The 144179-nt window shown below is 32.4% G+C and overlaps 2 protein-coding genes and 11 long non-coding RNA genes across 14 annotated transcripts; all 13 read left to right on the top strand.

The window, feature by feature from the left end:
* Positions 1-1222: 1222 nt before the first annotated feature.
* On the top strand, positions 1223-3784 carry LOC105324089 (uncharacterized). The gene is made up of 3 exons (XR_010713839.1): positions 1223-1479; positions 1582-1604; positions 2314-3784. It is a non-coding gene; the product is annotated as an uncharacterized lncRNA (long non-coding RNA).
* Positions 3785-5739: 1955 nt separating this feature from the next.
* Positions 5740-10747, top strand: LOC105324091 (uncharacterized). The gene is made up of 4 exons (XR_010713836.1): positions 5740-5927; positions 6226-7934; positions 8129-10043; positions 10519-10747. It is a non-coding gene; the product is annotated as an uncharacterized lncRNA (long non-coding RNA).
* Positions 10748-13166: 2419 nt separating this feature from the next.
* On the top strand, positions 13167-14677 carry LOC105324092 (uncharacterized). The gene is made up of 2 exons (XR_899484.4): positions 13167-14173; positions 14356-14677. It is a non-coding gene; the product is annotated as an uncharacterized lncRNA (long non-coding RNA).
* A 21590-nt stretch (positions 14678-36267) lies between these two features.
* LOC117687648 (uncharacterized) lies at positions 36268-38100 on the top strand. The gene is made up of 2 exons (XR_004600498.2): positions 36268-36407; positions 37794-38100. It is a non-coding gene; the product is annotated as an uncharacterized lncRNA (long non-coding RNA).
* Positions 38101-50342: 12242 nt separating this feature from the next.
* Positions 50343-51849, top strand: LOC117686761 (uncharacterized). 2 transcript variants are annotated; one of them, XR_004599835.2, is made up of 3 exons: positions 50343-50357; positions 50528-50965; positions 51540-51849. It is a non-coding gene; the product is annotated as an uncharacterized lncRNA (long non-coding RNA). The 2 variants fall into 2 exon arrangements; XR_010713828.1 differs by lacking the exon at positions 50343-50357 and having other exon boundaries at positions 50373-50965.
* A 5685-nt stretch (positions 51850-57534) lies between these two features.
* LOC105324585 (uncharacterized) lies at positions 57535-59151 on the top strand. The gene is made up of 2 exons (XR_010713838.1): positions 57535-58291; positions 58635-59151. It is a non-coding gene; the product is annotated as an uncharacterized lncRNA (long non-coding RNA).
* Positions 59152-62977: 3826 nt separating this feature from the next.
* On the top strand, positions 62978-64736 carry LOC105324588 (uncharacterized). The gene is made up of 2 exons (XR_899592.4): positions 62978-63584; positions 64468-64736. It is a non-coding gene; the product is annotated as an uncharacterized lncRNA (long non-coding RNA).
* A 7765-nt stretch (positions 64737-72501) lies between these two features.
* LOC105324587 (uncharacterized) lies at positions 72502-89897 on the top strand. Its single transcript, XR_899591.4, has 2 exons — positions 72502-73377; positions 89616-89897. It is a non-coding gene; the product is annotated as an uncharacterized lncRNA (long non-coding RNA).
* On the top strand, positions 81121-83026 carry LOC117686765 (uncharacterized). Its single transcript, XR_004599839.2, has 2 exons — positions 81121-82103; positions 82523-83026. It is a non-coding gene; the product is annotated as an uncharacterized lncRNA (long non-coding RNA).
* Positions 85042-89236, top strand: LOC117686767 (uncharacterized). Its single transcript, XR_004599841.2, has 3 exons — positions 85042-85200; positions 85704-88318; positions 88855-89236. It is a non-coding gene; the product is annotated as an uncharacterized lncRNA (long non-coding RNA).
* A 9328-nt stretch (positions 89898-99225) lies between the features above and the next one.
* On the top strand, positions 99226-118649 carry LOC105324589 (uncharacterized). The gene is made up of 6 exons (XR_010713832.1): positions 99226-99386; positions 99890-102444; positions 102926-104706; positions 111062-114842; positions 115052-118363; positions 118635-118649. It is a non-coding gene; the product is annotated as an uncharacterized lncRNA (long non-coding RNA).
* A 685-nt stretch (positions 118650-119334) lies between these two features.
* Positions 119335-123045, top strand: LOC105324591 (nidogen). Its single transcript, XM_034464519.2, has 7 exons — positions 119335-119603; positions 120371-120585; positions 120843-120956; positions 121172-121282; positions 121640-121750; positions 122270-122380; positions 122561-123045. The coding sequence occupies exons 1-7, from the start codon at positions 119350-119352 to the stop codon at positions 122668-122670; spliced, it is 1026 nt and encodes a 341-aa protein (XP_034320410.2). The 5' UTR covers positions 119335-119349; the 3' UTR covers positions 122671-123045.
* Positions 123046-124263: 1218 nt separating this feature from the next.
* LOC117685927 (mucin-17-like) lies at positions 124264-143723 on the top strand. Its single transcript, XM_066085243.1, has 28 exons — positions 124264-128868; positions 130266-130327; positions 132245-132367; positions 132497-132655; positions 132761-132913; positions 133020-133178; positions 133284-133436; positions 133544-133702; positions 133808-133963; positions 134070-134228; positions 134334-134489; positions 134597-134755; positions 134861-135013; positions 135120-135278; positions 135384-135536; positions 135641-135799; positions 135905-136057; positions 136162-136320; positions 136426-136578; positions 136683-136841; positions 136947-137102; positions 137211-138966; positions 139211-139334; positions 139539-139665; positions 140206-140324; positions 140443-140638; positions 141139-141273; positions 141491-143723. The coding sequence occupies exons 1-28, from the start codon at positions 128696-128698 to the stop codon at positions 141724-141726; spliced, it is 5868 nt and encodes a 1955-aa protein (XP_065941315.1). The 5' UTR covers positions 124264-128695; the 3' UTR covers positions 141727-143723.
* Positions 143724-144179: the final 456 nt, after the last annotated feature.

The raw sequence follows: 144179 nt of genomic DNA, 5'->3' as shown, positions 1-144179 counted from the left end.
CGTTATCCCACTGCAATATTTACATTACCATACGCTTCCATTGGGATTTCTGTGTAAGCGTAATGAAAAACTACTTCGCATTCTTGGCTATTTGTTTGTTGGCAAAATGAGAAAATTTATTTACCTTTTTAATTACATTTATTCATTTTTAACATCGTTATTATTAAAAAACTCATCCTTTTATATGAAATACTAATAAATTATATTTATGTTTTACTGTGTTTTCCCATTAAAATATGTGATCTTAAAATGCCTTTAAATCAACACCTAATCGCTGCGTATGAATTAATTTACATGTTATTTACAGAAGTAGTTCTCAGACAGTGATTTCTATGTTATCAGTTAAAAGAATATATTTCATGAATTATGTCAAAACATCATGTTTGACATTTATTCAACAAAAAAGATGACTTTATAGTTAAAAGCAAAATTTCAAGAGTTATTTTTCATAGATTATATTTTCATGCGCGTCGATCTCGATCTAGTTTAAACAGGTTTTTATTAAACAGGTGTTCTAGCTGTTACTAATTTACTCCCTCTGTGATCTGCAATTTACATCGATTTTTATATTGATTTCATCAGTAAGGGATATTAATATAAGCATAAAATAATTTATTTTTGATGTCGTCGTGTCAATAACTGCTGTCAGTTGAGCAGACAAAATATCATAACGCGCTTTCACGCGTTATTCAATTTGTCTGCTCACCTGACGGCAGTTATTGACACGAAGACGTCAAAAATAAATCATTCAATGCTATAATTGACGTTTGGGGAAATCGTGTAAAAATCGATATTTGTAGATCACTAAGACTCTTTACTTTAACAAGTATTTAAAACGTGTAAACTAAAAAAAGTTGTAATACATCAAAATTTGCTATGTAACAGGGCGTTCACTTTGAAATGTCCTGTCTCTCAAATATCAAAGTTGGTCTAAAGCATGTTAAACGATTTCGTTCTTCTGTTGACTCAAATTTTTTTCTTGCTAAATTTATACTGAATAGAAACGCAATGAACTTTCTTAATCACATTAAAAGTATGAGCATCATTGTTTAAAAGCAAACTATTCCTTAATATGTCAGTAGCTGTATCGATTTTTCCTGCACATGTTCCATAAAGTAAATCATAGAGTAATGAACAGTGAATTAACATAACTTTACATTATACTTATAAATATTCATACCTGTAGCCAACTCTCCCGATCAGTAATAACAATACAAGCGTAATATTTTTATCCGAGGTTGCTGGAGTTTAAATGCATTTGTTTTTGTTTTTTGTCTTACACAGCGGAAACGTCTTTTTCAGTCTATACCAATAGGCATTGTTATCTGTATATTGTACTGAAGTTTTGTTCTTTCACTATAGCTGCTTCATTTCTATGATATAGGGTGACTATGGTTAGTGGTCACCTATCAATTACTATTCCTGTCTGTATTTTGATATTATGTGCAGGTACATGTGAAGGAAAAAAGAAGAATGAAGGTATTTTAATTTATTATATATGATTTAAAATGAAATTAAACATAATTGACGTTCAAACTACGAGGAAAATAAGATGACTACTTTTAATATTTGTCTTTACAGATGAGGATATCTCTAAACTGCACGTAAGTATCAAAAAATTAAACTATCTTTCAAGAAGTACATGCAATAATAGGAATCATAATGCCAGTTCTACAATTTAATAATTATGAGTTCAAAGAATTTTAAACACTCTTAGAATAAAATCTAATAATCTTAAAATAATTATTGTAATTTTGAAATCATGAATGTTAAAGTATTAATTGAAACTTTTTTTAGAGATGAGTTATTTTTTTGAAACAAAATTATAATAAATACTCCACATGGAATTAATTTATCGCTTTGTCATTAATAATTTTCAGTTTATAGAATTTTAAACTCTCTTACTGTTAAAACAGTTATTGTAATTTTTGAAATAATGAACGAAAAACTGTTAATTGAAACATTTATTTGGAGATGAGTTATTTTTTAAAACAACATTTTAATATATACTCCGTATAAATTCATTTATCGCTATGTCACTGTACATGTATTGGTAAAAAAAACCCAGAAAAATATTAAGAGTATCCTTGTAATTTATAATATGTGCATAATTTTCACTGAATTCAAAATGGTTACATAAGTTTGAAGACTTGCATCTAGATCTTCTTGAATAGTCAGTAATCAGATTAGAATTATAACACATTTAAGCGATACCTTTTTAAGCGTATTTTTAACCAGATTGTTTATTACACCGTTACTTCTTTCTTATTCCAGTATGTTCTTAGCGTTTTGATAAGATATCTTTTTATTTAGAATAATTTTGTATCAACAAAAAATGAACCAACGGTAAGCAATACTGAGAAGCATGCGGAGAGTAAAGAATACACTAAGGCGTTGGATAAGTCAAGGGGAATTTTTACTTCACCAATAAAGTCTCTAAAAGAAGTTAAACATTTAGATGTCTGGAGTGGAAAACACACGATCAATGACAAGCAATCATTTATACATAAGAAAAAACAGATAAGACGAAAAGAAACAGGGCATCATCAAGAATTTGTCAAACATCGACGTATATTTAGAAGACGTCGAAGACGAAACCATCGAAAACGGAACAGAAAAATAAACCTCTATCGTAAAAATCGTAGAAGTAAGTACAGAAGGCGATTTCACAGTTCACAAAGATACAGAAAGAGATATAGAAAATACTCCCGCAAAGTGAATCGTAGACGTAAATACCGGACCAGACATTACAGTAGACGAAGACACAGGAGATTTAGAGGCAAATCCCACAAATTGTGGATAAGAAAGAGAACTTGGCATCGAAGAAAAGTATATGCATTTCAAAATATCAAAACATATAAGAACAGCAGATTGAGAAGAAAATACTACAAAAAAGGAATAAATAAGATATTTTGGAAACGTAGAAGTAAATTCAGATTCCGAAATTACAATGGGCGTAGGAATAGAAAAATATCTAGTAAGATATACCACAAAGTTTGGATTCGGCATAGTTTCCGTTATCACAGAAGAAAATACAGATTCCGAAAAATTAGTCATAGAAGGCGCAAACAATTCAAAAACGTCCACAGACATTACAAAAGAAACTGGCACAAGCAAAGCAGGCAAAGAAAAATGGAAGCAACTCCAATTTATAAAGCAAGGCAAAGATTGTCGCATTCTGCCACGACTCGACATGTTTCTGGCTGGTTACGTGGTTTTGGAAAACGGGGAATCATATCAATTCGTCGTAGAATAGATAAACGGTGGGAAAATGAACTTAAACAGCATAGAAAGACACAGAGAATAGCGAAACACATAGACTGGATAAAACGATTCCAACGGCGATATACCAAGTTCAGACACAGGAAGCATAGTATTCAACAGCGTCGACGTTATTATGAAAATCCTCATAGATATAGTCCAAACCATTCTCCATATCGTAGAGCACAATCTGTATCATTGAATGAGAAGGCTTATACTGGTTTGCAACACTCCGGCAAAACGTCTACCAGATATAGTCATAGAACCTGGTATATTCAGGGAAAGAAAAGAGTATATAACCCGAATATTAATCATTATCGAAAGTCCCAATTGCTTCGAAAGAAAATGTATAAAGAACATGGCGATGGGATTGGAAAACAACATAAGTCTGGTCGTTTTAAAGATACAATGTTGCCAACGTATGATCATCATAGTTTAGCAACAACTTCTGGTGTAAAATATGATTCAGGATTAAGTGATTCTGTACCAGACGAAAAGCATCCATGGGTATTTTGAAAAAGAACCCCCCCTCCCCCCCCCAAAAAAAAATGATAACAAAAATATCATAAAATTAAAGATTAGATTTATTACATTAAAAAAAACATATACTTTTAATATTTTATGTTAATTCATGCATGCATATTAAGATAAGTCCATTCTTAGTTTGTGTCTTCAATGTAATTATTTAGTTTTACCTTAAACCAGGTGGAATGTTTTCTTTATAATCATTAAAAAAGATGTTCATGTATACAGATACAGTGAAATAACATGAACCGTTTGTTTATATACAATTTTTAAATTCTAGTTGGTGTTCTTCTTATTTTGAAGTATAAATGATCAATCATAAGCGGTTTGGTTTGCTTGGCTTGTTATAATGTAGACATTTAAAAGATATAAGTATTCTGCAGAATATGTAGTAAGGTATATTACAATATTGTCATAAAGACACACTGCATATCTTTTGGTGTACTTGAAACAGTTTCATTAACTTCATAATCTTTTTAACAAAAGTATCGATAACATGTCGCTCTTTGAAATACTTTTTTAGAGATAGATATAAAACATAAAACAGTTGAAATATATTGTTATATTTATAATACATTAAAATAATTCTCTAATAATACTTACCCTAAAAATGGAATTTATATTTTATTTTATCATAATATTTTTTCAAGTAAGACATTTTAAAATACAAATGTACTGTGTTTCTTCAACAGAGAAGGACACGTGATAATAAGACTTAATATTCTAAAGATCAAATGTAGAATACGTTTGAACATATTCTTTCAATCTATAAAACATGTCTTTTGTTCATAAAAATTACCATTTAAAGTATTGATAGAACTTTGAAAGCAGGATTGAAATAAGTTCCTCCTATAACGTAAAGTAAACACGGCATTTAAAACATGCATTAGTTGCCTGTAACATAACATTAGTTACATGTAATTAGTATTACAAGTAATGGGATATTGGATCGATATTTATAAACCTTCCCAACTACTTTTGAAGCTATAGAATATCTACATTCATATCAGCAGTGGAACAAGTATTTTTTTTCAAACACAACGATTAGCAAATTAATAAGATCTTCAACAAACTGTAAAATGAAGGTTCGGTATCGCGTTTGAAGAAGAGTCTTATCAATGTTTATGAAAAAACCCACCTATTTAAGAATATGTGAATAATAAGGACACTTATCAACAACATTCACCAACAAAAAAAAGTGAGACTCAATACAAAGATAGTCCATAGCCCATACATGATAAAAGAAGAATGAACATTTTAAATAATATATAATTAGTTTAATATGAAATGCTAGATAACGATGAACATTAAATAAAGCAAATTCAAATGACTAACAAGATAAAAAGACTTGCCTTTTTGCACCTTAAATTCTTTTGAGGAGATATGGAAGGATGAAAATTCGAAATTTCAAGATATCTGCGGTGCATGATTCATTTTGGTTCATATTTTGATAAAGAAAATTTTAATGCATATATAGGTGACACTCGATGGCCAAAACCTTTAATAGCTGAAATCTTTTCATCAACTTGATCCCGTTATGCATATTTAATTATTTTTCACACTTGATAACTTGAATGATAAATATGTTTAAAAATCGTACATATTTATATATTAATGAGTTTGATATCATTTGATACCGATTTATTTTGCAATTAACAATACCTTTAATACTCATAAAAATGTATAATCCGTTATCAGAAAAGTTGTTTGTGACAGTTTTGGTTGTAATTTGGACAGTGGTCAAAATGAGGAGCAAAATAAGAAACTTTAAACATCGACAAATGATTGAAGGAGTTGTCTTTATAATCAGCCTTCTTGTGAAAAATAAACGACAACGACATTGAGAGATTATATTGGTGCAGTAACCATTTAAAATACTTCAAAGATCTTGTCTATTTTACACTAAGCTATTGACGTTTTTCCTGTTTACAAGTATTTTGTTTTGCCTAAAATGCTTATTACATAATTGTCCCGTGATAAAATTTTTAGAGTTTATATGTTTATATTTTCCTCTTTCTTCTAACGTTAGCTGAGCATCATGGCTACCAAAAAGGTTCTTTTCATTATGATTATAGTCGCAATATGTGTGAATCTCTACCAAGTTGAAGGGACTGTGGAAAATGTACGATCCCAGTCCAAAGGTACGTGTTACAAATTCAATTTTTTATCGAAAGGGGCAGGAATGATAATAAGATTTTCTGCTATAATAGGATCAGGTTGATTTTTTTTTTCAATTATTACCAACAATAGATACGTTTAGCAGTGATCTGAAAATCATGTAAAATGAACGTTAATAAAAGTGGTTAAGAGGTTTTCATGTAACACAGATTTTTAGCGTTTATTTTAAAAACAAATAAATTTTTCGGTAGACCTCCAATAAAAACTCAATAAAAAACACACTTTTAACAAGTGTTTGATCTATCAATTTATTAAAAAAAGGTACACAATCCGGACGGATTTCTGTCAGTAGAAGATTTGGGGGCATAATAAACACGGGCCCGCGTCCAAGGCCTAGGCCAAATTCCGGGAGAAGACAGGGCTAGGAGTACACTGACCTTGCCAGCTAAATTCCACGACGTATACAGCCGAAATGTACCACAATAAAGAAACAAAATCTTTCATTCCACAGAGAAGATTTTACTAATTTATACATTTGGAACATAATCATACGAAAATTGTCTTTGCCTGTGATAACACTGCATATCGATTTTGTACTATATAACCCATAATACAAATGACGCCAAATCGAGGCGCCAGCGGAGTTTGCTTATCAATATTTAAATATATAATCGTACGATGGCTTAAAATTATATAAATATAAGTAATGAGGAATCATTCTTTGAATATTATGAGATGATAATATCGGTCGGGGTGTGATCAAATCTATCATAAAGCCCTTCAGGCTTTATTGGATTTGATCACACCCCGACCGAAATTATCACCTCATAATACTCAAAGAATGATTCCTTATTCCTTATAAATTTAATGTTTATTCACTGAAATTCGCTTGTTCACATGTTTGACTAAATTGACTAAAATTGGGCCAGTTGATCCAATAAGAACGGACAATGATATAGTACAAGGTCCACAGATGATTCCAGAGGTTGTTTTACAATTCAACATCTTTACGTCATTTGGTGTCCAATTAACGACAATGATTATTTGAAGTCAGAAAGATGGAAACTACTACAAAAGCTCTCAACATTTTTGCAAAGATCACAACACGTGTGGAGAGTCTTTATTCTGCCTCAAGAATGCAGATAGCTAACCAATCGTACTAAATAACGATTTATTCGTGAACTTGGTAAAAAGCTACAATAAAACAAAACAATAATAAGTATATAATCAAAACATATATGACACAAAATTTCACATTTTCACAACTTCCCTACGACAGTATTAGGGTTCTGAGCAGATCATATATTTTATGGAGAAAACTAGCATATATTGCGAACATACATATAGTTGACCTTTTTATGACGCTACTGATGGACCGTAGATAAAGGTATTAATATAAATACACGATATTATGAATTATAACTATTAGATACACGTTAACAAAACTAATTTCTGTTATATTACGAAGATAATCTATTGACAGGATAAACGTTTATGGTAAAACAATTCGTCATGACTCGATACAGTATGTAGTGACTCGTAAATAAACAACACATCGATATGGCATTATGAATGATTATAAAAACTGGATGTAGGTAGTAAATATTGTAAATACTTACACCGTGGCGAACCAAAGTAGTGCGACATTGCTAACAGCGTCTGACTAGCGTGTTGTAGCGGGAAAAAGTGATGCAAAAATCGTGCACCTCTTAATACAGAAGAGTTCTAATTTTCTAATAACTCGTACATGAACTGATTCGTACAAAAACGATATTTATAAAACAAGTAACAAAACAGTCTTGATGACGTTTTTCAGCTTTTGTGTTATTTTGCTCGGCTATATAAACCCATGTTACAAAAGTTCCTTAAGAAGAAATTGTTACATATGCTGTAGCAATCGTCTGTTTTCCACTTTCTAACGCTAGGATATTATATTTGGAAAATTCTTTTTATTGTGTGCATTGTTGGAATAATGGTGAATTTTCACCAAGTGGAAGGAGTTTTAGAAAATGACCTATATCAATCCCGAGGTAAGAGTGACAATCTAGGAATTGAACGAAGAAGAGGAAAGGGGTTATTTTTGAAACGAGTATTTAAATGAAGACGAATCCATAAACACAAATGTGTTTTAATAGGTTTTTAAGTATTGGCACTTAACTGGTGATTTCTGCATGATATGCACCTATAAATGACAAGGTTTAACATTTGTTTTCTGTTTATTCAGTCTTCAAAGATATCCTCCGAAAAAGTCTCACCAGAAATAGACGAAGCATAAACAGATTTTGGGATGGAAGTTGTACGAAGATAGGGAGAGGAGGATGGTTTTGGGGGGATTAGAAGAAAAACAATTAACCATTTAAGTGTATCCAAGATATTGGATTTCCTGACACCATGGTGGAATAATACTGTGTGGCATACATTGAACTTTTAAACTTAGTGGAGAAGATTTCACTCTTTTGGTTATTTGAACTTTTGTCTGACAAAGATAATAGTGTGGGTTTTTTTTTCAAAACAAAAATTAAACAAGTGCATCATCTTATTTATATTTTATGGCAATTAACTGCTGATTTATAGTTGGATTCTGTTTTTACATGGTGCTTCAGCACAGACATGAAAGAATTCTGTGCGTCAGCTTAATTTAATTAATTCATTTGTACAACACGGCATATATTGGAGATCGACAACGGCCCAAATAACGAGATAAAATAGTTTATTACATGTATACGTCTGTGAATATTTTCTATGTAAAAATACGAAACATAAACATGCCATTCTAATCGTGAACCGGTTTTCTTGTATCTACCTATGCTGAAAAGTCATTGTCAAAACCAATCATCGGCCGCATTCGATTTCCCTCGTTTTTTTTTTAGCTTGGAACACCTTTGGGTAATATAAGTCGCTACGTTAAATTCAAAGTGACATAACTCTAATTTTTTAACCACCAAAATAATCTGCATTGCAGAGAAGTACAGTTTTATTTTGGTATGATAAAGTACCTATTTTCTGGATATAATGAAAGTAGTATTGTCTCCATTGATGGTTAGAACTTTTATCGGCTTCGCTCGAGGAAATAGTAACTGTCTCGAGGGACAATTATTTTGATATTGCCTACATTTTGAGTGAATATGTATACAATATCTTCGTTAAATGTTATGTTTTTATGAATGAAAATGTGATAATGAATCATCTTTATAATTCAATTTTAATTTGAGGCAAAAATGGGATTATTCGGGTGACAGTCGGCAATTCACCACCGATTGTCATGGCCGGTATCAAACTCTATTTTTTGTAGACCGACCAATTTTGTGTCCATCAGGCCAATATTAATTTTTTTTTTCGACATAGGTGGCAGATTTCTTCAGTTGAAAATGTTGTTGAATCGAGTTACTTTCAATCATCATCGGAACATCGGCAGGCAGGTTAATGTTATGTCCCAAAACTCTGGTAGTGACGGTTTTAAATTTTTTATTGACTTTATATTTAAAGGAAGTATAAATGTATGGCATCATTTATTATAATGCCACTGGTTCTCTCCCTTGTCTCATCGTATATGAAATTTATATTAATTCAACACAAATTGTGTAAGTTTATTTGCATTTATCGTGTCAGCGGGATATCAAAAAGATGTATGTATGATTTGGATTAAGTTATAAACTTAAAAAATGACAGATTTAATTTTGTTATTGACTATATATATACAAGCATGCATGTACTAATTAGTTCTTTATAGTGCAATTCAAAGTGTCTTGCTAATGGCCAATGAACAGAAGTTCTACTTGATCTTTTTTTTACTCTTACTGGTTTTTTTTGTTTTAGAATAAACTATACAAAAACACTTAAGCGACAATCCATTCTGCAAAATATATTGTACTTTACATCAAAAGGAAAAGTGTTGCTAATGATAGTCTAATGGTGTCTTCCTGTTGACAAGTAAAACTCGTGGTAAGATTACAGGGAACATTATTGTCACGTGAGTCGGGCTTTTTCGCAATTATTTTTGCATTGATCTCCATTCTGACGCTAGCCTTGAGCCATGATAACTTGGCGATTCAGTGTTGTACTTTTGTTAATGCTGGGGGTGTTGCTGACTCCTCTTTATGTGGAAGGAAATTTAGGGAGTGTGTTAACACAGTCTAAAGGTAATAAACACGTAGTTTTGAAAATACAGAGGGGCGTGTCATGAATTGATGTTTTTTCATTTAACATTCATAATTTTTTTTATAGATGGAACGCGTTCAGTATACATCACTAACAAAACATCACTAAGCTCCATCGTTATTTTGTTAAGGAAACACTTGATATCGTTTTTTTTCCATTGATCTTCTTCTGTTAAGAAAACAGTGTCAGTAAACTGAATTCATAATTTTTGACATGAATTATTTATAGCCATGTAGTTCAATATTTGATATCTTTAAAAACATTTGCCTGCTGCTAAACTTACATTCGTGTGAATTTTAAAACGATGTGTTAATGCGGATTATTTTTGGAAAGTGTATCTTTATTGACATTGTTACGATGTTGTCTTCCATTTAATGCAACACCAGTTGCATATGTACGATATCGTACTTCTTGAAAGACAGTTTAAGCTATATTTCATTCATAAACACATTTCAGGGGAAAATTGGATAGATAGAATATATCCTGCTGGAAGAAGAGACGGTATGTTCGATGTTGGACAGAATCGTCGTTTTCCCAGGCTAAGGCCTCCATCTGGGGACAGAAAGTGACTACAAAGAATAAACACATGATCCCATTTTTGAGATTTGATATTGGTTGTATACAGCGATAAAATGACGATGTTATTGTCCTAAATTTCATTTTAATAATAAAAAAGTTAAGATTTGTTTTGTTTTTGAATATGTGTTTTCCTTTTCAAGGTATTCCGCCTTCAATAGAATACCTAAATAGAATTTTCAATTTGGGAAAGCAAGATATTTTGTTATATTTTGTTATATAATCAATGATGATTTACAGTTTAAAAGACATCGACTTAAATTAATATAATTTAATTTTGGTAATTACGCCTCATTTGGTTGGCTGGTGCATATGGAGGGACATGTATTATATTGTATAAGATACCTTGTTATGGGGACACACTTCCTTGACAACATCTATCCGGAACTACTTTTTTACATTATGTTAACCTTACATGTACATGTACACTTGCATGCATGTGTGTACCAAAGTGAATAATTCTATAGTAAATGATTAAGTTTGATCTCCTTCCATTTGCATTATATGCATTTAAAATTAAATGTAAATAATTTAATTTGTTTAATTTAAAAAAAAAATTCCCCAATATTTCTAAACTAAAAAGAAATTAAAAATGTCTCATAAATGAAACTGAAACAACTTCAAGACAGACAAAATTGCATGTCTAGGAAAAGAAGCACAAAACGGGGGTGGGTGGGGTTGTTGAATCTTTTTCAGTGTAAAGGTAAAATAAAATAAATAATGCACATGTATTTATAGAAATAAAACATATCAAAGATATGGGTTGAAAAAAAATGTTAATAAATTTTATACAACAGTTAAAATAAACGCTTATATAATTTACCAAAACACCACATTGTAATTGGGAATTGCACCCATATCTCTCGTTTCAGTGCGATTCCTAGATTAATGGTGGTATCTTGCTGTAGTTTTAATATTCTGATCACAGGGGCTTGTGTAAAAAAAAAAACTGTTAAAAAAGTTGGTAATGTACGTTGGAGGAAAAATATTTTAATTTATTTATTTGCTCTCCAAGGTACCCAGTTTTTGAATAATTTTTTTCTAAACAAGCTCTCTGCGTGTTGATGCCTCTTTTCGTAAAAAACATTTGCGAGCAAACAGAATTTCCATCTGATCGAGCTATATTATAGACTGTTGAAGAATGATGTCGGGACAATAGATCTAAGCATAGACTGTTAATATGAATCCTCTGTTATAGGAGTAACAATTGGAATTGCTCGCCGGCTCAGACAAAACAAATGAACGACACCTAGTTGACTTACTGTAAAACCGCAAAATACAATCAATCCATTTTCAACATGTTCGGTCATTTCACACACCACTCTCAATCCCGAGTCGATCTCCGAACATGAACTTGCCGCATGTGCTACATTTACGGCCCCAATAGACCTGTCCCTGCAATCTTCAAACCTACTCTCTTTTGAGTTTAAGTCTAATTTAACTTTTAACAAATGCACCTTTAAATTGGAGAAGTAACCTGTTAATGTCGCAAAGTCGCAAACCAGCGTCCAAACACCAAATTTAAATATGGTCGCCACTCATAGCTTCGTTCTAATCTGGGTCACCTGTTACTTAGGATGTACTAATGCGCGGGAAGTTTAAAATGTCTTTTAGGATTAAAACGAAAGCATGAAAATTGTACGGAGAGTTAGTTTTGTTGAATGTATCAAGTTATAAGGAATAATTTTAATTTTGACGTCTGTTATACGATATAATATAACTTGAGACAGTTTACGCTTTTTTATAAACGTTTTGCGGGTGTAAAGCGTAAAAGTCCCAAGTTATGTCAAATCGTATAACATACGTCAAAATTAAATTCATTCCGTAATTAACATTTTAGAATATCTCTGTTATTTAAAGAAAACCTTTCGCTGCAGAGTTAGAGTAAAGTATGCTGTTCACAAGCCACAAGAAGAATAAATATTTACAATTGTAACATTAGACAATGGAAACGTGCATTTTAAATGTTTAACTATCTAGCAAATCTAAGAATTATCTTTTATCAATCTAATGTTAAAATATACTTAACATAAATTAGCACGACAAAAACTTGAGGAATATGTGATATTTTATACTGTAATTAGGAAAATATTAGTCCCTTTTTTCACTCCTTTTGCCTTTGTTGTCAATAGGCGAATTTAAGAAGGTTCGAATCTTAAATAATAAAATTATTGTGTTATTTACTGAAAGATTATCTATAACATACTAGTACTTGTCAGGACGAAACTGTTTGTAAGTGTAGAAGGGGGATAAAATCAAGGTGTAAAAATAACACACAAATAACACACGAATTTTATCGAGAATACACATAAAAGTAAAAGAATTCCAAGTAAAATAGATAGAATGAAAATTTCCATTATTTCATTCCTGACAATTCATTTATTTTTACTAAGAAAAATAAAAAAAATAAAGATGAAAGAAAAACTTATTACAGATATTAATGTTTCATCTTCTCTGCACTGGAAAGTACTTCGGACACAATTTGTTTACGTTACTAGTATTATCCGGCGGGTACTTTTCATGCCATATGCAATACAAAATCCACGTAATTGGTCAAGCGTTGAAACTTACAATGGAAAAAATGGGGCGTTTCAAAACAACAAAATATGGATTTTTTTTAATGTAAATGGATGAATGAATTTGGGCTCAATTGTGTTTATAATTATCGAAATATTATGAAAACTGGTTAAGCAGAGAATCGAGACAGATTATTACACAGACTATCCGTCATAAAGCGTCAGGTATATTGTTATTTTGCGAAGATTGTGCATTGTTTTGGTTTCCTTTGTTTGGAGTTTATTATCGTTGAAAAGGAATAACATCCTAAAAAAAAAACATGAAGTGAAAATGTTCGACTGTAAGCAATTGACTGGTGTATTTTTCTCTGGATAGTATGTTAGATTTTGGTATTGTTTATGTGCAAAGTTTTGGGATTATTTTGATTTTCTTCCATATATCTAATTTTCCGATACCTGTTTTTTTTATTGACATATTTTCAATTCACAAGTTCATACAGTCTTAAGGTTCATATTTTATTCATGATCGAAATTATGTCAAATCATGCCAAACATAAACATTTACATTTACAGAGGAGTGTTTTGTGGCAGGATTGGTTAACGTTAAGGCTGAAAAATTTGAAAAAAAAAATTTGTTGTATCTTTGACTACTGATATCTGGTGTTGTATTTGCAATCCACCAACTTTGCGTCATTCTGTGACAATTTAACGACTATGAATATCTTAAGAAGAGCAAAATTTTAGTGCTACAGTAAGCTCTTGAGAAATTCCAAAGATCGTGTTGAAGTACACAGGGGGTGTCCTGTTATCGAGTAATTTTTATTGGCTTATAATTATCTCTGACACAACGGTCAGGTTATAAGGAGCTGTAAGAAAATCAGTAGTATTTGTTATTTCTTTTTTCTAACGTTACGTTATGATGGCTTGGAAACTACTTTTTCCCTTGTTCATAGTTGCAATTTTGGTGACTTTTCACCAAGTGGATGGAACGTTAAGAGATATCTTATCTCAATCCAGAAGTAAGTTTGACAGACTTAGAGTTTCACAATTTGTGAGAGAGACTCTCAAAAAATATAATAAAAATGCATGAATAACGTATTTTTGTATCGTTATCAAATGGATTATTTTGTTTAGCTTGTGGTTTATGCATGGATGTACTTAAATACTAAAAAAAAAATATTTCTTTTTTGATTTTTTAAAGGTAGATTCATAAATAAACGTGCCTTAACAGACTTTGCTCTGTGTCATAAATGGAATTATTGGAACGATCCTTGCTGTAGGTCGAATCTTGCATGTTTTAGAGACAGGATTAGAGACAGGATTAGAGACAGGAGACAAGACGATAACGACCTAGCAGATTGAACGTACCTTTGGTGTTGGATTCAAAAAGAAAACCTGAATTGTACCACAACTTTTAATTGAACTGTTGATTCTATAGAGCAGATTTTACTGTTTTGAGTTTTTGAAATGTCATTTGACAAATATTGAGTTGTCTTTTTATCGATAAAGATAATTTTAAAGCGCATCCGCTTCTACATGTTTTATGAATAGTACAATTTTTTAGGGTGACTTACTGCTGATTTAGTATTGAATTACATTTTTTGGATATCGACAATCGTTTACCCTAAAACATATAAGGCTTTAGAGTCAAAGTGATGTTCGTTAGCGGGGTCAAATGTATTCGACTACACAGCCTGGTGTATTATTGGATCGACTATATTTCAAACAACGATGAGAAATATTTATAAAATAATTTAATTTCTTACTAGAATTTAAAACAAGGAAATAATCATGGCATCGAAACTTCATCGTCCTTTGGGTACACATCGGTTCATATTTGACAGCCATAGAATCTGATGTCTGGTGCATTCGATGGAGAGCCTAATAATAGCGTTAGAATATGTCATCGCTAACATTGATAAAATATTACCAAATGTTGATAAAAGTTTATGCTTTGTTTATGGCACTGCATATTTTGATTGCGTAATAACAATGAATGCTTAAATTGAACAATCAAACTTCTGAAAGTACTGGGCAGCGGTTAGCAAGTTTTTCATGCTGTTGGAAATCATGCGTTTAGATTTAGGCACCATCAATACCAGTACACGTTTTACTATAAATGTTTCATTTTGAAATTTTTATCGCAAAGCTGTGTTTAACCCTATAGGATGCATATCGTATTTCTGCTGAAATACTTCCCAACAATCTCTAACGTGTCCTGTATTTGCTTTATATTGCTTATTGTAAAATAAATGTTCTTAAGGATTACGTTTACTCAGGGGCGGAAAAAATCCACTAATAGGAACGAAAAACTTCTTATTGTACATTGTAGCCCAACTTTTGTTGTACTTTTTTTCAATTTCAAATAACTAAGTCAATGACCTACTTTTTATGCTAGTGACCTCTGAATGTCTTTTGAAAATTTGTCAAAACCATCCATCCTTTCCAAGGTTTACCTTTTTTGTAAATATTAGAGATAATAAAACAATTTGTAGGTCGGTAAATGATAAAATACGAAAAGCTTTACTACTTTTATGTTTGAAAAAATCGTTTTAGGCTCATATTTTAATTTCATTATAGTCCGAATTTCCTCTATCAATTTTCATAATTGTACCCATTTTTGATCGAGTTTTACAAAAAACTGACTAATAGGAGCTCCAAACCATTGATTGCCTTAAACTGTCTTTATTGTCTGTATTCTTTTGACATTAACATTATATAAGGTCAATTATCAAAATTTCGAGATATTTTGTCTTGAATTGATTTAATATATTTGAACGATTTTTCAAATCACGCGCCAGCCAAATATATAAAATTATACAGGAGTTTAAACAGCCATAAAATGTGTAAAATGATGTGAAAAAACTCATAAAAACTTAACTTTTGCAATTACATTGCAACAGAAAGTTTTTAAGAGTAAAATAAAAAAAAATAGTCCGAATTTCATCTGTGTCAATAGTAATCTACTTTTGTCGTAGCATATCTTCCTTAAACAAACAAAAGATGGATATCAATATCGATATTTGTTAATAACATTCTTATTTTGTGATTTTAAAACAACTTTGGACCTCAGGTATTGAACTTTGTAAAATATTTTTGGATATCTCAAACCCTGAGTAAACGTTATCCTTAAAACTTGTATGATAAAAGGAGGGAAGCACAATTTGTTATATTTGCTCAAGTAAACACTTACATAAACTCCAAACAAATTGAAAAAGTAACAAGTTGTAATGTAAAAGCAGTACGTGGTATTTTTATGTAAACCAAGTCTTGAGTTTCATACAATAACTTGAACAAGCTTTAAAAAACGATCTTCGTTCTTTTTTTTATTTTGCAGCATTGAAGAAAACGTTTTTGTTTACTATCCTTTGTAAAAGTGATTTGCTAAAATATTGGTTAGAGGCGGAGGTTACCCTATCAGATAAACTATTTTTGAATTTGGCTTATATATTGTCCTTAATTGGTAGCAGACCTATTTTTGTATACTTAAGAAGCAGAATATATTCAAAAACTTGTACGTGAAAAAAATAAATCACTCGCTATGGCCTTCAACTCATCATTCAGGTATATTGACGACGTATTATCAATTAGCAATTTTTGTTTCCATACTTACGTCGACTCGATATATACCAGTGAACTTGAAATAAAAGATGCCACTGAGTCTGAGTCATTTGTTTCATATTTAGATATTTTACTGGAAATGGACATTGATTGTAACCTAACAACAAAACTTTATGATAAACGCGATGAATTCAATTTTTCTATAGTCAACTTATATTACTTATGTAGCAATATACCTTCATCACCTGCATATGGTGTTTTTGTCTCTCAGTTAATTCGATACACAAGGGCATACTCTTCGTATGACCAGTTTCTAAGGTGAAGCAATCTTCTGACAAACAAATGGATAAAACATGAATATCAACAGTTTATTTTGAAGTCATCTTTTCGTAAGTTCTATGGTCGATACAACGAGCTTATCAGCAAATTCAATCTTCCACTGGGTCCCATGCTGACTTACATTCTTCAAACTAATTGTTAGACCATAACTTATCACCTCATTGTCTACGGACTTTTCCGTTTTTTCCTCGATTACGACAAAGAGCACACGGCGGGTGTGACCGGTCAGCAGAGGATGCTCACTCCTCCAAGGCACCTGATCCTACCTCTATGTTTTTAGAGGTCCGTGTTGCTCTGCTTTGAATTTGTATTTCGTTTTGTGGATTTTCGAGATGGTTGACAGTCTGTTATTGTCATTTTTTCATGCATGCATTTGGTATTGCATTCACTGATGTGGGTGTAAGTCACGCTTTGTATATTTTTATGCCTATATAACTTTTTGGATTGAATTAACAATTGAAATATTTCTATTTACAATTAGCAAATAACACATTTAGCAAACATAAATACATAAATATTTGGACAGAATATTGAACTCTTTAGCTTTCCATAATCATATTATAACGAATATTTCTTTACTGATAGAAGAATTACGGAGGCCGACTTTAGTTTTCATTGCTTACATGTTTGTGCATTCTAGTAAAGTACAGTGTATATATATAGTTTGTATGATGTTTTTTTTCAATATCATTTATAAAATTGAACACAATAAACATAATACAGATAAAAATATTCAGATTTTTAAAGGAAAATTTAATTCTTTAAATGATTTTCCATTATACGGTAGGTGAGTGTTGCCATTGTGCTTTTATAACGTTATAATAAAATGGAGCTTTGCAGGAGTGCGAAAAAATAAAATAAAAGAAAAAGTAAGAATCGTTTACCGTTAAAAATCTAAACACAGAGTGCTGCTATCCTCGGGGATATTTTTCTTAATCTTTTAATGAATCCATTATACCGAACAATTTTTAAAATACTTCAAATATATAGCAAAATATGGTGCATTTTAATATTTTAGATGACCCTCATTAAAATCCAGACGGTAGAATTTAGTATTCTTTATATATAAGGTAAAAATGATGTTACTAATTACATAAGACAATTTAAATCCAACACCAAAGGTTCGCTCAATCTGCTAGGTCGTTATTTTCCTTATCCTGTCTCTAAAAAATGCAAGTTATCGGAATTATCAAAACGATAATAAATCTTCATAATCATTTCCAATTCAAATCAATCTGTCGGGGATGTAAATGTCTAGATTGAACTTTTCCGGTTTTAAATATTAGTTCTAATCAATAACGAGGCGAAGAGTACCATTTGTTACATAATAGAGTTGTCCTCCCCACGCATCGAATTTTAATTTTTCATTCTCTTTTCTATTACACCATTTACACTATTACATGTACATCAATAACAATTGCCTATGTTGAAAACGGTAATGGTGTGATATGATAACCTTAACAAGAATTATTTATCGATAGAAAGACATTTGATAAGGTTTACATATGATATTACAATCATGATGCATTAACATGAACGAAAAATACATGTTAAAGCAAATTGGAAGCAAAAGTCTCATTAATATCATAAAAGGTACACTTACAATTTTAATTCTCATTATCTTATCCAATTACTTTTCGTATGTTTGTACCAACTTTAAGTAGGAATCAGACAAAGCAATGACAACAGTATTTGCTATTGACTTGTTATTCAAAACGGCGACTTTATTGATATATTTGTTTGGAAAAAGGACACGAAATTTGATACATATCATTAATTATTATTATTATTTTTTTTTTAGAAATATTTATAACATCTTTTGCTGGAAAAACCACTAATTAATACATTTATGCCGTCGACATTTCAAAGAAAAATGCTCATATATATTTGTTTTTCGCACACACCACATTTATAAATGAAATGTTTCTCGCGTTAAAAAAACCCAAAAGAAGCAAAACACCCCCCCCCCCCCCCCCCCAAAACCCCCCCCCCCCCCAAAAAAAACCAAACAAACAAACAACAAATACCACAGGTTTCTTTTTTATATTACTTTGCACCATCAAAGCCGGTGTATGTTTACTTATTTTGTGTAAAAATGATTGGCATAGGTATAGAAATAGTTCATTAAAATTTTACCCATTTCTCTTATCTAACATTTGCAGATATAGTGTAAACAAACATGTTAATATAATAACATGCCTATATTACACTATAGATTATTTTGTATTAAGTATTTTTCAGTATATGAGATGTTTCCAAAAATATTGTGTTTAAAATGCACATTAAAGTAATCAACTGTTATGAAATTTTCTAAATTGCTCTGACATTTTAACGATGATTAAATGAACACTTCAACCACTTATATTCAATGACATCTCTTGTTTCTACTCCCAGTTAAAGGAAACCATACAATTAACCGACTTGTAGTTTTACTCCACGTACTTGAATTAGACCATATCCTAAATGTGTTGAAAACAATGTGCACGTGTTTCCAATCATGAAGATTGTTTTAAACTAAAATGGTGTGTTTCCATCCATATGGCATTATTTTTAATTATTATGGATGAACACTTTATTTGCATAACTGACTAATAAATATGCGTTTGTTACATACATATGGACCTTCAATATTATGAGCATTTAATTCCACACGTAATTTTTGGAACATAAATTATGTTTTTAAAAATGTTAAAATATTGGTTTTTTTTTTAGAAAAAAAAAGACTAAAGAAAGACGGGCGGAAGAGACTTCGTAGGACTTAACCAATTAAAAAAAGACAATCGAAATTTGCCGTAAGGCGTAATATTATATTACAATTATTGAACTCTAAACTATTATGCGATGGTATACAAATATACCTATCATAATTGAATCATTATTTTTTTAAAGATATTGGCTGCAACGTTATGTGCACAAAATTGAGTGAAAATGATTGTTTGCATATTACATACTATTTGCAAAAATATAATATAGCAATTTCACTGTAATAAACTTATCGTTTGTATATTTTGGTTGTAAAGTACCGTTTGATTAACAAACCAAATTCATTTTTAACGTATAAAAATGCATTGGCTAAGTCTCAGTTTGACGCGCATACTAATCTTCCTAATTTGTTTTTTGTAAACGAAATGTAACGGTTGTATTCATTAACTTTATTTGTACTTTGTTATTAATTTTCTTCTTGAAGAGCAGGTTAAGTTTCGTTAGAGCGTTAAGCTATTTGTTTTGTTTTCTTCAATGACCGGCATTTGTACCCATGTAGCAGACCAGGACTCTCACGTCACCATAATTATTGAAGATAAAGTTGTAGGTAGTAGAACCATTTCAACAACAGCTTTGACTTTCGGTAGCATGTAACTATCTTTTTCTTGCGTCAAAACAATTGAAAAATGACGCTCGTTTGAAGCGAAATATACACCGATTACGTAGTCTTAGCGCAAGAGCCAGACAAATCTTGTTGATTTCAATGAGCTATGACCGAGTGGTCAGCAATGAAATAGATTGGGCTACACCAATAACCAAAGTCCAAGCTACTGTTAGAATGGTTCTAAACATTGTGGAAGTCAAGTTGTCTGAATCGTTCGTTTAATCTATAGTTATGAAAAGGAGACATCTCCATTTTGATTTGTGTCCCCTAAAACCCAATTTTTCAGTGTTTTATTTTTAGTAGGCTGACATATTCTGATCAGTTGTATTATGTAAATTATCCTAATTAAAAGTATCTAAGTTGAGGGAAATTTAACGTTTTTAATTTTTAAATGTAGATGTACAAAATTATAAGGGGTTGATAATAATAATCATAGATTTGTTCTTACTTACTATTATATCATTAATCCCTCATCAAGATATGCCATGTTAATCCATGTGTTTATAAGGTTCATCTCTGTATTATTTTAGATTCATCTACGTTGTTTTGACCTCATTAAATTATTTCCAACCAACAAAACGGACATATCAGTGACATTTTAGGGGCATGCACATTCACACCAGTAAACCAATTTAAAATGATGTTCATAATAAAACATCATAAAACACAATGAACAAATGTCATTATATTCTCACCCTGGTAATAGAGATGATAATTTAGACTTCATCTGTAAAAAAGTTGATAATTCAATTTTATTTGTAATAAGCATTTTGATTGGCTAAACACACCGACAAAAATTAATTTGTTTTGTATAACCTTATTAACTTTGTAGCCATAACCCCTTGACAACCCCAGCCGGAACTACTTTTTTGTGTGTGTATGTAAATAATACATATGCAAATACAAGTTTGTTCAATATTTACAACTTTGATATCAAAGCAAATAAAATTCTGAAAAAGTAAAAAATTCTTCAACATCATTAATGATGTATTATTTTAAGCATAATTACTTGTTCTATATCTGATATAATTAGGTTTAAAATTAAGGATTTATTTTGAGTAAGTGATCAGGCCACAGAACATCTGATTTGTTTACAAACACAATTCGGCAGCAAATTTTAATGTTGATAACGATTTTATTCAACACCTTGAACAAACAACTGACAATGGTCATGAGGATGAAAATGTAGACTTGGAAGCTATGGATTTATTCCTTGTTGTTGACTTTTCACCTGAAGAAATAGAGGTAGGCCCGGTTAATGTATCTACATCATCTTAGGATGCCATCAAAAACTGAAGGATGCATTTTCTGTTGAAAGAAAACACAAACTTTGCACCAGCGAAAATTCATAACTTATCAAGTCAAAGTAAAAGAAGACTCAAAACAGCAAGAAACGAAGAATTCATTGATTTTCACGAAAAAGGCAGTCACTCTTTTGGCCTACCGAAAATAACCCCATCAAATGGGGTGTGAAATTATTATAAAGTAGGAAAAAATAAAAATTAAAGAAAAATATTAATTTTTTTTTATCATTTAATGGGGTATTTAAAGTTATTATATCAATACACCAAAATCTTAACCCAGGTTTGCAGTTGCACCCAAATCTCTTACGAAGTGATCATAAGCGCTTTCTTTAAGCTAACCAGGTATTGCAGGTGTATTGACAATCTCCTCAAAACCCCTCCTCCCTTTATTTTTCTGGATTGAAGTATGGGGTGCTTCGGATATCCTATAGATTTTGAAAACATTTTTGCCAATGAATTAAAAACTCTTATAGTGAGGTTTTATGCTGAAGCAATCCCCAAGCATTCAGGAATGAAACAAAAGCCTGGTCAAAATAACGAATACGACAAAAACTCATCTAAATACATTAGATCAGCCATTAACAGATACCTATAAGACCTAGGACGTGATTGTTTTGATGAAGTTAGAAGAAGAGATTTTTGCAATAATAACAACATTTAAGATGAAAAACTAGAGGTACTGTGAGCAAGCTCACAATTGATACCCCACGAAAAGAAAAAATCATAACTCATGTATTTTTTCTATTAAAAGAAATATTGGATGAATCTATTTCACCGTCCACTTTCTAATAAAAACTGCTCTGTTTTATAAAACTGTAAATGTTAATATGAGTACACAAACCAATTTATATTCTTTAAATTCCATTTTAGTTCATGTTAACTGTTAATGCATGAGACATTTGCATCCTTATGTTAACTAACATGACTCGAATCAAACGAAATTCCACATGTCAAGCAGCAATTTAATATAAACATTTGAATTATTGGTATACTGAGCCCGATTTTTTTAAACAATGACATTGAACTTCCTCAATTGACCTTAGGTGAAGGTCATGACACACCCTCAGGCTATAAGTTTTGCACTTCTCTGCCAGTGACATTGGCCTTGCCCAAATGACCTTGGGTCAAGGTCATGACACACCCTTATAAGCAAACTTTGTGTGAAGCAAGAACTTCCAATGTTTCTCCATAAGATAGATAGACACGAATTTTGCACTTTTTCCGTTATTGACATTGACCTTGCCATAATGACCTTGGTTCAACGTCATGACACACATTTAGGTCAGAAGCAAACTCAGTGTGAAGTAAGAAATTCCAATGTTCCTCCATAAGAAAGATATGGACCGGACACGAATCGAACAGACAGATGTACAGAAGAACGGACAGACAAGGTGATTTCTATATACTTCGTTTTCGATGTGTTTAATGAAGCAAAAATCTACAGGATGGCCTTTCAAAGCCCAAACAACATAAGGAAAAAAACCGTCCATCTGATTTACAAGAAAAACAAATTCCTACCTTTTTGATACCGAAACTCCAATCACACATCGCTTCAAAACATGGTTCATAATTTCCATCCAATTTGTCACACGTGGATTAGATTCAACCATCAGCTGAAACGGGACTCTTGTTTTGAAAACGTGAAAATGGTGATGAATATGTCACTTTAACCCACGAAACAAAACAAACAAACTGACAAGGTGGTATTGACTATACAGAAAATCCAAAAGAAAAGTATATGTATGCTGTGCGTAGCGCAAAGGAAAATGTCTATTAAAAACAGGTAAACTCTTCTTATCAAAAGCCAAGTTCCTGTTTAACCGGTGCAATTAACTTGTGCTCTCTTCCCCGGAAACAGTAAAAATTTGATACAACGTTCCACGTATATCTTACCAATTTATCCGATTTATGGCTGACTATTCAAAGCATTCTAATTGCTCCCGTACATGTAGGGCCCACTGTTTACGAGCTACTAACAGCTATTCAGGGCATGAATGATGCGGGTTATAAAATCAGACATATAATGCTAATGAGCAGACATAAGAGTGAGACCTTTGTTAAAAGTTATAACAGAGAATGTTCCATTATCCATAAGAAAAAAGAAAACAATTAGGAGCGACAAACTAACCCATCCTGCCGTTTCTACGTACACTTCTGGATCGAAGGCCCGGGTTCAAGGCCCGTATGTTGATCCCTTGCTATCTCGTGTTCCCAATTTTGCTTCATCATCCGATCGTGGTGTTTCCTTTCAATCCTCAAACATTTTTTCAGCAAAACTCCACATTCAATAGCTGTGTTTTTAACTTTGAAAAATACCTCTCACAGTCACATGTTGTTGATAAACATCCAAGATGTCTGCCATCCCCTTCAGCTGTTCGTCGGTCGTTGCTAAGGATATTAAAGCGCATGGTACAGTTTTTCTGTAAATTTAAATTTTATGCACATATAAATAATTTCTTTAATCATTAATCTTTAATAATTGATTTGTTTTTAATGTTTTAAATATATATTAAGGAATGTTTTTAATTTTTGCCCAGCTTATCCAGTATCACCTGGTTTCAGGCAGTGCGCGCTTTTTTATAATCCGCTTGAAAGTCATTTGACTGGGCACTATAAGGCCATACAAGCTGTATTTCGTGTCATTTAGATTGGCGTTCAAGATGAAAACTTTAGCAATTTACTTGAAAGTATTCTTCCTTGGAATGATACTAATTCTTCAACATGTAGAGGGAAATTTGGCTGATGAACCGGTCCAGACACAGCATAAGAGACTTATATTATTTTAAATTATAATCAAATTTTTGAAACCTAGACTAATATTTTTTTTTTTAAGAAATCTGGAAGGCAGTGAAAATTTTTAAGCTTTGTTGATCTCCTTGTGACAAATACCTCTTTTTATGTATAGGTTAAAATTTATAATTTGGCCTTAGAGATATTTTTATTAAATAGTACATGTAAAGTGCTCGGCTCCAAATCATATTGAAAATGTAATTAAATCTAATGAATATCTATTCTTAATCACAAAAAGGTTTAGTCCTGCATTCAGCCATATCTCAAGATAAAGTCAACCCCTTGTATGTCTTACAATTATACTTCAACAACTGCCTTCAAACTTTTTAATTACAAACAAACTCTACAAGACATTAAGGTAAGGTTTGCGGCTTGCATTTTTTAGAGGTTGTTCAAAAGTTACATACCATTTTGTTCACTAGACTACAGTCTTTTTTCTCATGAAATTCAAATGAATTTTTCCCGTCCCGCTTTATAACTACAATAGGTCAAAGTTCATGATTTCCAATTTTCATTTTGATGAAATGTAAATAATATATGTGACTGTTATGGGGGTTATTTATACTTAAAATGTTCGAAAATGATATCACTATTAATATCATGATTCACTTTTATTAATTTTTGATGAACTATCTAAAAATAGAATAAAATGCAACAAAAGTCTTAATTTTTGACTACTATTATATAAACGAAAACATATTATTTGAAACCTTTCCAAGTCCACCGATTTCAGGAAAAACGTATCTTAGAATATGTGTAATCTGATGTTTCTAAAACACTATTCAAAACCATATGATGCGGATTTCGTTTTCGTGGAAATTGATAAAATGCTTGTGTCCTCTTACTTTTTCATTGAAACTGAAAAACCCCGCAAAATAAAAAAAAACTGAAATAAATTATGACGTCATATAAATTTTGCCGTCATAACTTAAATAAAGGGTATTTGGTGTTACGTCACAATGAAATGTGTGAGTTATCTCCCTGTAACCGCAAACCTTACCTAAATATCGAACATTTGAATGGTATTCCTCCAAAGTGTTCATGTTCTTCTTCACCCAACAACTTTAGTCCTGTCGGACACGATATTACTGGTGATATTAAATTAGCTAACAACGAAGGACTAAGATCACTTATTATGAAAGCACCAAAATTTATGGAGCCTTGACCCTTCAGATGGCGTTGTAATTTTATACTTATCATGAATTCTGTTGAAGATTTCACCAAGCAATGGGCAAAATCTGAAAAAGAAGACCTTGATACCTTGACAGAATGGGTTAAAAGCATCAGATTTTTATTGAAATTTTGTTATTTAAACGACTGAGAGGTCACATGAAGACCGTCTGTCCTTCTGTTTTCAATAGAGCAGAAGTTACAAAGGAACTAGACAGACTACACGATCAGTATGTACTGGTCCCTGCTGATAAGGCAGGTAACAGCATTGTGTTTGTTTGTAAGGCATATTATATTAATTGCATTTTCAAAGAATTTGGTTTCAATTTTACACATGGTAATCCTACTTACACCCATAGCAGCCTTTGAAAGCAGGAAATACATCAAAATCATTAGTCGGTTTTGGATATCTTCAATATCCCCTATAAACAAAATGAATTTGATTTACGTTATTTGTACTGGATTCTAAAGCTTCATAAAATCCCTTACAAATAGAGATATAGAAGGGTCAAGTAAATGTTCTACCAAACCTTTCTCTTTACTCCTTTCTAAAATTCTTACAGAGGTAAAGGATAAACTACAAGGGTATTGTACAACAATAAAGAAGAGGTGTGAATCAGATGATGATAATATAAATTCTAAAGAATCATCCGAAACTTTGAAGTCACAAAATGTTACCAAAATCAATAACATCAAAACGTACAATTTTTCAACGCTTATTACAACCATTCCCCATGACAAATTAAAATCTAGGCTTTTTGATATCATTGACAGTTGTTTCATCAATAATATGGAAGTCGTAAAAAAGCTTACCTTGTCATTGGAAATCTATAAAGTTATTTTATTTAAACCCATTCTGATTGCACACACAAGTACTCTGAAATTTACATCAAAAAGATGCTTGAGTTTCTGATAGACAACATCTTTGTAGTTTTGGAAATCAAGTCTTCCAACACTCTGTTGGAATTCCCATGGGTAACAATTGTGCCCCGTTGTTAGCAGACCTATTTTTGTACTCTTATGAAGCAGAATTTATTCAAAAACGCGTACGTGAATAAAATAAATCAACTCAACATTCAGGTATATCGACGACGTATTATCAATTAACAATTTTTATTTCCATACTTACGTCGACTCGATATATACCACTGAACTTGAAATAAAAGATACCACAGGGTCTGCAACATCTGTTTCATACTTTGATATTTTACTCGGAATGGACATTGATGGTAACCTAACAACACAACTTTATGATAAACGCGATGACTCCATTTTTTTTTCTATAGTCAACTTTCCCTCTTCTAATGTAGCAATATACCTTCATCACATGCATATGGTTTATTGTCTCTTAGTTAATTCGATACACAAGGGCAGGCCCTTCGTATGGACAGTTTCTATGGTTGGGCAAACTACTGACAAAAAAGTTGATAAAACAGGACTATCACCAATCTCGTTTGAAGTCATCTGTTTGTAAGCTCTATGGTTGATACAACAAACTTGTCAGCAAATTCAAATCCACCGGGTTGCATGCATTCTAATCCAAAAAAAAAAAAAAAATAACACTTCGCTATCTTTTATTTTTTCTAGACATTTATTTAGTAAATTGTTTAAATGTCTATTGCGCTTTGGTTATAGATTTGGCTTTAAATGTTTTCATTTCATCTTGAACTTATTCAGATTCTCCTGTAAAAAGAAGACAGAAATACGATTGTTCATGGGGGAGGAGTTGAAAGTGCGATGCATATTCCCGAGTTTACCTTTCGAACACCATCACCACTATTAATACGGTACCTAAGACAATCACCACGATCGAGAGTGTGCCAAAGTCTCCGAAAAAATAGACAGATAAACATGTGACTTGGAGGGAATATGAATGAATACTCTGCAACAATAAGAAACTAATTCTGAGGTCGTGAAATATTAACTGTTCGGCTTAGTTCTAACATGCGCACGAACAATGCATATCTTAAAAGCTTTATTCATGTCAAGATAAACTTTGCGGAAATCGTGTTTATTTTTAATAGAATGAAATGCATATTGATGTGGTGACATTTTAAAATGTTATGATACATGTCATTGAAGTTTTTAACTGTAAGTTTTTAAGAGTAAAAATACTGCTGTATTCATCAAGTTTGGCTATTTTTAAATCATCATTTTGAAACAAAAAAAATCAATAAAATAAAAATAATATAATGATAATTGTCTTCCCTTGTCTAATTAGTCATATACATTCAGAATGCATTAAATCTCTCATAAATATGATGATTGATTACCTAAAATACTTCGAAATTTGTTTGGTATCATTGCATTATTTTATATAATCTTAAATCTAATATTGTTTAATCTGATCAGTTCTCTTAAGGCCATAATGCATCTATAGTTGAAGGGGAAAAATAACAACTCAATAATGACATCGCATTTTTGTACTGTTTCTTTTTACGGTCATCCGTTTCCTAATACATACTTTGAGCTGATTCTGATGGCGTTCCTTACAAAGGTCTCCCGTTTCCAACAAAATATCTTATTGTTTTCGTTCAGTTTGTTTTTTGTATTCTTTTAATTTCTTACAAACATTGTTTACGCGATTTTTCAATAACAACTTGGCCGATTTACATAAAACTTTTGGATCTGAATAATAATGATCTGAAACTTTTTGCATTTTTTTTTAATGATGACGTTACATCCGGTTTTGAGACATAAACAATTTAACACTCTTAAGAATGTCGTCTTGTCCAGGGGTTTCCAACGGAAGACCATATTGTTATCGCTTTGTTCCTTTTTTAAGGGTCTTCCGTTTCCGACGGAAGACCCTCTTGTTATTCTTTTGTTTCTTTTCTTTTTTCGAACGCTTTTTCACGTGAACTACTCGACCGATTGGCATGAAATTTACAAGACGTGTTGAGCATGAAAAGTACTGAATATTATAAAATTTCTGGCTGATGACGTCACTTCCGGTTCGAGATTTTGAGGATTAAGTGAATTTTTAAGGACCATTTTGTCCACGTAACTTCTCAAAGACTAATTGCGATAGAAACGTGAAAATTTCAGGGATAGTAGATGAATGTCTGTAGATGATCCTATTTATTTGATAATTTGAAAAATGCACAAGGCGGCGAAGCTCGTCCGAGCTCAAAAATTGGCACCAATTTTTTAAAGGAAATTCTCGCACATTTTTGGCCCTAGCTTTTAATATGTAAATATTTTGTTAAGACATGTAATGCAAAAGTTGAAAAGATTAACTAGGACTTTCGTTTGATTTCAAGAAAAAGGGGCTGGCCCTTCAAATAAGGGGCCAAAAGGGCTCAAAAGTTTTTTTGCAATAACTCTTTACTGAAAAATAATTTGTTATCAATTATAGAACCAAAAGTGTTCATTGTACATCTTTTTATTTGCACAGCACCATACATAAGTCATATGCTACGTAATTAGGGGCCAGAAGTCCAAAATTTTGATCTTTAATATCTAAAAAAGGAAAAATATTTTGATAAGCATTGTAGAACAAAAAATGCTTAGAATAAAGTTTTTAACAATATGCTACCTAAATAATTTTTGTTGGTGGCCACAGTAAGGTTTTTAAGGGTCAGCCCCTAAAACACATTTGTTCAGATATCTTTAGAACGGTCAACAATTTCTGAACACTTGGTGAACAAAATGTGTTTATATTTACAAGACCTTTTATTTGATATCAAGAAATAAGGGCTGGCCCCTCAAATTAGGGGCCAAGAGGGCTCTAAAGTCCTTTTAAAATAACTCTTTACTGAAAAATAATTTGTTATCAATTAAAGAAGCAAAAATGTTCATTGTACTGTTGTTTATCTAAACGTTACCATACCTAAGTCATATGATACGTAACTAGGGGTTTCAAGGGGCCAGATGTCCAAAACTTTTATCATTAATATCTAGAAGAGAAGAAATATTTTGAAAGCATTGTAGAAGAAAAGCTGCTCAAAATAATGTTATTAATGATGTGAAATCTAAAAAAATTTTGTTGGTGGCCCCAGTAAAGAGTTAAAGGGTCGGCCCCTAAAACAGAGTTGTTCGGATATCTCTAGAACGGTTAGCAATTCGTGAATGCCTGTTGAAAAAAAGTTTGCTTTTTCGAGACCTTTCATTCAATATCAAGAAAAAGGGGCTGGTCCATCAAATTAGGAGCCAAAAGGGCTCCAAAGTCTTTTCATTATGACTTATTTTTTAGCAATAATTGGATATTATTCATAAAGCAAAAAAATGAGTTTTTTTTATAATTTAAAACGGAAATCCGTTTTAAAATCGGACGATGCATTACAGAGATATAGGTGTTAAAAAATTGATTTTTCCGGAAATTTTGATTCCACATTCTTGGTTAAGCAAATACTTTTATGTTTAGAGTTGAATTAACTTAAACCCAAAATTAATCGATGATTGTGAAATAGTACTTTTACACATTGGGAATTGTATTTGCTAAGTCGTCCTTGAAATCGATAATGTTTGTTAATTCGTACTTAGAATCATTCGGATTTTGTGAACTCGTACCAAGAATGATTTGATTTGTTTTTCTTGTTGTCTTAGTTACTTATGTCTTATGGTTTAAGAATTCTTTTTTTTACAGGAACGTCAAGCTTTACTTTCGACACTAACGGAAGACCCACTCGTTGCTTTGCAACGAGCTTTGCTCTAGTCCCTTTTATTATTATTTTTCTTAAGCTTTTTTGTACAAGCGATTCCTTGAAAACGACTCGACCGATTCTCCTGAACATTTCAGATCTTGTAAATATTGCAAAAAACCTGATACATATATTTTAAGTTAAATGACGTCATTTCCGTTCGGGAGATATTGAAGTTTGAGCAATTTTTAGATTGTCTGTTTGTCCTGTTATCTCCTCCTAAACAAACAAAAATATTGAATTGTAGACGATTGTAGACGAAAGATTGTAGTTGTGTCTAAGAGCATTTATGATTGTCTGGCTTCAAAGGCATCGAAGCTCGCCTGGACCCGAAAATCGAGTTTGAAAAAATTACGTAATTTTGAATGGTTTTCTTTCTTTATCCCCTTTCTTAGAAATATTTTAACATAACATATAGAGCAAATAAAATTTATATTTACAAGAGCTTTCCTTTGATATCAAGACAAAGGGGCTGGTCTCTCAAATTAGGGGCCAAAAGGGCTCTAAAATCTTACTTCATTAGCACTTTATTGAGCAATATTTTGTAATATGTTTAAGCAGCAAAAATGTTCATCTTTCACTTATAAAACTATAAATTATAAAAATTGTTATCATGCATTACGTAATTAGGGGTTTTAAGGGACCAAAAGTCCAAGACTTTGATCAATTATATCTCAAAAAGGACAAATATAATTTGAAAAGCAATATAGAATAAAAGATGCTTAGAATTTTTTTTTGAAACAATATTCAATCATGAAAGTTTCGTTATCTGGTCCCAATAAGGAGATAAGGGGTCGGCCCCTAAAACGTCCTATTCCAGAGAGCTCAAAAACGTTAACGAATTTCTAAACATTTATTGAACAAAATATGTTTAATATATCAAAAGACCGTTAATATGATATCAAGAAAAGGGGCTGGTCCTTCAATTTAGCGGCCAAAAGGGTTCTAAAGTCTTTCTTCAATAGCACATTACCGACAAATATTTTGTAATATGTTTAAGAAGCAAAAATGTTCATCTCACACATATTGAACTATACATTATAAAAACTTTATCATGCGTTACGTAGTTAGGGGTGAAGGGAACAGAAGTCCAAAACCTCGATCAATTATATCTCAAAAAGGACAAATATTTTGAAAAGCAATATAGAATAATGCGAAGAATGATGCTCTAGTCAATATTCAACCATCGAGATTTTGTCATATGGCCCCAATAAGGAGATAACGGGTCAGCCCCTTAAACAGTCTTTACCAAATAGCTCAAAATCGGTAACGAATTTCTAAACACTTGTTGAACAAAATATGTTTAATATGTAAAGACCTTTCATATGATGTGAAGAAAATGGGGCTGGTCCCTCAAATTAGGGCTCTAAAGGATTTATTCCATAAAACTTTTACCAGTAATATTTTGTTTAAACAGTCTTCACCAAATAGTTCAAGAATGGTAACAAATTTTTATACTCTTGTTGAACAAAATATGCTTAATATCAAAATACTTTACTTTTGATATCAAGAAAATTTAGGGGCCATAAAGGCTCTGAAGTCTTTCTTTTATAGCACTTTACTGAAAAATATTTTCTTATATGTTTAGGAGCAAAAATGTTCATCTCACGATTATTTAAGAATAAATTATAATAATTTTATCATGCGTTACGTAATTAGGGTTTTTAAGGATCCAGAAGTCCAAAACTTTTAAAACTGATATCTCAAACAGAACAAATATTTTAAAAAGATTTATTTTCAAAATCAATATAGAATAAAAAATGCTGAGAATGATGTTCCTAACAATATTCAACCATCAAAATTGTGTTTTGTTGCCCCGATAAGGAGATAAAGGGTCAGCTATCAAAGTCAATGTCATATTACCTTAAAAAAATCGCACGGAAGACCTCCTCGTTGCTCACAACGAGATCGTGTCTAGTTCTCACTATGTTTGTAGAACCATAAGCAAGAAACAATAGCGGCAATATCAAATTGTTTTGGGTTTTTCTTCAAATTGGCGTTATTATAGATATGCACCTGGTTTCTAAAACAGAGAGTAAGCTATGGACACATATTATCTAATATTATTTCTTATAAGAATTGTAATATCAAATGCTATAAAATGGCGAAATTTATACATTTCTGTCGTTTGTATTATGAAGAGGAATATTCATGTAAATATTTGCAAATACACACTGTTTTATTCATGGAATAATTCTGATTTCTGAAAAACACCAAACAGAAACAACAAGACTCACTTTTCACCTCATCTCATTTTTCACAGCCAGAGATGGCCTTATATGGTTGCTATTTTATGTTAATGTGATTGGCTTAAGTATAATTAATTGTTAACGGAGAGTACTTCATCTTATAAAGCAATTCTGATCTTTGCTAATTTCTTTGATCTTATTATTTATATTCTTTATTTCATAATGTTTTCATAATTATTCGTTAATTAATCTTATTATTTTATCTCGTTTGAAGTCACTTTTTCATAAGTTCTATGGTTGATACAACGACCTTGTCAGCAAAAGCAATCTTTGACTGGGTTGCATACTGACTGACGTTTTGCATACTAATTGTTAGACCATAACTAATCACCTAATTGTCTACGGACCTTTCTGTTTTTCCACAATTACGACTTAGAGCACACGGCCAGTGTGACCGGTCAGCAGAGGATGCTCACTCCTCCTCGGCACCTGATCCTACCTCTATCTACTTGGAGGTCTGTGTTGCTCTGCTTTGAATTTGTATTTTGTTTTATGGATTTTTGAGATGGTTCACGGTTTGTTATTGTCATTTTTTCATCTTTCTTTTAAATATGTAGAGGTTAAATACACAGGTTTCTATTTAACAATACCAATTAAACACTTAAAATTTTTAATTAGTGATTTTGGGGTGTCGAAAATTAGGAATACAATTTTGTTGCAATTTACAAAATTCCGAAAACTTCTATAAGTACCGAGTGTTTTAAAAATAAGTGATACTTTAGTTTGTTGGTTTATGTCATCAAATCTTTAACCTACTTAAAAACAAAATAAACACATGTTTTGAACGGCTTTTCTTTAACGGTCCTTTTCTGATCAAAACATGTAAATATAATTTTGTGTGAAATTATTTTATCAAAAAAAAAATATCGTTTCTAATAAACATGCAGTTGTGCGATACATTTTATGTTGAAATTCGATTTCATAGTTTTGTAAAAAGAAAACTGATATTTACCACTGTACTTAAGTCTTGTTTCTTTTTCTTATTTGTTTTTTTTTCTTAATTGCAATAGGTTGCTTTGTTTTTGTTCAATTAATTATAAAAAGGAAGTTGCTCTAACATTACAAAAATAACAAAATATAACGTTACAAATACTTAAACTCATAAACCTCACTATAAACTACTCGTTTTGCTTCTGTTTTATTAGTTAACAAACTTTTTATAAGTTGGTTTTAGATTTTAATGATAGGGAAATAATCCATACAACTTCTTTAACTCATCGACGCCACTTCTTGCATTTCTGAACAAGGCAATTAACCGATTTGGAGTTCTATTACACTCAATTAGTTCTGACCGAACATTTTGACACATTACAAAAGTGTGTCAACGATGTACATGCACTTTCAAACTATGCAATGATATATACAAACGATTGTTTCCGTCCATAATACTTAATTACATGCATTTGAAATGTACAACAAATATTAAACGTACAGAATATTTTTTAAATAATAATTGCAAAATGGTTATATAGCTCAAAATATTATAATCATTATCATTCCCATTATTTTTGAACCAGTAATTTTGTTTCTAAATGCGTTTTTGTTTTGTAAGATTGGGTTCTGATAACATACTCTAACTGAGTTGCAATTTAACTCCGCGTCCTTGAATTAAACATAATCGTTGACGAGTTTAAAACAACTTGCATGCAGTTCCAATTTAACTCATGTTCTTATGTGGACAATGTCTTTCCCCCCATATGATATTAATTACATTTTGATAAATGAACACAAATAACACTTTCCACATGCAATACTTAATAATAAATATGCATTGTACAAATATGTACAACTTTCTATCTTGAAAACTGTAGGAGGAGTTATCTGTACAATGAGGGTACTCTATTTTCAATATTTTGCCAAAATGACTAAGTTCCAAAGCTGGTGGTTTTTTTTCATAAATTATCATAAATATGCATACCGCTAATATGTACAATTGATCTGCAAAAGAACAACTTCCTATCTTGAAAACTGTAGGAGAAGTTATCCGTATAATGAGGGTACCCTATTTGCAATATTTTGCCAAAAAAAATGACCAAGTTCAAAAGCTGGTATTTTTTTCATAAATAATCATAAATATGCACACCTCTAATATGTACAATTGATCTGCAAAAGAACAACTACCTATCTTGAAAACTGTAGGGGGAGTTATCCGTACATTTTGGCAGCCGCCCTCCACCCCCCTCCCCCCCCCCCGAACACCCGTCCGCCATTTTAACCATTTTAATAACCGGATTTTTTCGTTGGAAAACCCGGTCGGTTAAAAATGATGACACGAATTCTATGTCCAATTAGACCGTAAAGGAACACAGTATCAAAACAATTTTGGGCATACATAGCATTCAGACATTAATATCATTAATACATAGCAAAAGTATTGATTACTTAAGTACAAAGGTCAACAAATAAAACTCCACTTTTTCGTGACCTAGGAAGAATAATTATTGTTGTTGACATTTCGAGTAGTCTCCCTTTTTATTCAATACAAAGCCTGTACATCGCTAAACCAAGGAAATGCTAAAATTATTTCATTTCCAAGGATATATTACAAAGTATCATATATGTCTGCTAAGTAATTCTTACTTTGTTGTCCAAAAAAATCAGGTGATGACGAGACCTAAGTAAACGTCGGCCATTTTGCGAACTCGTGTGGGGCCAACTACTGTAGTTATCTTGACAGTCATGATCATTATTTCGCTATAAGCTACATACTGCCCCTATGACATCGATGAAAACAACAAAATACAATAAAGAGAAAGTTAACGGTTTGGTCTTTTATAATGATCGATATAATCATAAATTATGTCCTCAATATATTTTGTTTTCAAATTAAAAAAAAAACAAACAAACATCAAAAATAATATTTAGAAAAAAATGTGCAAGAGTTCGGATTTCCCGAGACGACAAGGAATTATAAAGAACTATATATGATAAGGGCCTAAAATAGCCCCCTAAAATTAACATCATAATTCTTTGTTTTCTTAGTACAGATATGTATGTGATGTGTTTACATAATATTCATTTTGGTTCAAGTGCCCACAATTTAGAAATATTACATTGTAAAGACAACCTTTTCCCGCCATTTTTGCATTTTAAGCGTAAAACAGCTTGTTTTCAAGCAGTTTTTCCTTCCAAAAACATAGAGCGCATTCTTGAACAAATAAAATATTTTAATCAGAGATGTATATAGCAAAGACTAATAAGTGACAAAAATATTTTACTTGTTCAAGGATGCGCTCTATATTTCCCATCCGTAAATAGATAAGAAAAATGTCGATTTTTGGCTGATTTTGATTGAATTATAGAAATGGCATCACTTCTGACGTCATATACTGCCAGTGAGTGCAAAGAAATCAAATAAATAGATGAAAAATATATTTTATATCAATTCTTCTAAAAAATTAGTAAACATTTTATTGTAACCGAAACACTTAAAAAATGGCGCATTATGGTGGCCAAATTTAACTCTAATCATATATAGTTCTTTATATCCAAAATTCGATAAGAGTTATACAAGATAAACGTTCATAATATAAAAAATGCTTATGCAAATTAAAATTAAACCTTTTTTTGAAAGTCGATAAAAGACTGGCTTATACCCTATTCTTGTAAACAAGTATCATAAACTTAACTTAACCAATCATGGCTTTGAAGTGAGCTGTACTGTTACGTGGGCACACATTAAACTATTTTGCACCGTTTTTCTCCGCATTCAAATGCTAGCAGTCAATAAACCATGGCATCTCGGAATTTGTTTTTCCTTCTGTTCGTTGTAGGGATGATGTTTTCTCTACACCAAGTGGAAGGAAATTTGGAAAGAGACCCGGATATAGGTAGGAACACAAAAAGGAAATATTCGTTTTAAAATATTTAATTAACAACTTTTAAAGGTTTTTTCATGTGGATTATCAGTCGGGGCGGAACACAAAAAATGAGTAAATGGAAGTGATTTCTAAAATGTTAAAACTCTCCGAAAAAGAAGTTCGGCGCATGTGAGGCTATACAAAACACAACATTGTTACGTGAAAACGGGACTCTTAGCAAAATCGATCGTGCAAAGTGGAGTATTCATAATAAGGTCTTGAAATACTATAAAATGCTTTATACAGTGTGTATTTTGCAAACATACATGTATAGGTCCTTTGAATAAATTATAATAAATTTCCTTTCCTGTCAAAGTTGGCCAATTCTAGTACCGATGACGATGTCAAGAAAGATGAATAATTCAATGTTTGTTCATAAATTAATAACGATTACATATTTATTTGTGTGCTAGGATGTGAAAAAATTATAACCGTTAAGTGTGTATCCCGTTTGTATTCACTACACCTTTCTGTTGATCATACGCTGTTCGTTCAGTCGGCACTGTAACAAAACATGTATACATAATAATAAGTCGAATTCTTTTTTCAAACCATCATTCTTATTAAAAAGATAAGTACAGCATTTCAATTTTCATCTCCATAATCCAAATTTATTATTTGTAATTTTTTCTTGTTGTTTTCCGAATTATTTTAACTTTTCTTTTAAAATATAAATTTTAAAATAAACTATATCTGTATCGTTTCTTTTTTTCACGCTTGTTTTTCTTTATTTTTAATCGTATTTTAACCGTACAGGGAGGCATATTTTACATATTTACATTAGCTACAAAACAGGAGAAATTCGCAACATGGTGGTTCCAAAGACTTTGTATTCGAAGTTACCCCATTTTCGGATCCGTCTAGATTGATTATTGGTGCTTTTTTGTGGAAATAAAGATACTGAAATAACTTTTCAGAACATATTTTTATGATATCGCTGGTCATAATCTTGTTAAAAAGGTGATTTAACAAGACTCTTTATTCAAAGAATATTAATAGACACGCCTAAGAGTTAAAAAAAGTGCAATGACCATTCGGCCTTACCAAATGGGAAATATAAAGAGCCATTTTTTCTCTCGAGATCAAACGTTACAATACATATTATTTATCTGTGTTAAAACTGCGTTTAGATACTTATCTATGTCTCTGTGCATTGTCCAGACTCACTCACGCGAAATACCTGGTATCACTCTGAATATAATTTAATTGTAATTTAAAAATGTCAGAATGTTCTTAATGTTTTCTAGTTACCTGTATCTGAGTTATTACTTTGTACACATGCATATTTCAAACCAACAACGAATCATACTACTTCAATTTGTTTTCCTTTGAGTAAATTTTATTTCTCTTCAATAGCTGCTGCTCGAGTACATGGTATGATGTACGTGGAGACTCTTTCCCATGTAAGTCCAAGACCATGGTTTATGCCAAGGCCAAGGCAAAGACCAAGACCAAGGCCATGGTTTAGAGCAAGGCCAAGGCCAAGATCAAGGCCAAGATCAAGACCCAGGGACCGCCATCGTTCATATTAAACAAACAAGCGTCATCGTGTGAATATAAAATATACTGGATTTAGTGACAAATACAATTTTGTTCTGTTTTATGTTGGATAAATCATAAGTATTTGAGGTATACTTACATAAATAAAATGTAAACAAACACATTATGTTTGAACTATGTACTATGGTAAGTTGAATTAAACATATAAAAGTGTTGGTTCAGGTGTGTATATCAATGACATTGATTTCTGGAACTGTACATGTACATCAACTTTATTTTGAAAGTACATCAACAAATAAATGAATAAATAATTATATCAAAATAATATAAGTAGAAGACATCTAAACAAAGGCATACAATTAATTTGAATAATATGTCATTGATTATGTTTTACTCTACGTAAAGGGCAATGTCTCTTACATAATTTTCTATTATTTTGAGTATACCTTTCATCCGTACATATCAATAAGTACAATAAACATATTTTATGTTTACAATCATGCGACCGTCAAACAATAAACACGAGTGGAAATCATTGGGACGTCATTCGAAGTTCACACGTTAAAATCTCAGTAAAAGTTCACATAATAGAACGTTTTTGCTATTCTATAGGTTCATACAAGGAAACATATTTGCAAACGTAAATATTCGTTAAAAAACGTTTTTGCATTTCCATAGGTTCATATAGGGAAACATTTATATTTGCAAATGGTAATATATGAACATATACAGTATTCTAACTTAAAGATCAATGAATATCATTTTGTTATCTACAAAGAACTTCTAAAGAAAAATATATAGGTTAACTAGAGCAAAGTTCGTTGCAAAGCAACGAGTGGGTCTTTCATAAGTGTCAAAAGTTAAGCTATAAGTACCTGTAAGAAGCAGAGTTACTAAAAAATAACAGGAGTAACTTAAACAAAAAAAAGTCAAATATTTCTTGGTACTAGTTAACATAATCCGAATAGTTTTGCAAAAAGATGACGTCACAATACAAATTAAACGCTGCGCGAAAACGTGTGTACTCGATCTGTACTCGGCCTCGTCAATCAACACCTTAAACAAACAACTGGTAATGGTCATGAAGATGGCAATGTAGACTTGGTGGCAACAGAGTTCCTCCTTGTTGTTGAGTTTTCACTTTAAGAATTAGAGTTTATGTATCTACATCATATGAGGATGCCATCCAAACACTGGATGATGCATTTTCGATTGAAAGAAAACAAAAAACATGTCACACATATATTTGAATTCCACCATCAGCTGAATATGTCACTTTATCTCACAAAACAAAACAACCAAACTGAAAAGGTGTTATTGACTATACAGAAAATCCAAAAGAAAAGTGTATTGGTGCTGTGCCTAGCGCCGTAAAAATTCCCATTTAAGACTTCTTAACTCTTTCCATCAAAACCGACCTAAATACAGAGTTCCTCTTTAACCAGTGCAAAAAACGTGCGCTCTCATTCCCGGAAACAGTAAAAATTTGATACAATAACGGTCCACTTATAACTTACCAATTTACTCGATTTATGGCTGACTTTTCAAAAGAATCTAATTGCTCCCGACCAGGCTTGAGGTAATGCTAAATGTAATGGTAATGCATTGCAATGCATTACATGTTTTCAAAGTAATGCTAGTAATGTGTAATGCCAAAAAATTAGCATTACAAGTAATGGTAATGTAATTCATTACTTTCCAAAATTTAGTGTAATGCTGGCATTACATGGCATTACTTTGCATTACTATGCTTATTTATGCATGTTCACTTTAAAAAATGTGATGAATAAATGAATAGCTGAAATTGAATTTGATTAACCTTATTATAAAGAAGAAAGAAATAATTCTTAAAATAGAAATGTTTTAGTTGTATTAAAAAAGATTTATAAAATTTCATTTTTAAATTGTTCATACTACTAGACATAACAACACAGTTTCATAATATTTTTATGAGTGTGGTTTTTAATAGTTTTAAATCATTTAAAAAATTTACTCCAATTAGTTTGCACTTCAATAAAGATGTGTCAACAACACACTATGCCCCCAGGATAAACTAATCAAAACAATCTATTGTTATAAGGAGTGCTAAACACCCCAATCAACTTCCCTATGCGATGTCCCAATAGAATAGGGGACAGACATGCACCTTTAAGGGCAAAATGAATGCACTGTCCATCCATGATGAAAATCAAAATCACTTCCAATATTATAACCCATTGAAAATAATTTTACTCTCTCTCTCTCTCTCTCTCTCTCTCTCTCTCTCTCTCTCTCTCTCTCTCTCTGTTGTACATGTATATTAAGTACAATAGTTTGGACAGATAGACAATACAAGATTCATGTATTTTTTCTATTTTTTCACTTAATATCCTAAGATAAAGATTGTCAAACAATCTTTCAGTCCCAGCTTCCACTGCACCTGTAGAACATTTATTTAGTATAGCTGGGAAGATTTTCAAACAATAGGATGCAGTTAAAAGATGAAACCTTTGAAACTTTGCTCATAACTTGCAACAGCAATCCTTTGTCTTAAAGTGTGCTCAGCATAAAGAAATCCGATTAAAATATATTAAGAAATATAACTGGGAAAAACCCTCTGTCTATAAATTAATACAATTGAGTGTCCAAAATTATAAAGATTTGTAGCATCTTGGCAAATATTTCTATTTAGCTTTTTAATAACCGCAACATTATTCCATAAATTGATTTCTGTGATGCACAAATTCTGTGTCTCTATATCATATCTGACATTGTATCATGCCAAATGTCTATAAACATCTTTTTACTTATGGAATATGTTGTTCATAATGTCACAAGATTATTATATATTGAGCAAATAAGGAATTACTCTTGTATATATAGTCATTGAATTTGAACCTGATACTGAACATGAACCTGTAGATATGTTAAATAGTGTTTTATATTTGAAACATTTGCAAAAACTCTTTATTAAGGTCTTCCGTTTCCAACGGAAGACCTTATACTGATTCTGATGGTTTTTCTTCATTATTATTTTTCTTCTTCTAGACGTTTTTAAAACCTCAATAACTTATTTGTTTGTCATCCGATTTCATTCAAATTTTCACGATATATTGTAAATTGAATTAGGTTTCAAGAGCACAATAAAATTTGAAAAAGCAATTTCCGGTTTTGAGTTATTCCCCTTTTTCTAAAATTTTAGGGGCATTAGTTTCCAGACAAAGGCTCCGAAATGGTCCGTAGCAAATAATTTATAGTTAAAAATCTTTATTATTGACAATTTGAATATTGTCTTCTGATTTTTATATTCTAGTTTTTTCCAATCATTCCACTCGAATTATTCAATCGAAATCTATGTTTTAAAAATAGCAAAATTTTTCTCATGTTTTAGCTTCGTAACTTTTTAGTTTGAAATATTTCCTAAATACATATAGAACAAAAGTTGTGCATAATGTTAAGGGCTTTCATTTGACTCCAATAAAAAAGGACTGGCCCCTTAAATTAAGGGCCAGTAGCCCTTAAAAGATTTTGCTTAATAACTCAAAAACGGTTAGGATTTCGATATGACTGTTGCTGGAAAAGTTGTTTGTTGGGATCTCATAAAGGTCGTTACAATGTTATTTTGTAAGTGATTTGTGTAGTATGAGTGTAAAAAGCTTTACATGTTAACATGTACCTGTTTTCATTTAGCAAGTTAACGAAAGTCTTTGCGCGTAAAACTTGCAAAAAGCTACCACAGAAAGTATGATGGTTTATACAGGAGGCTTTAATTCATGAGAAAAAAAATTAAAACACATGCTTTTTTTTTTTATAGAAGTTAAAGTCATTGTTGTTTAGTTCTTATAGTGCATTATCCTTAAAGACGTGAATAGAAAAACAAAACATTCTTTTTCTTTTCTAGTAAAACACAAAATACTTATTGAAAAAAATTCTATGCATTACATTTTAGTTATCATACTGCATGCATTTAAAATCAACCTTGAATCAGAGCTGTGTGCGTATCATTACGTAAGCTATCCCTCGCCGACGGCCGAGAAAATCGGTCACCATGGTCGCGGCTGGACTACCTAGCGGTCAGCGGTTATCTAATACACGAGAGTTGCGTCTCTCATATATGAGTTAATTTAGGTGCGAACTGAAGAATTGTTTCAGTTTTGATTACACATAAAGGTTTATTCTTCAATTGGATTAAACGATAGGGTGTCAATTAAGAAATCGTTCAGTTAATTAATTAAAGCAATGCCATTCTCAATCTAATGCAATATCAGACATATATATCAATTGTGGGTTTTAAGTAAAAAAAGAATTTCTATTTGATAGATTTTAGTCATTAAATTGCAAACTTTTCGAATCTTCCTAGGTTCTGAGCTGTGCGTGTGTATGCGTTAAAACTTTATGTTATCTATCCTTCGCCCGCGGCCAAGGAAATCATCCACGGCTGCACTACCTAGCGGTAAACGGTTATCTCATACATAAGATTCGCACCCGCACACTTACATGAATATGAACGTGTTTGAGTTTATATAGCCGTAAATGCACTGTACACTGTTTTATTTTTACGTTATAAAAGTTTGTTCATTTTATATTAAATTAAATTAAACATTGGGGGGTAAATTAAAAAGTCGTTCTGAAAATTAATAAAAGCGATATTACTCCAAATCGGAAATACTCGTCAGACATATTTGAATGGTTGGTTTGTAAGTCTTAAATGTTTTAAAAATTGTACAAATAATGTTTTCAGTCAACAAAAAACCCCCACAAATATTAAAACCTTTAAATAATGATCATCCCTCGCACATGGCCGAGGAGATCCCGCGCAAGTGACCTCTACATGTACCTTATCACGCGTGCATGTTTGGTATTTTGTACGAACGCAACTATTTTTATTACGTTTTTAACTATTATATTGGTTTCAGGTGAACAGATAAATTTATTTTACTCGTACAGTTGATTTAGCATTGATTTATACGACAGCGTACAAGGCAGTTAAAAAAATAAAATCAAATTATGATCAAGGTTCCATGTTTGCGGGAGGTGCTGACACGATAAAAAAATGCCCTGAATTGAGGCATTCAGTGATTATTTTAAAGAATATTCACATGAATTTGAAACAAGTTTTGTTTAGATTCTATCGGTCACATATTAATAACTTCTGTAGTGTTTCTACATGGTCGTTCGTTTCATTGTGAAAACGAACTTATTTCTGTGTTGCCCTCCCACCGCCCCGCTGCCAAGTGCTCTTTTTTTTCAAATTCCAGATCAGTCGAAAATCATTTGATAGTGACTTCTTATGTGTAACATTTTCTCCTGAGAGTGTTTCTCTTTCCCACCCGTTTTTTTTTATTTTGTCAGTCTTTGTAAATTTCAGCTTTCTTTATTGCGAAAATTCAATCGCCACGTGCTACCGAAAGCCTTGTGTCGCTTCAGCGCACACAGCTCAGAACATACATACATGTAGCCCCAGGTTATTTATGGCTGCAGATCATCAGTTGTTACGTAATTAATCAACAGTTCGAAGGGTGCTTTCTTCAAAGAGGTCAATTATCAAACAACAAGACTTTCATTTTCACATTAAAGGTGCGATATCGAAATCTGAGAACGTGGCTATAATAAATTATAATAATACTATAAAAAATGTTGAACACGCTAAACTTCTATTATGTAAAGTTATAAACAGAATAATATATATTATAATTAAAAGTTTTAATTCAAATGTAATTTGTTCTTGGGATAAGATGTTATGAAATACGACTACATTATGCTTTGCAGGTGGTCGCCATAGAAATCATCAAAGTATTGCAAGTGTGGACAGAATAGTTCACTTGACTTACAGACTATAATATAGCGACATATGTGCCTCCAAAAAATATATGCGCTTATCAAACTTACACTTCAGTGAGATGGACATGTGTTCTTGGGGATTTTCTTTATTGCTAATTATATGAAAATTGATTTAAAAAAAACGTTTTATTGAAGTTGTGTGGTATGAGGATGTCATGCTACTTAATTTACTTACATGGTTAGCTACAGCCAGTGGAATACTAATTTTAGGTCAACAACGAATACCCAATCTATTAAAATACAAGATAAATAGAGAAGGCAAATATTGCTTGTGACATGTACGTAGTATTTTGATATATCTTTATGACAAAACAGAGAAAAGCAAAGAAAATAACCCCCCCCCCCCAAAAAAAAAATCCCACAAAAAACAAACATGGAACTTGCACCAAATTTACTTCATGTACATGTTACCTCAAAAATCCGACCGAATATGCCCCTTCGTCACATTTAATTAAATTAACTGAAAATAAAAACCGTAGCACCATAATTTTTCGCTTATTTTTATTAAAGTTTCTCCCGTTTTTTTTTTTTTTTCAAAATACATGTACATAAGTATACTTTCTCCGAGAGAATTTCTTTTGATCCGATCAAGGAAAAAAAAACTGACTTAAAATAGGGATTGTGAATATAATTGCATCGTCGAGAGAAGTAATATTCATTTCTGTAAATAATGTTATTAAATTTTTACGTTACATAGCGGTGTCTGTATATCAGGTGTAAAATTTAGACACTCACTTATGCATAAATTCTCCCGATGATCTTTGATGGCTGATTTTTTATTTTGAATGTTCAAGTCTACTCGTATTATTAAATAATATCAGCCTGAATTAATTTTCAGAGATGCCATCAATTTTGGCTATTTACCAAATTTTGACAGCACGCAACAATTTCAAACTTGCACATAGTCTTCAAAAAATTAGAAAGTTTTATTTACAGAATTTAAGTGTTTTTTATGAACGTTTTAAGGTGCATTTCCTTACATGAATCATGAGTACATGTATATAACAATCCATGCTACCCTGAAAAATTTAACTCGCCATTAAACTTCTCATTGTTTAAACCCCTGTCACACTGGAGCTGCGTCCTCACGGCGATCCCGCTGCGTAATTGAATAATGTAAAACGCCATGGTAAACGAACTAGAGTCTTCTACAGCGCCGTAACAACGCAACGGCATCTTCGTTCGCCGCGGTGGGATATCCTAGCCTAGAACATTTTAGAATTCCATGCGACGGCGCGCACTTTGAACATGCACAAAGTACGCGCCGTGGCTCTGCGTTCCGTAAAGAATCCAACAGCACATGTGCACGCAGTCAGCGCGCAGAGCACGCTGTGGACGCGCGGTAAAAACTCCTAGCACGTCATGAGCGCTCGGCGGATACCCAGCGAGAGGGCAGTCAATCGCCAAGTAGAACTCTGTGGAAACGTAGTTGGGAGCTCTGTAAGAACGCCTCAGTCGCCATCAGTATGCCGTGACATTTTCACTTGTACAATTTTTAAATAAGATTGTATATTTTTTCTGAATTTTCCTTGCTATCCTACGGCGATTCCATGAATTTTACAACGCCGTGAACACGCCCTGGGAACGCAACTTGGTGTGACAGGGCCTTAAAGAGTTTTCAAAACAATTACACAAACTGTGTTCGACAAATAGTTTTCCTAAAACATTTTCTTCCTGTCGTTATACAGGCTTTCAATCACAACACATTTTTATAACAAAAGCAGAAGTGAAATTTTAGTCATTAGTCATTATAATCGTTTGACACCAAATCATATAAATTTTCATCTCGCAGCAACAACGGAAGACCTACTCGTGGCTTTGCCACGAGCTCTGCTCTAGTTAGCTTTACTTTTTTAAAACAAAGTAATGGTAATGCATTACTTTACTCATGTAATGGTAATGTAATGCATTACTTCAAGAAAATCAAGTAATGCTAATGGTAATTTAATGCCCAAATTCATGAAGTAATGGTAATGTAATGCATTACTTTACAATGTAATTCGCCACAAGCCTGCTCCCAACGATATACAGCCCACTGTATAAGAGCTACTAACAGCTATTCAGGGCACGAATGATGCGGGTTATAAAATCAGACATATAATGTGTATGAGCGGACATAAGAATGAGGCCTCTGTTAAAAGTTATAAAGAGATTGTTCCAACATCCATAAGAAAAACAAACATGAGCGACACACTAACCCAACCTGCCGTATCTACGTACACTTCTGGATCGAAGGCCCAGGTCCAAGGCCCGTATGTTGACCCCTTGCTATTTTGTGTTCTTCCCATGTTTGCTTCATCATCCAATCCTGGTGTTTTCCTTCAATCCTCAAACATTTTTCAACAGGATTCCACATTCAATAGCTGTGTTTTTAATTTTGAAAAATACCTCTAACAGTCACATGTTGTCCAAGAACATCCAAGATGTCTGCCATTCCCTTCAACTGCTCGTCGGCCATTGCTAAGTATATTCATGCGCGTGTTACAGTTTTTATGTAAAGTCAAATTTTATGCAAAAATAAATAATTTTTATCTTTAATAACTGATTTATTTTTATATTTTGATGAAATTATAAGGATTTTTTTTAAATATTGCCCAGATTATGCTGTATAACCTGGTTTTAGGCAGTGCACGCTTTTTTATAATCCGCTTGAATGTCATTTGACTGGGCACTATAAGGCCATACAAGCTGTATTTCTTTTCATATAGATTGTCGTTCAAGATTTATTAAGGTATTTCGTTTCCAAAGGAATACATTGCACTGATGCTGATGGCTTTTCTTATTGTATTATAATTCTTTTACTTCTAGGCGCTGTTTTAACATTTTAATATTTCGATTGTTTTTCTTCCAATTACATTTAAATATGAAGTATTTTGTAATTCTCAAATATGTGGCAATTTAGAGTTGACATTTCTAAACGGAGTATTAGTGTGACATCAAATTTTAATTTGTACAATCTCTTTTCTATTACACTACTACATCATTAACGATTTCTATATTAAAAATGTAGTTTGATTTTTATTCATCACAAAATACTTTTATCTTTAATCATATCATAGCATGTAGTTTTTCTTCAAATTTGCGTTTTTATTAATTTGCGCCTGATTTATAAAAAAGAAGAATAACTGGATACTGACCATTTGAATTTTTTTCTAATGAACATTTCAATATCGAATGCTATAAAATGGCGTAATTTAAACATTACTGTCGTCTGTATTATAGAGAAGAATATTCATGCATTGTTTATTAAGGGCTCTTCAAACTTCAAACAGAAACAACAAGACTTACTTTTCCCCTCATTTTACACAATCAAAGATAGTCCTCTATGGCTTCTTTTCTGTGTTAGATGATTAGCTTAAGTATAGGTAAATGTCAACAAAGAGTACTTCATCTGAAAAATCATTTTCTGATCCTGGCTAATTTATTTGATCTTACGCTTACCGGTGCAGATGTGAAATACGTGTTTCTATTTGAAAATATTCATATAACACTATACATTTCAAATAAGTGATTGTGTTGTGGTATCATGACGAAAATAAGGAATACAATTTTGTTGCAATTTACAAAATTCCGAAAAAAATCTTTGAAAATAGAGAGATTTATAATGAGTGAGACTTTGATCTATCTGAATATGTCATCAAATCTATAACCTTTCTAAAAAAAAGTCGGCGCATGTTTTAAACGGCCTTCCAATAACGGTCCTTTTCTGATCAAATACATGTACGTGCACGTGCATCTTTAATTATGTGCGAAATTGTCATATCAAAAAATCGTTTTTAATGAACAGGTATGCCATACACTTTATTTTGAATTTAAATTACATAGTTTTATAGATTAAAACAGATAATGATGGCACTGTACTTAAGTCTTGTTTCTTTTCTTGTTTTTTTAATTGCAATAGGATGCTTGGTTTTTGTTCAATTAATTATAAAAGTAAAGTTTCTTTTATATGATAATGATAAAAAATAAACGGTACGAGTACTTTAACCCATACACCTCACCAAAACTTCTCATTTTGTTTCTGTTTTTTTAGTTAACAGATTTTTTATATGTTGATTTTAAATTTCAGTGATAGGGGAATAAACCATGCAACTACTTAAACTAATCGACGCCTTTTACACTTCTCATACTTCTGTACAAAGCCAATCAATCGACTTGGAGTTCTATTACACTCAATTAGTTCTGACCGAACATATTGACACAATAGAAAAGTGTGTCATCGATGTACATGCACTTTCAAATTATGCAGTGATATATACAAATGATTTATTTCCGTCCATAATACTTAATTAAATGCTTAACGTATAAAATATGTTTTGCCTATAATTGTGAAATGCTTAAAAAGCTCAAACTATTATTATCACTATCATTCCCATTTTTAACCAGACATTTTGTTTCTAGTAAAAGATCCAATATTATTTGTGAGAGAGAGAGAGAGAGAGAGAGAGAGAGAGAGAGAGAGGGGGGGGTAAAAGCGAGATAAAAATATATTTTTAGTACAATGAACTCACCATAGTCACACCTTAACAGTGAACCTAACACAAACCTACGTTTCCTAATCCTCTGGTTCTCCTTAAGCAACAGTACATGTCAGGCTTTCTACTTGTTTGTTGTTTTGTCGACGTTTAATCATTTTTAAGAAGCCTGTTAGCATAGGTGTGACTGAATGATAACGGACTCCAACTGACGCCAATGAATGCAGACTGGTCAAATAACACTAAGGACCCCAGTGAGGTCCATTAAAAACCTTACAAACGCATTGCTGCTGGACGTAAAGTGAGTCTTTTGGTCTCCATTCCAGGCATCAAACATGCCCGTACATTGTTTCAGTGGTTCACTGGCTTTGATTGGCCATTGATATTGTATAATATATACAGTTTTCATTGTAGGATTTAGTGAAGTCTTTGTCTCCGATTGATTAAAAAATGTTTTTAGAATTCTGGGTAGTTTTGACTTGTGTTAGGCTATATTAAACTCATAAAGACAAAGAGGTCTGCACAAAGATATAGGAAAATGCTCAAATATAATATATTAAAGATTAGCGTTTGTGTTATTTTGTACCAACCATTAGTTTATGGCTAAAAGAACCAAAAGTTAAAGCTTAGCCAAAATCGGAGGGTTGGTTATTTGACCCACCAAGCTTCCTTACCCGCTTTTTGAGTAAAATTTGTTCCCAAATCATGTCCAGGTCTTTTGAAAACAGCTTACATTTTTTGCTGAATTTGATAGAATTGTTTGACGTATATCGTAAATAATAATAATGATATCATCAATTTGCGATGTTAAATAAGGATTGTTATGTGACTTGGTTGGTCGAAAATTGAATGTGAGAATGAAAACAAAGATTTCAAACATATTCAGTATAAATTTCGGGGATGGTAGTTGCAATCACCATCTTGACCAACTAACGACAATGGATATCGTATGACATTTATAGATTTAAGAACCACATTAAACTCTTAAATTAATCCTAAGGTCATATTGCATGGGTTTTCCTTTTATCGAGTCATTTTGTCGGGCTTTTAAGAAATTCTATGACACAACGGCCCCGTTATAAGGAGTTGTAAGAAAAGATGTATCGTTTGTATGCTATCTATTTTCAACAGCTCTTTCATAATTACTGTGAGAACTTTTTTCATTGTGTTCATTGTTAGAATGTTGATGATTTTTCACCAAGTGAAAAGAACAATAAAGGATGTCTTATCCCAACCAAGAGGTGATATTGACAGACTTAGTTGGCATTTTTTTTATTCTTTTGTTTTATTGGTTTTTATGTAACAAAACTTGTTGTACCTTAACTCTTTGATGTCAAACTGGTCGTTTATGCATGCCTGTACCAAAACATAGCAAATGTTTATATTTCTTCTTCTTTTTTAAGGCACATTCATTATTAAACGTGAAATAACAGGATTTCATAGGTGTATTAGTCGATATGTTTGTTACAACCGCACACTAAAAAAAAGCAGCGCCTTATTAAAAGTACTCGCCATTTTGAATTCAAAATGATGACTTTATTTGTGAATTTTTTTTTTCTCAACTTATAATACATAATGAATTATTATATTTTGGTTATATGTCTATCAACTTTTGCTGAAAACATCCGTAATTAATACATTCATATCGTCTGCATAACGAAAAAAATATTCCCTGTCTGATTCAGTATTTTGTAATTTTTATTGTTTTGACTACATAATTTAGTAACACAGATATGAATACAATTTAACTGCGTCGTTGCTCTGTTTTCTAACATTCACTCACATTACATAAACTGCGCAGTAGAGTAATCTTCTGCTTGTTACTATGTTTGGATTTTCTCAATTGCTCTTACATTTTAATTATATATAAAATGACCTAAAACCCACATAAATTTTTAAGATGACTCCTACTTTAACTTTAAAAAACCCCAATTGACCGACTTGCAATCTTCTGCACTAAACTGAATTAGAACACATCTTTTAAGAACAGTAAACAATGTGCATGCTTTTTTCAGTTTAACCCATTGTTTACGTACGTAAACAATTTGCTTTCATGCACAGTACATTAATTACAATAATTCCAGATGAATATATTCCACATGCAGATCCTGAATATAGTGATACGGTATAATAACATGGTTATTCCTAGAGAAATTATTATAGGCCATGAAAATGACTACCTTCCGTTCCCAAGACAGCAAAGCAACAAACGGAAATGCAACTGTTTAATTAGCATCTTTTCGTGAGCGACATTGTCATGCATTTTGTCTTCTATAATATATATTTTGTTTTCAGATGAAACAGAATGAAAGAAAGAGATACAATTTGAATTTTACTTGAGGAGGAAGTTGGATTTCTTTAATCGACTACATTTAAACCTGTTTTTATAGATCAAAATATAAATAAGTGTATTATTCTAAAAGATAAATTTTTCATAATATTGAGAATGTATGTGCAAAACTTATATTTTTCTATTAAGTCGATATCGGATAGATTAATATTGTCTTTCTGTTGATAACCATCGTACAACGGAGTCAACCAATCGCGCTTGGTACTTAAGTGTCACGTGGTGCAGGTCTAATGCTATTACTTTTCAGTGTTGTTCTACATTTAAATACTAGCAGTCCACCATGTTCTCTCGGAGGATTTGTTATCTTTTGCTCATTTTAAGCACAATGCTTTCTTTTCACCTTGTGGAGGGGATTTTGGAAAATGTGCTAGCCCGTTCTACAAGTAAGAATTGATATTGATGCATTCTAAATGTAAATACATGATTTACAACTGTCATCGTTGTATTCTATGTTATTACCAATTCAGCATATTAGCATTATATCTACATATATTTAATTCAGTATCAATTTATTTTCTTTCGTTGTGTAAAACACCCTGTTCTATGCATTGCCTTGACGCATTTGAATTCAGTAATCTTTATTTAAATGTTTTAACTGTTTCGTTGGTTTTGGAACTTCATAAATAAGAATTGTTTTCACGTGTCCTAGAAGCCATCTATTTATGGTAAATTTAAAAAAATAATCGAGATTATTTTGTTTGTATTTTCAATACAATCATGCATTATATATTTACATTCATTGTTTATTTCTACGCTAACGAGCGGTATTAAATATTATTCATTAATTATCTATTAATTATTTATTAATTTATTATTAAATAATATATTATTCATTAATTATCTATTTATTATTTATTAATTTATTTATTATTAAATAATATTTATTATTAAATATTTCTGCACACCCATGATGTGTTACAGGACCAAAAATAAGCATTCATTGTTTAATTATTTCAGATGAGGATAGAGAAGGCAGTATCTACGACATTGGACCTATCCGAAGGCCAAAACCTAGACCAAGACCTGAGGGTTAACATTGCAGACGTACAAGACATTAACTTTGAATTGACACGTGGATATGTCATGGATTATTTCGATTGGATTTAATGATGTCTATATATTTCTCTTTTAAATATCTTTTAATGTTCACAAGTATAATATTTTCGACTTCGTTTTGATGAAAAGAAAAGCATTCCTTCTTACATGAATTTGTTTATGCATATTATTACTATTTCGAATAAAGAAGGTGGTTCTAAAGTATGATAAAGGCGTTATGCATTAGGTTTAAGCTTTTCAGGTTTTTAATGATAACGTGATCAGAGGCAAAATATCGGAACATTTATACATGGATGTTTAATTAAGTTCAGTAGTATGGCTGTCTGCACTGTGTCATAAATAGATCACTGATCTCGGTATGTTATGTATCATTAGTATGGACTTGATCGCATTGACTTACTAGGTTAAGATTGTTTAAGAGCGACGTCAATGTGTATTAATTACTAGAGGGTGCAGGAAACACAGCTCTAGATTTTTATTTGCCAACAGACTGACTCCCCTTTTTGTTACAACTTAGATAATATTAAAATACTTGTGTGAATTTTCTAAGTAAAAGTCATTTGATTTAGGTGCTCAGCTAATTTTATTTTCGAAGATTTTTGTAAAAGATAATAATATTAAAGAATTAATTGTTTTACCATGCCTCTGCCTCCTATAGATCTTTTTGTACAGATTTAGGTATCCCAGGATAAGAGAACAGACCTCTGCAATAAAACGCATATGCATGAACAATGCTATAGTCTGTCCCAAAATATTTATGCAGCACATTTGGACGATTTTTATTAGAAATACACATACCTGTGAAAGAATTGCAATTGAAATAGCTGAAGGGAATAATTTCCAAGATAATTTCATTGACATATTATCATCTTTCAATCAGAAAAATTCACAGGAACGAAAACAGATTCCTTACGGAGATTTATAATGGGGAATGTTTACATCTTTTTTCTCCATTCGGAATACACTCGGAATACATCGCACAATTTTTCAACGTTATCATCCGGGCTTGCTGTAATACAAAACCCCGTAGACATCACATTTTTTAGCATTGTAATGAAACCTGATAGGCTGACAGGGGCGTTTCGACTGAGAAATCTTGGGAATTTTTCATACTTTTGAATGAACATCGTCTGAACCCTGATATATTTAAGCATTAAATCATTATTTTTGGAAAGATATAGTCTCATAACTGCAGGGGTGTGTGCATACAAATTGTGCTAGCGCGTTATGAAAATTTGTATGCACACATCGCTGCAGTTATGAGACTATATCTTTCCAAAAATAATGATTTAATGCTTATATTTACATTATTTTAACTTCTTGCCTTGTCTGCAAATGTGATTTATAGGTCAAAATTTCTGTTTTATCCTAAGGGTAAGTTCAAATTTATGGAAGAGCCACTGTAACAGCTGCAAGCCTGAACTTTGATTCTTGCTTGTGACGTTGCATTTTACAGCGTTCAACGTTTGTGACGTCATAATGAAACTCGTCATTTAACCTTTGAGTACGTTGTGTGTGTTACGGTCTTATAACTGCAGTACCTTTTCACTCACTTTACATGCAAAAAATATTTGGAATGTAAATATTTATAAATATCAAGCAATTAAGCGAAACGTGAATCCAGAATATTGAGAAACTTAACACTTATATCCTGGTGATAACAAATCCATACGAAATTAACTGAATGTCAGAAAAAGCGATATGTATAATAATAATATGTAGCGGTATTGTATTAGAATAACAGCGACATTGTCAACCAGAAGTGTAACCATTCTAATGACTTTATCTTCAGAGTTCATTCGTATAGAAATTATCTTGCATGCTGTATGTAAATATATTCTTGTTGAACAGCTTTTCTTTTTTTAAGTTTTAATTCATTCCACAATGTAATCTTGCACTATATAATACAACATAAAATCTTGGGGTAGTGGTGTGAAGGATACGCTAGAACTAATTTAACAAGACCTTGGACTTTCGGTAGGATCTTTTTCTTGCGACAAAACAAGTTAAAAATGACGCTGTGTTCAAATAAAATCTACACAGATTGCGTTATCTTAGCTCAAAAGCCAAACAAATATTGTGGATTTCAAAGAGCCAAGGCTGAGTGGCCAGAAATGAAATAGACAGGCCTACGTCATAATGCTGTTTTACACAACTACCCAAAGTCCAAGCTCCTGTTAAAATGGTTCTATACAAAAACAAAAACTGTAAACCAATTTTTATTTGCGTCGACTTTATTTCGCGATTAACTGCAGATAAATTGGTTCGCAACGACTTATTTTAGCGAACAAGCCTTATCCAGACTTGTATTTTAATAAAAACTATAGACAAAGGATTGGTTTGCGGCAAGAGATATTCGCGGGGATAATGCTCTCGCTAACCTCGCAAAAATTTCTCGCACGCGAATAAAAGTTGGTTTACAGTAACCGGGATTATACGTATTTCTGTTGCCCATCATTTGTCGGTCAAAAGCTTGTCTGTACTGACAATAACCTTGGAATAGAATAAGAATGGATGCAATAGACTGTTGAATATACGAAAGCCGAGAAGGATCATTCGAAATTAACCAATCAAATCAAGGATCTGAAAATATGTATCCTAGCGACATCAAACTGTTCTAAATAAAAATCATACGTACATGCTCTTATATACAAATAAATGCTATGTTCACTTCTCCCTACCTAACTAAATAATTATTTGTATTTACTTTTACACAGAATATCTAAGTAGACTAGTAATAATGCAGTGTGCTTCGCGGATCTAAGTGATTTTGTTTGCCCTGGTGCATTTCCACCTGATGCGTTTGAACCCTAAGGTATTTCACCACCAGTAATAGTTTAAAACCCGGGTTTATTCACCCCTTTTGTGTAAAAATGCGGTTATGGTAGAGAACTTCATAAGCGTACCTAATTTTTTCTGTAGGGGGTCCTAGGCCAATTTTAAAAAAATTTACTATGTAAATTTGATAAGCTCCAATTTTCCCGAGGAGGGGGTCCAGATCCCCTGACCCCCTCCTTTCTAGATCCCCGCATGAAGATTAGTACATGTATCTAAATAATCTAAATATGAATAATCTGTCCCTGTCCTGTTTCACTAATAAATATAAGCATTACTTATCGTTTTTATGTATGCATACAGTGATACACTAGTACTATGATTATAAACAAATCATTGAGATATTATCACATCATACGGAATTATTAACAAATACAATTTTTTTTTCCTTTTCCTCAGTAACAACTTATTATGAGTCTTACTTTTGGAATTGTTTTCAATATAGAAGGATACTTACTCTCTACAATTAAAGGTAGGGATGATAGGGTGCCAATTTGTTCACATTGCCGATTTCTTGTGCAGAGAACAGTAAAACCTTTTATTTGATTGTGCATGAATATTTCAAAATTAATTGTTGTACATATATTTTTTTTAATTCATTCATTGATATATCAACAAGAAAGAATAAAAGCATATGTTTCACAGCCAAGTTAAGTTTCTCTGTAGTTTCCTACCCCCCCCCCCCCCCCGCACCAAAATTGACAATAATTACATATAAGTCATACAAATGTTTACTTTTTTTGTAATTAAATCTCTAAAGATGTAAATAAGCACTGCAAACAAAGATGTGTGTATTTAATATACTACTACATTACACTTAGCCAGATAAAATGTAATCAGGATGAAGCTACAAGGGGTGAGTGGTGCAAATTTACCAATTTGTCGCCATACACACAGAACACCAAAAAAAGAAACTGTGAGTGGTGTGTGGAATGCATAAAAGATGGCGGCAAATTATCTCAAATAATCAGTGCAAAAACCCACAAATAGGCTGTTATTTGTTACATATCCTGCAAAAACATTGATAAAAAATGTTATCGTCCCATAACATAGCCGATTAAGTTAATGTGTACATATGGTCAACGTACATGTAATTCTAATATACAAGAAGGCGGACGTATCAGGCGGGGATCCAGAAAATTAAATTTCAAAAATGATCGGTTGAATTACATTCAATGCTTTGAAAATTGTTTTAAACTATCGCACGGGTCAAAATGCGTGATAGAAGCTATGTACAGTGTAATTGGAAACTTTCATTTTATATCAATATGTAGTATTACCTATTATAACAAATGAGAGTATAGCACAACTGCCACAAGCAATACATGTCCTTTACCGGCACCACCTCCCTCCCTTTAAAAAAATGAAACAATTGGCATTTTATTTGCTAAAATGTGTGTGGTTCAAGATTTTTCTAAAGGACATACCCGATTAGAATTGAAAAAGAGTCGTACGTTTAAAACTAATTTTGTCAAAATTTTTAGATTCATTTGGTTATATTTTGGTCCATTTGGGTAAATAGATGCACCAGCGCAGCTCTAATTCATATATAATCAGGCCATAAATTCAAAATATTTTCAAAAATTAATAGCTTTAAATCCAGTGGATGAAAAAAAAGGAAAGCAAGTCGAACTCGATGAGTGCTAATACCTGTGTTGAATGAATGGTACAGTAGGATATGCGCAAAAAAGTCCCGTCTACTCTTTCCTACCCTATAATTATTGGAATATTAAATCCGATTATAAGAGTCAAATTAAAAATCAAGTACGGATATGTACCTGTTTATCAAAAGTAAAACTACTCATAATTTATCTACAGTGCATCGTTATGGAGCTACACAGAAAGTTTTATATTAATTTGCCGAGCCAAATAAAAAAAAACCTGGAAAACGAAGAGAAAACAAAGTGGGGACAGAATAACTGACAAATTAATTAGGACTATATAGCCCCCCCCCCCCCCCCTCATGAAATGTATATACTCAAAACAGATTATTGGCGTACATCATCCGCACACAATTTAAAGAAAATTTCATGTTTCTTTTATCATTTTCGCTAGCTAATGTAAGACATCACAAATACCCCAAACCCCCTCACGGAAAAGGAAATGCTAGGTGATGAGAGACAGAGAGAGAGAGAGAGAGAGAGAGAGAGAGAGAGAGAGAGAGAGAGAGAGAGAGAAAGAAAGTCGATGTAAATCACAGGTGCGCTAACACCGTTAAAATTAAAGCTTGCTAGTTGGTCTACCCTACCCTAGCTACCTCCTCTCTTTTCTCGTTTTAGAGGCTTAATTATTGTCTATATATGCTTGTAAGAAATCAAATCAATCTCAAATTCTAAATCAAACTGAATTTGACACTAAAAAACTCTCTCTGTGTCTGTCTGTCTGTCTGTCTGTCTGTCTGTCTCTCTCTCTCTCTCTCTCTCTCTCTCTCTCTCTCTCTCTCTCTCTCTCTCTCATATAGACAATGGCATTGCCATACCCTACAATACACTATTCTTATCTGGATTTTTGTCTTTGAGGTTGTAAATCATTATATCTTCTATGGTTTAAAACTTTATCATAACCTATATTTTGACATGTCGATTATTTCATTGAGTTTCGTTTCATAGGGCTATTGGTACATAGCCTTTCATAGCTAAAACAATTAGATTAAACAGATCTTTCTTCGCGAGCCGATTTTTACACAGTTGGGGCGAATACACTTCGGGTTAAAATTGTTCGGGGGGAAATACATACAGGGCAAACAAAACCACTTAGATTCGCAAAGCCAACAGTGTTATTTCTAATTTAATTGTTTATACTGTGTGGGGTTAATTCATCAATGTTAATTTAACCATTTTATAACCACTATATAAGAGCTATTAAGACATTTATTTGTAGGAAAGAGCATGTACGAATGATCTTTATTTAGAACAGTTTGATGTTGCTAGGATACAGGTTTCAGATCCATGATTTGATTGGTTAATTTAGATATTGAATCTCGAATTTCGAATCTCGAATCTCGTATTTCGAATCTCGTATTTCGAATCTCGAATGATCCTTCTCGGCTTTCGTAGGATTATCATTTTGCCGACAGTATGATTTATTCATGTTCATCAGACCGAACTGCATTTGTAAAGTTATCTGAAGACTGTATTATCTAGTTGTTTCAACAGGTATGTTATGCTTAATACTTCTTTTTTATAATCAGATTGTAGTAATAGTTCAGTTAATAGATATAAAGTGAGAAAAAGCTGTTTTAATCTTTTTAATGCCGATAAATATTATAAGAAGTAGTAGTAAAGAAGACGAGCATAAGGCACGCAAAGTTTAATTATATTAATTTTAAAGTACATGGCTAAATGTATACTGCCATGTAGATAAATAAATATTCGAACATTTTCATGACCTAAGTTGTTGTTTATTAAGAGGACAACTCTTAAGGGTAGGGGAAATACCAAACATATGAGATGTGTTTTCCGATGAAACAGTACATTCTTTTTCTACTTATTCAATGAATACAGGAAATAATAGTTTACACGATCCCCATGCATACACCTTCCGGGATATCTCCATCTAAGTTCATTCATAAAATAAATACAATGCCCTCTATTGTTTTAACAACTCATTAGATTTCTGTATATTCCTTTTCAGAAAGTTTCCAAAAATTCCCGATACTGAAGACTATAAAACAAAACATTCTGTACTATCTTTCCACTTTACATTTGATTTTACCATGAAACTTCAGACAGTTTTATTTCTGGTGACTATGCTTGTGATGTCATTGACTCTTATTGAAGTGGAAGGAAATCTGGGCGATAAAGCTATTCCAGCTAAAGGTAATGCAGAACTGGTTATCTAATCTTAATATTTTACGTTCAACTCTAATTGTTCAGTTTGTTTTTATTGTCCTTTATCTTTCAATTAGGATAATATTTTTTATTAGTTTATTAAGACCGATAAGTTATGATAATTCCCTTATGAATATATTTTCTACCTAATTTAGAGTAGTATTTATGCTATCGTGTTGTTTCTGTTCCGGAAATGTGTTCAGATAATTTATGTAATTATATCGCTTTGAAAATTTGGTTTTTTTTGTGTGTGTCTGAATTGGTTTAGTCAAGTGATTTTGCTAAAATACGTACTAGATAATTTTTGTAACATTTGTATATTCTATTTCAGGCGTTTTTTTAAATGATAAACCAAAATTTTCGATGGGGAGACAGAGTAGTATGATTGCCGTTGATGGATTAATTCGCCGAATACCACGACCTTTATCTTGGCGTAGAGTGAGGACGTAAATTGGCTTATATACGAACGTTTAAATTGCACATTTAGAATTACCCGTTATATACCGGAACATTTCCGAAAAATAATTCACCACAACTATAACTACCAAAAAAAAAACACCTCAAGAGATCAATGTCCATCAAACAACTCTGTAAACAGACTGATTCTGATAATACAATCAGTTTCCTGTGAAACTCTGATGCAAAAAGAAATCATACACATGTGATATGATGAAGTGGGTCATAACGGTTACAAACATAACAATATACGTACATGTATTTTCATTTTACTTACATTTTAATATTCTTATATGTTTTTAATGCAAAATCATGTCAAAGTTTTATAACATTATATTCAAATCAAAATTTTCATTGCAATAAATTGTATCGAATACGTTGGAAGACAATGATTTCATGTCGCTTGTTCTTTGACGCCATTAAACAAGCTTTTATTTAATTCCAATGCATATTTAAAACATGTTCAACTATTTTCTTCCAGCTTTATTTAATAGTGATGTTCTTTACTTTTCAACTTTTATATGAAATGAAACCATCGTTTTGAAAGGTATCCGAATTATATTAGTTTTAACTATAAAAACAAATAAATAAAGCTGAATTGAAAAAAATCATAATAATATTAATAACAACATCTATGTTAAAATAACACTGAAAAGGGTAATAAATACAGATCCGGTAAGACAAATAATGATTGTACCCATTTTTGAAGATAACATGTGTCTTTTAAAAATTGAGGGGAATAAATTGCACGTGTTACTTATAAGTCATCTATGGAGAATTCAATTGATTAAAAAACACACACACACAGATACATAATTTCCAAAAAACAACATCAACTATCTGAATGTTACCTGGAATCCTCTTATACTGTTTAGTCGAAGGATGCGTCTGACAAAAAAAGGTGTGTTACAGGAAAAGTTACAATTTGTTGTATAGTAACAGAGTGGATCATAAACTATTTGCCAACGGAAATGTATTTAACATTTTTGTAGTGACATTTCCCCAATCATTTTCTAGAAATATCACAATTCGTCTATTTCAGTTATCTGTATTTCAAAAGAATATTCATGAATTGAATTGACCTAAATGAAGCATATTCTGACCGAGAGTATTCTTTTCCGCACATTTAGTTAAAATGGCTCCCTTATTGCGATCAAAATCATTATTATGTTTTGTTTTCCTTACGAAATATTACGTGACACAATATAAAAGCTCCTCCTTGAAATTACATAATAACACGAAAAACACTTTAACGTCCCGCAACAAGACCTTAAGTGCATGCCCACTTCTAGCACTTATCCGTGAAGACCGTTCACAAAATGCAATTTCCGAATCGTTATTATTTCACTTCTGTCGTTTATATTACGGTGTTCTGTCACGTAAGGGCGCCCTGGTCCAGTTTTGTTTAACCTCTGCCATCCAACAACAACATCAACTCCCAGGATGATTGTCAATGTGTGTGTGTGTGCCCAGGATGATTGTCAATGTGTGTGTGTGTGTGTGTGTGTGTGTGTGTGTGTGTGTGTGGTAAAACACAAAAGAAATCAAATATAAACAAAAGATATAGTGAAACGTTTTCATACAAAATCCATTTACATACTGTTATCAAGTGAAATTTCAGATGATTGCACATAAAACTGGTTTTGACCACTGAGAAAGGTGTTAACATGTCGAAATTATCCTTTTTACAGAAAAACAAACACGTTTTGAATCATGAGTTAATATGTAGTAGGCTTAACTTGAGAACAAAAAAGTGGACGGTGTTCAATCGCATAGACAAATAATTGGCTTTGTATGACAATTTTACTGCAAAAAAAAGTTCTAACATGGAAAATCACTTATTAAGGAAAGATAAATCTAACAATGGGCATAACACACACAGAGGAAACATCCTTATTTTATTTTTTTACCACGAACACCATATTTATCAATGAATTGTCTCTTGCACTTTCTTGAAAAAAAACCAAAAAAAAAAGTGAAAAAAGAAAGAATAAAATCAATGGCTTATTTTTTCCTATGTGTTTTTTTGTTTGTTCACTATTTGGTGTAAGTATGATTGGCTTAAGTATAGGTTAATTTCAGCAGACAGTAGGTTATCTGATAAACCATTTCTAAGTTTACTTATTTATTTGACTTATTTGTTCATCTTGCTGATGATTTAGATAAACACGATTCTTCTTTTTTTTTTTTTAAATACCATTACAACACCATGAATTAATTATATTTTCTTAATATTCAAGTCATGTTCAATGGGATAAAAACACATTCCTATATAAAAAAAACTGTTCGTTTCTGATTAAATATGTTTTCATTTTATAATTTTGGATGTAGACAACATCCTTTCATTTTTATATTCATACAGACATGATATGCATTGTTAATTGTTTTATTTTTTTTTTTCAAAATCGACTCATTTGTTTTAAACTAAACTGCACATACGAGTTAAAAGTTAGAAGATTATCTAAAATTCTCTTACATGTGTATGATGTATACACTAACATTGCAAATATCTGAACATATATTTATTTCTACTTTAGTGTTTTGGAGAACCAATCAACCTACTAACAATGTTTCTCCACGTATTTGAATAAGTCCATGAGATACAATGCATCTTTGTTGGTGTACATTTAACAATATACCAACAAAGCAACTGAAAGTCATAGATGTAACATACAGTTCAATGACCACTTTTAGGAGTACATGCATATAAATTACATTTTAAGTTTTTTTTTTTATTAAACGAACCAACGGATTTCAGTTTGTATTATTTCAGATGGTCCGATAATTAGAAGATCTCGGGAGAAGAAGTAATGTTATGTTCGGAGTTGATGGACTGTTTTGCCGAACTCGCAGACCAGGAACAATTTGAATACCGTGGAAGCTGCATTGTGACTTTTTATGTCAATGGTTAATAAACGAAAGTTCAAATTGCCGGTCATTTTTACCTTTTGTATACTGGACACATTTTCGAAAGATGATTTTTAACCACAATAAAGTTCTGGTCTACAAAGTTACCAAGAAACCTCATGAGATCTGTGGCCATTGAACTACTCTATCAACAAGATGTCTCCAACCAGAAAATATGTTGCAGACTAAACTCGTACGCATGTGATATAATGTATTATACCAGTCAAAACAATTTTTACAAGTGTTTCATAAAAACTGTCAATTCACACACCCGGCCCATCGGACATAATTAATGGCCGTCACCATATACAAAGTGCATAAAGACAATTCAATCAGTGATCAATAAGTGGTACAGTTACACATATCTTTTTTTCCCGACATTTGACGTCTGCTTAATCACATGTATAGTGAAGAGCTGACACGTTTCTATCAAATGATTCTCCTGGCTTATCAGAGTTGTGGATTTAATATGTATTACATTGTTTATATCTAATAAGATTTGCAACATGTACATGTATGGTTTAACAAAATTGACAATAACTAAAAGTCATATGTTGACTATACACACGATATTATTCAGGTAAAAGAAGCGATGACGAGATATGTGTGACGTGTATTCGGACAAGTGCAGAAAAACGTAAGTCAATATTTGAATTTAAATAGATTTATGTTGGTTAATTTTATTTCAGGTGATCATTATAAAATTTTAGAAATTAAATACGTGTTTTTCATCTTACAATTCGGGTGTCTATTTTTAATTATTCAATCAATCCCAAAATTTGATCGGCATATTATACAGGTCTGGACTGATTATTTAACAAACAAACTGAATTCAACATATGTACATTGCAATGATATGAATAAAGAAACAGAAAGATATTTGTCATAATATTACATAGAAATAATTTTGAACGATTTTCAAAGCAATCTTTGATGAATAACAAATGTTAATAAACTTAAAAATGCTTTTAAAAAGAACAGATATAGGAAGATATTAAAATATCAAAAACGACTTGATAAAAATACTTAATAGAAATCAAAACCGTTCTTTAAAGCAATTCTAATATAAACATTTATTTAGAATTCAATAAGTAATACTAATCTAACCAAAACTAAAACTTCCATCCACTCTTAAGTTTTTAATACGTTATACGGAAAGTTTCAAAAAACGGGAAACAAAACGAGGTTTTAAAATAACAATGAAATATGTGTTATATCAAATTTTTTTTCTTCAAAATTACCATCTTGCTAATGTCAACCGGTCATAATTTAAAAAAAACGATTATCCAAAAAAGCAAAAAAAAAAAAACAAACAAAAAAAAACAACACAAATCATTCAGGCAACGCCTACCTCTTTAGTAAGCAAACAAACTCTTAAAAAAGCCTGCAGTCATTTTAAGCAAAGCGTACCGTGGACAAAGCGTACCGTATCGTGCAAGAAGCGACAGTACCGTTCAAGAAACGAACCGTACCGTTCACATACCGAAGCGTACTGTGCTAAAATCGAATCCTACTATTTTAAAAGCTATAATACCGTTCATAAAGCGTACCGACTTAAACATTGCGACTGTTGTAGTGGCACATTTCAGGGTCTGTAGCTCAAAATAAACACGTTTGTTTCATGCCACAAACAGCCACGGGTATACTTTAAAATTGAACTTTTTCAATTGTATGTTGATAACATTCTCTTGATGAAACAAATCAAGAGGAAGAGCGTGAATCACGTGACTTTAATACATGTATATAAACTATTACATTGGTTGGGCTTCTAATACATCATAACACTTGTTGTTCGCCATGAATCGCCAGACGTTTTTCGTACTTTTGCTTGTTGCGGGGATTTTGCTGACTATCTCCGAAGTTGAAGGAAAACTCGGACATTTCAGTAATGTGCAAAGACCGTTAAGAAGAAAGAGAGGTAGGTTTTTTAAAAAGAAAAAATGTACCAATTTTTTTTAAGGAAGGTTTTTTCTCTTTCCTAAAAAATAATTTAAAAAATTATTTTCATATTTGAACCTCAACATAACTATTAGCCTGATAAAAGATCATAACGTAAGAAAGCAATGTGCTGTTATTCATACCCCATTTTATACTTTTTAAATATCGTTTAGGCGCTTGCAAACTAAAAAAAAATGAAACTTTTTTTTTTGCTTCAAATGCTTAACACTATGCATTGAAATACAATTTCAGGTCTGACAAGTCTATCAGAATAATTATAAATCCTTAATAAATTCCTGTCAATCGCAATAACCTTGTTATAAATTAGATATATCTTAAAGGTGTTTAAGATTCTAAAGCAGTAATAAAAGAGCCGTATTCTCACATCTTTACTAATATCTTTGGTTCTCATTTGGTATAATAGAGAGCGTGGCAGGTAAGGTACATGTACCATTGTAGCATTATCATTCGTTTATTTTCCTGTTTTCCCAATTTCAGCAAAGAGCACCCGGCGGGTGTGACTGGTCAGCAGAGGATGCTTACATTGTACTCCTTCATGGCACCTGGTCCTACCTCTTATTTTTGCAGAGGTCCACGTTTGCCCCGCCCCTATTTTGTATTTTTCGTTCGGACTTTTGTTTTAAAACACTCTTTGTTCTCGCCACATTCCATTTATTTATTTATGTATTTATAATTACTATAGTAAAACCCTGATATATGGGAAAGCATGCTACCGATATTTCCTATTTGAAAAGTTTTAAAACATTTTCCAGTACTCTGATTTTGATGGCAAATGATACATCATACGACATATATTTTTTGATGGAGGTTTGTTTTCATTTCTAAAATGTTTTATATTACAGAAAATAATGGTTTCCCTGAAAACAGACAATCCGGTCTTCGCCTCGGTCCAAATAAAGATAGCGGAAGAGACCGTCCTAGAGACGGTAGCAGTGGTTCTGGGTGATTTGCAAACAACGTATTTTGACTGAAAGAAATTCATTTGGACATTTATTCTTGAAACTATTGTTTCCTTTCAATGTTACTGTTGTGTGAAATTTTGAATTAATTCTTGATTTGCTTTTACCCATATAGCTCCTTTTTCTCAATTATTAAAAAAGACAATATTCAGCTTTCATATTTTGCTTTAAATTTTTTTTAGTAATTGGCAGAAGTAAGATTCTCAATAAAATCTTATTGTTAGAAAAGAAATACTATGGTATAAAATTTATTCGTGGTGACACAATATTCGTGAATTCTATAATAACCACGTGCCAACAAGTTTAATCTTCAACAGATTATAAACTTATCTTTGCCGAATATTCATGAGGTGGATTAACAAAATTACACCTGATCTAGTTTAATAAAAAAAAACTGAAATTGTAATCCACATATAGAAGTCCTAAATTAACGATCTTTCGGTAATCAATATAAACAATGCCCAATGTTTTGTATGGTATTTTAAATGCACAAAAATATACTTGAGTGTCTTCACCTGAGTATAAGAGAAAAAAGATATACCTATTCAGGCCATCATCTATGTTTCCCCTAACCCGACCCTAAGTTTTGAAGTTGGGTAGGTAGGTAGGTAAATAATTTTTTTTCTGTCAGGGAACAATATAAAATACATTATAAATTAAAATGAAAAAAAAATAAATCAATTCTTTAATTAATTACAAAACTAAAAAAAAATATGACCAGTTGTAAAACAAATGTTTATACTTGTGCTGATGAAATGAACAACAAAATTAATATCGGATTCACAATTTGATCATCTTAAATTCTATCATGTTTGATTCAATGACTAGATGTGCATGAATACATTCCTTATCATATGTATGTTGATGTAAATGCATGTAAACCTATATTTAAATATCATTTTAGTAATCATAATGTATCTACTTCAAAGTATCGATTACTTTATTCAAAATTTGATATTAAAATGTCTAAAAGTATACTAAACTAATAATATTTGATAAATTTAAGGTAATGTAATAAATGCATGTCAATATTTGTGAAGGCATAATTAATGATTCTAGAACAGTAAGGCTACATGACACAATCACTACACTTGCAGAGAATGTTCTTCTTTGACAAGGAAATTTTAACCCAAATTAAATTGACATCAAAGAGACCGTCAATATTTGATACAGCATAACCTACAGGAATGATGATATACACAGATTCAACCTTACTTAAAATTGGATTTAACTTTAAGCAAGTTAATAAAAAATAAAACAACTTCAAAAAGTTATCCAATCTATTAAATTTAATTTATTTGATGTATTCATACATTATATTGATGAAATGTTTTGTAATTGTGTTAGCTAAACGGCAAATAAAATCAGTCTCTGTACTTCTGTGTATTTTGGAGGTATTAGTCCAACCTTTAGTCCCAATTACAACCATTGTATAGAGGATCATTTTAATTTTTAAGATAACTGTAGGCAGATGGTTTTATGATTATTGTAGCATTAATTTGGTAGATTTATTAACTAATTACAATGAACCAACTATTTCTAATATCAATACTAAAAGTAATAAACATCGGTTGTAATTTTCAATGCAGAGTAGGCTATATGTTGCATCACTCGTATTTATACCCATAAAAGATAAGACAATAGATTAAACATAACAGTGGTTAACTGAGGCTGTGGAAATGTCTATTGAATTAAGTGATTATCATTTTATTAATGTCCCTGGGGTTAATTTACACGATCGTAAACTCAGAACACATTCTCTTTCGGAGGAAATTCCGGCAAAGTTACGGAACATAAAGCAAGTATTTCGCCCATGTTAATGATCAAGGGTTTCAAAGTGATTGGAAATCGTAAAAGATGTGGGTCTTTTTAAAACGATTTTAGGTAAAATTAGGTTAAAAAAAAAATGTATTTTCAATGTTGTGAAAAAAAATTTAGTCGGCGGGATTTAATTGGGTCGGTCGCGTTAGGGGAAACATTAATATTTTTAATTTTGGCCTCAGGAATTATTCCTAATTTTCGGCAGATCATGACATGTCCAGATACCTTATGCTATGCTTTAATATAGCTAATTGTAATGTAATTCACATGTTTGAATTTTTTTTTAATGGTTTTTTCCTAGCAGTCCTTAGAGAAATAAAATGGAGTCTTTTTTTATATGAATCAATGTTACATATTAACCGGGAAACGGTTTTAATTGCGTTTCCAAGATAATTGTGGTTATGTGCTTACTTGGTTTGTTCCGATGTTATATTAAAGCTTCTTATTTGTATCCTAGTAAAGTATAAATTTCTCGTGCGGTTTAGACGGATTTTTTTTGTTTTACGAAAAAAACATACAAAAAGCGATTAAAACACCAATCGTGTTAATCTTAAAGTAAAATTAATAAATTCCTATCGCAAATAAAAACATAGATGTACAATTAAGATTTACGTACAGTATTATGCACTGTATGAGGACATGTTGCATGCAATTTCCTATATATTGAATCTAGCATATCAAGATTGAAAGTATTCTTAATTTCTTTACACACATTTAGAAATATTTTTTGTTTTTCACAAATATTTCTTGATCCAATATAAAGAGTCCTTATTGAAATTACAGAATATCAAGATAGACACTTAAATTCAGCGACAAGTCCCGGCCTCAGGATCATGAAGCATTTCTAGACTCAAGTCTAAATTGCATTCTTTTAAAAAATTATCATATGTCATTAAATTACCCTTAAACTTTTTAACTATCAACATAATATAGTGACACTTTCCAATAGCATTTCATTTTTTCGATGTTGTCAATCACAAGACAATAAGACAGTGTATAAAATTTGACTTAAGTCTAAGACTGCTTCATGATCTTGGGGCCTGAACTGTATGTCCAGCTTAAGCCCGTATCAATTTAGACCGCTTGCAAAATGCAATTTCCATCGACGCCAACTTTGCTTGTACAAACTCATTGATAATTTAGCAGCTTTGATGAACTAAAAAATTCCTCTTTTAGAAGAATGGAAATTGGATAACGTGTATTTTGGTCAATATGTTTATTAAGCTGTCGTTGACTAACTAGCAATGGGGGAATTTAAGCTCTCCTAAACGTTTCATTTTTTGAACGTTTTTTCTTTACTTTTATAATAATATACGCCTGGTTTTTAAACAACTTTTGATACTGATCATTAAATGTCTACAAGTGAAGTTTTCACTATATTTTGCTATAAAATATCGTTATTTATCCATTTCGGTCATTTATATCACACAGAAGAATATTTCTGAATATATTTTGCACGAACACTACATTTATCAATGAATAGTTACAGGCCTTTTCTAAAAGAAAAAAGAAAGAAAAGAAAAAATGTCTAAAAAAGCTTTCGCTCAATTTTGCTTATTTGTTTTCCTTTTCGTATACTTCTTCTGTAAATATGATAGACTAGATGGCCAACATATAAACCATCAGATTTTCCTAAAATTTTAAGATTTAAATTGTTAAGCTTTAAACTATGATGTAATAAAGAAAATAGCCATTTATTTTTTTCCTATAGCTTATTAAAACTCTTCATTAAAAGGAGATCAATACTGTCCAAAAATGGCATTGACCATCGAGCCCTTTTAAGTATAGATTGATCTCAGCAGAGCGTACCGTATCTGATAAACTAGTTATAAATTTAGCTTATTTATTTGACTGATTTCCTCTGCTAATTGATGTGAATTAAATACTGTGGTTTCATTAATATTCAAGGGTATCACATTTTGTGGATAAAGTGAAAATCACAGTTTCTAGAATACTTAAATTACTAAAATAGAAAATGTACTTTAATGAACATTAAAATTCATTGTTAATCTTAAAAACGAAATCCACGAAAATTGGCATTTAACGAATGTTGATGAAACCACTATACAGAAATTAACTTTAAATACCCATACAACACTTTAAATTAATTAATTATAATTTTTTGTTATATGACATGTTTATAGGGATCACATTTATTTCCTATATAAAAATGAAATGATTCGTTTCTGACCTAATATGTTTTCGTTTTATTATTTTGGATAAAGACTACATAATTTTAAAGTTAAGAGATTGTCTGAATTGCGCTTACATTTCAATGACAAATACACTAACCATGCAAATAATAAAATTGAACGACCTTTATTACTACTATTTTAGTTTTTTAGAGAACTAGTTAACCGACTTGCAATCTTACATAAAATACTTGAATAAGTCTAAACGTTTGAAGAATTAAAAAAATTGTGTCAAGAATATTAATGTGCATGTGATTGTAGTGTAACGAAAGCTTTTATATAAACAAATAGTTTTCTTCCATAGGACGTTTTTTATTTAAGATAACTTAATTATGTAAACGTCATGAACGTTGGGCCGAGCGCAGATTTTATGGTTTGAAACGCAGACATGGGATCCGCCTGATTACACAAATCATAAGCTAAAATTTATAAAACTGAAATTATGAAAAGAATATAAATTTGTATATTTAAGAAATGAACTCAATGTCTACCCAAGTTATACATGTGCGAGTACATCCTGGTTTGGGACAGTTTACGCTTTATAATCCGCAAAGTGGATTTTAGAAATCTATAATTCTTAAAACCAAGGTTATACGAGTATTACTCAATAGGTAGATATATAGTTCATTCCTTATAAATTAATTTCTGTAATTCACTGTACATGTTGAATGCGCTTTACTTTCAAAAATGATATTAATCTGATCAAAGTTCAAACGTAACGTCAAGCGGTTTAGTTCATTTTTGACGATGATGCATTGTGAAGTGTTTTTTGATGTGCAAACCAGGTTATACAAATTTATCAGTTTTTTTTCTATCCAATCAAATGCCGCGTTACAACGAGAATTTAATCATTATATAATGGCCGTGTCTGCAAGTACAATGTTTCATTAACATGCTGACATGCGTTTTTCATAGTTGTTAGACCTTTTCTTATTCACTGAACTGACATCAGTTTCTTCCATTTATTATGATTTTGACAATGAGCACACGGCGGGTACATGGGTTGGCAAATAACGCCTCTTCCTTCTAGGCACCTGATCCCACCGTTATCTTTTAAAGGTCCGTATTGCTCTGCTTTGAATTTGTAATAAACTTTGTGAATTTTAAAGATTGAAGGAATAAGGAATCATTCTTTGAGTTTTATGAGGTGATAATTTTGGTCGGGGCTTGATCAAATCCAATAAAGCCCGAACGGCTTTATGATACATTTGATCACCCCACGAAATTATCACCTCATAATATTCAAATAATGATTCTTTATAACTTACATTAATATAATCTTGAACCATCATACGATTAAATATCTAAATATAAAAATAAACAAATCCCGCTGGTGCCTCAATTTGGTGTCGATTGAAGTTATTGTTTAAATAGTACAAAATCGATATGTAGAGTTATTACAGGCAAAGTCACTGGAAAATGTAAATATAGTTTGTTATTTTTATTTTTCCAAATCAAATCTGTAAAAGGAATCCCTTAAATTGCAATTAACAAAAATCCCCCCCCCCCCAAAAAAAAAAACAACAACAACAATTTTTCAGCAGTTAGACAATGATTATAACTACGGTTTCTTCCGTTTTTCATGATCTTGACAATGAGTACACGGCGGGTTCGACTGGTCGGCAAGGAATATATCTTCCCCTATGCATCTAATCCCACTTAGATCTTTTTAGAGGTTCGTGTTGCTCTGCTTAGAATAGGTTTTTCGCTTTATGGATTTTAGAGATTGTTCACAGTTTGTTATTGTCATTTTTCATCGAATCTGTAAAAAGAATATCTAAAATTGCAATCCACAAATAGTAGCCCCCCCCCCCCAAAAAAAAAAGAAAAGAAAAGAACGACCCCCCCCCCCCCCCAAACCCCCTGATTGTTTCAGCAATCAAGATCATTTAATGTTCCAGATTTCCTGTAGTATTTTAAATGCACAGAAACAGAAAGAAATCTCTACCCAACTATATTTACTGAGTGTAAAAGAATAAAAGGTATATGAACTCAAAAGATATTTATGCATTACTTTTGACAGATTGTGAACTGTACAGTCACCCTTTTTATGTATAAAAAAGCTACAACTAAAGTGCAATGCAAGTAACATGTTGTGAAATTTGGGATTGTTCCCCTGTAGTCCTTGGTGAAATGCATTACTATCATTTTAATACAAATCAACGTTAAATGTTAACCAGTTAAAAGTTGTAATTGCATTTGCAAGAAAATTGTGGTCATGTGCTTATTTGAATTGTTTCGATGTTATCTAGTAAGATTCTTATTTGTATCTTAATAAAGTATAACTTGTTCTTGAGGTTTAAACAAATTTTGTGTTTAACAAAAAAAAAATTGAAAGAGCTTTTAAAACACCAGCACGATTGTGTTCATTATTAAAAAAACAAAAAAAATACACGTTGATGTACAGTAGTACGTATTGTCAGGAGACATAAAACGTACAATCCATTTTGACTTAAATGTAGCATATTTTGACTGAGAGTATTCTTTTCCACACATTTAGTTAAAATGGCTCCCTTATTGCAATTAAAATCATTATTATATATTTTTTTCTTACGAAATACTACGTGACACAATATGAAACCTCCTCCTTGAAATTACATAATAACATGAAAAACACTTTAATCCCAAGACAAGACTTGAAGTGCCTGTCCACTTTTAGCTCTTATCCATGAAGGCCGTCTACAAAATGCAATTTCCGAATCGTAATCATTTCACTTGGGTCGTTTATATTATGCTGCTCTGTCAGGTAAGGGCGCCCTGGTCCAGTTTTGTTTAACCTCTGTCATACATGATAACATTAATTCCCAGGATGATTGTGTGTGTGTGTGTGTGTGTGTGTGTGTGTGTGTGTGTGTGTGTGTGTGTGTGTGTGTGTGTGTGTGTGTGTGTGTTGCAAAAGACTGAAATATAAAAAAGGATACAATGAAACACTTGGAATTTCATACCAAATTAATCTACATACTGTTATTAATTAAGTGAAGCTTGAAATAGTTACACACACAAAAAAAAATAAAAAAAACTGACCACTGAAAAAGGTGTAAACATGTCGAAATCATCCTATTTACAGAACAAACAAACAAGTCTTATATCATGAACTGATATGTGGTAGGCTTAACTTGAGGACAAAAAAGGTGAGCGGTGTTCAATCGCAAAAACAAAAAGTGGGCTTCGTACGACAATTTTACCCCAAACACAAAAAAGTTCAAACACGAAAAATCAATTATTAAGGAAAGATAACTCTAACAATGGAAAAAGAACATGCAGAAGAAAAACCTTTTTTTTTGGCATGAACACCATATCTATCAAAGAATTGTCTCTGGCACTTTCTTGAAAAAAGGGGAAAACAACGTGAACAAAAAAAAATACTAATTAAAAAAGAATAAAATATATGACACATTTTTTCTGATGTGTTTTCCTGTTTGTTTACTATTTGGTGTAAATATGATTTGCCTAAGTATAGGTTAATTTCAACAGACAGTAGCTTATTTTGTAACCCGTTTCTAAGTTTGACTTATTTATTTGACTTATTTTATACGCTTGCTGATGATTTAAATACACACGATTCTTTTTTTAAATACCATTTAAACACTATGAATTAATTATAATTTCTTAATATTTGAGTAATGTTGAATGGGATAAAATTTATTTCCTATATAAAAATGAAACTATGCATTTCTGGTTTAATATGTTTGTATTTCATAATTTTGGACTACATCCTTTCATTTTTAAATTCATAAAGACATGCAATGCATTATTTATTTTTTTTTTTTTTTCAAAATCGACTCATCTGTTTTAAACTGCACATACGAGTAAGAAGTTAAGAGATTATCTAGATTTCTTTTACATGTGTATGATTTATACACTAACCTTGCAAATATTTCAACATATATTATTTCTACTTTAATTAGTTTTTTTTTAGAGAATCAATTAACCGACTAGCAATTTTACTCCACGTATTTAGATAAGTCCGATCCTTTGAAGAATTGAAAAAAAAAATGTGTCAATAATGTGCATACAACTCCAGTTTTACCCACGCATTTATGTAAACAAGATGTTTCCACCTATGTGACTTTAATTAAAAATCAATGTAATGAAATGTTTCCTAAAGTTAATTATTTCCATTCATTGGTGAGATAGATAGGAACCCGTACAATTCAGAGCATTCGATTTCACTCAGAGTTATGTTTGGAAACATCACGTTTGTTATTCAAACCCGTTTTTTTTTCAAGAAAGAAAGAAATAGAAAGGGACATGGATGGAAAATTCACAATAGTTAATGTACCCGTCACTGTGTAAGATATTTATTTGCTACCATAATTTAAAAATCATTTATATAAGATTTAAAGTGCTCAAAACTTCTTCTGAGCAGAACGCATTTCGTCGGACATTAAAGGACTTTACATTGCATTGAACTCATTGGCCAAAAAAAAAACTTGCCGACCAAGACGATATTGAATACCGTGGAAGCTGTATTGCGACTTTTAATGCCACAAACAGCCCAGGGTATACTTTAAGATTGAACGTTTTTAATTAAATTTGTATGTTGATAACATTCTCTTGATGAAAGGAGGAAGAGCGTGAATCACGTGACTGTAATACATGTATATAAACTATTACATTGGTTGGGATTCTTATACACCCTAACACTTGTTGTTCGCCATGAATCGTCAGACGTTTTTCGTTCTTTTGCTTGTTGCGGGGATTTTGCTGACTATCTCCGAAGTTGAAGGAAAACTCGGACATTTCAGTAGCGTGCGAAAACTGTTAAGAAAAAAGAGAGGTAGGTTTTTATTAACGAAAAAGAATTGTACCAAATTTTTTACCCGATTTTTTTTTTACCTTTCCTATAAAATGAATCGGTTAAAATGAACAATTATTTGGAAAAAAAAAACACGTACCAAATTGTTAATCTATTTTTTTTTAATTTTGTTACAAAATAAACCGGTTAAAATGAACAATAAATATTTTCTGAATTGCTCTTACATTTCAATGACAAATACACTAACCATGCAAATAATAAAATTGAACGACCTTTATTATTACTACTTTAGTTATTTAGAGAACCAATTAACCGACTTGCAATCTTACATAACATACTTGAATAAGTCTGAACGTTTGAAGAATTAAAAAAATGTGTCAAGAATATTAATGTGCATGTGATTGCAGTGTAATGAAAACTTTTATATAAACAAATTGTTTTCTTCCATAGGACGTTTTTTTATTTAAAATAACTTTATTATGTAAACGTCGTGACCGTTGGGCCGAGCGCAGATTTTATGGTTTGAAACACAGACATGGGATCCACCTGATTACAGAAATCATAAGCTAAAGTTAATACCAAAACGTCGCGTGCTCAGTCTTTATACTGACGTAATGGCTTATACGTAATACGTAACATTTGTGTCTTCAGAAATAAACGTGCGTGATTTCGAGATTTTTTTCATTTCTTCTTTCAATGCTTTCTCTGAATACTTTATCCAAAATATAAAAGATCGGTTCCTTAATTGGTGTTAATGTTTTTATTTTACATCTAAATAAGTTGATAAGACATACGTGAAACTAGTTTTATCTACTGATTAAAACACTGATGAAAACTAACTGGTTTTCATAGCAAATGTTTTCAATATTTTCGATTGCAACATCGAACTGTTTGTGATAACGTTAATGAACAACTTTTGATAGAGTTAATGGACAGTTAATAAACATCGAAAATCCTCATTCATATAGTGAATAAATTAACTTTGTCAGACAAAATGGCGGCCACTATAGCAGCCTCAAGGATCTGGGAGAATATTTTCAGCACTTGGTACATGTACCCCAGATTCATCTTTTATTTTAAATATTTTTCTTATATATACGTGTTACCATTAAGTCTCGCCATTAAACTTCTTGCTGCACTCGGAATAAATGAAATGGTTCCAAAGGTTAGTTGTTTCTATGAATGAATTAAAATTCTGTAGTCCTTTTTACAACAATTCGTAAGTTAATTCTTAAGATATTTTCGTACGAATTTCAAAGTCGTTCTCACAAAACCATTTGTAGGTTAAAGAAATAATTTAAAGACAAAATCACTTAAATTTATACTTGCGAAAAAGAAAAATAATTAACGTAGCAACATAGTTTCGTTTTTAGAAATTTTATCTTACGAGGTAGCTGTTTACATCAAGACAATACAAAGGATGTTTTCATTCGGGCTGATAATTAGCCAGAAGAATAAATGCTGTTTGCAGATCGCCAAAAAAATTTGAGTTTTACATTGTTTTCTGTTTTTATGTATTTGTATACACTTGAATGTTTTATTTCGGGGTCACTAAGCAGGAAATATATATATATATATATATATATATATATATATATATATATATATATATATATATATATATATATATATATATATATATATTAGAAAAATAATTTATTAGTTCATGTGTTAAATTAACCAATTAATTCGATACGCAAGGGCATGCTCTACGTATGAACAGTTTTAAAGTCGAGGCGAGCTACCGACAAATAGGTTGATAAAACAGGACTAACAACATTCTCAAATGAAGTCATATTATCGTAAATTCTATAGTCGATACAACTACTTTGTTAACAAATAGAACCTGCCATTAGGTTGCATGCTGACTGACGTTTTTTATTCTTATTGATAGACCATAGTTTCTGACCAAATCGTCTACGATTTTTTCCCTTTTCCCAATTACGACAAAGAGCACAAAGAGAGGGTGTGACCGGTAAGCAGAGGATACTCACTCCTCCAGGCGACCTCTATTTTTTAAAAGGTCAGTGTTTGGTCAGCCCCTTGTTTGCATATTTCCTTTGGACTTTTGATTTTGAGCATTGTTCTTTATCACCACATGTCATTTCAAGCGAGAAAAAAGGGGGCCCCTAAAATTGCAATTGGTGTCTACTTTCATTAATTATTGCATGGCCTGTTGTCTTCGTTTATGTACAATAATTATAATTAAAGCATTATGCATTATCTAGCAACTGCACATGGGTTTAATTGACACGTGAAACGAGGCAAAGTATACCATTTCAAAAAAGATAAATCGCATATTGTTACAAATCTCGCTATCGGTGTCGAGTGTTGTTTCTTTATCTCTATTTTAATTTAAAAAGATGTGTACAATATGATTATTTGGATTAAAAAGCAACTGTGACATGTACCCAAGTAGCAGTTGAGGAACGATTGCAAAAAAAAATGAAAAATACATCCTTTTAATCCTAAATGTCTGAATAAAGATAACTTGCGGGATTATATTGTTATGTTTCACATCATGAATCTCTTTAATTCAATTAAATGCCATCTAGAAGATCTAGAACTGTAACTGAATATCAGAGTTATGACAGTCAGTTTAAGTAAAATATCAGTTACGTTTAAAGTTAATGTAAGTTAGATCATGGCTAAAAATTCTAATGAAATCAATATGATTGAATTATTCAAGGAGAAATGTAATAGTATATCCAGAGATTGGTCTGTATCAGGATAAAAGTATATCGCTGAACTGAAGGCGTCAGTTTATTCGTATTTACATGATTAAAAATAAAAAGGCCATACCATAAAGATATCATATGATAAATTGAATAAAAGTTATTAATTGGAAACTTTCTTGCGGCCTCCTTTATTTATACATATTGGGATACAGGCTATTCCATGAAGATGACAACATTGCATTGTATATTTTGTCTTTACTTCCTCTGGCAAATTCAAAATTTACAACATGACGATAATGTTTATTTGTAGGTTTATTATCCCTTACCAAAATATTGACCTTCTGGCAACACATTCTGGCATTATTGCAGCAATATTGCAGCAACAATCTGGCAATACATTGCTGCAATGTTGCTGCTGTAACTTTTTCGTATGCAAATGAGATTGCGGCAATATTGCCAGAAAGATGTTGCCGCAAAAGTTTTGCTGCAACATATTATTGCGGCAACACCTTTATGGCAATACATTACGGCAATATTGCTGCTGTATCGTTTTTCGTATGCAAATGAGATTGCGGCAATATTGCCATAAAGTTGTTGCCGCAAAAGCTTTGCTACAACACATTGTTGCGACAACACCTTTCTGGCAATACTGGAGATTGCAGCAATATTGCCACAAAAGTGTTACGGCAAAACTTTTGCTGCAACACTTTTCTGGCAATACATTTGCATAAGAAAAATGACATTGCAGAAATATTGGTTCAATGCATTTTCTGTGCTCTGGCATCAATGGTACAATATATTCAATGTTTATAAATGATAAATGTATACAGTAAAGCAATCATGTATATTATATTAACCTACAACCAAAATTAAAAAAAAAATCATTAATTGCCATTACAGTTTTATTTTTTTAACAGATGCAAAAAAAGTTACAACAACACAAACATTTTGCATTAAATTTGGACTTTTCAAAAATTAAATGAAAAAGACAGTTTGTGATTACACAATATTAAAGAAGTAAAAAAAATATTTTATTCAACATAATATGCACAAAATAAGTATTGAATTAAAAATATAATGTATAATATTAGAGATCTAAAACTGGAATTTCAACATGCTTATAAAGGACACCAGTTAGAATTAATAATCTTTAAATTTAACACATTTTATAAATACAATAAACACAAATATGATGAACAAATCATGATGAAACTTGACTAAAGGTACTCAACCAATCAGTGAGGATTTGTTGCTGCAGATAAACATGTATTGCAGTTTAATTGACACAACGCGCACAGACGGATATGGACAAAAGTTCACTGTTTACCGTAAGCAAAGCTCAAACCATATAGTTCACAAGTCTTGCACAACCACTTGCTGTATAACGATTGATCGAAGCATTCGTCCTAGGCATTCCAAATGTCCCTTTTTGACAGTCTCGTGGGCATTTTGATTTCACACATAAACAATCACAAAAACAGCTATCAGAATATCACAACAATATCCACATTGGAATTCAGCACTGTTGTGTATATGTTCCTCTCCATAATCTTAAACAAATTACGTCATCATTATTCTTTGGTTGCCAGTTTCACCATTCATTTAATCAGTAAGGTGACAGCTTTTTTTCATGGTTTTCTTCAGGTCTGTGTAACCCAGGGAAGACCTATTGGTAAATGGATTTCATATAAGCACATTAAAAACTACAATAATATTGTTCAATAAAAACTAAAGCTCCAATTAAATTGTTCTACTAACTTAAAGAACATGAATTCTTTTTTTGTTTATGTCATATAAATGTAAATTTTATAAAATGCAATCACCTGTATGGTTATACATTTTCGAATTATAGTTTTCAAAATTTGAAATTGTTAAAATAAAGTTTTTAAGATTATTTCTTCACACACGTAGACATTACACAAAAATAACGGGCGTTTTGCTCGATCCGATCCTCGGTATTGTCGTAGGATTGGTCTCATTCGCGGATCTGGAGAGGGGGGGGGGAGGGGGTCGGAGAGGTCCAGACCCCCCCCCCCCCTTGCAGAATTCAAATGTCTTTAGATGCATTATAAAATTACCAAAAAATATGCCTTGGACCCCCCTCCCCCCGGGAAAAAATTCTGGATCCGCGCATGGGTCTTAAACAGTGTTAAACCTATTAGTATAAAGTTAGATCGCAGTCTTTCGGTTTATATTCTTATAACAAACATGTTTAAACTGCGATTCAATGAATATATTTTTATTGCTAAACTTACTTTTTTAAAAAACGTGCTTATGTAGATGGTGCAGGGGGTTTCGATCGACGCTCGATTCATTCACTCAGATTGTGTCAAGGTCACCAGGACTCCATATATCCAGTGATGACTCATGGTCTTCCTGAAGGGTCACATTGGGTTGATCTTGCACCTGTTGCAGTAATTGTGCATGCTGATCTAACAGCAACAGTTGCATGGTCTCATAGTTTGACTCATGCACATCCATACATAATGATGACATGTTATGTTTTGAATGTGCATACGTTTTATGACTAAAATTGGCAAAGTCATGCACAGAACTCTTTACATTGGATGGTTAAAAACCTCTTGATGCCGGAGCTGTGACCTTACTTGTGCCAAGTACTGATGCTCCATAAATCTGAGCAAAACCATGGTCATTTGTCGATATTGAACGGTCTATTGCCTGGACTTTTTCAGAATTAGGGAATGTCTCTGTAAGGGACTCTGCAACTGCTGACATCCCTTCAACATGTATTCAGTCTCAGCTGTAGCTATTATCAGTGTATAACTACTTTGTAGCTGAACTGTACTGCCTCCATATTATGTGTCCTCTATATCAGGTTCAATGTTGACTACAGCTGTAGGTGGTAAACTACCACCCTGTAGTTGAGCAACATTGACTTGATGCTGTAACTCATACTGTATCTGGCTAGATGCACCATCTTCTGTTGGTTGTTGTGCCATTGATTGTGCTGAGGCAACACCATACTGGGACATCATGTGTAGATGGTACTGCAACAATGGACCGCATGGTGGACAATTCATATCATAACTCATCATTTGGTATGGGTAAAAGGGATACTGAGGTTTCATCACCCATGGCATAGGAGTTGTGTATTGATCTGCATATGGTACAGCGTATGGAACAGGCACACAATTGCATGGTGGGTAGGGCCGTGTGCTCTTTGTCGTAATTGGGGAAAAAGTCCATAGACAATTATGTGATTAATTATGGTCTAACAATTAGTATGAAAAACGTCAGTCAGCATGCGACCCAGTGGATGATTGTATTTGCTGGACCATAGAACTTACAAAAGGATGGCTTCAAACGAGACAGTTGATAGTCCTGTTTTGTCACCTTGTTTGTCAGTAGCTTGCCTCGTCTTAGAAACTGTTCATGCACAAAAGCATGCTTTAGTGTATCGAATTAACTGAGAGACAAAAACATCATATGCAGGTGATGAAGGTATACTGCTACATAAGTAAGGTAAGTTGACTAAAAAAATTGAAGTCATCCAGTTATTATAAAGTTTTGTTGTTAGGTTACCATCAATGTCCATTTCCAGTATAATATATAAATATGAAATAGATGACGCAGACTCAGTGGTATCTTTTATTTTGAGTTCACTGAGATATATCGAGTCAATAACAAGCGTTAGTTGATAATACGTCGTCAATATACCTGAATGTTAATTTGAAGGCCACAGTGAGTAATTTATTTTTTTCACGTACGGTTTTGATAAATTCTGCTTCTCAAGAATACAAAAATAGGTCTGCTAACAATGAGGCACAATTGGTACCCATGGGAAATCCAACAGATTGTTGATGACTTGATTTCCAAAAACGACATACATGTTGTTCACTAGTGTTAACAAATCATCATACTATCAAAAAATTAGAAATTCAATTACATAATCTGTGATCTGTACTTATTTTCTGCAAATGCATTTAGTGCCTCAATAATAAAAGTTCATGACACACTTTGAATTTTTTTTCAAATTACGCTAAGTTGGTCCAAAATTTAACGCACTTTGATAAAGTTTTCTAAGTGCGTTAATTTGGTCGTAAATTTCAAAACAAAACAAAACAAAGTGTGTAAAAATGTTTCTAAGTGCGTTGCCACACTTACTTTAATGGTGAAATGGAAGATGATAATAGACATACTCGAATCATCCCTTGCAAGACATCCGCTGCGAAAGATTGAAATTTTCAATTATACAGTTTTTGTGATCGGCTTCGGCCGATCACTATTGTGTCCATATGAGGCATCCGGCAAATGCTTCCACGTGCGTACACATTCCGCATGCATAAATAAAGTAGTTATTATAAAAACGTGAAGCTTTGGTTGAGTATTTATATAACATTTTACTCAGTTTTATTTCAATTCATTTACCTTAAGAGATGCAAACATACATTAAATACAGTTGGACCTGTTAATTCAAGTATGCACATTTTGTCTCACGCGTAAGAATTTCGATCGAAAGATTCATTCAGTAATGCAGTTGACATTGATGATCTGACCTCAATCATAAGAAGATGCTCCATGAACTGACCTCGATCTATTGATGTTGCATAATAGTAGCTAGGAATAATCAACGTTACGTTATAATGCGACCTCAATAGCAAGTTATGATGGCATTCAATGTTTTTCAGTCGCATTAAATTATTTTAATCCAACTCTTTCTTTGTATACGTGTTAAGCTCTTTGAAGAGACCTACCCAGTATTCTGAAGAAGAAGAAAATATATTAACATTTAATAATTACGTTAAAAATGTAAAACTAGACAAGGAGTTTTCGAACGGCTTTCCCCAAATTTATTTCAAAATTAAACTTGTTGACGATTTATAATGATAAAATTATGGTGTACAGATTCAAAATATTCTATATTTTGTAAAAATACAGTTCTTTTGTAATTATTTTACATCAAACTGATCATGTTGATTGCTTCTAGCTATCTATATATCATCATTGCCGATCATTCCTTTAAAAGGAATACTTGTTAAAGTATCCGATACACACGTGTTTATAATATATTCCAAGTGCTTATTGGTATTTACATTTGCGAAACTAATTTTAAGCAAAAATGTTTTATTGTTCAACTCTCTGTTCGTTGTTTTAAAAGAAAATCACAGTAAACGTGTTTATGTCGTATATAGTCATTATCAAGTCTAACAATGTCAGCGAGATTTCAGTAAACATATTGTACATGCTACACATAAAGCGTCAACGGAGAGTGACGGCCTCTATCAGCAAAATAAAATAGAAGGTTGCCAATAATGACATACAAAGGCAAATGCAATTCAGGTTTATCATGGTGCCGTCAAAATGTTTTATTCATGTCAAAAGGACCCGACTGCATGTCATAATATATATAGCGTTACTTCGTACAATATATGTTTTTTTTAAGTTCATTATACTAAACTCTTTTACTAATTCATATATATAGCAGATTGTCGTATCGAATTAGTTAATAATAAAAGTACATGGGTAAAAGCTGATATCAACGTTCCACAGTGATACAAATGTAGTTGTTTTACGAAATAAGTATGAAAACATATGCTCCTAACGTTTCATTGTTTTCCATTTGAAAATAAAAAGAAAAATCAGTACATGCATACGCGCATGTAAATAAATGACCATTCGTGCATTGAGTCGAACCAATCATTCGTTTGCTCTTAAAAGGGATAGGCAATTTTATAAAAGAAGTGAAGTTGTGTTTTTTTTGATAGATCATTATATCCCGATACCGTTTCAATAATTACAGGAAATGATAATTTACACGACTCCCATACACCTTCCGAGATATCTCTATCCGAGTTCATTCATAAGAATTACAAAGTCCTCTATTATCTAAACAACTTAACTTTCTTCTACGTCTTTCCTGGGGTTTTTCGATGAAAATCCCCACACTGATTACTATAAATCGACATAGTCTGTTCATTTCTTTTATTATACCTCGGCCGTTCACAATGAAACCTCAAACGCTTGTTGTTCTTGTGTTCTTGATTGGGATGTTACTGACTCTTCAACAAGTTGAAGGAGTTCTGGGCGATGAAGCAGTTCAGTCTAAAGGTAATATTGCATTTACTTGTCATTCTTATCCTATTTCGTTTCCAAATTTAATTGAAGGCATTAAGGCTGTCTTTTAGAATATTATTTTTTTTCTCTCTCTAGAGCAAAAATAATCTTTTCGCATAATTATTTTAAAAAGCTTATTACACAATAACAAAATATATCAATATGAAGCAGAAAAGAATTTTTTTAATGTTGCGAAATAATCTCAGAACGCTGGATATGTTGTTTTGTAATATTACATGTATTCAAAAACATGTTTTGAAAAATAAAAAGCATTCAGAAGCAGAAAAACCAATAAGCCAAAACCATCTCATTCTCTTGTTTCTGAAATACTACGATACTTTGATGATGATTATTGATATTTTAAGTTATTTATCATAAAACGTACCCATGGGTTACATTTTGTATTATTCCAGATGATCCTAGAGCTAAAATAAACATCTCATGGAAAAGAGGTAATGGTATTTTTGGAGCTGATGGAACGATTCGTCGGACGCGGCGCCCAAGACCATAGAGTACACCCCGGAAGCTGTATAGAGATTTGTAATGTCAATGGTTAATATACAAAAGTTCAAATTGCCCATCAGATATCACCTTTCGTATGCTGAACGCATTTTTGAAAGATAATTTATAACAACAAAGCTTTGTACCACATAACCCCTTGAGATCGATGGCCATTAAACAACTCCATCAACAAGATGCTACTGACGACACAATCTCTTTTTTGTGAAATCTTGATGCAGACGAAAATCCTACACATGTTATATATTGTAGTTGGACATTGCGGCTACAAACTAACCAATTTATTTTTGAACTTTAATTAGATTCTGGTTTTCTTTCATATAAAACTATGTCGTCACATTTTATTATCTGTATTCCAATCAAAATCATTTTAGCAATAAAATGGGTCTTACATTTGTGATCTACTTTAGTTCTCTATTTTTTTTACACGATTGAACATGCTTTTACTTATTCTAGTGCATACACTGGCATTTGACGTTTGCATATATCCCCACATGACAGAAATATGAACTCTCAACCAAATAATACACAAGGTACACATTGCCGCCATCTTGGATTCATTTATAACTGTCATTTCAGATGAGATTTTTGCATGAAATCGATTGGCTAATTTTTGCGATACTCCTCGTCTTTTCATTGGTCCTTCAACAATCAAATTAACAACAAATGCAACTAAGACTGCGGTAGACTTGTCATTACTGTAATTAAAAAAAAACCTAAGGTGGCTTAAAGATTGTATATCCTTTAAGCCTCATTTTCGCCACATTTAAGCCACCTTTAAGGACATGCTTAAAGATTGTTTTTTCGTCCTGTGTTTTATATACGTCGTCAATATACCTAAATGTTGAGTTGAAGGCCACAGCGAGTGATTTATTTTTTTTTTACGTACAAGGTTTTAATTAATTCTACTTCACAAGAATACAAAATAGGTCTGCTAACAATGAGGCACAATTGGTACCCATGAAAATTCCAACATATTGTTGAAGACTTGATTTCCAAAAACTACATAGATGTTGTTTACTAGTGTTAACAAATCATCATACTATAAAAAAAAAATAGAAATTCAATTACAGAATTTGTGATCTGTACTTATTTTCTGCAAGTGCACTTCGTGCCTCAATAATAAAAATTCATGACGCACTTTGAATTTTTTTCTCAAATTACTAGTACGCTAAGTTGGTCCAAAATTTAACGCACTTTGATAAAGTTTTCTAAGTGCGTTGATTTGGTCCTAAATTTCAAAGCAAATTTCAAAGTGCGTAATTTTTTTTCTAAATGCTTTTCCACAATTACTTTAATGGTGAAATTGAAGATGATAATAGAATTACTCGAATCCTCCCTTGCAAGACATCCGCCGCGAAAGATTGAAATTTTCAATTATACAGTTTTTAAAGTCTCCGATACACACGTGTTTATAATGTATTCCAAGCGCTTATTGGTATTTACATTTGCAAAACTCATTTTAAGCAAAAATGTTTTATTGTTCAACTCTCTGTTTGTTGTTTTAAAAGAAAATCTCAGGAAACGTGTTTATGTCGTATCTAGTCATTATCAAGTCTAACAATGTCAGCGAGATGTCAGTGAACGTATTGTACATGCTACACATAAAATGTTAACGGAGAGTGACGGCCTCTATCAGCACAACAAAAGCAATGGTTGCTAGCTATGACATACAAAGGCAAATGCAATTCAAGTTTATCATGCTGCCGTCAAAATGTTTATTCGCGTCAAAAGGACCCGACTGCACGTCATAATATGTATAGTGTTACTTCGCACAATATATGGTTTTTTTTAAGTTCATTATACTAAACTCTTTTACTAATTTAAATATATATATATATATATATATATATATATATATATATATATATATATATATATATATATATATATATATATATATATATATATATATATATATATATATATATATATATATATATATATAGCCGATTGTCGTATCCAATCAGTTTATAATAAAAGTACATGAGTAATAGCGTTTCAACGTTTCACAGTGATAAAAATGTAATTGTTCTGAAAAATAAGTATGAGAATAAATGCTTCTAACGTTTTATTGGTTCCCATCTGAAAAAAAAGAAAAAGCAGTTTATGCATACGCACTTGTAAATAAATGACCATTGGTGTATTGAGTCGAACCAATCATTGGTTTGCTCTTAAAAGGGATGGGCCATTTTATAAAAGAAGTGAAGTCGTGTTTTTTTATAGAACATTATATCCTTACACTGTTTTAATAAATACAGGAAATGATAATTTACACGACTCACATACACCTTCCGAGATATCTTTATCCGAGTTCATTCAAAAAAATTACAAAGCTGTCTATTATCTAAACAACTTATTAGCTTTCTTCTACGTCTTTCCTGTGGTTTTCCAATGAAAACCCCCATGCTGAGTACTATAAATCGACAAAGTCTGTTCTTTTCTTTTATTATTCCTCGGCCGTTCACAATGAAACCTCAAACGCTTGTTGTTCTTGTGTCCTTGATTGGGATGTTACTGACTCTTCAACAAGCTGAAGGAGTTCTGGGCAATGAGGCAGTTCAAGCTAATGGTAATATTGCGTTTACTTGTCAGTTTAATCTTATCGGTTACAAATTAAACTGTACTTATTAAAGCTGTATTTAAGAATATGATTTTGTTTTCTCCCTCGAAAGCAACAATAACCTTTTCTATAATCATTTTAAAAAGATTATTACATAGTAATTAAATATTTCAATATGAAGCCGAAAAGAATTGTTTAAATGTTGTGAAATAGTCTCAGAACTGGAATTTTGGAATATTACATGACATTCAAAAACATGTTTTGAAGAATAAAAGGCATTCAGAAGCAGAACAACCTATTAGCCCGAAGCATTTTCATTTCTTGTTTCTGAATACCACGATACTTTGATGATGTACATTTTACGATCTACATTGTACCAACAAAGCAAATGAAAGTCATAAATGTAGCATCCAGTTCAATGATCACTTATAAAGGTATATTTATATAGATATTTATATTTTAAGTTCTTTATCATAAAACGTACCAACGGATTACATTTTGAATTATTCCAGATATTCATAGAGCTGAAATTAAGAATCCCATGATAAGAAATAATGGTATTTTCGGAGTTGATGGACCGTTTCGTCGGACGCGGCGACCAAGATCATAGAGTACACCCCGGAAGCTGTATAGTGATTTGTAATGTCAATGGTAATTATACGAAGGCTCCAATTGCCAATCAAATATCACCTTTTTGTATGCTGAACACATTTTCGAAAAATAATTTACAACAACAAAGTTCTGTACCACAAAACCCCATGAGATCGATGGCCATAAAAAAACCCAATCTACAAGATGCTTCTGACGACACAATCTGTTTTCTGTGAAATCTTGATGCAGACGAAAATCCTACACATGTTCTTCTATAATGTAGTTGGACATTTTGATTACAAACTAACCAATCTATTTTCAATTTTAATTAGATTTTGGTTTTATTTCATTTTTAACTATGTCGTCACATGTTATTACCTGTATTCCAATCAAATTCTTTTTAGCAATAAACTGTGTCTTACATTTGTGATATACTTTAGGTCTCTATTTTTTTGACACGATTGAACATGCTTTTACTTATTCTAGTGCATACACTGGCATTTGACGTTTTCATATATTCCCACATAACAAAAATATGAACACTCAGCAAAATAATACACAAGGTACACATTGCCGCCATCTTGGATCCATTTATAACTGTCATATCAGCTGAAATTTTTGCATGAAATCCATCCGATAATGTTTTGCGATACTCCTCGCCTTTTCATTGATCCTTCAACAATGAAGTTTACAGCAAATGCAACCAAGACTGCGGTAGACTTGTAATAACTGTAATTAAAAAAAAACTAAACCCTTCAGTCCGCATCTACTGCCTTAGATATGCGATGAATATATCAATGTTAAACAGAAGTTTGTACTCATATGTAAATGGATATCCATGTGCTATATGTCTGAGTATAAATTTTAAATAAATGCGATAAGCATTGACAAATCATATCAGGTTATGGAATTAAGAGATTTGGTTTTCCAAGGATATAAAATTCAATATCAACCGTCTTTTGTACGATAAAGTATGTTACATTAATGTGCGTATGTACATTTGTCCTACATCAGACTAGACAAAAAATAAGTAAAACAAATAGCGTAGTTAATAATGTTTACTGGATTCTTAAACACATCAATCCAAGAATGGCTAACATTTGTTTATCAAAATGAATAAAATATTACTTCAATATATAGCTACTGAATGTATTTCTCTTGGATACCGACACTTTTAGGTTAGTTATATGGTTCCCATAAGAAGTCGATATTTGTTAATACAGTCGATGTTTCTTTTTATTGTAATCCTGACTGTCTGCGAGGGTGTCTATATGGTTTATTTTTAATGCTTACTTTTGGGATTTTTTCGACCGTATGTCAAGTTGACGGAAATTTGGAAAATAACCCTAGACAATGTAGGTGTTGAATCCTTTGATCGATTATAAATTACCGATTCCTCTAATGTTTAAAATGTGCCTTTCATAACACATTGCATTATATATTGTCTACAATTTTTTTTATTGATAAAAATGGCCCATTATAACTTGCATTTCGTATTTCCTTCATATATCTCTCTTCAATGTACAAATATACAAGCAGTTGTGGTCCTCGACGAATATAGGAACACTTACTATTTTTATTACTGGCCGTATACGGGAACGTACCGCCATCATTTTAATCATATCTAAAACTGGACAGGTTGCAATACAGAGCAAAAATCAAAGCTAACATATAGTGAAACACAATCACGAAATGTTTATTATTTTACATGTAAAAATGCTGCCTGTTTAGGAGGGCAACCGTCGAAATCGACATTCCCGAGAAAACCATTGTAAACAGACGCAAAGCGGAGGTGACACCGGTTTACGAGGAGTGTCTGTCTCAACTGCTGCCATACCAAATAGGCATATCTATTTTATTATACTCAATGTGTTATTTAAAAAAAAAATTACTGCTACTTTAGAAATGATCTGAATCCAATAACGAACCGTACGAGCTTGATTTACGGGCATATAACAATTCACTCTGTCATATGTTGCCAAACAGAAAAATAATAAAAGGGAAAGAAAAAACCTATACTTAATTGATTTAACTGCGTTATTTATATATTTATTTATCAAAATGACTTGACCATTACATTAATATTACTACTAAACGTATTTCTGTTAGATACTGAGTATCTAAGATATATGGTTTCCATAGGCACTTCTCTGTAGTAATCAACTATTGGAGAATATTTAGAGTTACTAAATCAGGTCAATCGACACGGGTTAAAATAAACAAGCCTTTCCTCTCCTCATTTTATGTTAAAACGATTAAACTTAACACGTAGAAAGTTCTTGTTTATCGATTAAGAAACAACTACTATTGTTTATTCCTGTTGACAAGTTATACAATGTAGACGTAAAATATCAAGTAGCAAATCCCAAACACTTGTGATTAATAAATAAAATGATGAACAATTGCTGTTTCTTCTCATTTTAATGCTGACTGCCTAAGATGATGCCTGCTAGGTTTTATTTTTGTCTGCTTACTTTTGGGATTCTATTGACCGTGTGTCAAGTTGACGGAAATGTGGAAGATAACCCTAGTCAAGGTATGTGTAGAACACAACACCCCTCCCCGGAGTGTAACATTTATTAGCAGTTTTAAATTGTCTTGAATAACGATTGATAATTACTTTTATCGATAATCAAAATTACCAATTCCTCTAATATCTGAAATATGCCTTTGACAATACATTGCATTACAGATTGTCTTTTAATTATTATATATTTGAAACTGGCCCGATAATTTGCATTACGTACTTTCTTCATATCTCTCTCTTCAATATCAAACTACTCAAGCAATGTGGTCGCTCGACGAATATATAGCAAAACACTTACTTTATTTATTACCTGCTGTCTACGGGAACACACAGTCGTCATTTTAGGAATTTATAAAACTCGACAGATTGCAATAGCAAGTGGCAAAGCTAACATATAGTGAAACACAAATACGAAACATTTACTATAACTATTCATCTACACAATGAGGTCGAAAACAAGCATCAGGTTTCATATTGTATCATTAATATAACAAATAACAATTGAGATTTCAAACCAGTTTGTTTTAATTAATGTTTTTGATTAGATAGCATAAGGTCAATCCTTAACAGAAGAGAGGATGTGGAGTCAAGGATGGGAGGTATCTTTCCGGTGGGTCCACTCGTTCCCCGTTTTCCCGGACGAAGACCTGGACGACGTATAATAGCCGGAAGACTCGGCAGGGAAACTTTGATAGAAAAGGCCATTTTACAGTGATTTTTTTGGATGTTGGACTTCATCTAGAGTTTAATTTGGATACATTCGGCAATATACTTCAGAACATGCCTTATTTAATGACTGTGGGTTATAGTCTCTTGTTCGTGAATAACTATGTATACTTAAAGCCTATTTGGCAATTCGTGTCTTAAGTTTTCATTTCTTTAGTTTGATTTTATATTTATCAATAAATAATTTAATTCTGGTTGTAATGCGCTTTCTGATTGGCTAAAAAATTATTTTATATCGTGTAAAGAATGCCTACGTCATAGTAAGACTAACGTCAAAAACGTATCAATACGCCTGACATTACGTTTGAATTTTGTACAATTGTACGTCATTTTAAAGGTCAAATAACCGTTTTTTATCTACAACGAAGAGTAAAGAAATTAAACTATAAGCAATGAATTCAATATTTATTAGTTAATACGATATAATATGGTTTGAAACAGTTTACGCTTTTTTATAAAGTGCTTCGCGGTTTATAAAGCGTAAACTGCTCCAAACCATATTATATAGTATAAAACAGAAACATATTGAATTCATTGCTTAAATAGATTAATAAGAAAACGAGAATATTTTATATTACAGAAATAAATGGTTTCCCTGAAAATGGACGATCCGGTCTTCGCGTCGGTCCAAATACTGGTATCGGAAGAGACCTTGCTAAAGAGGTTAACAGTCTTGACATAACATCTTGTGAAGGACCTACTTTGGATGAAAGACGACATTCTGAATTTGTACATTTTTTACGGAAACTATTGTTTCCTTTCAATGTAACTTTTGTGTGAAATTTTGAATTAATTCTTGATTTGGTTTTACACATATAACTCCTTTTTCTCATAAATTAATAAAGACATTACTCAGCTTTCATATTTTGCTTTAAAGTTTTTTTTTAAGTAATTCACAGAGGTAAGTTACTCAATTAAACCTTATTGTTACAAAAGAAATACTGTGGAATAAATTTTATTCGCGGTGACGCAATATTCGTGGATTCTATAATAACCACGTGCCAACAAGTTTCAATCCTCAACAAATTTTAATTATAATTTGTTGAGGATAGAAACTTGTATCACACAAAAGAATATCCCTGAATATTTTTGCACGAACACACATCTAACATTGGATTGGGTCTGGCCTTTTCTAAAAGAAAAAAAAATTCTAAAGAGAAAAAAGAATGTGTAAAAAAAGCTAGGACTCATTTATTCTTTTTTGTTTTCCTTTTTGTATATTTCCCCTGTTGATATGATAGACTGGCTGGTCAACATATAAACCATCAGATTTTGTTAAAATTTTAAGATTTAAATTGTTAAGCTTTAAACTATGATGTAATAAAGAAAATATCCATTTATTTTACCTTTTAAATAGGTTTTTTTTCCTATAGCTTATTAAAACTCTTCATTTAAAGGAGATCAATACAGTCCAAAAATGGCCTTGACCATCGAGCCCTCTTAAGTATAGATTGATTGCAGCAGAGCGTACCGCATCTGATACACTAGTTATAAATTTAGCTTATTTATTTGACTGATTTCCTCTGCTTATTGATGTAAAATTAAATACTGTGGTTTCATTAATATTCAAGGGTATCAAATTTCGTGGATAAAGTGAAAATCACAGTTTCTAGAATACTTAAATTCGTGGCCAACGACCCTATCAATACAAATTGTGAGTAGAAAATGCACTTTAATGAACATTTAAATTCATTGTTAATCTTAAAAACGAAATCCACGAAAATTGGCATTTAACGAATGTTGATGAAACCACTATACAGAAATTAACTTTAAATACCCATACAACACTTTAAATTAATTAATTTTAATTTTTTGTTATATGACATGTTTATAGGGATCACATTTATTTCCTATATAAAAATGAAATGATTCGTTTCTGACCTAATATGTTTTCATTTTATTATTTTGGATAAAGACTACATAATTTTAAAGTTAAGAGATTGTCTGAATTGCTCTTACATTTCAATGACAAATACACTAACCATGCAAATAATAAAATTGAACGACCTTTATTATTACTACTTTAGTTATTTAGAGAACCAATTAACCGACTTGCAATCTTACATAACATACTTGAATAAGTCTGAACGTTTGAAGAATTAAAAAAATGTGTCAAGAATATTAATGTGCATGTGATTGCAGTGTAATGAAAACTTTTATATAAACAAATTGTTTTCTTCCATAGGACGTTTTTTTATTTAAAATAACTTTATTATGTAAACGTCGTGACCGTTGGGCCGAGCGCAGATTTTATGGTTTGAAACACAGACATGGGATCCACCTGATTACAGAAATCATAAGCTAAAGTTAATACCAAAACGTCGCGTGCTCAGTCTTTATACTGACGTAATGTCTTATACGTAATACGTAACATTTGTGTCTTCAGAAATAAACGTGCGTGATTTCGAGATTTTTTTCATTTCTTCTTTCAATGCTTTCTCTGAATACTTTATCCAAAATATAAAAGATCGGTTCCTTAATTGGTTTTAATGTTTTTATTTTACATCTAAATAAGTTGATAAGACATACGTGAAACTAGTTTTATCTACTGATTAAAACACTGATGAAAACTAACTGGTTTTCATAGCAAATGTTTTCAATATTTTCGATTGCAACATCGAACTGTTTGTGATAACGTTTATGAACAACTTTTGATAGAGTTAATGGACATCGAAAATCCTCATTCATATAGTGAATAAATTAACTTTGTCAGACAAAATGGCGGCCACTATAGTAGCCTCAAGGATCTGGGAGAATATTTTCAGCACTTGGTACATGTACCCCAGATTCATCTTTTATTTTAAATATTTTTCTTATATATACTTGTTACCATTAAGTCTCGCCATTAAACTTCTTGCTGCACTCGGAATAAATGAAATGGTTCCAAAGGTTAGTTGTTTCTATGAATGAATTAAAATTCTGTAGTCCTTTTTACAACAATTCGTAAGTTAATTCTTAAGATATTTTCGTACGAATTTCAAAGTCGTTCTCACAAAACCATTTGTAGGTTAAAGAAATAATTTAAAGACAAAATCACTTAAATTTATACTTGCAAAAAAGAAAAAAAAATTAACGTAGCAACATAGTTTCGTTTTGAGAAATGTTATCTTACGAGGTAGCTGTTTACATCAAGACAATACAAAGGATGTTTTCATTCGGGCTGATAAGTAGCCAGAAGAATAAATGCTGGTTGCAGATCGCCAAAAAAATTTGAGTTTTACATTGTTTTCTGTTTTTATGTATTTGTATACACTTGAATGTTTTATTTCGGGGTCACTAAGCAGGAAATATATATATATATATATATATATATATATATATATATATATATATATATATATATATATATATATATATATATATATATATATATATATATATATATATATATATATTTTAGAAAAATAATTTATTAGTTCATATGTTAAATTAACCAATTAATTCGATACGCAAGGGCATGCTCTACGTATGAGCAGTTTTAAAGTCGAGGCGAGCTACCGACAAATAGGTTGATAAAACAGGACTAACAACATTCTCAAATGAAGTCATATTATCGTAAATTCTATAGTCGATACAACTACTTTGTTAGCAAATAGAACCTGCCATTAGGTTGCATGCTGACTGACGTTTTTTATTCTTATTGATAGACCATAGTTTCTGACCAAATCGTCTACGATTTTTTCCCTTTTCCCAATTACGACAAAGAGCACAAAGAGAGGGTGTGACCGGTAAGCAGAGGATACTCACTCCTCCAGGCGACCTCTATTTTTTAAAAGGTCGGTGTAAGGGGTCAGCCCCCTGTTTGCATATTTCCTTTGGACTTTTGATTTTGAGCATTGTTCTTTATCACCACATGTCATTTTAAGCGAGAAAAAAGGGGGCCCCTAAAATTGCAATTGGTGTCTACTTTCATTAATTATTGCATGGCCTGTTGTCTTCGTTTATGTACAATAATTATAATTAAAGCATTATGCATTATCTAGCAACTGCACATGGGTTTAAATGACACGTGAAACGAGGCAAAGTATACCATTTCAAAAAAGATAAATCGCATATTGTTACAAATCTCGCTATCGGTGTCGAGTGTTGTTTCTTTATCTCTATTTTAATTTAAAAGATGTGTACAATATGATTATTTGGATTAAAAAGCAACTGTGACATGTACCCAAGTAGCAGTTGAGGAACGATTGCAAAAAAAAAATGAAAAATACATCCTTTTAATCCTAAATGTCTGAATAAAGATAACTTGCGGGATTATATTGTTAGGTTTCACATCATGAATCTCTTTAATTCAATTAAATGCCATCTAGAAGATCTAGAACTGTAACTGAATATCAGAGTTATGACAGTCAGTTTAAGTAAAATATCAGTTACGTTTAAAGTTAATGTAAGTTAGATCAGGGCTAAAAATTCTAATGAAATCAATATGATTGAATTATTCAAGGAGAAATGTAATAGTATATCCAGAGATTGGTCTGTATCAGGATAAAAGTATATCGCTGAACTGAAGGCGTCAGTTTATTCGTATTTACATGATTAAAAATAAAAAGGCCATACCATAAAGATATCATATGATAAATTGAATAAAAGTTATTAATTGGAAACTTTCTTGCGGCCTCCTTTATTTATACATATTGGGATACAGGCTATTCCATGTAGATGACAACATCGCATTGTATATTTTGTCTTTACTATCCCTGGCAAATTTAAAATTTACAAACATGACGATGTTTATTTGTAGGTTTATTATCCCTTACCAAAATATTGACCTTCTGGCAACACATTCTGGCATTATTGCAGCAATATTGCAACACCTTTCTGGCAATACATTGCGGCAATATTGCTGCTGTATCGTTTTTCGTATGCAAATGAGATTGCGGCAATATTGCCATAAAGATGTTGCCGCAAAAGTTTTGCTACAACACATTGTTGCGACAACACCTTTCTGGCAATACTGGAGATTGCAGCAATATTGCCAGAAAAGTGTTACGGCAAAACTTTTCCTGCAACACTTTTCTGGCAATACATTTGCATAAGAAAAATGACATTGCAGAAATATTGGTTCAATGCATTTTCTGTGCTCTGGTATCAATGGTACAATATATGCAATGTTTATAAATAATAAATGTATACAGTAAAGCAATCATGTATATTATATTAACCTACAACCAAAATGAAAAAAAAAAAATCATTAATTGCCATTACAGTTTTATTTTTTTAACAGATGCAATAAAATTACAACAACACAAACATTTTGCATTAAATTTGGACTTTTCAAAAATTAAATGAAAAAGACAGTTTGTGATTACACAATATTAAAGAAGTAAAACAAATATTTTATTCAACATAATATGCACAAAATAAGTATTGAATTAAAAATAGAATGTATAATATTAGAGATCTAAAACTGGAATTTCAACATGCTTATAGAGGACACCAGTTAGAATTAATAATCTTTAAATTGAACACATTTTATAATACAATAAACACAAATATGATGAACAAATCATGATGAAACTTGACTAAAAGTACTCAACCAATCAGTGAGGATTTGTTGCTGCAGATATACATGTATTGCAGTTTAATTGACACAACGCGCACAGACGGATATGGACAAAAGTTCACTGTTTACCGTAAGCAAAGCTCAAACCATATAGTTCACAAGTCTTGCACAACCACTTGCTGTATAACGATTGATCGAAGCATTCGTCCTTGGCGTTCCAAATGTCCCTTTTTTGACAGTCTCGTGGGCATTCTGATTTCACAAATAAACAATCACAAAAACAGCTATCAAAATATCACAACAATATCCACATTGGAATTCAGCACTGTTGTGTATATGTTCCTCTCTATAATCGTAAACAAATTACGTCATCATTATTCTTTGGTTGCCAGTTTCACCATTCATTTAATCAGTAAGGTGACAGCTTTTTTTTCATGGTTTTCTTTAGGTCTGTGTAACCCAGGGAAGACCTATTGGTAAATGGATTTGATATAAGCACATTAAAAACTACAATAATATTGTTGAATAAAAACTAAAGCTACAATTAAATTGTTCTACTAACTCAAAGAACATGAATTCTTTTTTTGTTTATGTCATATAAATGTAAATTTTATAAAATGCAATTACCTGTATGGTTATACATTTTCGAATTATAGTTTTCAAAATTTGAAATTGTTAAAATAAAGTTTTTAAGATTATTTCTTCACACACGTAAACATTACACAAAAATAACGGGCGTTTTGCTCGATCCGATCCTCGGTATTGTCTTAGGATTGGTCTCATGCGCGGATCTGGAGAGGGGGGGGGGTCGGGGAGGTCCAGACCCCCCCTTGCAGAATTCAAATTTCTTTAGATGCATTATAATTACCAAAAAATATGCCTTGGACCCCTTTCTGGATCCGCGCATGGGTCTTAAACAGTGTTAAACCTATTAGTATAAAGTTAGATCGCAGTCTTTCGGTTTATATTCTTATAACAAACATGTTTAAACTGCGATTCAATGAATATATTTTTATTGCTAAACTTACTTTTTAAAAAAACGTGCTTATGTAGATGGTGCAGGGGGTTTCGATCGACGCTCGATTCATTCACTCAGATTGTGTCAAGGTCACCAGGACTCCATATATCCAGTGATGACTCATGGTCTTCCTGAATGGTCACATTGGGTTGATCTTGCATCTGTTGCAGTAATTGTGCATGGTGATCTAACAGCAACAGTTGCATGGTCTCAATGTTTGACTCATGCACATCCATACATAATGATGACATGTTATGTTTTGAATGTGCATACGTTTTATGACTAAAATTGGCAAAGTCATGCACAGAACTCTTGACATTGGATGGTTAAAAACCTCTTGATGCCGGAGCTGTGACCTTACTTGTGCCAAGTACTGATGCTCCATAAATCTGAGCAAAACCATGGTCATTTGTCGATATTGAACGGTCTATTGCCTGGACTTTTTCAGAATTAGGGAATGTCTCTGTAATGGACTCTGCAACTGCTGACATCCCTTCAACATGTATTCAGTCTCAGCTGTAGCTATTATCAGTGTATAACTACTTTGTAGCTGAACTGTACTGCCTCCATATTATGTGTCCTCTATATCAGGTTCAATGTTGACTACAGCTGTAGGTGGTAAACTACCACCCTGTAGTTGAGCAACATTGACTTGATGCTGTAACTCATACTGTATCTGGCTAGATGCACCATCTTGTGTTGGTTGTTGTGCCATTTGTTGTGCTGAGGCAACACCATACTGGAACATCGTGTGTAGATGGTACTGCAACAATGGACCGCATGGTGGACAATTCATATCATAACTCACCATTTGGTATGGGTAAAAGGGATACTGAGGTTTCATCACCCATGGCATAGGAGTTGTGTATTGATCTGCATATGGTACAGCGTATGGAACAGGCACACAATTGCATGGTGGGTAGGGCCGTGTGCTCTTTGTCGTAATTGGGGAAAAAGTGGAAAAGTCCATAGACAATTATGTGATTAATTATGGTCTAACAATTAGTATGAAAAACGTCAGTCAGCATGCGACCCAGTGGATGATTGTATTTGCTGGACCATAGAACTTACAAAAGGATGGCTTCAAACGAGACAGTTGATAGTCCTGTTTTGTCAACTTGTTTGTTAGTAGCTTGCCTCGTCTTAGAAACTGTTCATGCATAAAAGCATGCTTTAGTGTATCGAATTAACTGAGAGACAAAAACATCATATGCAGGTGATGAAGGTATACTGCTACATAAGTAAGGTAAGTTGACTAAAAAAATTGAAGTCATCGAGTTATTAAAAAGTTTTGTTGTTAAGTTACCATCAATGTCCATTTCCAGTATAATATATAAATATGAAATAGATAAAGCAGACTCAGTGGTATCTTTTATTTTGAGTTCACTGAGATATATCGAGTCAATAACAAGCGTTAGTTGATAATACGTCGTCAATATACCTGAATGTTAATTTGAAGGCCACAGTGAGTAATTTATTTTTTTCACGTACAAGGTTTTGATAAATTCTGCTTCACAAGAACACAAAAATAGGTCTGCTAACAATGAGGCACAATTGGTACCCGTGGGAATTCCAACAGATTGTTGAATACTTGATTTCCAAAAACCGCATACATGTTGTTCACTAGTGTTAACAAATCATCATACTATCAAAAAATTAGAAATTCAATTACATAATCTGTGATCTGTACTTATTTTCTGCAAATGCATTTAGTGCCTCAATAATAAAAGTTGATGACACACTTTGAATTTTTTTCTTCAAATTACGCTAAGTTGGTCCAAAATTTAACGCACTTTGATAAAGTTTTCTAAGTGCGTTAATTTGGTCGTAAATTTCAAAACAAATATTCAAAGTGTGTATTTTTTTTCTAAGTGCGTTGTCACACTTACTTTAATGGTGAAATGGAAGATGATAATAGAAATACTCGAATCATCCCTTGCAAGACATCCGCTGCGAAAGATTGAAATTTTCAATTAAACAGTTTTTGTGATCGGCTTCGGCCGATCACTATTGTGTTCATATGAGGCATCCGGCAAATGCTTCCACGTGCGCACACATTCCGCATGCATAAATAAAGTAGTTATTATAAAAACGTGAAGCTTTGGTTTAGTATTTATATAACATTTTACTCAGTTTTATTTCATTTCATTTACCTTAAGAGATGCAAACATACATTAAATACAGTTCGACCTGTTAATTCAAGAATGCACATTTTGTCTCACGCGTGTAAGAATTTCGATCGAAAGATTCATTCAGTAATGCAGTTGACATTGATGATCTGACCTCAATCATAAGAAGATGCTCCATGAACTGACCTCGATCTATTGATGTTGCATAATAGTAGCTAGGAATAATCAAGGTTACGTTATAATGCGACCTCAATAGCAAGTTATGATGGCATTCAATGTTTTTCAGTCGCATTAAATTATTTTAATACAACTCTTTCTTTGTATACGTGTTAAGCTCTTTGAAGAGACCTACCCAGTATTCTGAAGAAGAAGAAAATATATTAACATTTAATAATTACGTTAAAAATGTAAAACTAGACAAGGAGTTTTCGAACGGCTTTCCGCAAATTTATTTCAAAATTAAACTTGTTGACGGTTTATAATGATAAAATTAGGGTGTACAGATTCAAAATATTCTATATTTTGTAAAAATACAGTTCTTTTGTAATTATTTTACATCAAACTGATCATGTTGATTGCTTCTAGCTATCTATATATCATTATTGCCGATCATTCCTTTAAAAGGAATACTTGTTAAAGTATCCGATACACACGTGTTTATAATATATTCCAAGTGCTTATTGGTATTTACATTTGGAAAACTAATTTTAAGCAAAAATGTTTTATTGTTCAACTCTCTGTTTGTTGTTTTAAAAGAAAATCACAGTAAACGTGTTTATGTCGTATATAGTCATTATCAAGTCTAACAATGTCAGCGAGATTTCAGTAAACATATTGTACATGCTACACATAAAACGTCAACGGAGAGTGACGGCCTCTATCAGCAAAATAAAATAGAAGGTTGCCAATTATGACATACAAAGGAAAATGCAATTCAGGTTTATCATGGTGCCGTCAAAATGTTTTATTCATGTCAAAAGGACCCGACTGTACGTCATAATATATATAGCGTTACTTCGTACAATATATGTTTTTTTAAGTTCATTATACTAAACTCTTTTACTAATTCATATATATAGCAGATTGTCGTATCCAATTAGTTAATGATAAAAGTACATGGGTAAAAGCTGATATTAACGTTCCACAGTGATACAAATGTAGTTGTTTTACGAAATAAGTATGAAAACATATGCTCCTAACGTTTTATTGTTTTCCATCTGAAAAAAAGAAAAAGCAGTACATGCATACGCGCATGTAAATAAATGACCATTCGTGCATTGAGTCGAACCAATCATTCGTTTGCTCTTAAAAGGGATAGGCAATTTTATAAAAGAAGTGAAGTTGTGTTTTTTTGATAGATCATTATATCCCGATACCGTTTTAATAATTACAGGAAATGATAATTTACACGACTCCCATACACCTTCCGAGATATCTCTATTCGATTCCATTCATAAGAATTACAAAGTCCTCTATTATCTAAACAACTTAACTTTCTTCTACGTCTTTCCTGGGGTTTTTCGATGAAAATCCCCACACTGATTACTATAAATCGACATAGTCTGTTCATTTCTTTTATTATACCACGACCGTTCACAATGAAACCTCAATCGCTTGTTGTTCTTGTGTTCTTGATTGGGATGTTACTGACTCTTCAACAAGTTGAAGGAGTTCTGGGCGATGAAGCAGTTCAGTCTAAAGGTAATATTGCGTTTACTTGTCATTCTTATCCTATTTCGTTTCCAAATTTAACTGAAGGCATTAAGGCTGTCTTTTAGAATATTATTTTTTTTTCTCTCTCTAAAGCAAAAATAATCTTTTCGCATAATTATTTTAAAAAGCTTATTACACAATAACAAAATATATCAATATGAAGCATAACAAATTTTTTTTAATGTTGCGAAATAATCTCAGAACGCTGGATATGTTGTTTTGTAATATTACATGACATTCAAAAACATGTTTTGAAAAATAAAAAGCATTCAGAAGCAGAAAAACCAATAAGCCAAAACCATCTCATTCTCTTGTTTCTGAAATACTACGATACTTTGATGATGTACATTTTACGATCTACATTGAACCAACAAAGCAATTGAAAGTCATAAATTTAGCATTCAGTTTAATAATAACTAATTGATGATTATTGATATCTTAAGTTATTTATCATAAAACGTACACATGGGTTACATTTTGTATTATTCCAGATGATCCTAGAGCTAAAATAAACATCTCATGGAAAAGAGGTAATGGTATTTTTGGAGTTGATGGAACGATTCGTCGGACGCGGCGCCCAAGACCATAGAGTACACCCCGGAAGCTGTATATTGATTTGTAATGTCAATGGTTAATATACAAAAGTTCAAATTGCCCATCAGATATCACCTTTCGTATGCTGAACGCATTTTTGAAAGATAATTTATAACAACAAAGCTTTGTACCACATAACCCCTTGAGATCGATGGCCATTAAACAACTCCATCAACAAGATGCTACTGACGACACAATCTGTTTTTTGTGAAATCTTGATGCAGACGAAAATCCTACACATGTTATATAATGTAGTTGGACATTGCGGCTACAAACTAACCAATTTATTTTCAACTTTAATTAGATTCTGGTTTTCTTTCATATAAAACTATGTCGTCACATTTTATTATCTGTATTCCAATCAAAATCATTTTAGCAATAAAATGGGTCTTACATTTGTGATCTACTTTAGTTCTCTATTTTTTTTACACGATTGAACATGCTTTTACTTATTCTAGTGCATACACTGGCATTTGACGTTTGCATATATCACCACATGACAGAAATATGAACTCTCAACCAAATAGTACACAAGGTACACATTGCCGCCATCTTGGATTCATTTATAACTGTCATTTCAGATGATATTTTTGCATGAAATCGATTGGCTAATTTTTGCGATACTCCTCGTCTTTTCATTGGTCCTTCAACAATCAAATTAACAACAAATGCAACTAAGACTGCGGTAGACTTGTCATTACTGTAATTAAAAAAAAACCTAAGTTGGCTTAAAGATTGTATATCCTTTAAGCCTCATTTTCGCCACATTTAAGCCACCTTTAAGGACATGCTTAAAGATTGTTTTTCGTCCTGTGTTTTATATACGTCGTCAATATACCTAAATGTTGAGTTGAAGGCCACAGCGAGTGATTTATTTTTTTTTTTTACGTACAAGGTTTTAATAAATTCTACTTCACAACAATACAAAATAGGTCTGCTAACAATGAGGCACAATTGGTACCCATGAAAATTCCAACAGATTGTTGAATACTTGATTTCCAAAAACCGCATACATGTTGTTCACTAGTGTTAACAAATCATCATACTTTAAAAAAAATAGAAATTCAATTACAGAATTTGTGATCTGTACTTATTTTCTGCAAGTGCATTTCGTGCCTCAATAATAAAAATTCATGACGCACTTTGAATTTTTTTCTCAAATTACGCTAAGTTGGTCCAAAATTTAACGCACTTTGATAAAGATTTCTAAGTGCGTTGATTTGGTCCTAAATTTCAAAACAAATTTCAAAGTGCGTAATTTTTTATCTAAATGCTTTTCCACAATTATTTTAATGGTGAAATTGAAGATGATAATAGAATTACTCGAATCCTCCCTTGCAAGACATCCGCCGCGAAAGATTGAAATTTTCAATTATACAGTTTTTAAAGTCTCCGATACACACGTGTTTATAATGTATTCCAAGCGCTTATTGGTATTTACATTTGCAAAACTCATTTTAAGCAAAAATGTTTTATTGTTCAACTCTCTGTTTGTTGTTTTAAAAGAAAATCACAGGAAACGTGCTTTTGTCGTATATATTCATTCTCAAATCTAACGATGTCAGCGAGTTTCCAGTGAACATATTGACACGCTACACATAAAAGTTAACGGAGAGTGACGGCCTCTATCAGCAAAATAAAATCGAAGGTTGCCAGTTATGACATACAAAGGCAAATGCAATTCAAGTTTATCATGGTGCTGTCAAAATGTTTTATTCATGTCAAAAGGACCCGACTGTATGTCATAATATATATAGCGTTACTTCGTACAATATATGTTTTTTTAAAGTTCATTATACTAAACTCTTTTACTAATTCATATATATAGCAGATTGTCGTATCCAATCAGTTAATAATAAAAGTACATGAGTAAAAGCTGATTTCAACGTTTCACAGTGATAAAAATGTAATTGTTTTGAGAAATAAGTATGAGAATATCTGCTCCTAACGTTTTATTGTTTTCCATCTGAAAAAAAGAAAAATCAGTACATGCATACGCGCATGTAAATAAATGACAATTCGTGTATTGAGTCTAACCAATCATTCGTTTGCTCTTAAAAGGGATAGGCAATTTTATAAAAGAAGAGAAGTTGTGTTTTTTGATAGAACACTATATCCTTATACTGTTTTACTAAATACAGGAAATGATAATTTACACGACTCCCTTACACATTCCGAGATATCTCTATCTGATTCCATTCATAAGAATTACAAAGCTGTCTATTATCTAAACAACTTATTAGCTTTCCTCTACGTCTTTCCTGGGGGTTTTCTATGAAATTCCCCACTCTGATTACTATAAATTGACATAGTCTGTTCATTTCTTTTATTATACCACGGCTGTTCAAAATGAAACCTCAAACGCTTTTTGTTCTTGTTTCCTTGATTGGGATGTTACTGACTCCTCACCAAGTTGAGGGAGTTCTGGGCGATAAAGCAGTTCAGGCTAATGGTAATATTGCGTTTACTAGTCAGTCTAATCTTATTCGGTTTCCAAATTTAACTGTAGTCATTAAGGCTGTCTTTAAGAATATGATTTTTTCTCTCTCTAAAGCAACAATAACCTTTTTGCATAAGTATTTTAACGAAATATTTCAATATGACGCAGAAAAGATTTTTTTAAATGTTGCGAAATAATCTCAAAACTCAGTATATGTTGTTTTGGAATGTTACATGGCATTCAAAAAACATGTTTTAAAAATAAAAAGTATTCAGAAGCAGAAAAACCTATTAGCCCAAACCATCTCATTCTTTTGTTTCTGAAATACCACGATATTTTGATGATGTTCATTTTACGATCTACATTGTACAAACGAAGCAATTGAAAGTCACAAATGTAGCATCCAGCTCAATAATAACTAATTGATATATACTGATATTTTAAGTTCTTTATCATAAAACTTGCCAACGGATTACATTTTGAATTATTCCAGCTGATCCTAGAGCTGAATTGAAAGATCCCGGGAGAAGAAGTAATGGTATTTTTGGAGTTGGTGGACCGATTCGTCGGACGCGGCGACCAAGACCATAGTGTACACCCCGGAAGCTGTATAACGAAGACCTTGGAGGCTGTATAGCGAAGACCCCGGAAGCTGTATAGTGATTTTTAATGTCAATGGTTAATATACGAAAGTTCAAATTGCCCATCAAATATCACCTTTTGTATGCGGAACACATTTTCGATAGATAATTTATAACAACATAGCTTTGTACCACAGAACCCCTTGAGATCGATGGCCATTAAACAACTCCATCAACAAGATGCTTCTGACGATACAATCTGTTTTCTGTGAAATCTTGATGCAGACGAAAATCCTACACATGTTATATAATGTAGTTGGACATTGCGCCTACAAACTAACCAATTTATTTTCAAATTTAATTAGTTTTCGGTTTTATTTCATATTTAACTATGTCGTCACATGTTATTATCTGTATTCCAATCAAAATCATTTTAGCAATAAAATGGGTCTAATATTTATGATATACTTTAGTTGTCTAATTTTTTTTTACGCAATTGAACATGCTTTTACTAATTCTAGTGCATACACTGGCATCTGACATTTGCATATGTTCCCCCATGACAAGAATATGAACCCTCAACCAAATAATACACAAGGTATACATTGCAGCCATCTTGGTTTCATTTATATCTGTCAAATCAGCTAAAATTTTTGCGTGAAATCCATCTGTTAATTTTTTGCGATATTCCCCGTCTTTTGATCGGTTCCTTAATAATTAAACTAACAAAAAACTCAACCAAAACTGCGCGGTATACTTGTCATTACTGTAATTCAAAAAATCCAAAAAACCCTTCACTCTGCATCTACTGCTATAGATATTCGATGACTATATAACGGGAAGACGGAAGTTTGTTCTCATATGTAAATAGAATTCCATGTACTATATGTCTGAGTCAATATTTCAAATAAATGGAATTTCAGGATATGTTATTAAGAGATGTGGTTTTCCAAGGAGATAAAATTCAGTATCAAAAGACTTTTATACGATAAAGTATGTTACATTTACATTTTTTTTTACATAGTTAAATGGATTCTTAAACACATCATTCCAAGAATGGTCAATATTTGTTCATCAAATGAATTGACAAATACTTAAGGAATGAATTCAATATGTATTTGTTTGATACGATATAAAATGGTTTGGGGCAGTTTACGCTTTATAAACCGCGAAGCGGTTTATAAAAAAGCGTAAACTGTTTCAAACCATTTTATATCGTATAAAACTAATACATATTGAATTCATTGCTTATAATTTAATGTTTTTACTCTTCATTGTAGATAAAAACGGTCATTTGACCTTTAAAATGACGTAAGATTGTACAAAATTCAAACGTAACGTCAGGCGTATTGATACGTTTTTTACGTTAGTCTTACTATGACGTAGGCCACATTCTTTATACGATATAAAATAATTTTTTTAGCCAATCAGAAAGCGCGTTACAACCAGAATTAAATTATTTTAATATAACTACATAATGTATTTCTCTTGGATACCGACAATTTTAGGTTAAATAAATTGTTCCCATAGGGAGTCGATATTTTTAAATACAGTCTATTTTCCTTTTTATTTTAATGCTGACTGCCTAAGATGGTGCCTATTAGGTTTTATTTTTGTCTGCTTACTTTTGACATTTGTTCGACCGTACATGTATGTAAAGTTGACGGAAATTTGGAATATAACCCTAGCCAAGGTAGGTATGTTATCCTTTTATCTTCAATTTACAAATATACAGATAGTTGGGGTCCTCGACGAATATAGCAAAACATTTACTATTTTTATTACCGACCGAAGACGGGAACGTACAACAATCATTTTAAGCATTTTAAAAACTCGACAGATTGCAATACAGAGCAAGAAGCAAAGCTAACATTTAGTGAAATTCGCTCTGTTACACGCAAAGCAAAAAAAAAGGGGGAAAGAAAAAACCTATATAAAATATGCAGCTGTAGGTGGTAAACTACCATCCTGTAGTTGAGCAACATTGACCTGATGCTGTAACCCATACTGTATCATTTTGTGTTGGTTGTTGTGCCATTGGTTGTGCTGGAGCAACACCATACTGGGGCATCATGTTTAGATGATACTGCAACGGTGGACCGCATGGTGGACAATTCATAACATAACTCATAATTTAGTATGGGTAAAAGGGATACTGAGGTATCATCCCCCATGGAATAGGAGTTTGGTATGGATCTGCATATGGTACAGCGTATGGAACAGGCACTCTATTGTATGGTGGGTAGAGCCGTGTGCTCTTTGTCGTAATTGGGGAAAAAACTGGAAAAGTCTGTAGAATATTATGAGATTAATTTTGGTCTAACAATTAGTATGAAAAACGTCAGTCAGCATGCGACCCAGTGGAGGATTGTATTTGCTGTACCGACCATAGAACTTATAAAAAGATGACTTCAAACGATACAGTTGTTAGTCCTGTTTTATCAACGTGTTTGTCAATAGCTTGTCTTGTCTTAGAAACTGTTCATGCGAAAAACATGCTTTGGTGTATCGAATTAACTGAGAGACAAAAACATCATATGCAGGTGATGAAGGTATACTGCTACATAAGTAAGGAAAGTTGACTAGAAAAATTGAAGTCATCAAGTTATGATAAAGTTTTGTTGTTCTGTTACCATCAATGTCCATTTCCAGTATAATCTCTAAATATGAAATAGATGACGCAGACTCAGTGGTATCTTTTATTTCGAGTTCACTGAGATATATCGAGTCGATGTACAGCTGTATGTATGACAATAACAATTGTTAGTTGATAATACGTCGTCAATATACCTAAATGTTGAGTTGAAGGCCACAGCGAGTGATTAAAGTTTTAAAGTACATGGTTTTTAAAAATTCTACTTTACAAGAATACAAAAATAGGTCTGCTAACAATGAGGCACAATTGGTACCCATGGAATTCCAACAAATTGTTGAATACTTGATTTCCAAAAACTACATAGATGTTGTTCACTGGTGTTAACAAATCATCATACTAATTAGAAATTGAATTACATAATTTGTGATCTGTACTTATTTTCTCGAGTGCATTTAGTGCCTCAATAATAAAACTTCATGACGCACTTTGATTTTTTTTTCAAATTACGCTAAGTTGGTCCAAAATTTAATGCACTTTGATAAAGTTTTCTAAGTGCGTTGATTTGGTCCTAAATTTCAAAACAAATTTCAAAGTGCGTAATTTCTTTCGAAGTGCGTTGCCACAATAACTTTAATGGTGAAATGGAAGATGATAATAGAATTACTCGAATCATCCCTTGCAAGACATCCGCCGCGACAGATTGAAATATTCATTTATACAGTTTTTAAAGTCTCCGATACACACGTGTTTATAATGTATTCCAAGCGCTTATTGGTATTTACATTTGCGAAACTCATTTTAAGCAAAAATGTTTTATTGATCAACTCTCTGTTTGTTGTTTTAAAAGAAAATCTCAGGAAACGTGTTTATGTTGTATCTAGTCATTATCAAGTCTAACAATGTCAGCGAGATTTCAGTGAACTTAGTGTACATACTACACATAATACGTTAACGGAGAGTGACGGCCTCTATCAGCAAAATAAAAACAATGGTTGCCAGTTATGACATACAAAGGCAAATGCAATTCAAGTTTATCATGCTGCCGTCAAAATGTTTATTCACGTCAAAAGGACCCGACTGCACGTCATAATATATATGGCGTTACTTCGCACAATATATGTTTTTTTTAAGTTCATTATACTAAACTCTTTTACTAATTTATATATATATATATATATATATATATATATATATATATATATATATATATATATATATATATATATATATATATATATCGCCGATTGTCGTATCTAATCAGTTTATAATAAAAGTACATGAGTAATAGCGTTTCAACGTTTCACAGTGATAAAAATGTAATTGTATGAGAATAAATGCTTCTAACGTTTTATTGGTTCCCATCTGAAAAAAAAAGCAGTTCATGCATACGCACTTGTAAATAAATGACCATTGGTGTATTGAGTCGAACCAATCATTGGTTTGCTCTTAAAAGGGATGGGCCATTTTATAAAAGAAATGAAGTCGTGTTTTTTTTATAGAACATTATATCCTTATACTGTTTTAATAAATACAGGAAATGATAATTTACACGACTCACATACACCTTCCGAGATATCTTTATCCGAGTTCATTAAAAAAAATTACAAAGCTGTTTATTATCTAAACAACTTATTAGCTTTCTTCTACGTCTTTCCTGTGGTTTTCCAATGAAAACCCCCATGCTGAGTACTATAAATCGACAAAGTCTGTTCTTTTCTTTTATTATACCTCGGCCGTTCACAATGAAACCTCAAACGCTTTTTGTTCTTGTGTCCTTGATTGGGATGTTACTGACTCTTCAACAAGCTGAAGGAGTTCTGGTCAATGAGGCAGTTCAAGCTAATGGTAATATTGCGTTTACTTGTCAGTTTAATCTTATTGGTTACAAATTAAACTGTACTTATTAAAGCTGTATTTAAGAATATGATTTTGTTTTCTCCCTCGAAAGCAACAATAACCTTTTCCATAATTATTTTAAAAATATTATTACATAGTAATTAAATATTTCAATATGAAGCAGAAAAGAATTGTTTAAATGTTGTGAAATAGTCTCAGAACTCTGGATAGGTTGTTTTGGAATATTACATGACATTCAAAAACATGTTTTGAAGAATAAAAGGCATTCAGAAGCAGAACAAACTATTAGCCCGAACCATTTTCATTTCTTGTTTCTGAAATACCACGATACTTTGATGATGTACATTTTACGATCTACATTGTACCAACAATGCAAATGAAAGTCATAAATGTAGCATCCAGTTCAATGATCACTTATAAATGTATATTTATATATATATTTATATTTTAAGTTCTTTATCATAAAACGTACCAACGGATTACATTTTGAATTATTCCAGATATTCATAGAGCTGAAATTAAGAATCCCATGATAAGAAATAATGGTATTTTCGGAGTTGATGGACTGTTTCGTCGGACGCGGCGACCAAGACCATAGGGTACACCCCGGAAGCTGTATAGTGATTTGTAATGTCAATGGTAATTATACGAAGGCTCCAATTGCCAATCAAATATCACCTTTTTGTATGCTGAACACATTTTCGAAAAATAATTTACAACAACAAAGTTCTGTACCACAAAACCCCTTGAGATCGATGGCCATAAAACAACCCAATCTACAAGATGCTTCTGACGACACAATCTGTTTTCTGTGAAATCTTGATGCAGACGAAAATCCTACACATGTTCTTCTATAATGTAGTTGGACATTTTGATTACAAACTAACCAATCTATTTTCAATTTTAATTAGATTTTGGTTTTATTTCATATTTAACTATGTCGTCACATGTTATTCCAATCAAATTCTTTTTAGCAATAAACTGTGTCTTACATTTGTGATATACTTTACTTTTTTTTTTTACTTATTCTAGTGCATACACTGGCATTTGACGTTTTCATATATTCCCACATAACAAAAATATGAACACTCAGCAAAATAATACACAAGGTACACATTGCCGCCATCTTGGATCCATTTATAACTGTCATATCAGCTGAAATTTTTGCATGAAATCCATCCGATAATGTTTTGCGATACTCCTCGCCTTTTCATTGATCCTTCAACAATGAAGTTTACAGCAAATGCAACCAAGACTGCGGTAGACTAGTAATTACTGTAATTAAAAATAAACTAAACCCTTCAGTCCGCATCTACTGCCTTAGATATGCGATGAATATATAAATGATAAACAGAAGTTTGTACTCATATGTAAATGGATATCCATGTACTATATGTCTGAGTATAAATTTTAAATAAATGCAATAAGCATTGACAAATCATATCAGGTTATGGAATTAAGAGATTTGGTTTTCCAAGGATATAAAATTCAATATCAACCGTCTTTTGTACGATAAAGTATGTTACATTACTGTGCGTATGTACATTTGTCCTACATCAGACTAAACAAAAAAGAAGTAAAAAAAATAGCGGAGTTAATAATGTTTACTGGATTCTTAAACACATCAATCCAAGAATGGCTAACATTTGTTTATCAAAATGAATCAAATATTACTTCAATATATAGCTACTGAATGTATTTCTCTTGGATACCGACACTTTTAGGTTAGTTATATGGTTCCCATAAGAAGTCGATTTTTGTTAATACAGTCGATGTTTATTTTTATTGTAATCCTGACTGCCTGCGAGGGTGTCTATAAGGTTTTATTTTTAATGCTTACTTTTGGGATTTTTTCGACCGTATGTCAAGTTGACGGAAATTTGGAAAATAACCCTAGACAAGGTAGGTGTGGAATCCTTTGATCGATTATAAATTACCGATTCCTCTATTGTTTAAAATGTGCCTTTCATAACACATTGCATTATAGATTGTCTACCATTTTTTTTATTGATAAAAATGGCCCATTATAACTTGAATTTCGTATTTCCTTCATATTTCTCTCTTCAATGTACAAATATACAAGCAGTTGTGGTCCTCGACGAATATAGGAACACTTACTATTTTTATTACTGGCCGTATACGGGAAGGTACCGCCATCATTTTAATCATATCTAAAACTGGACAGGTTGCAATACAGAGCAAAATCAAAGCTAAAATATAGTGAAACACAATCACGAAATTTTCATTATTTTACATGTAAAAATGCTGCCTGTTTAGGAGGGCAACCGTCGAAATCGACATTCCCGAGAAAACCATTGTCAACAGACGCAAAACGGAGGTGACACCAGTTTACGAGGAGTGTCTGTCTCAACTGCTGCCATACCAAACAGGCATATCTATTTTATTATACTCAATGTGTCATTTAAAAAAAAAAAATTACTGCTACTTTAGAAATGATCTGAATCCAATAACGAACCGTACGAGCTTGATTTACGGGCATATAACAATTCACTCTGTCATATGTTGCCAAACAAAAAAATAATAAAAGGGAAAGAAAAAACCTATACTTAATTGATTTAACTGCGTTATTTATATATTTATTTATCAAAATGACTTGACCATTACATTAATATTACTACTAAACGTATTTCTGTTAGATACTGAGTATCTAAGATATATGGTTTCCATAGGCACTTCTCTGTAGTAATCAACTATTGGTACTAAATCAGGTCAATCGACACGGGTTAAAATAAACAAGCCTTTCCTCTCCTCATTTTATGTTAAAAGGATTAAACTTAACACGTAGAAAGTTCTTGTTTATCGATTAAGAAACAACAACTGTTGTTTTTTTTCCTGTTGACAAGTTATACAGTGTAGACGTAAAATATCAAGTAGCAAATCCCAAACACTTGTGATTAATAAATGAAATGCTGAACAGTTGCTGTTTCTTTTCATTGTAATGCTGACTGCCTAAGATGATGCCTGCTAGGTTTTATTTTTGTCTGCTTACTTTTGGGGTTCTATTGACCGTGTGTCAAGTTGACGGTAATGTGGAATATAACCCTAGTCAAGGTATGTGTGAAACACCCCCCCCCCCCTTCCCGGAGTGTAATATTTTTTAGCAGTTCTTAATTGATTTGAATAACGATTGATAATTCCTTTTATCGATAATAACAATTACCAATTCCTGTAATATTTGAAATATGCCTTTGACAATACATTGCATTACAGATAGTCTTTTAATTATTACATATTTGAAACTGGCCCGATAATTTGATTTACGTACATTTTTCATTTCTCTCTCTTCAATATCAAACTACTCAAGCAATGTGGGTGCTCGACGAATATAGAAAACACTTACTTTATTTATTACTTGCTGTCTACGAGAACACACAGTCGTCATTTTAGGAATTTATAAAACTCGACAGATTGCAATAGCAAGTGGCAAAGCTAACATATTATGAAACACAAATACGAAACATTTACTGCACGATGAGGTCGAAAACAAGCATTAGGTTTGATATTGTATCGTTAATATAACAAATAACAATTGAGATTTCAAACCAGTTTGTTTTAATTATTTTTTTTTAATTAGATAGCATAAGGTCAATCCTTAACAGAAGAGAGGATGTGGAGTCAAGGATGGGAGGTATCTTTCCTGTGGGTCCACTCGTACCCCGTTTTCCCGGACGAAGACCTGGACGACGTATAATAGCTGGAAGACTCGGCAGGGAAACTTTGATAGAAAAGGCCATTTTACAGTGATTTTTTTGGATGTTGGACTTCATCTAGAGATCAATTTGGACACAGTCGGCAATACACTTCAGAACATACCTTATTTTATGACTGTGGGTTATAGTCTCTTGTTCGTGAATAACTATGTATACTTAAAGCTTATTTGGCAATTCGTGTCTTAAGTTTTCATTTTTTTTAGTTCGATTTTATATTTATCAATAAATAATCTAATTCTGGTTGTAACGCGCTTTCTGATTGGCTAAAAAAATATTTTATATCGTGTAAAGATTGTTGCCTACGTCATAGTAAAAATAACGTCAAAAACGTATTAATACGCCTGACGTTACATTTGAATTTTGTATAATTTTACGTCATTTTAAAGGTCAAATGACCGTTTTTATCTACAACGAAGAGTAAAAAAATTAAATTATAAGCAAGGAATTCAACATTTATTTGTTTTATACGATATACAATGGTTTGAAACAGTAAACGCTTTTTTATAAAAAGTTTCTCTGTTTATAAACCGTAAACTACTCCATCTTTTTATTGCTTAAAAAGATCAACAAGAAAAACGAGAATATTTGCTGTTAAAAATATAAAATATTTATTTGTACATGACATTTTAAAAAAAGATATTAAGAAAACATGAAATGCTAGGAATTCGTATCAACACCGAACACTGCCTTTTTTAATGAAAAATTACGAATATTATTTCGATTTATTACTATTATTTTCAAAATTAAACACTTAACAATCTGTATTGTTTTAATAAGCAAACACATTTACCAACTATTGGTATATGTCACTTTCACTTGTATCACAAACCGATGGTGCATAAAGTTATACATCTATAAAAAAAACTTTGCCCTTAACTATTGTGCTTTAAAAATTTTTGAACTTACTGTAGCCCTATTAAACTTTGTCCTTGAGTCAAACGTATAAATGTTTTAGGAGTATTATTGTATCAGGGACACGTGCTGTCTCTACTAAGGTACTTCGAACACAGGTCCTTCAGAATGCAATAATGTCATATACCAGAGATTTCACATTGCGTTTGTTAATTATACATAAATCCGTTTCAAAATTACGCTTACTGTGACTTTCGATATTTCACTTTGACGAAAAAAAAACAACAACAAACAAAAACAAACAAAAGAAATATTTAAATAGCAAAGAAAAAGTGAATATCTTCCACAGGAACAAGTCCAGTTTAAGTTCTCACACAAGGAATTAATTTCACTATATGTTACTATATAGTTTTAATTCAGTTAATTAATTAACAATACTCTCAGCATATAATTGATGAAAGAGAAATTTTAGTTAACTGCTTCAAGAAAAATTTCAATAAAATAATAACGCCTTATGCGGCTTCTAAGAGAGATAATTGAGAGTAAACATACCTACCCCCAAGTACACGTGGGTTTCACATGTTGACAAACAGGCTCAGCACCATCCAGGAAGTTGCATCATACATAATATACGTTCATTTCAATCTAGTTTTAAGAAGACCGAAAAATATGAAAATCCTTTTATAAATTCAATCATATTCTTGAATTATATAAAATAGTCAAATATTTATATATTGTCTCTTGCAAATGTTTGTGCTCAAACTAAACCGGAATTGGTTTCATTTAAAAAAAAAAAAATAGTTATTACAGTGTAATTGGAGGCGGCTTTTTATTTTATCATCTTTACTTTTACTGCGCATAGCCGATTGGATGGTATGGATAACATTAAATTGTGTATATAGAATGCATGGTGACTTGTATAAAGCATTAAAACAATGACATTTTAGTCTAGGTTATAAACATAGATGGTTGAAGCTATAAATATTTAGATACAGTTTATGCTTAAAGTAATTCACGGGTATCTCCACGTAATAAATAGTTATAAAAGTCAAAACCGATACTGATGCGGAATATTGTTCTGGATTGACATGTTTCGGTTCGAAATTTACACGGCAAGCTTAATATCCGGTGATGCAGTAATGGCGCGATAGAACAGATAGTTTTGTAAACCTTCAAAGGGAGAGAGATTGAAACGTTTAGCAAAGACCAGAAAAGCAAGATGGACAGAAAAACATTTTTCAGAACCTAGTTGTAGTGCCCACATAGCTTATATAGCATTTCCGTACGTCGACCAGGCTTACAACCCGTTGGATGTTCAACCTATCTAACTGCATCTCATCCATAAAAATACACATTTTTTGTCAAAAGGATATATAAGAGTATTATTTTGCATAAGTTGTACTGTTAAATTGATCTAATTTTATCACGATTGTTTGTGATTTTCTTTTTCATGAGTTGTTTTTCAGTTGATTAAAAGCAATGTTACTTGTATTTTTCAGATAAATTTAAAACGGGAAAAGCTACCTTAAATGAACACTTAGTGTTCTGGTTTTTTTTTTCGCATTTTTAGCAAAACAAATCAAATTGTATTGTTATTAATCAATTAACAGGAACGCTACTCGATATTTCTACTTAAACTGTTTTTTTTTCATAAACAGTGGAATCATTTGAAATCTCATGGAAGCAAAATTTCATGGTTTTTTTCCTTATTTTTGTGGATTATAGCTTATTCTAGGGGACATTATTTTAAGGATGCGTCATTTTTGTGAGTTGATTTTAATCAACTCTCCTATCCAGTTACTCTGGCAAACCGAAAGTGAAACAGTGTTTGGATCTAAGCACAAATCATCATCGCTTACAAGACTTAGTTCTCGAAAATAATAGAAAAAATATGAAGCATTGTTTTTCATGGAAACTTATCAACACACACTTTGTAAATAGTTTGATTTTACATCATACAAACAATTTAGATATTTTTACAGTCTCATGTATTCTTACGCCATAGTAACCAACCAAACGCTCGGCTGTCTCCGTAAATCTCCGACAATCATAGAGACTCTCTTGCTTGTCGGAGATTAACGGTGACAGCCGAGCGTCTTGTTGAACGAGACTAAGAGTTCGATATCAAAAGTGCTTGGATCCATACAATTTTTAGAACTGCCATAGTTTGAAATCTATCTTTAAATATTACAACATTATTACAACATGATTCATATGGGTTTTTTAGAAATTCTTGTCGGCAAAGTAAAAACTTCATATTATAAAAAAGTGCGTAATTCAAATACAGACTAGAAACTAATTGCCATGCAAGATAAGTTGATTTCAAAATAAATGATAATCGATAAAATCAACTCCCGTCAGTACTTCAGTACTTTGATTTAGTTACTGTAAGAACACTAACTCTTTCAAAATTTGTTTTCATCGAGGATGGGGAAGAACCTACTTCACTAAAATACTACGACAATTGAGACACAACGAATTCTAATGAATCCATAGAGTGCACAATCGACAACAGTTCCTCTAGTTTAAATCGAAAAAAAAGCGCTGCTGCTGATGACCTAGTGTCGTTTTCCTGTTGACAAGTACAGCTCGTGATAAAATATTCGGGGGAATTTTTCGTCACATGAACTGATGTTAAATCGCCATTGTTTAGTGTTCTATCTCCATTTGTTCGCTAGCCTTCAGCCATGATCACTTGGCGGTTCAAAGTTTTACTCCTGCTCTCTGTGGGGATGTTGCTGACTCATAATTGTGTGGAAGGAAATTTAGGGAGTGTGTTAACACAGTCTGGAGGTAAGAAAAGTACTTTTAAACCATACAAAGGGGCGTGTCATGTTTTCCTTTGTTATTGTAAAATATTACTATTTGTTTGATGAAAAGTGTGTTTTTGTACATGTGCCTAATATGACTATGTAAAGAAATTTGTATCAGTCAAAGTATTCAAAAATCGTCCGTAAACACGACTGTAATAAAATATTTTATTGATTGATTGAATTTTTTAGGGGATGATAGAATAGTGAAATATCCTACAAGCAGACGAGATGGCATTGTCAACACTGGGCCGATTCGTCGTTTACCTAGACCAAGACCTCGGGGTGGGGGGAGATAGTGACAACAAAGAACGAATACGTGATATATTGTCCCGGCAACACCCAAGAATGAAGTGGTGAATTAAGGACCCATATTATTGCATCATTTATCTATTGCTTATTTGGTATTTCTACCCATAAATTTTTTTAAAGTGTGTTTATGTTGTGTTTTCTTTATAGATTCTCAGTAGTTAAAACAGTCCGTCTTCAACAATGAATTTGTGTTTTTCTGCGGTTTCTCGTTTTCCTCTATAAATATTTTTTTTTTCGAGGAATCTTCAAATGCAACTAATTGAAACACAATTTTTAGATCTGATGAGCATGTTTTTATCTGAACAACATTTATATCACAATTTTTTCGATTGTTGATATATTTCAAGTTTTGACAGTTTGTGAGTTTTTTATGAGCGTATATTCCATCGTTTAAAAAAAACCAATCATCTTTGCATGAAATAAGAGACCTGGCTTTTACCTTTTCCACGTTAAAAATCATCGTATGTTAGGCATAATTAACCACCAGGATGAAAAACTGGCGGCGTGAATATTGATACCATGTGCGGAGAAATGTACCTCCCGGCTTGATTTTCACTTTTTTTGGTGATATCTGTGGGTTATCCACCCCACGAATGTGCATCTTTCACATAAACAAAATTGAAAGAACTATTTTTTTTTTATTTTAAACCTAAAAACCGACGCATCCAGGAAAATACCTCCCCACGAATAAGCAAAAAACTCAAAATCCACTAAAATTGGCCCCAGCGAATTCAAATGATACAAAAGTAAATGTCATTCAATTGCAATTTAGATACCTTATTCGACAGCTGTTTTTATTAAAGTTGATTAGAAATCAAGTGAATTATATTAAATCTTAGCCATATTTTGGCATATTTTTCCCCAGGTACATGTACTTTTTCCGACAAAAGTTATGTATAAAGGTTTGAGTTTTTGATTTTTTATCACACATTTATCCAAGGCGGTTATCGATTCTAGATTTTAGAGAAAAAAATTAGTAATGCATTATTTTTATTCACAAATAGTAACTGTTATTGATACACGACCCCCCCCCCCCCCCCCCCCCCATCTTCTTGTTATCATGATCGAATTTATTTTGAATCATTTATAATCCCAGCGAAACTTAAAACTTACTTCAAACTTTGTAATAAAGCCTGTTTTCATCTACGTTTATCCAAAAAGAATGACAGTAATTAAAAGCGATATACATAATTATAAAATTATGAATTTGTTCAAGGTTACCACTCTAACTTCCGTTTATAATGGCTACGCTGAACTGAATGCTGCACGTTCGCGTTCCTTTATTAAGAGTGGAATAGCACCTCTTCCTGTTTTGAAGTATATTGACTTGAAATCAAATGACAAATCAAGTAGCTGACACAAAAGGGTATATGTAAAGTGCAAATCGAAAAAGAAACGAAACAAAAGGCTTATGGGCCACATGGCTCACATCAAAAAAAAAATTTCCATTTTATTTCGAAATGAGGATGCTTGCATAGAAATATATATATAAAAAAAGTAGCATCATAATTGTAGTTCTCAAGAAGAATATTTTTTTTTACTCGTATCTCTCTATCATGAACTATGGCCTCCTTTTTGGGCCTTAGAATTGACCTGAGAATCGCCATATGAACAGTTTATTATTTACACTATTTGAGGATGCTTGCATGGTAGTCTCATAGGGTGCAGCATTGAATTTCCTTAAGAATTTGTTTTAACATCTGGTCAACTTGTCAGCTAACAAGTCAACTCTTTACGTTGACTTGTCCGAAAACAATCCTATTCACAATAAAAACTCAATATGTTGTTGTCAATGCGTGTTCGTGCCACTAACTGCCATTTATTTGTCATCATACGATTTGACGAGTCGACACCATGATCTAACAAGTTAACATAATTATCTGACAAGTCGACTTCATGATCTCATAAGTTAACATAATTATATGACAAGATTACATAACGATCTGACAGTTAAACATAATTTTCTGACAAGATGACATAACGATCTGACATATTTATATAACTTATGACAAGTCGACATAAAGATTTGAAAATTTAACATGATTATCAGACAGAAAAAACAAAGCCATTGGTATGAAGAAAATTATCATTCTATTATAAGTCTCAGAAAATGACGTTGACTTGTCAGATGTTATGTCAACTTGTCAAATAATTAAAGTGAAAACGTATTAGTGTTGAATTTTGAACCCTTGACTACAAAAAAACTTTCTTAAAATAAAAGGTAAGACACATTTTGATATATTCTAATTTACAAAACAGAGAAATGGAGATTTTCAAAAAACTGGCTGATATAAAATCCACCCCGTAACACCGCCTTTCAGATGTTGTATTATAGTCTTTGATAACCCAGCATTAGAACTTGGATATGTACTTACCCGGTCATTCGGAGATAAAGCATGGGTGCTAAATTCATTTTGATTATCAAAGTCCGTTTTTTTTTTCGGTTTTTTTTGAGTGTTTTTTGGTTTTGTTTTAGGTTTCATTTCTTTGCTCTTGAATGATTTCTTAGTCAGCTTTTAGAATACAAGAAACATCGAATAGCTCGATTTTGGCCGTTTCTTTGCCTGACATTTAACAATTTTTTTATAACTGATAATATGTAAGTAAATAAATATAAATTGAAATACTAGTAGATATATTTGCTCGGCAGTCAATCAGACGACGGTGTATCTACAAGCTGCTGAATGTCGCCATACCTGTGTATAATTCCTTGACGTCTTCAGCTTACATTAAAGCAAAATAATGTATTCTTTGGCAACGTTCTCAAATTAAAAAAAAAAATTACGTTGATTCTTGTATTCTTTCTGCAGAAAAAAAATGCAAACTTTTTCACTATTTAATTTCATCGATAGTTTAAGAGAATTATCATTATGCTTTTTAGAAAATAATATCGTGATCATGATTTGTCAATGTATATATACAACAAATATATATTAGCCTTTATTAGTCAATCCAAATGTCTGTCTCTCTAATCAACCATTATGCACAAAATCTTACTTCCACTTCATTACATTTTGGCTGTACATGCGCACCTGTTGCTTTGATGTTTCCCAAAACACCATCACCAGCTGCACACGTAACGTGCACAGACTTATGAGTATTGACTTCATGTGTCTCAACCTTGAGATGTGAATTACTTTGTGTCAGTAGATTTTTTTTAACCAAAATTGCAAGGCTGATCATATAACATAAGTAAGTTGTTTTGTTATTTGTTTTAAATGCATATAAATTCTTTGTAAATGAGGTACATTCCAAGAAACCAAAGTAAGCAAAACAAGTTGATACTGTAAAAATAGACATTTACGATAAAAGTTAAGTACGCGTTCTACTATGGTCATTTAATACGTGTAAGTATAGAATACACGGATGCATGATTAACTACTTTCTAGTTTAGATTTTTTAACCATACGTCCGCAGTTTTCAGTTTTCCAGGTGCAAATAACCACGGCCGTTTGGTTTGTAGAAATATATGTGCACAAAAGCTTTATTTTGTGGTGAATATTTTTCTAAAACTGTCATTCACTTAAATAAAACCTGCTCATAATTACGTCTTTCTCACTTAATGATTTGATAAAACTATTTGCGATAAATGCATGAAGTGATCATATTAATTCAAGCAATTCAATTTTCCATATCATTGAACACATCGCTGAAAGTTTCATTAAATATACAAATATTTCGAGTCTTTGAACACGTAAAAGTGTTGGAAGTCTTATTAAATATTCATTCTGTAATATGGTATTTTTCTTATATTTACAGAATTTTTTATTATAATTTCAATTTTCGTAATCTTTGCAGTCAACGACGATGTCGACCAGAACGGTTCTACGTTTAGTCATTCTGTCGGTCTTCCTGTTTCTGTGTTATCTATCATGTTGTGTTGACAAAAGTGAAGGTAAAATTCAAAGCAAAGTATCTTGTCAAAAACTTTGAACTAAGTATCGAAATAATAATCTATCTAACCTTGATTTTTGTAGGTGCATACGTAAGTATGTTAATAATTATCACCCCCCCCCCCCACCAAAAAATGTTTTATGTTTTTGTTTTATTTCCTTAAATTCACTTGATCGTGCTAAATAATCTTATATGTATGAAATACTGGAGTAAGCATAATAACTGTTCCTTTAATTATCCATCATATCTCTATCCTACAACATCATAAGTCTAAAGCTCACTTGATGTGGGTGTACAGACGTCAGAGACGGGTGCATGCCGGGATACGTGTAAGACGCGTTGGCGGTTATGGCCGACGTCCGGTTCACAAACCCCACGTGACCCAGCGTCAGTGGCGGACCAGACGTAAGGTTTATAAAAGAGTGACAGTGAAGGTCTCAAGACAGCAAAAAAAGAAAACAAGACAACAAAGGAAGAACAGGCCGTCCTCAACCTCCTCATCAAGACGTGTGGTGTATTCCAGGCGATACGGCCACAGGTGAGAGAGAGAGAGAGAGAGAGAGAGAGAGAGAGAGAGAGAGAGAGAGAGAGAGAGAGAGAGAGTTATATTTTTAAAATATTTGGATTTTTTCTTCACTTTATAGCAAACAGTTTATGGCCAAATTTATTAAGTGTAGAATTTTAAGGCAAATTTAACGGTTAATTTGTATACTACATAGCCTCCTTCAATTATGGATTTGGTCACGATTTTGGTTAAAAAAGATTTCTGTTTGTATTTTTTTTAATGCTTTAGGAATACATCTCTATTGATCAAATCAAATATAAGAGTCATTCGTAGAGATATAAGCAAGATACAAGGTTCACAATATTTGTCATGTAAACAAGGCTCGTGCCCTGTTTTTGTTTACTAAGGTTCAATAAACAATAAGGAAAATGATTTGTCTTCTTATTAACTTTAAGTAAAAGTTAATAGTTTTTAACGTTTAACGCGTTCTTTTTTGGTGTAAAATTGAATTTTCACTTCAATATTCAAAATGTAAACAAAAGCAGCTTTGTTTTAAATAGCAAAAGAATGTAAGCTCTAAAACTCGCATTTAACTCAATGCAGAAAACTATACTCTGTGTTGCCTATTAAAAATGCCTTACTGAAGCATTGTAAACAATAAAATCTAATCTAATCTGATAATTTTGAACAAAATCATCGTCATGCCCCTTTAAGAACAAAATATATGTATTTAATACATATCAGTGAAACATAAGTACAATGCATGTTTTCAAGTCTACTGTAAATATTGCTTCATGTAGAGTGTATTACAACCGTGCTGTCCAGCCGTTCCCGGGGAGCACCATCATCCACAGGACGGTCAACACTGGACCTGTACTACCCCCTATATACCTGCCGCCCATCCTACCCAATGGGTGCGGCGGAAGGTGCGGACGGAACGCTGTCTGTCTCGGGGGACACACCTGTGTGTGTCTTCCCACCTACAAGGGGAATCCCCTTACTGTTTGTCATCCAGGTGCGTAACAGTTATTGTTGTATCTATATCCCAATTCATATTCAAAATCCTGAAGAAAAAAAATCGAACACATTATATATTTATGAAACTATAGAGAATGTATACAACAACCCAAGTCAATGCTATTATATTGATTAGATCATGATTATTTTTGAGAGATATATATTCCAATTCTGGCATTGTATTTTTTTTTTCAACTTTACAACTTACATGTATATTTATTTAAATAACTGGTGCCAATATGTTGATTACTAAAGGAGGTGGACCGTGTGGGAACAGATGTGGGATCCGAGCTCGCTGTCTCACCGGAACCGGAAAATGTGTTTGCAATCCGGGATACTATGGAAACCCGTTGGTGGCTTGTTTCCCAGGTAAACGTGAAACCAAACTGAAGGTCATCCGAAATTGCTGCAATTAAAACCTTTAAAAAAGGGGGTTTTGCATAGGCTGATTAAAAATAAATGAAAAAAAGTTTAAAGTACCTTTTGAAACTCGTTTTTAAGTCTGTAAACAAATGTAAGTGGTGTCACATTATGCTTTTTAAAAATATTTTTCTTATCTAAATGTTGTTTGCCTTTTATCCTAGGTTACCGGTGCCGGCGCGGTTGTGGAGTTAATGCTGTTTGTGACAGAAGACAAGGTCTCTGTAAATGTCGTCCAGGCTACATCGGTAACCCTCACTACCAATGTGTGTCCCGTAAGTCAACATGTCCTTCACACAATCTCTCTTTCCTCTATTTTTGTTTCTGTCTCTCTGTCTGTTTCTGTCTCTCTGTCTGTTTCTCTCTCTCTCTCTCTCTCTCTCTCTCTCTCTCTCTCTCTCTCTCTCTCTCTCTCTCTCTCTCTCTCTCTCTCTCTCTCTCTCCACAAGGATCGTGATTGTTTAATGAATTTATAAAAGTTTTATAGTTGGTTTATATATGAAAACCTGTTGTTTTTTTCTTGTTATCATAAGCTCTTATTGTCTGAAGGCGGGTTTAGCTTACTGGTTCATTCATATCATAAGAAGGAATAGTGTGAAGTCAATGATTTGAAATGAATTTTTTTCATTAAGTGGCTGGATGTCGTGGCGGATGTGGGCCTAATGCTGTATGTAACAGGAAACGCCACGCATGCGTGTGTGTCAAAGGAACAGGACCTAATCCAGTCATAGGATGTAAACCACGTGAGTAGTTTTTATTCTTATAAAGACATAGTTTTAAAACACAAAACATAATTGGATATCTCATGAATTTTGATTGCAAATCAAGAGATTTTTTTATCACAATCTCTCTATCCTAATTGTTTGTACCACGTCTTTTGTTAATTTTTGATTAACATTATAGTTTTACACGGCACAACACATTTGAAAGAGATGGCACCAATTTTAAGCACACAAATAGCTAAACAAACATACATTTAATTTTTGAACATATTCTAATGAATTTATAAAAAAATACTTTATGAAAAGCGTTAGATAATTTACAATTATAACTCTATACTTTTCAACTGTACGATTTTATTACTCTTTGTATCTAGGTCATATATCCGACTTAATGCTACGTATTGTTTAATTATGGCGAACAAATAGTGTCATATTACAAAAAATAGATTTCTTTGCATATTGACCTGAACATGTGATAAAATGAATAAATGAACACACATATTTCATCAATAAGCGTAAGTATTCTTATCCTCAAAATAGGAAATGGTTGTAAAAGGCATTGCGGGAAAAATGCCTATTGCGACAAGAGGACATTTAAATGTCAATGTTATCGAGGTTTCCATGGCAACGCAAACAGTGCTTGCAATCCATGTAAGTATACACATAATATGTAACAAAATTGAGAGTAATTAGTTTGTTTCAAAATTGCTAAGAAAACCTGATGTAGACTATTGTATTGTTTAGCTTTGATTAATAATGCGACAACATTCTGATATTTTGCTCATCTGTCTTTGTCTGATCATAGCTAATCATTGTTTCTTTTTATTTAAGTGCCATGCGAAGGGCGTTGCGGAAAGAATGCTCTTTGTAAGAACGGCGCATGCGTATGTACCACCGGATGTGCTGGTGATCCATACACCAGATGTTTCTATATACAATGATACATATCTATTTGCTTTTACCTTAAAATAAAAGCACATGACTTTATTAAAAAAATGTGCCAATTTCTGCACAATAATGAGTTTTTTTATCAAATGTGTATCAAGTGTATATAAATACTTATTACAAGAAATCAATATTAAGAAACGTTTAACAAGTTGTCATGTGTCATTAAAATTACATAGTGAGGCAACGTGTTTGCCTAGACCGGCCAATGTTTGTTCTACCATTGGCCCATTGTATTATAGGTTGACCAAATTTGGTACAAAATATATATATAACTTTTCATGGTATGTTCCCCAGTATGTTAAGCAATAAATATCCTTATAAAAGAGCTTTGTATGAATATAAAGCAGAATAATAAAATTTCAAAACAATTAAAAAAAATATGAACTGTTTTAATAAAGGATCGTTAATAGATAAAAATAAATTGTATCGAAAAATTGATAAAAAGAATGACAAGTCTGGTTGTTTTTTTAGAGCATCATATAACCATAAAGACGACATTTACAATTTTTATGGAATCCAAATAGTTTTACGATGCAAACCTTATTTTCTAAATGATCTAACAACATTCAAATTTTCTTCAAACTTATTACGGTTAACTTTTAAAGTCTAACGTTTCTTGAATTTATCTTGTAAATCTAGTCTATGCTTTTCGGTTTTTTAAATTACTACGGCTTTGTTGAGTCAATGCTTTCTCTTTTTAGCTCACCTGAGCTGAAAGCTCAAGTGAGCTATTCTGATCACATTTTGTCTGTCGTCCGTCTGTCCGTCTGTCCGTCTGTCTGTCTGTTCTTCCACAGTATTCCAAGTGGGGTCATTTGTGAGTATTTTTGGTGTTTGTGGGGTTATAATTGCTTGCGGGGTTAACCTCACAAGATTTTTGTTTTTACGTGTACAGAATACCTTCAGGGGTTCAAAAAATCAAGTATGACACTTAACCCCATAAGCAGTTTGTCTTAGTGTAAATCGTCTTTGACACCACGTTGTCCGCGGACAAGATCATTAGAAATCTCTCGGACAATGTGGCGGGGTTTATACGTCATACGCATGCGCAGTTAGCCCTATACAGATGCGCAGTAACCTCAGAAGAGACGTCATTGCAGAAGGACGGATGTGGAGATGAGCCAGGTAAGTTATCTTTTACTAATTTTTATGATGTAACACATCCTTAGTACATAAAATTCTTGAATAGCTTGTACATTTAACGACTTTGAATTACGGGGAGCACACGCTTGTTCACCGACATTTGTTGTGGTTTGCAAAAACATCTCGAAAGTCATGTCTTCTGTTCGAGTACGCGGGGAATCAAATTTTGTGATTAGCATCATTTATATTTTATCGCTATCAGTTGTAACGGCTCTCCTGACAAATATTTTGGCGTGGGGAATCGCTCCCATCCCCAATTTTTTGACCCAAGAGCAATAGTTCTATGCCTGTTCAACAGAGCGGGTGCTCGCGAGCGCTCTCCAAAATTTCCTATACCCGCAACACAAATTTTGGCGGGCGCTCTCTCTGCTGAACACGCCTGAACATTTCAGGGACTTCTTCTTTTTTCTATATTAGCAAATATGTAATTTTCTTACAAAAGTTTAAAAATAAACTACACATCTGAAATATTCGCTAATTTCGCCAGTGGCGAATCTTTTTCAAAATTGGAGTAAAGAAATCTAAATGTGGCGAAAATTAATTTATGGTGACTTCTTAAGTTTAATGTGTTTCTCATTCCCACCCGTTTGTTTTACTTTATTCGGTTAGTCTGTGTTAATTCAATCACCACGTGCAACTGGAAATCTCGCATCGCTTCAGTGCACACAGCTCTGACCATAGATTAGCCCCAGGCTATTTATGGCTTCAGACCATCAATTGTTATGTAACACTTGGAAGGGTGCTCTCACTGAACTTGCTAAACTTCTTTAGTTATGAACAGAATAAAATATACATCATAAAATTTTAAGTAAAAAATCTTAAATAATATTTGTTCCCATGTTTAGAAGTTATTAAATACTTATTGCAATGCAGCTGGTTGCCATAGAAATCATCAGGGTACTGCAAGTGATGACAGTTTTCTTATTTAGAACTTGGAACATACTTCACTTACAGACAGCAACATATTTGCTTTCCAAAAATATATTTCTATTCTCAAAGTCACACCAAAATGGGATAAACATGGGCAGTTCTTCAAAGGATTTTATTTATTGTGAAAAACACATTTGATAATTTTTTTTTATTGAAGCTGTGTAGTATGAGGTTGTATGCAACTTATTGACATAAAACCCAGCAGAATATTTCATTTTTACATCTGGCTTGTCAAAATGAGGACTTGTAAATGTGCAGCGTGTTTATTCTAAATTAGTCTAGAACAGAAGAATTATTGTCTTTGTGGATTTCACTCCATCTTCTTATCTAGTATATGTGTATGAATCCATAATGGCATTTTTGTTTTTGTTTCTTGATATGAAAAGTGTCTGGTTTTTATTTTATCTCAAACTTAGAACTGTAGAAATTTAGTATCTTAACTTTTCAAAAGCTTTCATACCATACTTCTTGGAAATCATTTAGTGATACAAATGAGGAGAGTGCATATACAGTACATACCAAAAAATTGGTCAATACATGCATATTTAAAAAGTTCAAAATATTAATATCTTAAACATATAGGTCTGCATAAACATATACATGCACATGTATATGTGATATGATAGAAATAATTGTAAAACATGGGTCGTTCTAAAGTGACGAAAAGGATTTTTGGTACAGTGGGAGCCCTGTCACGGCAGGATGCAAAAATTCATGGGAAAAGAATATTTGTCCCATATTTTGAATTATATGCTATAAACCACTATTTTCATTTGAAACAGGTTGGTAAAAAAATAGAATCACTGCATTTATATTTACCCCCTCCCCCAATACATATTTCCCTTTTTCAAAATTCACCAATATTAATCCTAATTTCTTCAATAATTATCTCACTACATTGTTTGTTACAATGTTACAAATTAAGTCGGCAGTCAAAAGTATACGGGGGAAAACATTGCATAGTACAGATTGACCAAGGAAGTAAGTCAATTTTATATCAAATTGTATCAAATTCACAGGTGTCATGTGCAATGGAGCGTAATTACCTAATCATATGTCGTCTACTGTGGGTCAAATTCACAAGATAATCAAGCCATATTGTGTATACAAGCAGTAATTAGAATTTCTTAGTGAATTAATCCAAGTGGTGAAAAACTCCAAACTGTGCGTTTATAGCTATATGGTAAATTTTGGTAGTTTATTTTGTCATTGTCGATGTTATTTAACATTGAGCAATGAAAACGCACGATTGCACTTGAAAGTCTTTTCCTGAACAGTTAGGAAGATGTAAGAGGTACACTTTGTCAAAACCTCCTGTTAGGCTGACTAGAAACCAGCTGGGGTTTGCTGAAGTAACACAAGATTACGACAAATAAAATCCATGACTTGAGGCTTGAGTTGAAGAAACATGTAAAGCTTTATTACCTTCATGAAACATTTACTGGAATTTTGTAGGCACTGCTGTTTATTCTCTGAGAATCAGTCTCAAAGCAAGGACCCCCTGTTTGTTTACATGATTTTGTTTTTTACCATTTGTATTTTTATAATACCCGTAAATGGCCAATCAGAACGTTAAGAAAAGTACAAACGTTTAGAAAAGTACAAACTGGTAGCACAGAACGACATACAGACATGATTGACAGGAAAATCACAATTTTTTTTTAGAAATTATAGGCTCGGTAGAATATTTTGGTAAATCGGGGGGAGGGGGGGTATGTTTTCCACACTTCAGGTGCCTGTGTATATGGCACGGAACCTTACTTTATGTAAAAGCAATGGGGTTACCCGACAAGTCTCTTTTTCACTATGTATATTGTATAAGGGCAAACTTCTGGGGTTACAGAACACCCCACAATTCCTATAGGGACATGCTAAAAGGGTTTTACAAGTTTAACATTCCATGATGTCTTATTGGACAAATTTATGGGGTTAGGAAAACCCAACAGATCATCATGATCATATAAGGACAACAGGAAGTACATATTTAAATTGTTTTGCAACTTCCAATTCAAATGAAAATGGAGGTTTGGTTCTTTGTGCTGCTGTTCTCACTACTTTTCTTGATTTTTATTTCACTTTTATTGGGCATTGTCTTGATGTTTGTGATGTTTAGAAGATGGTCAGCACTTTTCCGTCTTTGGACTCATGATCTCCAGTGAACAACATGATTGATGATTTGATGTATGAAGTATACATTAAAGATCAGGAGAACTTGAGGTTCATTTTCATTGTTTTTCTAGAATTGAATATAAAATGTAAACTTTTAACAAAAATACACAGTGACTCGATTGTATTTGGATTTGGAACTTTTTCACTGGAAGTTGCAGAGACAATCACACATCTTTTAATAAAACTAAAAGTTCCATTTGAATGTGAATAGGTAAGTATATGCATATATTTGGATTATGTAATGGTTACTATACTCCTAGTTTTTAATAATGTTCCTTACATTATATATCAATTTGTGAACTTCTACAGTGGGATCTTAAGATAAAAGACTATAGCACATAGTGCACTAAAACTTGAACCCAAAGCTCACATTGTATAGACAGAGAAGTAACCTCACAAAGCTTGTCCTAATTTTTTGCTCATGTAGAGGATGTTTGTCAGCCATAGTTCTACATGATACAGAAAAAAAGAACATGGAATTTCCTACTGCTTTTATTGGATTTGATTCGAATGAGGCATTTGTAAATGTGTGCTTATATTGCTCCGACTTTGATCTTGATGTCTTGGAAATCTTTATCAATGGCGCCAATTTTTTGTGCTTCTTTAATATTGAAGATTTTGATGCATGCTGCTTTTACTGTCAGTTGAATTCATTCAGTGTTGAAAAATATGTTCTCATTTGAACTAATACCTACAAAAGGTAAGCTTGTTTCATGAGTGTTTGTATTACATCTATTTGGAAATGCAACAAAAAATTTTAAGTTTTTGGTGGTCAAGTGTAAATGATATATATGTATTAGAGAAATACACATGTACCTACAAGTATTTTGGTTTGAATCTCTACACAAATTATAATAATTGGGCAGTGAGTTGGTGCTTTCATGAGACCCTTATCATGAACAGAGGACTAACTTCAAACTTATGCTATATGATGTATATATGTATACGGTCAAGTAACCTCACAGTGTTAAACCCCATAATGTGTAGACAGACAAGCGTAACCTTGCAATGATAAACCTGTAATGTGTGAACAGACAAGTAGCTTCACAGTGTTAAAGCCCATAATCTGTAGACAGACAAGTAACCTCAAAGTGTTAAATCCATAATGTGTATATGGACAAGAAACCTCAAAGTGTTAAACCCCACAATGTTAAACCACAATGGCCATAATGCATAAACAGACAATTAACCTCACAGTGTTAAATCCATAATGTGTATATGGACAAGAAACCTCAAAGTGTTAAACCCCACAATGTTAATTAAACCCCATAATGCATAAACAGACAATTAACCTCACAGTGTTAAATCCATAATGTGTATATGGACAAGAAACCTTGCAGTATTAAACCCCACAATGTGTATATAAACAAGTAACCCCACAATGTTAATTAAACCCCATAATGCATAAACAGACAAGAAACCTCACAGTGTTAAATCCATAATGTGTATATGGACAAGAAACCTTGCAGTATTAAACCCCACAATGTGTATATAAACAAGTAACCCCACAATGTTGATTAAACCCCATAATGCATAAACAGACAAGTAACCTCGCAGTGTTAAATCCATAATGTATGTACAGACAAGTAACCTTAGTTATATTTTTAACTGGTTGGGTTATCTCCCTAAGTAGAAAAATAAGAAGTCTGGGACTTAATATGAAAATTACTATTTATAAGTTACCCTTGTTTAGGTTTTTATGTCAAATTGATTCAAATATTCTAGGTAAATTACTCAAGTTACAGTTTAATTTATTGAATATTTTTTCTTCCAGAAATGACAAAAAGAAAAAGACCAGTTAAAAGTAATGGACATGAAGAAGAAAAAATAGGAAGGATTGTGTGGGCCCAGGTAAAAGGTGTCCCCAGAACAATGATGTGGCCTGTAAGGCTTGAAGGGGTGGAGAATGGAGGCAAATATACAGTGTTTTGCAATGCTGACCAAGCTATGTAAGTTTACTGCCATATCTATCCAGTTTTACGTTGATTAGCTCACCAGAGCCAAAGAATAGCAAAATAGCATGAAGGGATTTAAAGTTGATTCATACCATCTCCCCCTGGTGTCAGAGAGGGTCCACAATTAGAGGCAGTGGTCCAATTTTACATAGAAATATATAGGAAAAAATCCTCTGAAGAGTATGTGGCTATAATTTTTAAAATGATATGGAAGCAAGTTAGTATGAGAGGTTTCAGGTTTGTTTAGACCATGATCATTACCCCCCTCCCCCCCCAGGAGGTTTTGATGGGACCAAAATGTGGGGAAGGGTCAAAATTTGATAAAGTCTTACCAGTATTTTAGAAACATCTGAAGAACAAGGGTACAATTGTCAAACTAATATTAGACACAAGCTAATATATTAACGATTCAAGTTTCTTTACACAATTACCCTTGAGTCAGAAAGGGGCCACAAATTGGGGTTCAAATTTAAATGCATAGAAATTATAGGAAAAAAATTGAGTAATTTTAAATCAGTTATTTGTTAAACATGTTAAATAACTATGCAAGTAAGATTGTATCTAGAAAAGTTCTTTATTCTTCTATGACCCTTAAAGATGAACATTGCTCGTAAATAGGCACTGGCACACAGGGACCTGGTATATAAACCCTTCAATTTCGTTACACCCGATTGCACACCTGAGACTTGTGGCGGACGTGTGGTATTACTTCCGTGGTCTTTGGATTTTATGCATTTATTTCTTATTCATGTGCATATTCTGTTTGTAAATAATGCATTGACCAATTTATTTGGTGTTAGTATTCTCATGGATTGGAAAAAAAGTGTGTAAAATTTGATAATTTAATCGCGACTGAGTAACACGGCGTGGTAGGATGTACGTCCACACAGGTGAGACCTCTACAGCAAAGTACTTTGAACTGTTTAGAGGTCTGTATCTTGTATAGCGGTTGTACGGAGAACAGTGATGAAAGGGAAATATGGCGGACAGTGCCTATTTACGAGCGGTGTTCAGCTTTAATGATCAGACAGGGAATCCATAGATTTTAACCTAGATAAATATAGCGTGTGTAGGGCATGATGATATGGAAATGAGCTAGTTTTCAAAATTTTAAAGTTGTTTCCCCAGCGTGAGGGGTATGAAAAATGGACACGATGAGGACTCAAAGTTTTTCATCAAATTATATAGACAAATGTTTCGCTTTAGAATATGAAGGCTATAATTTTTAAAATTGTTTCTCAGGTAAGCAATGAGGCCCATGGCTTTTTTTTTTTTTTTTTTTTTTTTTTTATTATACAGAGCATCGAACACCAAAAAGTATCTGTTTTGCATAGTGTATAGTTAATTTTTTTTTTCAATCAGAGGTTGAACTTCCATGTTTCATTTTACAGTTTGACTGCAACAAAAGTGGAATCATTTTCAGAAATAAAAAAATGGCAGGAGAAAGGCATACGTAATAAATGTGTTTTGAATTTCAGTTCATTTGAATTACGACGAAGGTTGGACACAAAACTCAAGTTTTTTAGTTAAAAAATTATTGGTTCTCTAAATTGCCTGTTGGAAATTTTCTTCCATTAGGTGCCCTCAAACTTTAATTTTTCTTCAAAAGTTCGACAGGTTTGGTACAAAATCATGCTACAGCTAAGTAAAAAAAAAAAGCAAAACCATGTCTGCTGCATAAATGTTGAATTTTTTGGCCTGAGAAACTAAAGATTAATTATTTTTTTTAAGCCTACATCATTATGGAGAAAAATGCCTCTACAAATGTTTGAAATTTTTGGTTCTATGGTCTAGAGGTTGTTAATTTGGTCAAAATGAATATTGTTGTGTCATTAATTTTCATTGGCAACAATGCTATATCTCTCTTTTAGGCCAACCTAAGAAAGTTGCAGTGGTAACTAATTCTGCATTATTTTATCTATGATAGCTCTGACTAAAGGACTAAAGTTTTGTGTCGATCCTTTATAGATGTTTATACAATGTGTGTGCATTTAAATCAATGTGATTTCAGCATATTGCGTATAGAATATTCACTATATGGAGAGGGGAATCGGAAATATTCTTAGACCGTTTACTTTTGACTTGTCATTTGTTGAATGCACTTTTGTAAACACTGCTGCTTTAAATAAACACTTATTTAGTATTAAGTTGTAAACTTACAAAGCACAGTTTAATTGTGAATGTAAATTCAACGAACATGAAGCACCAGGATTTGGTTGCAAGGATCAACAGTAATTAATCTAAATTTCTGATTCACACTCTTCATATAGTGATAGAGGTACCTTTGACTTCATATCGAGTATAATTGATTGATAGGCCCACATTTCTAAGTGCTGCAGTCCACATTCACTTTTTTTAAATATGAGAGTTCCAAGAAATATTTTCAGGAAGGTTCTACAATAGAACTATAAAAATGTGAAAAATTGTACTTGCTGTTGTGAATGGTTAAAATTTTAAAGTGGTGAGAAATTGACATAGGGTCTTCTGTAACATGTATTGGATACAAATGCAGTTATTGTGGTACATTGAATTGGGCCCTGAGAGTCATCCCCATCCTATTTTTGGAAGGGGGGGGGGTACTTTGTATCAGGCATTTCAGTAATATTAATCACTTCTGCTATAATTTATCTCAAAACGAAGAATTTTTTCCTCTGTCATGGAACTTTTCCCAATGTGTAAAGCTCAAAAAACAAGTAAATAAATAAGATATAAATTAACGCTAATTCTTGTTATTCTCAGACTATTATAAAACTTATGATTGATTGATCCCTATAGTGGATTATTGCTGATGTACAATTGCTTAAATGCACTTGCAATGTAAAGGTGCACATTTCTTTATATATATATAATTTTTAAAGATGGTTTGGGATTTATTGTTTATTCTTTTACTTTGTTCTTATAGGTACATGTACTAGATTCCAGAGTTGTTGGATAAGCTCAATCATGATCTGAGTCTCATTTTTCTCCAATATGTTCCTTTTATGTACTTGGATCGAAATTTAATTCATCTAACTCTGGATTTACAAATCATCAGTTGGACTGACAAGGTCCTTAAATTCTGTTAATAAAAACGAGGACAGTCCTTGAGAAATTTGACTACTCTGGAATAAAAAAAAAACCTTGAGCCAAGCCATGTCTCTTGCTTTTTGAATGTTCAGGATCTTGAATTGTTATTTTTAAAGCCAAAATATGGCTAAAATATTGTTGATGCTGTGTAAAACAGCACAATCTGCAAATTGCATGTCAGAAATAGTTGGATAAGCATGAATTTTCATTTCACTGTAAAGATTAGTAAATTGATATGGTTGTAATAACTCTATCAATATATTATCTTTCTCAATATATTATATATTATACATATATTTTTCAGAGGTGCTCAAGAAGAGAAAACACACTTTGGAAAGTTTTCTTGATGATGTAACTTGGGCTACATCAACAGATTGCTTCAGCTCATCAGCAGTTGGTTCTCCAACCACCTGCGATACATCTGCAGGTGATTTACAGTTTTTTACAGTTTTTTGGTGTTTTTTTTAGCTACCTCTAAATTTAATCGTCAGATATGACAAGTATGTTTTGTAATACTTATGAGGTTTTTACATGTATATTTTAATTCCCGTTGTAGTGGTCATTGAAAGTGTTTTTGATGACATGAGTTGGGCGACACCATCTGGCCGTTCAGAAACAGTAGTTACTCCAGGATCTATTGCATGCACTATGGTTGCCCACTCTCCCAAGTCGGATGTAGGTCAGATGACAAAGACCCCGTGTGATACATCTGCAGGTGATTTACTGTTATTTTTAATTCTGAATTTAATTGACAGATATGACAAGTATGTCTTGTAATCCTGATGAAGTGTTTACATAAATATTTTCTTTTCCATTATAGAGGTCATTGAAAGTTCTCTTGATGACATGAGAAGGACAACATCTGGTTCAGAAACGGTAGTTACTCCAGGAACTATGACATGCATTGCAGTTACCCACCCTCCCAGGTCAGATGTAGATCAATTGGCAGCAACCACGTGTGATACATCTGCAGGTAATTTTTTTTTTTTGGTTACCTTTGAATATAATTGTCAGATATGACAAGTATGTATTAAAAAACTGATGTTGTTCTTACATGTATTCTTTCATTTTTGTTGTAGTGGTCATTGAAAGTGTTTTTGATGACATGAGTTGGGCGACACCATCTGGCCGTTCAGAAACAGTAGTTACTCCAGGATCTATTGCATGCACTATGGTTGCCCACTCTCCCAAGTCGGATGTAGGTCAGATGACAAAGACCCCGTGTGATACATCTGCAGGTGATTTACTGTTATTTTAATTCTGAATTTCAATTGACAGATATGACAAGTATGTCTTGTAATCCTGATGAAGTGTTTACATAAATATTTTCATTTCCATTATAGAGGTCATTGAAAGTTCTCTTGATGACATGAGAAGGACAACATCTGGTTCAGAAACGGTAGTTACTCCAAGAACTATGACATGCATTGCAGTTACCCACCCTTCCAGGTCAGATGTAGATCAATTGGCAGCAACCACGTGCGATACATCTGCAGGTAATTTTTTTTTTTTTGGTTACCTTTGAATATAATTGTCAGATATGACAAGTATGTATTAAAAAACTGATGTTGTTCTTACATGTATACTTTCATTTCTGTTGTAGTGGTCATTGAAAGTGTTTTTGATGACATGAGTTGGGCGACACCATCTGGCCGTTCAGAAACGGTAGTTACTCCAGGATCTATTGCATGCACTATGGTTGCCCACTCTCCCAAGTCGGATGTAGGTCAGATGACAAAGACCCCGTGTGATACATCTGCAGGTGATTTACTGTTATTTTAATTCTGAATTTCAATTGACAGATATGACAAGTATGTCTTGTAATCCTGATGAAGTGTTTACATAAATATTTTCATTTCCATTATAGAGGTCATTGAAAGTTCTCTTGATGACATGAGAAGGACAACATCATCTGGTTCAGAAACGGTAGTTACTCCAGGAACTATGACATGCATTGCAGTTACCCACCCTCCCAGGTCAGATGTAGATCGATTGGCAGCAACCACGTGTGATACATCTGCAGGTAATTTTTTTTTTTTGGTTACCTTTGAATATAATTGTCAGATATGACAAGTATGTATTAAAAAACTGATGTTGTTCTTACATGTATACTTTCATTTCCGTTGTAGTGGTCATTGAAAGTGTTTTTGATGACATGAGTTGGGCGACACCATCTGGCCGTTCAGAAACAGTAGTTACTCCAGGATCTATTGCATGCACTATGGTTGCCCACTCTCCCAAGTCGGATGTAGGTCAGATGACAAAGACCCCGTGTGATACATCTGCAGGTGATTTACAGTTATTTTAATTCTGAATTTCAATTGACAGATATGACAAGTATGTCTTGTAATCCTGATGAAGTGTTTACATAAATATTTTCATTTCCATTATAGAGGTCATTGAAAGTTCTCTTGATGACATGAGAAGGACAACATCATCTGGTTCAGAAACGGTAGTTACTCCAGGAACTATGACATGCATTGCAGTTACCCACCCTCCCAGGTCAGATGTAGATCGATTGGCAGCAACCACGTGTGATACATCTGCAGGTAATTTTTTTTTTTTTGGTTACCTTTGAATATAATTGTCAGATATGACAAGTATGTATTAAAAAACTGATGTTGTTCTTACATGTATACTTTCATTTCCGTTGTAGTGGTCATTGAAAGTGTTTTTGATGACATGAGTTGGGCGACACCATCTGGCCGTTCAGAAACGGTAGTTACTCCAGGATCTATTGCATGCACTATGGTTGCCCACTCTCCCAAGTCGGATGTAGGTCAGATGACAAAGACCCCGTGTGATACATCTGCAGGTGATTTACTGTTATTTTAATTCTGAATTTCAATTGACAGATATGACAAGTATGTCTTGTAATCCTGATGAAGTGTTTACATAAATATTTTCATTTCCATTATAGAGGTCATTGAAAGTTCTCTTGATGACATGAGAAGGACAACATCTGGTTCAGAAACGGTAGTTACTCCAAGAACTATGACATGCATTGCAGTTACCCACCCTTCCAGGTCAGATGTAGATCAATTGGCAGCAACCACGTGCGATACATCTGCAGGTAATTTTTTTTTTTTGGTTACCTTTGAATATAATTGTCAGATATGACAAGTATGTATTAAAAAACTGATGTTGTTCTTACATGTATACTTTCATTTCTGTTGTAGTGGTCATTGAAAGTGTTTTTGATGACATGAGTTGGGCGACACCATCTGGCCGTTCAGAAACAGTAGTTACTCCAGGATCTATTGCATGCACTATGGTTGCCCACTCTCCCAAGTCGGATGTAGGTCAGATGACAAAGACCCCGTGTGATACATCTGCAGGTGATTTACTGTTATTTTAATTCTGAATTTCAATTGACAGATATGACAAGTATGTCTTGTAATCCTGATGAAGTGTTTACATAAATATTTTCATTTCCATTATAGAGGTCATTGAAAGTTCTCATGATGACATGAGAAGGACAACATCTGGTTCAGAAACGGTAGTTACTCCAAGAACTATGACATGCATTGCAGTTACCCACCCTCCCAGGTCAGATGTAGATCAATTGGCAGCAACCACGTGCGATACATCTGCAGGTAATTTTTTTTTTGGTTACCTTTGAATATAATTGTCAGATATGACAAGTATGTATTAAAAAACTGATGTTGTTCTTACATGTATACTTTCATTTCTGTTGTAGTGGTCATTGAAAGTGTTTTTGATGACATGAGTTGGGCGACACCATCTGGCCGTTCAGAAACAGTAGTTACTCCAGGATCTATTGCATGCACTATGGTTGCCCACTCTCCCAAGACAGATGTAGGTCAGATGACAAAGACCCCGTGTGATACATCTGCAGGTGATTTACTGTTATTTTAATTCTGAATTTCAATTGACAGATATGACAAGTATGTCTTGTAATCCTGATGAAGTGTTTACATAAATATTTGCATTTCCATTATAGAGGTCATTGAAAGTTCTCATGATGACATGAGAAGGACAACATCTGGTTCAGAAACGGTAGTTACTCCAAGAACTATGACATGCATTGCAGTTACCCATCCTCCCAGGTCAGATGTAGATCAATTGGCAGCAACCACGTGCGATACATCTGCAGGTAATTTTTTTTTTGGTTACCTTTGAATATAATTGTCAGATATGACAAGTATGTATTAAAAAACTGATGTTGTTCTTACATGTATACTTTCATTTTTGTTGTAGTGGTCATTGAAAGTGTTTTTGATGACATGAGTTGGGCGACACCATCTGGCCGTTCAGAAACGGTAGTTACTCCAGGATCTATTGCATGCACTATGGTTGCCCACTCTCCCAAGACAGATGTAGGTCAGATGACAAAGACCCCGTGTGATACATCTGCAGGTGATTTACTGTTATTTTAATTCTGAATTTCAATTGACAGATATGACAAGTATGTCTTGTAATCCTGATGAAGTGTTTACATAAATATTTTCATTTCCATTATAGAGGTCATTGAAAGTTCTCTTGATGACATGAGAAGGACAACATCTGGTTCAGAAACGGTAGTTACTCCAAGAACTATGACATGCATTGCAGTTACCCACCCTCCCAGGTCAGATGTAGATCAATTGGCAGCAACCACGTGCGATACATCTGCAGGTAATTTTTTTTTTGGTTACCTTTGAATATAATTGTCAGATATGACAAGTATGTATTAAAAAACTGATGTTGTTCTTACATGTATACTTTCATTTTTGTTGTAGTGGTCATTGAAAGTGTTTTTGATGACATGAGTTGGGCGACACCATCTGGCCGTTCAGAAACGGTAGTTACTCCAGGATCTATTGCATGCACTATGGTTGCCCACTCTCCCAAGACAGATGTAGGTCAGATGACAAAGACCCCGTGTGATACATCTGCAGGTGATTTACTGTTATTTTAATTCTGAATTTCAATTGACAGATATGACAAGTATGTCTTGTAATCCTGATGAAGTGTTTACATAAATATTTTCATTTCCATTATAGAGGTCATTGAAAGTTCTCTTGATGACATAAGAAGGACAACATCATCTGGTTCAGAAACGGTAGTTACTCCAGGAACTATGACATGCATTGCAGTTACCCACCCTCCCAGGTCAGATGTAGATCGATTGGCAGCAACCACGTGTGATACATCTGCAGGTAATTTTTTTTTTTTTTGGTTACCTTTGAATATAATTGTCAGATATGACAAGTATGTATTAAAAAACTGATGTTGTTCTTACATGTATACTTTCATTTTTGTTGTAGTGGTCATTGAAAGTGTTTTTGATGACATGAGTTGGTCGACACCATCTGGCCGTTCAGAAACAGTAGTTACTCCAGGATCTATTGCATGCACTATGGTTGCCCACTCTCCAAAGTCGGATGTAGGTCCGATGAAAACGACCATGTGTGATACATCTGATGCTGAATTTTCAAATGACCTGTTGGATTTTTGTTCTGGTAGTGAATATATTCCTGAAGATGATGAATTGGATGAAAGTGACCCAGAAGCCAGTGAATCTTCACCAATAGAGAAAAAAAGAAAACCCCTGCAATACTCTGAAGGAAAAACTGGGGGGAAAAACCAATGCCAGAAAGAAAGAATCTTAAAAGAACTAGCTGAAAATGACGAAGTAATTAGTGATAGCAATAGTGATATATCAGTGGAGTATCCAGATTTCAGTGCGCTAAATAAGCCAACTTTGCTTCCAGTGCCATTGTTAAATGATGAATTTTCAAGTGCTGATGATTCAGATGTCCCTTTAGAGGATCAAAATATAGATCCTGAGACTGTTGCTTATGATGAAAAGTTTCCAAAGATATATGTTAAACTGGTACGGAAAAGCCAAACAACCAAATTAGGCAAAAAGAAGAAGACTGAAAGAGTGTATGATTCACACTATCCTTGTATTTTCTGTGGCAAGATGCAAACCAATTTTTCGCATCATTTAATGAGTTCTCTTCACATGAATGAAGCAGAAGTACAGGCTATCCCAAAGGTCAACTCCACAATGACGAAAGAAGAAAAGCAAAAAACTGTAAAAGAAAGAAAGACCAAATTTGAACTGCTGCGCCTTCGTGGTATTCACAAACACAACACTAATGTGATAAGTGAAGGGAAAGGTGAAATAATCCTTGCCAGGAGAAGTACAGAGAGGGAGTTTGATCTTAATGCTGTAGGTCCTTGTCCAAGGTGTTTTGCTTGGCATCAATTGAAAAACCTTAAGAGACATCAAAAGTTATGCCCAAAGTATGATGCTGATGAATCATATTCAAGCCAAACCAGTCTCAATATACAGAGTAAAACGTTAGTGGGACGAATTTCGGACCAGGCTTCAAAACTTGTTGTGACAGAAGTTTTCACTATCATGCAGCCTGACCATGTATCTCAAGTGGCCCAAACGGACCCACTTATCATAAGCCTTGGTAATCAGTTGATGGACCGTAACAGAGGAAACCGTGTAATGAGGAAATATTATACCAGCCAGGGTATGAGACTGTCTGCAAAACTCCTAATTGCTCTGAAGGAAACAACAGGACATGATGAGGATCTTAATTATTTCCTCCAACCTTCTCAATTTGTAAATGTGGCAGAAGCTGCTCTAAAATGTTCAAACCAAGACAGCATCGATGAAGAAGATCTTTCGTCACCAAGCAATGCTATTAAATTAGGGTATGATATAAAATCATTAGCAAGTTCAAAACTAGCCAGTGCTATCATACATGCTGATGAAAAGAGGCAAAAAGAGGCAGAAAATTTTCTGCAATTAATGAAAATGCAGTGGACTGTGAAAGTAACGAAGCTAGCAAGAATGGTTTTACAAGAAAGACAGTATAATAAGCCCAAGTCATTGCCGACACCCGAAGACATTAAGAAAATAACAGAATTTATGAAAACGGAGATCTGCAACCTTGATCTTACTGACATTTCATATGCTAACTACAAAAAAGTTGCTGTGTTGACTTTGGCCAGGATCACACTGTACAATAGAAGAAGGTGCCATGAGGTTCAGGCAATAAGGTATGTATATCAAAACAGTACATAGTACATAAATTTTGGGGTCCAAATATGATAATGTTTTGTTGACTGACCTTTACACAAAATCTAAACAGTAAAATATGTTAAAGTGTATTTTGTTCTGTGCAAATTGTGCAGGGAGGTTGGTTTTAGAAATAAGAGGAGAGTCCATTCATAAAAGTATGAATTTAAAGGCATAGCTTCTTGCTGCATTTTAGATGTTGATATGCAATGTTTCTTTAATCAGATTGAAGGCTTACAATCAGAGAAAAACTGGTCAAGACGATGTTCAGGCACAATTGATGAAAGAGCTGACTTCATTCGAAGCACACCTTTTAATGACTCAGGAAGTTGTTGAGATACGAGGAAAGGTTTGTAAATGATAATTATCTCCATTAGAAAATGCACTTAAAGATAATATTTTCGTATTTTGTCTATCCCGATAAAAATAGAATATAAATACCAAAAAGATGCCTATGTACAGCGATGACATCAACCATGTTTGTTGCAATTCTTTTGGCCACTCAGTGTAGAACAATAAGTCAATGATTTAAGTCCATGAGTTTCTATTTTAGGTTGGAAGATGTGTTCCAGTTATTTTACCTCTGGAAACGCGCCAGGCTTTAAGTTTTATTGCAAGCAAGATAGTCCGAAAGGCATGTTCCATTCCAGTTGAATCTCCATACCTTTTTGGTAGCAAAAGTAAGTGCAGAGTGTGTATGTTTATAAATCAGTTATACATAAAATGGGGGATTCAGATAATTCATAGCTTGACTGCCTGTGGACAGTAAATTATGCTATCCCCCTCCACTGAATTCAATAATTCGTGAAATAATCCTTTACCTTATTAGAATAAATTAATTGCAGCAAATTTTCTGCAATTTAATTCAAAACATGCAGTTATTTAATAGGAGTAGCAAACTATAAGCTGCCAAAAGATTTCCAGAAACTCTTTATTTTTGCAGTTTTCTGTCGGGACTGGTAAATATCTAGCTAACAAATTTTAAGTTGCCATAAGACGACCAAAAACAGTTCTTATCCTTTTCATACAATAGCAGAAACAAACATAGCCAAAGGTTTGCCAGATATTGTTCTTGACAATTTCATGCTGGCTGGACAGCATTAAATTGAAAGATTTAAATATTATAAATAGGTTACCAGTTATACAATTTTTGGCAATAAGCTAAAAAATAATCTTAAATGGCTAGATGTATTTTATTTCTCCATTGATTTTTATTGCAGCTGGAGGTGTATTTAGGGCGTATGATGCCATATCAACTGTTGCTCAAGAGGCTGGGCTGTCAAGTCCAAGCCTTATTCGTACAAGTAATATGAGGAAATATATGGCCACCATGGTTCAGGTAAAAATCAATATCCTTTCTATACTCTTTGACCTGTGGTTGGTTGGACAAATTGTTATTTTATAAACAGTATTACCATGTTATGTTTTACACTACAAGTACATACTTTTATGAACAGGCTCTTGATACCAGTGAAGCTGAGAGGAGTTGGATCATACAACACCTAGGGCATAATATGGATGTGCATTTACACCATTACAGACAAACATCTGATGTACTAGAAAGAACAGAAGTAGCAAAGATTTTGTTGATTCAAGATTTTGGAATAGTGCCCCATTATGTGGGAAGAAAACTTTCCGATATTCAGTTGGATGGTAAGTTATTTTGATTTTGATTTTGATTTTGATTTTGATGTCATAGCATGCACCAGACAGAACGCGTCAGATGTAATTATAGCTACAAATTGGAAAGTCATTTTTAGACTTTATTAGACAATACACAAATTTTTTAGGGTGTTTTGATTAGTTCTTTTGCAAAGCAAGTCCAATCCTACCTTCACACACTTTGACTTGGTGTTAATTCCTAAACGAAATAGATTTCATTTGGCTGCATACTTTTCTGCACCCCATTTTTAGATAGCATTATTAATTTGCATTTTCAAAGATTTTTGAAATTAAGAGAAATACAAAATTTAGTTAATTTCAGCTGTTACTACCTTTTTACAAACAATATTTTTATGATGATCCAAATGAATATAAGACACTATTGGATCAAACTGGGATGTACTGTATCATTCTTGTGTAATGGAATGTTACGTAGATTTACGTACACGATTTACACTTGCACAAATCTTGAATTTTCAAAACATTTTCAGATATCATTTCAACTGGTGAAAGTACATCTGATGTGGGTTCTCAAGTAAAGCCAGCATTTGAACAGCAGCAAGATGATGACAGCGTTATTCCAGAGTACAATGGGAATCCCATGAATAGTGATGATGAAGATGGATGTAAGTTTAGATAAACTATATACATGTATATGATTCATTATACTCAGCATGGATATCATTATATGGATCATGGTATACAAGTAATAATAAATGTGGTTAAAAAGGAATCACTAAATGACCATCTTAAAAAAATATTAATGATAAACAGTATGTGCAAGGGTTTATACACTTTTCATCAATGTAAAACAACTTATTTTTTACTTTTATTTTATGACAGTTTCAAAACCAAAGAAGACAGAAAGAAAGCGGTGGAGCAAGGAAGAGGAGGACGAACTGAAAAAACTATTCAAAGCTAATTTTGAAAAAGACTATTGTCCCAAACAATTGGAGATAGAAAAAATAATGAAAAAGAGCAGGGAAAAGGGGGGGCTTATCCACTTACGTCCAAGGGACAATATCAAAAAGAAAGTTAGTGGGATGTTGGTCAAAATGAGGAAGAAAAAAGATGGTTGAGGTGTTGCAGTTGTGTTTTCAACTTCTTGGGGTTTCGAAATAGGTCACTGATGTTTTTAAGCGTTACGATTCTGGCTGATATTGTAAATGGCTATAACTTTCTTAGTAGATGAGATTTAGAATTTACGGTAGATATATTTAATGTATCCCTACAATATGATTGTATCAGTAATGAATGAAAGGACATCCATGCACGTGTGCTGCATTCTGATTGGCTAATACTTAAATGGTTGTAACTCTTTTACTTTTCAATGAAATACTTCGAAATTTAAGACATGGGTCTATTTTGTGAGGCACTGTAAGAAGATATATGTGAGAAATCTAGGAAACGGGCTGAAATCTGATTGGCTGTTGATGTATATGGCTATAACTTTCTTAGTTTTCAATGAAATAAAACAAAATTCCGTGTGTAGGTAGATATTATGAGTCCCTATATTATGGCATCAAAAATGAATATGATGACATGCATGCTCATGTGCAGAGTTCTGATTGGTCAATATTTTGATTGCTGTAACTGAGGTCTATTCAACAGAAGATGAATGGGGCACTGAAGGGAGTATGGGGAGCGTTTGGGAAACAACTGTAACGGGGACTGTTACAATTATTGGTAGTACTTGTTTATCTTGGGGTTTTTTTTTTTTTTATTTAAGATGAGTTATCTTACAATTTTTTTTAGTGGCTATTTTTATTTTTAATTTTGGGTTGAAAAGGGGAAACCCATCCAGGTATGTTTAAATGGAACAGCTCTGACTATTGAGTGACTTAACTAATATCCCTGATCTGTTTGTTTTTCAAAGACTTTAAAGATTAATGATTGTGTATTTCAAATTATTGAGGTACAAATATTGTGTCGATAAGTTTCGATATAAATTGATTAAGACATTCATGGTGTGGTTTTCTGGTAAAAATATGAAATTTGTTATGATTGGATGCTTATGAATTGATGCAAAGGTTTACATTCTTAAAATTTACTTCCTGCCATGTGAAGACATCAGGAATCTAAATGTCCACATTTTAAAAAAAAAATGTTTTCTGCATATCAATTCCTTTTAAGTGGACATATAGTATCATACATTAATTTTTGTCACAAATGTGTAACTTGCATGGAAAGGCAGAATTTAAAGCGATTTATATTTGATCAATCTTTGATGTGATCATAAAAACACAAAAAAACTAAGCTTGTGTTGTCCCTAATTGTTACAAATGCATAACACAATATGTCCCTCAGTTACTTGGCCATGGTTTTTTTTATATAGCTCATTATTTTTTTTCCATTTATCTGTATGACGTTTACATTGAATATGAGGTTAATAATTTAATAGATTTTTTTTAACATTTCCAAAAATTGAGCTTTTTCAGGTTTGTTAAAATTGAATGCAAAAAGTTGTGGTATGCTTAATAACATCTGATGGATGAATATCAGGAAAAATGTTTTAATTGTTTATCTGCAATAGATATCATACATTTTGAAAATGTAGTTGACTTAAATTTCTTTTTTAAGAAACGCTTGTCAAGGTATTATAATCTAATATGTGTATTGATTAAATGCAAGGAGCATTGAAATGGTAGAAAACTTGTGTATATTATTTTTTCAAAATTGAAAGTGTGAAACTGAAATTTCAAGTTAAAATATATTTTTCTTTTTAATTTAGGATAATTGTTATTGTGTTTTTTAATTACATGTATTAAATTTTGTAAATCAAATAGGGACAGCCACTGACATACATTATTGATCAAATTCTTTGAATATATAAAGGTTGGGGAGGTTGCATTGTTTTACCATGACTAAATAGCTGACAAAGCATATACACCTTATTTTTTCCCAATATTGTGTTTTGTGGCCTTTTACAGCATATACTGATACTTTTGATTTTTTAACGGAGATACTTATTATGGTACACTGCTTCCATTTATTGTAATGAACTCCAAGAATTCTTCTTTTTTCTTTCAAATTAGAAAAACTTGTCATTCAGAATAAAAGTGTCAGGTAATTATTAGCGGTGTTGTTGTTTTTTTTTTTCATGTATGTTTGTTGCAGGGCAACAGTCCTTAATGAACATGTGCATCATTAAAAAAAGGGAAATTTTAAGTTTACTTTCATTGGATTTTCTTTTTCTTGCACAGATGCACTGGAACATACATAATTCAGTCATAAATAGACTACCTGTGGTAAAATCGCAGTATTGCAATATAAGAAACTCATGCTCTCATTGTTAATTTCTGATATTGTAGTACTGATAGAATTTTCTGGATTGAAAATAATATCTTATTGAAGTCATTTTTCTGTATATGATATATTAATTTTTTGCACGGTAAGATGCCTGAAACGTGGTAGAGGGTGTTTTTTGGGGGGTGGGGATAATGCTACAGGAGAAGAAATGGTTTTAACTGGGTTAGAACAGCTGATGCTGTTTCATCAATAAGAGGAATATGCAAAACGGTAATCAAGATAT

Source organism: Magallana gigas, chromosome 1, assembly GCF_963853765.1.
Source record: "Magallana gigas chromosome 1, xbMagGiga1.1, whole genome shotgun sequence".
Lineage (NCBI taxonomy): Eukaryota > Metazoa > Mollusca > Bivalvia > Ostreida > Ostreidae > Magallana > Magallana gigas.
This window is presented reverse-complemented; position numbering and strand designations above follow the sequence as displayed.

What these genes read in the sequence shown, in the direction of transcription:
- LOC117685927 (XM_066085243.1), top strand. Translation starts at nt 128,696, where the DNA reads ATGACAAAAAGAAAAAGACCAGTTAAAAGTAATGGACATGAAGAAGAA. An exon ending in CCCGTGTGATACATCTGCAG is followed by an intron (nt 134,229 to 134,333) that starts GTGATTTACAGT and finishes TTTCCATTATAG; the next exon opens with AGGTCATTGAAAGTTCTCTT. An exon ending in TAGTGATGATGAAGATGGAT is followed by an intron (nt 141,274 to 141,490) that starts GTAAGTTTAGAT and finishes ATTTTATGACAG; the next exon opens with TTTCAAAACCAAAGAAGACA.
- LOC105324591 (XM_034464519.2), top strand. Translation starts at nt 119,350, where the DNA reads ATGTGGGTGTACAGACGTCAGAGACGGGTGCATGCCGGGATACGTGTA. An exon ending in CCTTACTGTTTGTCATCCAG is followed by an intron (nt 120,586 to 120,842) that starts GTGCGTAACAGT and finishes TGATTACTAAAG; the next exon opens with GAGGTGGACCGTGTGGGAAC. An exon ending in TCACTACCAATGTGTGTCCC is followed by an intron (nt 121,283 to 121,639) that starts GTAAGTCAACAT and finishes TTTTTCATTAAG; the next exon opens with TGGCTGGATGTCGTGGCGGA.